Genomic DNA, 138,422 nt, shown 5'->3' on the forward strand with positions numbered 1-138,422 from the left:
TTTCCTCTTCCTCGTGGAGTCAGATGCTCATATCTTTAGGCAGGTGAATGTCAAAAAGCTGTGGCAGTTTCTGCATTGTGTGTATACCAGTCCGAGAGGTAGTGTTGCTCGTTCGGTGTCTTCAGTAGGACGTTTGCCAGGTAAACACCCTGAACCCTTCCCCTGCTCCCTTTCCCAGCGAATGCTCTAATCTGATTCCAGGTCTTCTAATCTTATTTAGGATGCCTGGGAGAACTTTGTGTTGGCAAGAATACTGTACCTAAAGCTGGGTTTTGAAAATTACCGGAGACCCATTTTATTTGTCTTTTAAAACTGCATACTGCTGAAAGAACAATTTTTTTTGTACTGGTTTATGAGGATGGGGAAGACATGACTCTGGTAAAAGAACAGAAGCCCCATTCCTCTGGTCAGGTTGTGACAAATCTCACAGCTCCTGCACTTTCTGGTTTCAGCCCACACAAGAAAATACCAAAAAAGTACTGTGACAAATGCTGCTTTGCTTTGTGTGTGGTGTTCTGACTGGTCAGACAGCCTTGTACTGAAACCTCAGCCCTCTTGCACATGGTTTCCACTCCAAAGAGGTTTGGGATCAGAGGCAGGAATCGGGACCTCTGAGCATGGTCACTAATTACTGCCTCTTACCCATGTGGTAGCAATTATTTTGCCACTGGCACTTAGCTTTGGTTTTTTTTACCTGTATATTGTGAATGGCTTAATACCGTGTAGTCCTATTTAAATTGTAACATGGAGCAGTGCCTAGATTCACCCCCCAAAACTCATGACAAATTTTGGTCTAATCCCCTTGCCAAAATTTCTCTCCGTCTCTTTAAACTGCGAGAGAGACTCTCCCCCGTATGTTACTATGAATGCGCCCAAATTCTTCAACCTGTCTGACGTGGTGGATTTTGCAGCAGCCTCAGTGAGTTAAAAGGAGCTAATGCACCGCAGGCTGATGGGATCTTAGTGGTTCCTGACCATTTAGAAGTACATGAACTCCCCCACTCTTAAAGAATCTGTTGCTTTTTACAGCCTGGCAGAGTCCCAGGGAAGACTTGGTACCAGAGGCACAGCGACCTTACGCTGATGAAGAAACTCATGCTTTCAAGTGGTCTTTTGCAAGGCTTCCTTGTAATTCCAGGAGGATTTTATTTTTTGAGTTGTATTTTTCTTAGTCGTTCTCACTGCCTTCCCCTCTCCTTTTTAACCCGTGCAGTGAGTGAGCTCAAGTTTCTTCTTTTAAAAACTGAAACTCACCTGGCGATCGCATCGGAAGTTCCACAGAAGGAACATAAAAGCGACGTGCATTTGTCACAGGCGACTTGTAATATGCTGCTATCTAGCCTTAATCTCTTACGTACTGTATCTACAGAGGAAAGCAGCCCACAGGTAAGCAGTAAGGTGCTCTGCCTTTTCAAAGCTCCTGCAGGTTGCACAGAGGCTGTTTTCTCAATTACTGCTGCTCTGTGTATGGCAAGATAGAGAGAGGGAGTTGAAATTTGCAAAGAGAGCTTAATTTCCAACAGCGGCTATCCCGCCTCATATTAACCTCGGAGAATTTCCAAGGCCAAATGTTTAATTTCCTGCTCTGTGCTGTGGTGAAAGGCCCATCTGGCTCGAAAATCCTGCCTTTGATTGTATGTGGGAATCACAAGAAGAATAGAGCTTAGTCTGTTTCAGTTCTTCCTGCTCCTTCCCCCCCACCCCGCTCCATAATTGGAACAGCTGGATTCAAGCAGTGGTAACACTGTTTTAGCATAAATATATAGAGGAGTCGAAGCGGCTCTGTCTGGGATTCTATGGGTGCCATACCAGCTCTTTTTGTGTGGCGGCCGGGTGGGAGAAGTGCTCATTAGTTAACGACACTAACATGTAACACTTCCTCCCTCCCTCCTGGTATGTTAGAAATAGAATGGGTGCTAGTGCCTATTCTGGTCTGTTACGCTGCTGTCCTTCTGGGCTGAGCCACTGAAGCCAACAGTTACACCAGTGTCAACGTGGTCCCAGATCAGAATGGGCAGGGACCTTTTATTGTGGGGAGGTAGGGAATCCGCTCCTGAAAATGTGCTGTACTGGCAACGCTCATGCGCTGTCCGTCCTCCGAACGCGTTTGGCATGATTTGATTGGTGGCTCTCACGGCTTGGCTGGTTAGAATAGTGCTGGCTGGAAAGTTAAGGAGGCAAAAAGATCAGCTTCATTTTTATGCCCCCAAGATGCATCTCTGCTACCTCCTACCACTGGTATTAATGTAACTCATTGCCAGGATGTGTCTCCCTATGCTAGGTGTAGCACACAGCTTCCTTTGTCCTTTGCTCGCAAGTGTCTCAACCTCTGTTGGCCGGTATTTGTGCATTTAGATGACAGCCGGAGCAGTGCAGTACTGTGAGCCTGGCCGGCGATCGAGGGAGATGCTTTGCTGGGTGGAATGTATGCTTTTTAAGAGGTGGGCACATCGTTTAATTTGGTACAAGATTCATGATTGATTGTGCAAGTGACATAACGTTGATCATACTTGGATGTAATTGACCCATATGTAAATATACACATGCCTGTACATTGTATACATAGAGACGTCTGTGTACATGTGTATGTATTTATCAAACCTGTTCTCTGCTCATAGTAACTGCAAACATAGATCTACTTCTCTAAAGCTCCCCTATAAATGCTCGAAATGAATTTGTAGGAAATAGGACTGGTGTCAGGAATATCTGCTGAGAGACCAAAAAGTTCACTTTTAAGTACCTTGATTAAAGAATAAAGTTTATTCCTCGTTTATTTTTTTAATAAAAAAAAATGCACTTTAACTGGCAAAACACATGGCTGCAAGGTGCAGTTCAAACCGATGGAAACATGTGAAAGTGCAGCAAACCGATCAGAAATATTCCTTTCTCACTTGTCAAGCAAAACGCTGAAAACTATTCAAACACCTGAGTCCAAGCTGCCCGGTTTTGTCTTGCTGCCTGTTGGTTGAAGCTCAGATTCTGATTCCCTTTTTTGAGGCTAGCAGGGCTGCTTTCCAAGAGCAATGTGAACACAGCCGAGCGACAGGCTGTTGACAAAATGACGGCAGGTCCTGGATTTACCACTAGCGAACTAGCGAAGCGATCGATGAAATCAAACCATGCTAAGAAAGCCTCATGCTAGTGAGCACTCCGTACAGTAGCAGATTTTTGCAAATGGAGTTTTACAGTCTATATTTAAAAAATTGTATGTTTGTAACAAATAAAGTATGCGGAAAAGTGAATGAACCTGACATGCTGTCGTCTGCATCATTTTAAAGAGCATCTGGTTTGTGTCTGTCTGTCTGAGGTGGTTGGGTTGAAAGGTGGACGTTGCTAGTGACCTTAAGGGAAATGGTGGGAATTTGGAGCTTATGAAAATCCAGAGATTTTAACGAGATGAGACCTTTTGTCTGACCTGTATATCGCAGGCCCGGGAGTGTCACCCCTGCCCTGAGCCCAATAGCTGGCTTGGCTAAAGCACCCTCTAGCCCTAAGGACACTAAGTTGGAGAATTGCGAGCTTGTTCCAATGGTTAATCACCCTCATTGAGTAAATCAAAACTTGTGCCTGAATTCTACTTTGAATTTGTCTGGCTGTAACTTCCAGCCCCTCTCTCTGCCTCTTCTCCCCTTATAAGCTGTGCTCAAGTCCCCTCTCGAGCTTGGTAAACTCACGGCTAGGCATTTTCTCCAACTCTTGAAGAATGCTGTGGCTCTTCGCTGCGTTCTTCCAGACATCGCCTTGGCCACAATGCCACACTGGGGAGCCCACGGGCTTGGACTCAACCAGCCACTAGGCCAGTGGCTCTCAACAGCAGCCCAGACAGTGCACCACTGTGGCCCATGTGGCATCCTCCGTCACAGAGATAGTCCATGTAGTGTGTGCAGGCGGCCCAGTGAGAACCACTGGCCTAGGCTTGTAGGTGCTCTGCTCTGCAATAGCACCTGCACTTGGTTCCCTTGATTTCTTTAGGACGCGTTGATGGGTGGTCAGACCCTAGCAGGGACAAGACGACCCATTACGACAGTGAGTTTTGTTCAGCCGAACCCAGTCATGTAATCCCCAGCAGTACCCATATTGCAGAGTGAGATCTGGGCGCAGGGCTGTGCCCGGTGGTGTTAAACAGAGACATTTCTGACCAGATGTGTGTCTCCAACCTTAATACACAAATATTGGCCAGGTGCTGCTTTGGGCTTCTACCCAGAGCTTCGCCGTGGTCCGTACTTCCACGATTGTGGGGAGGGGAGGAGAAGAAAGCGTACGGAGCACATGCTCTGTCACAATCTATTAGTCCTCAGCACTGACTGGGAGCTTCAGGGGGTTGTGACTTCCCACTGATTCGACAGCTTCTTGCCAAGCTCCCCAGGGAAGCTTCCTCCAGTTAGTGAAAACATGGCTACCTATGGCACAATCTCTTGTAGCTTTGCCCACCCAGGTCCTAGGTGTGGTGCTAAGGTTTGCGGAGGGGGTTCCTTTGAAATCCTGGCTGCCCATCCCATCCTTGGGCAGCTGTCAGAGGGCCGGGAGCATCCTACGGCCGTGCAAGATATGAAACACCCCAGCTAGGAATGCCAATGGCTCTCCCAGTCCGGGGCTGCACTAGCCAGAGGCAAGTTTTATGCTCCCTGGCCCCAAGCTCCGTAAAACAAAACCCAACTTCTTGGCAGGGCTCTGGAGCAAAAGGCTCCTGTGCCATCAGGCGGCCTCCAGCATCTGGGTCTCCTGTAACTCTCAGCCCTAGTTCGAGCCGCTTCTCCTACACGTCCTTGGGAACATGCTTCAGTTTGGGGGGGCAGGAAGCTAGTATGTGTGTGTCACCAGCTGGAAGAGGCTTTTGTTGCGGGGCAGGGCCTGCTTTGGCCCCCAAGGCGAGCGTGCTTGGCGCCGCGTGGCTTCCGGAGAGATTGGGTGAATGACTCGTTCCGAAGGGGGGCATAGGTGCACGCCTGGCTCGTCTAGCAGAAGGTGCCTCACGGAGATTCCCCCTCCCAGCCACGGCCAGTGTCCCCGAGTCCCCCGAGAAGAGCGTGAGCATGGCTGGGCCTTGCGGCTGCCCAGCAGGGATGCAGCATGTGCTGTGCTCAGGGCTTGGCAGGTGCCATGTTGGGTTGATTCATGGCCACAGCTTGGAGGGATGCCAGAGCTCAGGGAATTCCTGCTCCACTGTCCAGGACAAGGAGACTCAGCTTGTTCCCTAGGGACCAAGGCGGCCAGTGGAGCAGCCTGTAGCCTAACCCCCCCGCCGCAGGACAGGAGCCAAAATGTCTACCAGAGCAGCCAAGTGGCCCCTAGGCCCATGCTGGGCGTGACTGGCAACCGGGACATGTCACAGCTGTTCCCCTTCCCAGTCTGTTCCGCAGCCGAGCCCCCATCAGCCCCAGTGTCGTACATGGCAGGAGCGTGTGCCGCAGGGCCCCCCTCCACGTTCAGCCACAGAGGCGCTGAGTCTGGCAGCCCTTGGTCTGGAACTCACACGAGCTGCTCATGCTGCTGTGGTTGGCACTGGGGCAATGGCTGCTGGGATCCTGTGCCCGCAATGGAAGCAGGACTTGGGTACCTTGGAGAGGGGGCAGAGAAGAGCCATGAGATGATTCAAGGATTAGAACCTGCCTGAGCGTGAGAGACTCACGGAGCTCCGGCTATTTCGCTTACCAAGGAGACGGTTACAGGGTGACCTGATTAGAGCCTAAATATCTACATGGGGAACGAATCGTTATCAATGGGCTCTTCGGTGTGGCAGAGTCTCACACGCCCCAGGGGCTGGCAGTTGGAGCTAGACAAAGTCAGATGTAAATTTTTACAGTGAGGGTAATTAACCATTAGAACAAATTACTGAGTCCGTGGCGCATTCTCCATTCCTGGACATCTTTAAACCCAGCTGGGCTGTTTTCCTCACAGCTCTGCTCTAGGAATGCAGAGGCAGGTCTCTGGACTGAGCTGGGAGGGCCGTCAGCCTAGATGATCACACTGGTCCCTTCTGGCCTTGGGGCATATGAATCCCTGTGCTTAGCCCCTCAGCTCCCCGATTCAATCCTGGCCGCCCCCAGACAAGCTCACATGACTGAACCAGCAGTATGGGGGGTGTCCCCGTCCCCTCCCACGGGGTGACGGACTCCACTCCCAGCAACTCCGCTGCCTGGCAATGCTCTCCCCAGGCCTCGCCCCAGCGCTGGGTTCTGAGGAAACAGGAACACGTCTGTTAGCAGAGACCAGCGTCAGGGGAGTTCGGCTCTTAGGAACAGAGGGCTCCAAACACAACGCCCTGCCCCCTGGGCCACAGCTGGAGCGTCACTGCCAGGGGCTCGGCCTGGCTAATGAAGCTGATTGCACCCCACGTTCTCCAGCCTTTTCAGGTTGGCTGAGAGCCCTGTTCAGGAAGCGACTTGCTGCCCGTTTGCAGCCTCAAGGAGTGGTGCTGGGGGGTTCTTGGGCCCCCAAAGGTACCAAACAAACCTGGGCTGTGCACCTCCACATAGGCCCCCCACCCCACCCCCCTTGCACTGTTCACCTCGTCCTGTTCCTTTTCTCGGTGACCTTCTCCCCTTCCTTCCTTAGCACGGTTCAGATGGGGAGCTGGAGTCCGCTGGGAACCAGACCAACACTTCATTGCCACAGACACAGACAGATCAACGTTTCTGGCCTGGAGGAAAACCTTTCCCCTGGCTGCAGACAGTAGGAACATGGTTGTCAGGCGCTGGCTATCGTGCCAGAGTACTCTGGGTACCTGCATTTCACTGAGATCCATGGCCAGAGACAGGCTTTTAATAGACCTCACCTGACCCTCGTGGGAACTGGAATGAACTTACCAGACTCAGGGGATCCCCAGGACCCCCACCTGCCGCCCCTTGCCAGCGGGGTCACCGTGATGCTTTTTAATGCAGCCCAACTCAGTAAATCCTGTGTTGGAATGAGCCAGAGCGATACACAACCTCGCTCTGTGGCTACAGCATGGGGGGCAGGGGTGTCCTCTCCGTCCGCTGGTGGAGAAAGGCAGGTCACTGGGGGCTGCAGCAGTTTGGTTTCAGTCTTATAAGCAGGAGAGCCCAGCGAGGGGCCCTGCCCCAGTGGATTAAGAGGACAATCGGCCTGCAGCACGGTACTGTGCTGGTCCCAGGTGTGGCGAGAGATGCGGTGGGTGAGGTGAGAGCTGGTCTGGGTGATGGAGACAAGCTTTTGGGTGTCCATAGAGGAGCTCTGTAGCTCGAACACTCATAAGAGCAGCCAGACTAGGTCAGACCAAAGGTCCATCTACCCCAGTGTCCTGGCTTCCGACAGTGGCCAATGCCAGGTGCCCCAGAGGGAATGAACAGAACAGGGAATCATCAAGTGATCCATCTGCTGTCGCCCATTCCCAGCTTCTGGCAAACAGAGGCTAGGGACACCATCCTGCCTAATAGCCATTGATGGACCTATCCTCCATGAACTTATCTAGTTCTTTTTTGAACCCTGTTATAGTCTTGGCCTTCACAACATCCTTTGGCAGGGAGTTCCACAGGTTGACTGTGCGCTGTGTGAAGAAATTCTTCCTTTTTTTTGTTTTAAACCTGCTGCCTGTTAATTTCATTGGGTGATCCCTAGTTCTTGTGTTATGAAGAGGAGTAAATAACACTTCCTTATTTACTTTCTCCACACCAGTCATGATTTTATGGACCTCTATCATATCCCCCCTTAGTCGTCTCTTTGCCAAGATGAAGAGTCCCAGTCTTCTTAATCTCTCCTCATAAAATCTCTCGTCTCTCTCACCAATGGAAGTAAAAACTATTGACCTTTCCGACCTGGTCTGTAAGGAAAATACTGCCCGGGAATTGGTTCCCTCTGAAGGTCCGTGTTATGGCAGATCCCCCGTTTCCTCTGGCCTCCTGGGGCTCAGACTTGCTAGCTGGTTAGCGTGTGTGGTTTGCCCCCATTCCACTGGACTCACCAGCCAACCAGTCATCCTGCGCTAGGCCCTGATTGTCAGCGGTCCCACCCCATGACGGGAACAGAGCTGGCTCAGGATCGCACAGCCCCTCCCTGCCGTCTGCTGTGGGAACTCATGCGAGACACCCTAGGCTAGAGCTGTCGAAATGCTGGACCGAAGCCGGCCTGTGGCTCAGCCCAGGGCTCTGTTCTGGCCAGTCTCCTGCTAGCGACGGGCTGGTACAGAGGTGAAAGAACCCTCCCAGGGGACAAGTCTGGAGTAACCTGCCCCTGGGCACAGTCTGCTCAGGACAGTTTAGGCCGGAGCTGGGCCCCGCGGCTGCTTTCATCATCCATTTAACTGGCTGCACCTCGTGGGGATCCTGCTGCCCTTGGCTCTGATGCTATCCAGTGGCAGGGAGTTCCACAGGCAGCAGGGAAGATGGAGCGCAGAAGGCACAGCTGTGCTGGCCAGGTGGCGTGCGGGTTTCCATCTCTGGCCAAGCCCCCTCCTCTGATGCAGGTGCTGGGCCATTGCTCTGACAATATTCTGGCCTCCCAGAGGCCCCGATTCTGCCCAAGTTCCCTCCACTCAGCCTGTTGGAGAGGGGCAGGCTCTCCCGTGAGGAGTCCTTCAAACACTCTCAGAACATCACTGGCAGCTGCTAGCAATGAATTGTCGTTTGTGTTCTGCTGGCACCTGAAGGTTTCAGCCGTGATCTGGGCCCTGCGTGGAGTGGGATGTGCCCTACCCCAAGGCGAGGGGGCAGGAGTTGGGCAGGGGCACCCAGCAGCTCCATGGTAGAGAACCCAGGTGTCCTGAGGCCCCAGCACCTGCCCTGCCGGCTTGTGCCTGCTGGCTCTCCTGCCCCTCCCCCCACTTTGGCCAGGTGAAGGCTCAAGGCTCAAGGCCCAGGCCTCCTGGAGCGGCTCCGGCTCTGGGAGCAGGGTGGGGGCAGGGCTGGGGCATGGCTCCGTGTGCAGAGCTCCGACTGCGCCAGGACTGCAGCTGGAGCTGCAGGAACATATTGATTTGTGTTATGTGCAGCGTGAATTACTTCTGTGCTCGTAACCAGGAGAGACGAACGGCCCCTTCCCCGGGCCATGGCAATGCACCCGGCACCTGCCTGCCCTGCAGCACTCTGCTGCATGGGGCCAGCTTCCCCACCCCCCAGCTCGGCCGGTGACCCTCACTCCTGACCCGCAGCCCCTGCTAGCCCAGCCCCAGACTCCCCTCCAGCTCTACTGATGCCCCCTCATCCTGACCCGCAGCTCCCCCACCCCCCAACAACAACATAATGGTAAAGCAGGAAAACGAAATCACCAAGACTAACTTGCCACAGCTGATCTGAGGGGCCCATTGCTGAGGGGTCCCGGCTGTTCTCCACCTGCTCTGGGCAGCCGCCTGTGGTCCAAGCCCAGCAGCAGAAGGGGCTAGTGACACTTACAAGCCTCCGTCAGGCTCTGCCAATCCATGAGCCATTTATTAACGGGCGGGGCCGTTAGGGTCACTCAAAGCCACTGAGGAATTGAGTGGGTGAATTTCCCCTTTTCCCCGTGTGCTAATTGCTGCTTGTGTGACCCAGTGACTGGCCTGGGCTGGGCGGGGGGGTCTGCCCCCGAGTGGCTTGGCTGGGCCTGTCCGGGGTCACGCGGTGTCAGTCGGTTCGGATTGGATGCATCGGCCCCTGGGATTGTTTCTGGGCCCTGGTGGGGCGAAAGCAGCACTGAGAACGGTGCATTTTTCCTGAATTTCAAATGGGTTTCGGCAGCCGTCGCCTGCTCGGGGCCGGCCTGACTGGTCTGCTGGCACAGCGCGGCAGGGAGGGGCTTGGGAGCAGCTGGGCTCTGCCGTGGGGCTGCAGACGCACCCTGGGGCTCCTTCCCCATGGCTGTGCTCTGGGGGTTAGTCCAGCCCAGCCCCGGCCCTGACAAGGCTCCTGCTCTCGCTCAGCTGCAGAGCAGCCGCCGGGTTCATTCGAGGTGAGAGCCAGCTTGTCGCAAGGCGCCTGCGCAGTGAACAAATCGCTGCTGAATTCAGCTGGGAGGAGGGGAGGGGAGGGGGGGGCGCATCTGCACTCGTGTGTGTGTGTGTGTGTGAGAGACCATCGTGATCATCTCGTCTGACCCCTGCAGAGCACAGGCCAGAGACCCGCCTACGATAATCCATTCGAAAACAGCCACTCATGTTAATCCACCACGGCCCCCCCCGGGTAATTACTGTCACTGGTACAAACATGCGCCTCGGTTTCCAGTCTGTTTGTCGAGCTTCAGCTTCCAGCCCTTGGATCATGGGAGACCTTCCTCTGCCAGGCTGCAGAGCCTGGTATGAAATCTTTGTTCCCTCTGTAGATACAAGTCAACCTTTAACCATCTCTGTGTTACACCAAAGAGCTGGACTCAAGGGGCTCGGTCACTGTAGGGCCAGTTTTCCAGCCCTCTCACCAAGGCGGCACAGGGACATTTCAGGCTTTTGGAGTGGCCTAGTCTGGAGGGGCTCGTTCGCCCTGCCTGCCCCCTCCCCACCTGGGGAAGACCCCAGGCTTTCCTCAGGCTTGTGGCTCTTCTCTGCCCCCCCTCCAATTTATCAACATCCTGCTTGAATTGTGGGCCCCAGAACTGGGCACCGGATCCCAGCAGCACTCGCACCAGCGCCAAACACAGAGGTGAAATAACCTCTCTGCTCCTACCCAAGATTCCTTTGTTTGTGCAGCCCAGGCTGGGGCTGGGGCTGCGGCTGGGGGCTAGTGCGTGTGTGTTTGTGCGGGGCGGGGGGGGAAGTTGCAAGCAGGTGCCTGTGGGAATGGCGCCTCTCCGCACTATTCCCGGGGGCGCTGCTTCCCCTCGGCCCCCTCCCCCTGGCAGACGCCCCCAGGGATCGTGCCCAGCCCCCAGCTGGCATTCACCAAACTGCTCAGCGCCTGAATGATTCCCGAGGGAGGAAAAGCTGCGGAGCCGCACACGGGCCCAGCTGACGCAGCCGAGCTGCAGCCTGGCTGCTATATATAGCCCTGCGCGTCCGGGGAGAACTGGGCTCATCTGAGGACACGGTGCGAGAGCTGAGCCCCCTCCCGTCGCCATCCTCGCCCAGGCAAACTAGGTCACGTAGATTCAGTGGCGCTTTCTGGTCCCTGCCTGCTCCTTCGGCTGCCTCTCCTCCTCCTCCTCGCCTGGAGCTTGGCCCAGCCAAGGGTTTCACGCTGCTGCTGCAACAGGATTTCAGAGGCTCTCCAAGGATCCTCCCCACCCCCACCACCAGGCTGAATGCAGGGGCTGAGGTGCCTGCCGGGTCGCTGAGAGCACACGGTGCCTGGTGCTGGCTCCCTGAGGGTGCTGGCTGGGGGCCCCCTTACGCAGCTCCCCCCGTGCCGGGCACGGAACCCCACAGCTCACACGTAACAACCCAACAGGGGCAGCAGGCGGGAGCAGCCAGGGAGGGGCAGGGACCTGCCCAAGGTCACCTAGCAGGGTCCTGGCAGAGCCAGGCCTAGAACCCAGCTCTCCCAGGCCTGGACAAGACCACACTGCCTCAGCCTGTGTGATATCCCTCACTCCAGCCCTGGGCTGCCCCCAGCTCTGCCAGTGCCCCTCACTCCCAACCTGCAGCCCCCTGCCAGCCCAGCCCTGGGCTCCCCACAGCATCACCGGTGCCCCTCACTCCCGACCCGCAGCCCCTGCTAGCCCAGCCCTGGGCTCCCCGCACACGGGAAGGAGGGAGGCAGTGCAGCAGAGCGTGTGTAGAAAGGAGACCTAGGTTCTATTCCCAGCTCTTCCCAGACTCACTGTGCAAACCTGGGCAGCCCCTTCCCCGTTTCTGTGCCTCAGTTTCCCCATCTGTGAAATGAGGGGCTCCCTGCCCCCTGGGAGCTGTTGTGCAGCTGGGTCAGTTACTGGGTGAGGTGCTTTGCTGTCCTGAGCCTAGTGGGTGGGGGGGTACCTTTGGCACTTAGCCACTCGCCGCTCAGCAATGTGCCGAGGGAAACAGCCCCTGACGGCTCAGGGAGTCGTCCTTCGAGATGTGGGTGCGGCTGTGCAGGCCACGCTGGCGTGTTCATGCCCCACACGCTGGAGCCAGAGACGCTGCCCCACAGCAGCACCCATCGGGGCAGCCGCCCTGCGCTCCGTGTGGGGGCCCCGGCAGCATGGCCTGGCTCTCCAGTGGCGAGGGGCAGGTCGCGCACACGCGTCCCGCAGCTCAGAGCAGGCCAGGAGCCGGCCGAGAGGCAGCAGACGTGTTCTCCACGCGGGAGGCGCCCGAGCACTCAGCCCCTCAGCCAGCTCTCACCAGCTCCCACGAGTTGGGATCGTGGCATAAGGAGTGAACGTACGGTCTGAGAACCAGGTGACCGCACAAACCCCACTGGGGTCGTTGTTCAGGAAGCGACTGGGCCCATCCTGTGCAGAGGAGGAGGACTGGCTACCCCATGTGCTAGCCCAGTGCTGCGGTCCCAGGGCAGCCCCGTGGCCTTAACAGGTGGGGACAGACCCGCCGGGCTGGAGAGGCCTGTGCCCTTGCACAGGACGGGGAGGAGCGGAGATTGCTGCAGGTGCCCCCAGAGAACGGCCTGGGATTTGTGATGCGGACGATGCTCTAGGATATCCTGGCCTCTCACCTCCACAGGCTGCAGCCCACGATTTGCAGGCCAAGCAGAAAATCCGTTCCCCTGAGTCGACCTTGTCGATTGCTCCCCACTATCGAGTAACTTCTCTTGCACTGCCCTGGAGCGCCCCCCTCTCCTGAGCCAGGCCAGGCCATGCGGGGAGGGGCTGGATGCAGCATTTGACAGGAGGCCTGGGCGGCGCGGCAGAGGATGTGACGGGCCAGGAACCAGCCTCACGGCCAGGCCGGGGCTAGGGGTGTCACCTGGTGCCGCTGTGTTTCAGTCTGTGCGTGCCCTGGAGGATGAGGCTGGGGCACTAACTCTGGGCTCCAGCCAAGCCCGGAGTGTGGCCCACCCGAGAGCAAAGCTGGGGACGCTTGTTGTCTTTTGTGGGAAGCAGGGGGCCTGAAGGCCCCCCAGGCCCGGGAGATGGAGCGCAGGAGGCTGGGTCTCAGGGACCCCTCTTGGTGATGGGAGCCTCTCTGCTGGGGATGTCGGCCGGCTGCTTCTGGGTGCAGCAGCAGGAGTAACAGCCTCTTGGGGCCTCTCTGCTCCTTCAGGCAGCACCCGGCAGCCTATTAGCTCCAGGCGTTTGCACCGAGGACAAGCCTGGATGCGAGAGGAAAGCTCCGTGTGATGCCTGGAGCTTGAGGAAGTTTCTCCACCTGCTCCGTCCAGAGCACTGGAGCCACGACCCTTGCTGGTGAGCTCCCCAGCCCGTTGAGGGGACGCCCGTCGCCCGCACACCTAGTCCCAGGTCTTCCTCCACCCTGTGGAACACGCTGCGGGGGGGGCGGGACTCGGCCTCGCGGTGCTGGCTCAGACGGGAGACGCTCAGCCAGGCCTGACGAGTGCGATGACGCAGCCTCGTGCGCTTGGTTACGTCAGACGAGTCCGACCTGAGGTGGGAGCTCAGGAGCAGGCGTCCCTCAGGACCTGTTTGAAATCTCCAAACTCATCGAGTCAGTGACCCCCGGCGTGTGCGTGGGGTGAGGGCTGATGTGTCCATATTCAGGGCGAGCCCCAGACGACTGGACCTGGTCCTGGGCCCTCGAACCAGCCACGCGACGCGGGTGGGGAAGACGTGGGTCCCGCTGCGTTTTAAGGCCAGTGCCACCAGGCAGTTGATGGCAGGTCAAAGGGCCATGTGCTGATCATGCCCCCCCCACCTTGAGCGCAAACCGGAGGAATTCCCTGTGAGCGGGCGACACACACGACCCAGCGATCGTGGGCAGCGAACCAATCACTGTGACCCGGGGAGGGAAGGGCCGATGGCAGGTAACCACATGGAATCGCACTGGCTCAGGGAACTAGTCGAGAGCCCAAAGGGCCGATGTAGGTTTCAGACCCTCTTGGACTTGGGGATCAGGAAATTGCGGGAGTAGAAACCCTGTCCCTGAAACCGAGGGAGCTTCCATCACAGCCCCTGGGTGAGCAGGGTCCAAACGTCTTGAAGGAGCCTGGACTCAAGAGAGGGGTCCCTGAAACGGGACGAGTGTGGGAGGGGTGGAGAACAGCTGCTGGACTGAATAGCCCAGACCCACAGCACTTGGGACCCACTTGTCCGAGGTCGCTGCCCCCCAAGCACTGACGAGGTGACAGGAAGCCGGAGACCTCAGCTGCTGCTAGGCCGCTCTCTGCAGAGAGGAAGTCAAAAGCTGATTGAGACGAGACAATTGGCTCAAACTGGAGTCAGGTGACATCTTCTTCTGAAGCTCCCGTCTCCGTGGTGAGATACCCATTGCCTCGGCGGCCTGCAGGGCTGGCTCTGGCTCTGGCACTGGCGACGATATTGCTGCGGAGGGTTTTTCTGGCGTCTCCTGGGGGCTGGAGCAGAAACTCCCAGGGAGCAGAGGGCAGCTCAAGAATCGTTCAGAGCAACACCTCGTCCGTCTTGTCAGAGAACAACGGCCGCCCATCAAAGGGTCTCAGCAGCTTGCTGAACATCTCGGGCGCTCCCCAAACGAGAGAGCCAGGACGCCCGGCTCCACGTGATCACAGACGCCATCGGCAGCGGCTTGGAGTGAGGCCTTTGCAACCAGCTGACCCTGGAGCCAGGGCCAGCTCCAGGTTTTCTGCTGCCCCAAGCGTCAAAAAAAAAAAAAAAAAAAAAAAAGCCGCGGCAGTGTGATCGTGCTGCTCCACTCTTCGGTGGCAATTTGGCGGCTGGTCCTTCGTTCCGACAGGGACTGAGGGACCCACCGCCGAATTGCCAGTGAAGACCCGGATGTGCAGCCCCCAGTAGCAACCGGACGTGCCGTCCCTTGATATTGGCCGCCCCAAGCACCTGCTTCCTTAGCTGGTGCCTGGAGCTGGCCCTGCCTGGAGCTTCTCTCCTGTGCCGCTCAGCGGTTTATCGGAGAGTTTAGATACTGCCCCCAGCTGAGGAAATCAGGTTTTGCTAATAGAGCTGGTGGTTCGCTCTTCCTGCAGAGCCAGGCATGGAGATCAATCTTTCCTCTCAACAGGTCCAGTCATTTTGGTTCTTCTTCCTTTGGCGTCAACGTAAATCTCCCCTACCGGGATCTCTCATTAGTGGCCAGGATGACTCAGGAGTTTGCCACAGGGTGAGAGTAAAACCACTCAAATCCCTGCCATGGGACGTGGAGTCGCTTGTCCATATGTTTAGCTGTTGGGGTTTGCAATAGGATGTGACACGAGGTGTGACGTTATTGACACAAACTGGGACCGTACAGATCATTGTTGTAACCAAGATCATATAGTGGCACCACATCTTGTACAGGGGAGGTCAAGCGAGGTGTCTATGAGGAGGTTATGATTATGCTGTCTGTACGCATGTATCATTTTTGTGTTTAGCGTTATAAGTATTGGCTCTAGACTGTCTGTATTTCAAACTTGTGCTGTGCTTCTGGGTGACACCCCAGACAATGTGGCGTCAGCACTGCCTGGCCTGCTTGATGGCCCATTAAGGACCATCAGTTACAACCAACTCATTGAGAGAAGGCAGATATACCATGTGACTCAGCAAGGCATGCAGGGACCTGCCTATAGACAGAACTCTAAGGTTTTTTCTTACCATGAGCTCGGTAGCTTGTGTTTGAGACAAACTAAGCACAAGCCACATGGGAAGAGACTATAAAAGGCAGCTGCCTCATCTCAATTTTGTCTTCAGTCCTGCTTCTTACCTCTGGAGGAACTTTGCTACAAACTGAAGCTCTGAACAAAGGATTGAATGACTCATCCCAGCTGGGGATGTTCCAGAGACTTGATTTGAACTTGCAGTTTATTCTATCACTGCTACAAGCCTGAAGCAAGAACTTGACCATCACTGTATGTCATTGATTCCATTTAACCAATTCTAGCTCTCATCTCTATCTTTTTCACTTTATGAATAAACCTTTAGATTTTAGATTCCAATGGATTGGCAACAGCGTGATTTGTGGGTAAGATCTGATGTGTATATTGACCTGGGTCTGGGCTTGGTCCTTTGGGATCGAGAGAACCTTTTTCCTTTTACTGGGGTATTGGTTTTCATAACCAGTCATCCCCATAACGAGTGGCACTGGTGGTGATACTGGGAAACTGGAGTGTCTGAGGGAATTGCTTGTGTGACTTGTGGTCAACCAGTGGGGTGAGACCGGAGTCCTCTCTGGCTGGCTGGTTTGGTGCCTTGGTGTACAAAGGACCCCAGCCTGGGGCTGCCCTGCTCTAAGCAATTTGTCCTGAATTGATACTCTCAGTAGTGTCCCGCCAGAGGCAGCATCGTTACACTAGGTTATACCGGTCAGCCAATGGGTGGAGCTGTGCGTAGTTACCTTATTTATGCTAACCTGAGCCAGACCTGGCAGAGCATTAAAGGAGCTTACGATGAACACATCTAGCGTGACGCTCTCTGGGAAGGAAGCTCTGTAGCCTGACCTGCCTTCACGATGGACAGACTGGAAGCAGCATTTTGCAAGATTTCAAGTTGCTACAAAACTCCATCAGGAAACTGAAGCTATCCAGGGATCTTCTTTAATTTATATTATGGGGAAGCAGGCAGAGCCTATCTTTAAATGCTTTGACTTTACTATAGACCAGGGGTCGGCAACCTGTCAGAAGTGGTGGGCTGAGTCTTCATTTATTCACTCTAATGTAAGGTTTTGCGTGCCAGAAATACATTTTAACGTTTTTAGAAGGTCTCTTTCTATATGTCTATAATATAGAACTAAACTATTGTTGTATGTAAAGTAAATAAGGTTTTAAAAATGTTTAAGAAGCTTCATTTAAAATTAAATTAAAATGCAGAGCCCCCGGACCGGTGACCAGGACCCGGCAGTGTGAATGCCACTGAAAATCAGCTCACATGCCGTGTTTGGCACGTGTGCCATAGATTGCCTACCCCTGCTATAGACAGTCACAAAGACACCTAAGAAATGGTTTGGGCTGTGGCTGATGCATACTCTGTATCTCAGATAAATGGGGTTTGTGAAGCAGTTTTCCACCAGAGAATTCAAGACCCAGGGGAAAATGTTGACTGTTTTACAAGAGCTCTGTGTACCTGGCTGAAAACTGTGATTCTGGGGAATGCAAACCGCAAACATATCCGAGACTGGCTGGCTACTGGGTTCACAGATAATCCTTCACAGTAGCTCCAATTAAAAACAGACTTTGCCCTACACAGAGCTAGTCAAACATCTGAGCTGGTGGGGCAGCAAAACTAGGAGCAACTTGCTAAACTTGAAAAACAAGAAACTAGCTTAGAAACTGTTAACAGATGCAGCCTGAGTGCTACCAGTCATTACCACCGGAGCCCTGAGGCCAGGAGAGAGAACTCCCAGGCTAAGAGATGGACAAATTCCAGTTAAACACCAAAGCCGGATGGGGGCTCTCCTAGCCTGGTCCCTCAGCTGCGTAGCTCTCTGGAAATCTGGGCTCTTTCTTTCACAGACGCTGCACTTGCTTTGGTGCAGAAGCAGCGAGTGGGGGGGTCACTATGGGGGAGAGACCTAACCCAATGAGCAGGGTTTGAAATCTGGGCAACACTGCACCCCCCAGGGCTCAGCACAAAACACTGAACTATAACGATCAACTGGACTAAGCCCCAGTGTGACGGGAGGTATGACTCCTAGCCGGAACATAGACAGAACCTGGGAGAGGAGAGTCTTCCCCGCTCAGCTACCCAGGCTCCTAACTCCCGAGGGTGGGAGTGCCCATGCCACGCGAAAGTCCGACAAGGAAATAAAGCGTGGATCGGTGACGGCGAGGCGCTGTAGACTAGGAGGCTAATTAGCAGAAGACGTGATAGCAAGCGCTCACCAGATGGACTGGTGACATTTAAGGGACGGGCACTTCCAGACAGAGTCACTTCCGTTGTCCGATGTTGGGGACTAAGCCGTGTACACCCCCTCCACGGAGGTGCTCCCGGTGTCCAAGGTTTGGTCACGTAGCAAATGACTGCAAAGGGGCTGAGGTTCAGCAGGGTGGCGCTGACCCATCAGACGATCATTGTGAGGCAGGGACAGAATGAAAATGCTGTAACCGTGGCGGAAAACACAGCTCAGCGTACGGAGGATGCACTGCGGTAAAGCAAGGGAGAGAAAGCCATAAAAACGGACTCGTATACAGACGCTGCTAGAAAATACCTAAAAGAAAAAGGAGGAAAAAAGAAAACCTGATCTGGGTTAACAAGCAACGCTGGGTGGGGGGGGAGGGGAGCTGTCAGCCCCTGCTGCAGACGTGGGGCTGGAGGTGGGATCCAGGGACCCGGTTCATTATATCCAAAGGGTCATTGTTATGAAGGGCGTTATAGCGAGGGTGCGCTGTATTGATGTAAAAACAAAGCCTGAAGAGACTTGGCTAATCGAAAACCCAGCCTGTAGCATCCCAGTGTGTGGGGTGTGTATCGACGTGATTGAGAAATACGAAAGGGTGGAGATGGCTGTGTACTTCATGAGGGAGAATCTCACACAGCCCTGAAATAGAGGTTAAAAAGCTAAACATCGCGTATAATGCTACGGAGAAATCGACGCAAAACAACTCTGCGTCTCAGACGAGACAATGTTCATAACTCAGTCACGCAGGAAACTCGGGGCTCCAGAACTGAATTACCTGTGGCTGTTCACTGCCTGTGCGTTCTCTGCAGTGTTCGGACCAGTCACAACAGATCGTGAGGAAGAAGGACAAATGTTTAAAATGGTGTGATGGGATCCCTGGGGTGCAGCCTGGGACTGTGGGACCGCTGTGCCCCCTGAACTCTCCCCAGCCTGGACCGTCTCTCACAGTGCCTGGCTAGTGACCAGCAGCAAATCCCTCCAGGCACTGTGATCACTCAGCACAACCCCATGTGGAGATCCCACACCCAGCTCGATTGCATGAATGCTCCCAGGGCCACTCATGAATCACCCCGAGAAAAACACCAGCCAAATCCCCCCAGTTCCCAGCACTGTACCCCAGGAATATACCATCTTGCCCTGCTCGAGACAAGCAGTGCAGATTTATTAACTGGTTCACCACTTCAGCAATGGAAAGTGGTTATACACCAGCCTTTGTCAAACCTGAGCAGATTTGCCCCACACGTCATACAAACTGACTGGTAAAGATAAACAATTAAACAAATGTCTCGACTGTAACAGGTAGATTGTAAGTGATATTAAGTGACAGGCAAAAAGTCAGAGTTAGTTACGAAAAGAAGTAAAATCTGAGCCCGCAGTCTAAACTCTCAACCCTATTAGACTGGGCAACATCTAGACTAAACAGTTTTTCTCACCCCACTGGATATTGCCGTCCTTAGCATACAGGTTTGTTCCTTAAACCTGGGCCAATCTCCCCTGTTGGAGTCTTCAGTCTTCTTCTCCGAGTGCCTTTGTTGCTTGCAGCGTAGGTGGGGGCAGGAGAAAGGCCCAGCCTATGGCCACGCTGTCTGTTTTATACCCTCAGTCCATGTGTTTGGAGAACACAAGGCCAGGCATGTCTGGGAGCCATTGCTGAGGCCCCAGGCAAGGTTGAGCAATTCCCCTAGTGGGGCCTCATGCAGGTGAGTCATTGCATTGTAGCTCCCTTGCTGGACAATGGTTGGTGATGTCTGTTCAGCACCCACCCGGGTGTTGGTACCTCCCTTGTCATTGTCTCTGGAGAGCCAGCATCTGGGCACCTCCCAAACCCACAGCATGTTTTAGTGACAACCATACAACACAATCTCATAACTTCATAGTGTGGAAGCCAGTAAATAATTAACAAGGTTTTGAAGAGATCTTAATGAATGTTAGTTAGCATGAGTTAGGCTAACTGTGACCCTGGTGACGTGAGGAAGCAAGATAATGTAAGACAGAGTGAATTGTGTGAAAGTTATTACGACCTTGCAATATGCAGTCTTGCAGTCTTGTTTTTCTAGTGAGATAGCAGAAAAGCTTATGTATAAACAAAATGTATTTGTTGCTTTTTACTGTCTCCATGATTGCTAGAAATTGTCTGTAACTAAGGTATAAAGGCTTGATGTAATTGTTTACCAGTTGAGAGACCTGTCCAGGACCCTGTGTCCTATGGCACTCTCTCCCTCCATGGTAATTACTGGAGAAATAATAAAGTATTTAATCTTGCTGCACCCAAACAAAAAGCGAGAACTAAGTTTTTCTTCGACAATTTGGGGGCTCGTCTGGGATGGCAACGCCCACGGACCCACAGACGGCTACTACGGATCATTCCCCTTCGAACCCCATGGCGCCACATGAGAGGTATGAGACCTTTTGAAATCTCTATTGGGGTATCGGAGGAGGACTGTCCCTGAGGACGTCTGTCTCTCTGTTGGGCTCACGCCATCTGAACTTATTGACTGTGCAGCAGGATCAGATGCAAAGTGGTATTGGGGAGAGGCCCCAATAAGGTTAGTTTATAGCAGTACTGGGAACTGCTGAGTTGGCCAAGGTAAATGCATAGGTAAATGCATAGGTAATGCATTAGAATGCACCGGTGCTGAGGGGTTTTTACCGCCTCAAGAGGGGTTGTCATACCGCCTCATGGTATTGGTCCGGACCAGGTAAAGATGCATCGTGGTTAAAAAAAATAATAATAATAATAATAATATAATAATTTTAAAAAGAGATAAAAAGGTTAAAAAAAGGGTTACAAAAAGAAAAAGGAAGAAAAAGAGGCCTTGGTGTGTGTGTGTGTACACCAGTGTGAGTGGCTGTTACCGGGCTAGCCCGGTAACTAGTGGATCTTTAGGAGATCCGACCCACGGTGGGCTGACTCAGCCTGGCATAGTCCGGCGAGGAAGCTGCCTGGGTCTAGGAGTGTGTGAACCCATCTTCCCTCCCCTTTCCTTGTGAGTCTCTCCTGTGTGAGTGGAAAATGGGTAAGGGACTGTCTAAATATTCCACCTCACCCCCTAAGGGTACCCCAGCATATTACATGTACGTACATTATGGTTCTAAAATGCCTGCAGGTATTTAGCTAATTGGAATCTTCACACGCGTGAAAATCCATCTAAATAATGCCCATTAGAAGGTACCTTCAATCTAGATAAGATCATATATCTCAGTGGAGCTTTTAATCACAAAGAAAAACCTCTGACACAGTGTGAGCAATTTGTCTAGGAACGGGTTAATTTGAAATTCGGCTTAGCCCTGAGATAAAGGAGAAGTTGTTTTGTGTTCAAGGTCATGAATCAGTGCGGACTATGCTAAGTGCAAAGAAAACTGCTTTCAGCCCCAGCTGCTTGTGGAAAATAGAAACTGAGGCAAACCAAAGGCAGTACAAGTTACAGAATTGGAATTATATTTGCAAAGCTTAACTTCCCAGTGAGACATGTGTGAGTATTAAAGTGGTTTAAGGCTTGGGGCATTCATGTTTTTCCTGTGTGAGGTGGGAGCATTCCCAATACTCTCCATTGTTGTTTTATTATTTTTAATGAAGCTTTAAAATTTGATTATATGCTCTGTCAGTCTGATCACCTGACATGAGGGATAAATTAGTAACAGGAATTTGTCACAGTTTGGTGAGCACTTAATAATGGGGGAGCCCTGCAGAATTTACACCATCTATCTGTTTTACCCTTGTTATTTTGTGTTTGCTTTGTTTGGTATTGTTGGTGTTATATGATAAGGATTGCATGATTAAAGGTGAGCTCTAATAGAATAAGGAAACACTATTTGGTTTTGGTGCACTATTTAGCTTTGGCTCTGTTTTGTTTGACCGGTTACTGTTGTTTTTCTGCTCTGTTCATTTGGGCGTTAGGTGTGTGAGCGGAACTGAACTTCTCGTTCGTAATTCCTCAGGGTGGAAACCATGTGTGCGATGAAGCTCTGAGGTTGTCCTGAGATTTTACTGTCCCGCCCCCCTGTAACGGACAATGTAATAGAAGTGGAAAAATCTGGCTTAGACTGTAATTTTCTTTGCTCTCTGTGTAATTTTCTTTTCTGTTTAAGTGTCAGCAGACAAATGGGTGGGTCTCTGGGTAGACCCCCAAAGGGGTTTGGATTATGTGTTAAGTAAATGGCCATGTATTTTTGCCCAGGTGGCAAGCCTTACTAGGGAGGACTCGGGTAGTCTTGTGAGTAGAAATGTTTTGGGGACAAGACCAGAAGGGTGAGGGCTAGTTGTGAAGCCCACCCTCCTAGCTAAACTGGTAGTGCCTAGGATAGGGACAATTCAGCAAGAAAAGCAGGATCGGGCCCAGGCGGGCAGGCAACGGACAGGGAGAGAATACAGGTTGGAAACCTTTGAATTTCAAATACTCAGAAGGACATTTGGGCTGGTGATTTGAATTGGTAAAGTGGCTAAGAAATTATTAGATTGCAATCACTTGGCTATGTTTTGTTAAATCAGTTGAAGAATATATACAGTGCTATGTACTGAAAATTTTATTAGGCTCTAAAGGCACTATAAGTGGTGCTGTTTCCTTCCAGTGTTTCTAAGCAGGAGTTAAAAATAAAAAATAAAAAAAAATAAAAAGCAAGCTAGAAAGAATCTGTGTTACTGCAAATTAACTAACTGATAAGGTAGAGGCCGCTGAAACCAGGGCTGTCTGAGAAACACATACGAGAAATATGGGGTAATTCCTCTATTTTGCCTGAAATCAACAAGAGTATTTGTATGTTTTAAGTAATGATTGACTGCCCAGAAGGGGTAGACCTGTTTTTGTCTTTCAGATAATCAAAGAAAACTAATGCCACCTGCACAGCATTCACCGTACCATGATTTACTGGCACAGTAAAAATTATGTTGTGTGTTCTATGTTCTGTCTTGTGGTGTTTGTCTTGTGGCCAGAATTGTTGTGTTTAATATTTTCATGGGATGGTCAGATTTGGAATCAAACAGAAGTATTGGATTGAAATGCAGATACTTGTTTTGTTCAACTTAGAATACAAAGTGTTTGGTTACATCAGAAAAATGTGATATACTAAAGTCTAATACATTTTCTTAAGTAAGAGAAAGAAACTACATTGGCCAAATCTTTTAATTTAGAGTGGTTATTAAAATTTGCATACTGCCAGTCTTTGGAAGCAAGGACATGAAAAGTTAACCCACTCCCCATATTGTACAAGGGATCCTTCTTGCTACCTCAGACTTTTAGCCAGAGGGCTGGGGATGGTGGATAGTTATTGGACTAGAAGTTATATTAAGTGTACTTCTCAAAGTGGGTGTGCTTGTCCTGGCTTGTCCTTCCAAAGTTCTGTAATAAGGTTATTTTAGTGAAAGGGTATATGTGGCATACATTGAATGATAATACTTCTGTACTGTATAACAGTACTGTTTATGTGTTCATGGTATGAAAAAGGTGTATAATTGAAGAGTAAAAGTTTCCTTTGTAGGTTAAATGAACAAAAAAAAAAAAAGAGAATGGCTAACATGCGCTGGCCCCAGTCGAGGACACCGCTTGGCTGCCTACCAAGGGAAGGGGGGGGGAATGGTTGCTGCAGTTACACGAGATTGGTGTGCAGCGGCCAGCCCACTCTCCTCCTTGGGGACCTTTTGTAAATATTCAGATTGATTTTATTTATATGTCTAAATGTTGTGGTTATGAATATGTATTAGTTTTAGTTGATGTATTTACCACTTGGGTTGAAGCTTTTCCCTGCAGGACAGTAGATGGCTTTGCTTACAGATTTTGTACCACGTTTTGGCATCCCTGTGACTATCAACAGTGATCGTTGAACTCACTTTACTGGACAGATTGTAAAGGGGTTATGTGCAGTTTTGCAGATCCAACACAACCTTCACTGCCCTCATCATCCACAATCTGCTGGGACAGTGGAACACCAGAACGGGACTTAAAAAAATAAACTGGCCAAGATTTGTGCTGAGACACACTTAAAGTGGCCAGATGCCCTTCCTTTGGCACTGATGTGTATGAGAGCCATTCCCAATCGAAAGACTGGACTCGGCCCTCATGAAATTTTGACAGGACACCCAATGCGACTACCAACTGCATCCCCACTAACCCCAGCTCAGATGGACATTCATTTGCTGGATAACATAATGCTTAAATATTGTCAGGCACTAATGAAATGTGTTAAGTCTTTTTTTATACACAGGTGATGGAAGCACTACCGAAGGATCCTGTGCAACCTTGCCACTCGTTAGAACCAGGAGCCTGGGTCTACATACAGATCCATCAACGCACGACTGCCTTGGCTCCACGCTGGAATGGCCCTTTCCAAGTCCTGCTGCCTACCGACACCGCTGTGAAGTGCCACAGACTGACTGCTTGGACCCAGGGTTCTCACTGCACAAAGACCCCTCCACATCAGAAGAATTTTTCTACTGATAATTCGCCTATTCCTTTTTCTAGTTTTACTGTGCTTCTGGACAGCAGGAAGAAGGACAAGGTGACGTACTAGCAACCTCTCCCTTGTCCACTGACAAACTACTGTGCCTTTGAACTTTTGTGGAAAAAGCAAGTCATTACAGGATGATGTCCTGGTATTCTTCCCTGTAGGATGCTGAACCACAACTGCTTCAGGAAAGAAGAAGAAACACTCACTCCACTGACATTGCCATAGTCCAGGAATTACTGACTAAAAAGGACATTGAGAACTGACCCTGGTGAAGAAGCAAAGAATTACATTCTGGCAGGAAGGAATTTGTGGGACCCATGCTTGGGAATGTGGTATTAATTGGATTTTGGGGTTTATTCTACAGGCTGCGCCCTGTGTTTTGGATAAATCCTTCAGTATGTATTGCCCTCCCTAATTGGATTTTAAATGATATTGCCCTTATCCAGTTTTCACGTCACTTTTACATACCCAGATTGCTCACAAGGGGCTGCCATTAGATTAGCACAACGGAGAACCTGGAATAAGAGGACATTGGGCAGATCCCTATGGGCTGGGGCTAATAGTGTCGTAGCCATTTGGACTATTCTTAAAGGCCACTAGCCTTATTCTTAAAACTCAGCTATCTTAAGTACGGGCTGGAGTTGGTGAGTACTATGTCATTTCCGCCCTTAGTTCTATGACCCAGAAGTTACTGACAGAGATGGTATTGAATATCACTGAGGCTGGGAAGGCATTGCAGTGGGATCTAGACCAGACTTGGCCCACTGCCCTTACTGTCACATCAGGAGTGCCATCTGATCTGTGGTCATGCAGACATACTTGGACACTTTCTGGATGGAAGTGTGGACATTCACAGTGCTCCTTCCAAGCATATGGACCGGTTAGGGTGGGTGTGGGCTCCCACATACCGAATCCTGCTGGGTCCATGGGGAGCATGTATGTGGGATTGGGTGATTCACCGAGATATCTGGGAAGTGAGACCGCCTGATACTCCTAATCGATTTTTAGTTAGTGCTCCTGGGATTACAGCTGATATTTGGATGGGGTTAGGAAATCTATGGACATTTTGGCCCTTTGAACCACCACAGCTTCAGTGTGTACAGAAACTGAAGCCAGGGAAGTTGTCACTGTTTATGACAATATTTGCTGGGAGGGTGGAGGTCAAGGAACTACCCTGACAGGACACCCACTTTTTCGAGCTAATGATAGCTGTGTGTGCGTTAATGCCACCACTTTACAAGATATACATATTAATCTTACCACTGCTGCTGGCTATCCTATCATTTCCTGGCCTGCAGATAGAATGTTGCCAGTAGCTTTTAGATTTCAGGTATATTTTCCTTGGACTAGAGTAGTGCCTGATCGGTTTCAAAATTTGCTTTCATTGTTACCAGAGGTTCGAAGAATCTCTGCGTTGCAAGGGCAAATTCATATGCTTCAGGATATGTATATCATTCTGAATAGTATGCCTTTCATACAGCTTATAGAGTGTCTACTTTAGGTACTGAGTATGGTGTATTGTGCTTTGTAACCAAAATTGTACGACACCACCATTATTTTATTCCTATGGGAATGTTATTGTTTGTGGTGTTGTTAGTTAGTTTAGGATTGTGTTCTTGTTGTTGTAAAGGATATAATGCTAGTAATAATACCTTTCATGTTCGTGCTGATCATGCATTGTCATTACATCCCATGAAAACCCCTAAGATTGACATATTTGCTGTAGAATCTGACATCCCATGGTTTGATGCAAATTGAGATTTGAAATATTTGTTGTACTAGAAGTACAAAAGGGGGGAGTGTGGAAGCCAGTAAATAATTAACAAGGTTTTGAAGAGATCTTAATGAATGTTAGTTAGCATGAGTTAGGCTAACTGTGACCCTGGTGACGTGAGGAAGCAAGATAATGTAAGACAGAGTGAATTGTGTGAAAGTTATTACGACCTTGCAATATGCAGTCTTGCAGTCTTGTTTTTCTAGTGAGATAGCAGAAAAGCTTATGTATAAACAAAATGTATTTGTTGCTTTTTACTGTCTCCATGATTGCTAGAAATTGTCTGTAACAAAGGTATAAAGGCTTGATGTAATTGTTTACCAGTTGAGAGACCTGTCCAGGACCCTGTGTCCTATGGCACTCTCTCCCTCCATGGTAATTACTGGAGAAATAATAAAGTATTTAATCTTGCTGCACCCAAACAAAAAGCGAGAACTACGTTTTTCTTCGACAATATGTATCAATGATACACATATTTAGATAGAACAGTGACTTTCACCAGATCATAACCTTCCTCTGATACCTTACAAGGCCTGCTTTATATGTGAGATCACGATTATATGAAAATGAGGACTATGGGGGTTCCAGGACTCTCCCCCAAGGTACAGATTGTCACAAATGGAAAATGTCTAGAGCAATTACTTGACGATAAGAGTTGAGTAATATTCAGTGGTGACGCACCTACCAGGTTCAATGCAGTGGACGGAAACAGCTGTTGCCTAGACATGGGAATAGCGTGTAGTAACACAGCCAGCAAACGCAGCTGGGTACTCTACCGAGAGGAGGGACTGAGTAGTGACCATTTCCCGTTAAGTACAGAGCAAGGCAACAGGAGGACCAAAGATGAGGACAACGCCCTCACTTGGAAGCGAGAAAAAGCAAACTGGAACCTCTTTAGCTGCCAGAGTGAGCTGAGGGGGTGAGCAGCGTGTAAGTGCGGCGACCGAGGAATTCTGGAATAAGATTACGAAGGGAACGCGAAAGCCAGCCAGCCTCACTATTCCTAGGAGCCCGAATTAAAGCTAGGGAGCGTGTGCTGGGATGGAACAAAGAATGTGCCAAGACAATTACCGAAAGGAACTCGCCCATCAGAAAGCAAAACCGGTGAGGTCGTAATAAGAGTAAGTAAGGCAGGTGCCCAGAGGGCTGTGAAAAGGGCAAAAGGAGAAAGCCGGAGGGAATCCTGCGTGAACGTGGATAACGACCCCGGCCCGTAGGAGTCGGACCTCGCAGCCTCGGGCAATGATGAGCCCCCCAGTGCCCAAGCCTTGCAGTGGGACGCGACGGTGTCAAACACTCCCACAAAGCGGCACTTCTGGCCTCCGTGTTTCAGAGGGTGCATAAGGCCGAGGCTCCGGGTCAGAACCGAGGGATGGGAAACGACCGTTCCTTAGTGATCCTTAGGGGATGGCGACGAGGCAGGCGGACATGGCTCTTCGTTCCTGTCAGTGGAAACGTCAGCGTGAGGAACTCCAAAAAGGGATGCTAAGGAGCAAAGGGAAAGCAGCCCCGAAGCGCTCGGAGGGGAAAGCCTGTGGGAACGCCCAGGGGCAGGGACCATGAGGTTACTGTGCCAGGGAGGACAGCAGGTAAGACACGCTCTGGGCTTGAGGCGCACACACCAATCACCCTCACCGCGTGTTTAGTCAAAACTGGCGCTGGAAGGAGGAGCGACACGCTCAGAAAGCCAGCAGCGGCGCCCAGATGGAACCAGCGTGAGGGAAACTGACCCCACTGCACGTGTAGGGACAGAAGCACCGAAAACTCGAGAAGCAAAGTGACCATTACTGTCCTGGATGCGGGAAAAGCTACAATGTGTTATGGAGAGCGGGGCTGTTGTATGAAGTAGCAACCAGGGGCACTGCAGGGAGCATGTACGGCTGGATAAGGGGATTTCCACCAGTGCACTGTGTATCCCACTGCCCCCGGCAGTGCCATGAGTCCAGCCCTTTGAACATCACGATAAATGCCCTTGCAAAGGAGACACGTGCAGGAATAGGGTTTGCTAACAACTGTGCCGCGTGGTCCCCCAGCAGCGTGGTCCCCCAGCAGCGTGGTCCCCTGCAAGTGCCACCGAAGAATCCGCCGTGCTCCTCGGAGGAGCACGCGACCAGGATCAGGTGGGGCCTCAGTTCTCCACTGGCAAAACCGAGCACAGTGATCTGCCCAGCACGGAAGGTTGAAAAGAGGTAGAATGACGTGTCTCTCCGACCCGTAAAGAAAGGGAGTGACAAAGTACAAACTCTTCGGTGAGATATTTGATCACAGGCTCCCCTGCAGGGACCATATGGGAAATGCTAGAGATCAGGGCACCGGAAGAATTCACTTCCTTAAAAGGATCTCTGGGTGTTCCTGGGGAGTGGAGCAGAAAACAGTGATATTGGTGTGCAGAGCCCTCACACCAGGGCTCTCAAAGTCCCGGCCCAAGAACATCCCCCTGCAGCCCGCGGAGGAGAGACGCAGGCAGACACGCTACCCATGTCTGCTGCAGGCGCTGCCCCCGCAGCTCCCATTGGCTGGGGGAGAGGGACAGAGATACCATCACTAGTTGCCGGGTAGAGTCAGCCCTGGAAGCAGCATCACTTTTTTCCACAATGAATATAAACACGTCACAATCCCGAACACAACTCTCTGGTGCTCACCTGGCTACAATCCTGAAGGTTTCAACTGCTCAGTCACAGAGACCAAACAGCAACAAACTGACAGAACGGAAGCGTTGCCAGGTGTCCGGCCAACCCTAACAACTCTGGCAGGCGAAGAATTGGATAAAGTTGTTCGAAATAAAAACCACAATATAAACGTTTTCTTTTCTGACCACCATCTTCAGTGCCACCGTCGGCCCGCTGGGAGGCCTGGAGGCCTGGCCCTGGCCCTATGGTAAATTGGGTTTGAGAGCCCGCCTGAGACCCTCTACTGAGCGTGGCTGCCAGGCCTTTAGGTCAGCACTGAAAACAAAGGGGCGAAAACGAGACTAGCTCCAAGCACAGGCCTTGCAGAGCCAATGTGGCGCCTTTACTGCTATGCCCAGAGGTGCCGACACCGCGGGTGAAAACAATAGCGGGTGTTCAGCACCCACCAGCCACAGCTGTTCAGCGGGACCACTGATCAGCGGCTGGTGGGAGGTACTCAGGGGAGGGGGGAGAGCGGCGAGTGGCACGTGGGACAAGGCCTTGGGGGAAGGGGCAGAGTGGGGGCGGGGCCTTGGGGAAGGGGCGGGGGGGCCTCGGGGAAGGGGAGGGGTGGGGCGGGGCCTTGGGCAGAGCAGGGGTGGAGCATCCACCAGGAAAGATAAAAGTCAGTGTCTGTGACTACGCCTCTGTACGCCCGGCAAATCGCAGACTTGGCTTGGCTGCCGATGGGTGCAGAGCACCCACTAATTTTTCCCCGTGGATGCTCCAGCCCCGGAGCACCTACGGAGTAGGCCCCTGTAGCTCCAGCCCCGGAGTTGGTGCCTAGACAAGGAGCCGCATAGTAACTTCTGAAGAGCCGCATGTGGCTCCGGAGCCCCAGGTTGGTCATCCCTGTCCCAGACGTAACCTTTTGGGCCACAGTACTAGGTAGCAGGGACGACAGTAACACTGAGCTAATCTGTTCTGAGTGTGGGCGTTCAGTGGGGACCGCGCCGGACAAAACCGCACAATTCCCTGTGTAAGTAGGGTGAAGAATCTCAATGAAAAGAGAGGCTTAAAAGAGGCCAAAACCTACAGCCATGGGAAAATATCCTGTCACTGGACAACCATCCCCCCAAGAGAGCTGGAATTATCCAATCCAATAAACAAACGGAGAGGGCTGATAAATGCACACGATGTAGCACATCCATGCTAAGTGGGAACACCCTAGAGGAAGAATGGGTAGAGTGGGAGCAGCTTTCCATGTGCCCGCCTTCGGGCCCCAGAAAGCCACAAGATGAGCCACCTTTTCTCCATCTTTCCGGCCAGGGCCGGCTCCAGGCACCAGCCCAGGAAGCAGGTGCTTGGGGCGGCCAATGGAAAGGGTCCTGGTCTTGGGCGGCAATTCGGCGGCGGGTCCCTCACTCCCTCTCGGAGCGAAGGACCGGCCGCTGAATTGCCGCCAAAGAATGAAGCGGCGCAGTAGAGCTGCCGCCGAAGTGCTGCCAATCGCTCGGGGCAGCAAAAAAGCTGGAGCCGGCCCTGTTTCCGGCTGAGCTCCTGGGACACTGCCGGCACTAACCTGGGCCTGGGATGTGGGGCCTGATGCCAGGGCCGTCCTGTCTGGTTCCTTATTCGCGGTGCTCTGCAATGGCAGGTGTGACCGTCAAACTGGAAAATTGCTGATCCTCTGCACTGGCTGTGGCCACGGTACCAGCGCGGATCCCGGCAACAGCTTGGCGGACAAAGAGGTAAAACAATGCTCTTTAGCACAGACACATTGACCTGCAGATGCCCTTCAGCAAACTGGAATTTCAGGCCTCGACCTGAGCTCGGAAAGGACTGGGAAGCATGTGGGCACATGGAAGGAAGGAGGAAGAAACTCCAGGAAGTACACCCAGCCCCCACGTGAACACACAGAGATAATCCAAGGCCCGAGAGGAGAGTGAAGTGGCTCTGTTCAGAATTTCAAGAGGCCACTGTGAATCAAACAGTGAATCCATTTCTAACCAACGAAAGGCTGGGCTGTGCAAAACGCACTGGGTCCAGACAACAACGGCTCGTCTGCTGGACTGTAAACCCTGTACCAGGGAAAGAGGGCAGGGAGATGGGAAATAGACACCCCTGTTTTCTTTGCAACGCCCAGCCAGAATACAAGGAAAATGGAGCTTCTCTGCAGCTTGTTAAGAACACTGGGAAAGGTGACGGACTTTGTCAGAACCTACCCGGGAAATCCAGCAAGTGGCGGGCATGGACTCCGGACGGGAAGGCCAAGAGAAGAAGGGGAGACTGGAGCTGGAGATTGGGCAGAGGAGGGGCCGGCTCTGAGAGCAGCTGGCGTGTGAAGGTCAGAGACAAGCCATCCTGGGGCTGCAAGGAGCAGGAGTGACATGGCGGGACAGACAGTGACTTTAGCAGTGCATTTTGGATGCGTGTGTGACAGGACCAAAGAGGCTAGGTGAGGAGGGCCCAGCCATCGGGGCTGTAGCCTGGGATTTGAGAGATCTAGGTTCAATTCCCCCCTCACCCACAGGCTCCCTGCATGATCCTGGGCTTGTTCCCCTCTGTACCACAGGGATCCCTGGGCTGTGTGATGGTAAATCAGCTAAAGCTCACAAGGTGCCCAGGGATGATGGGGCAGAGGAGTAGCTCCCAGGGCCAGATTAACTTTTTGCGGGCCCGGCACCAAACATATTTGTGGGCGCCCCGGGGAATGAAGGGGCCAGGGGCAAGAGCACAGCAGGCAGGGTGGATTTGATTTAAATCATGATTTAAATCACTAGTCAGGAAAACTTGATTTAATCATGGGTTCCTACATAAAAGTGCATTCTTGTTGGTTGTTATAACCTTAATACATATTCTTCACAACTCAGAGATAGATGTAGGGTTCATTTTTAGAAGGTACACGCTATGCATTTTTAAACAGTGATTTATTTTGAAAACTTTTCAGATGAGTTTTACAGCTATATCAGAAAATGAATGATTGTTTGGTTATTTCATTTACCAAAGATAATTGAAGCAGATATTTATGAAGTCATTGGGAGGTGAACGATCTCCAGTTCAACAGGTTAATCATTAATATTTGGAGGATTTTCTTGCCCGGCAGTATTAAGAGGAGAACATCACCAGACAGACATTTAAACTGTTTTATTTAACTAAAACAACAACGTTAAGTATTCTGGATTTTTTTCTTCAACAGCAAACATAATATTTTAACAAAAAAGCATATGTCCCTCACTTCTCACATTTATCTCCAGACGTCTTCTCCTTGTCCAGATCTATTCCGCCCTCACAGTCTTCTATTCATTGAACTTTTTGAAACTTTGCACTTTTAGAGAGAGGTAAGAGATTGACTCTGTACACACAAATTTGCAGAGGGACAATAGAGCTGAGGTCTGTTATTTCTCACCTCTACATATTTATTTACTTAAAAACATTTTTGCTGTTAACAAGCATGTTACCTCTGGAGACACAAATCCACAGTTTGAGAACTGCAAAACTAAGCATCTCTGATGGTATCTTCTAGACTGAGCACTGAGTCCCATTGGGTAGATAGAAAGATTAACCTAAATAATCTATACAGAAGCCCCTGGATGCCCATAAATTTGGGTCCCTAATCCATGAACTATTGGAACTCATTTACAAAACTTGTCTTAAACATTACATGAATATATTATCTCATACAATAGAATTAGAATTTATAATCCCTATTCCATGAGATATAATGTATCTTAATTAAAACGATCTTTAGATAGGTTTTTTTCCTCAAAAATCCAATTTAAATTAAAAAAATCTGATTTTTTTTAAACATTGATTTTTATCCACCCTGACAGTGGGGCATGGTAGAGGGGAAGGATTGGTGCCCAGCTGGAGCGAGGCAGGGGCCCGGGGCAAGAGCACAGCAGGGCATGGCGGAGGGGAAGGATTGGTGCCCAGCTGGAGCGAGGCAGGGGCCCGGGGCAAGAGCACAGCAGGGCATGGCGGAAGGGAAGGATTGGTGCCCAGCTGGAGCGAGGCAGGGGCCCGGGGCAAGAGCACAGCAGGGCATGGCGGAAGGGAAGGATTGGTGCCCAGCTGGAGCGAGGCAGGGGCCAGGGGCAAGATGAGCACAGCAGGGCATGGCGGAAGGGAAGGATTGGTGCCCAGCTGGAGCGAGGCAGGGGCCAGGGGCAAGATGAGCACAGCGGGGCAAGGGGGGAGGATTAGTCCCTGCTGACTGGAGCAAGGCAGGGGCTGGGGGCAAAACCACAGCGGGGCGGGCGCTCGGGTTAGTCCCTAGAGCAAGGGAGGGGCCGGGGGTAAACTGCAAGTGCAGCAGGGCTGGGAAGGGGGTAAACAGGATCCCCGCCATCCCTGCCCACATAGAGCGGGTACCTACCTTCTCCCTGGTTCTAGCCCCTTCTCTTCGTCTCTCTGCACTGAGCTGAGGGTGGGGGTGCACTGAGCACGGGGCTGGGGGTGCAGGGGCTGGGAGGGAGTTAGGGTGCAGGAGCAGGCTGGGGGTTGGGGTGCAGGGTCAGGCCAGGAGCTAGAGTGAGGGAGGGGGCTCAGGGCTGGGGCAGGAGGTTGGGATGTGGAGCGCTTACCTGGGGCAGCTCCTGTTTAGTGCTCAGGGTGGGGGTGGGGATGTGGGGGGTGCAGGAGTCAGGGCAGGAGGTGTGGGGGGTGGGTATGTGTGGGGGGTGCAGGAGTCAGGGCAGGGGGTGTGGGGGGTGGGTATGTGTGGGGGTGCAGGAGTCAGGGCAGGGGGTGTGGGGGGTGGGTATGTGTGGGGGGTGCAGGAGTCAGGGCAGGGGGTGTGCGGGTGGGTATGTGTGGGGGGTGCAGGAGTCAGGGCAGGGGGTGTGCAAGAGGGTGCAGGGGGCTGGGGCGATATGAGTGGGGTGCAGGGGTCAGGGTGGGCAGAGGGCTGGGGTGGTGGGGGTGCTCATGGCAGGGGGCTGGAGGGGGTATGCTCTGATTCCACCCCATTCCCCAAGGCCTCGCCCCTCCTCTTCTCTGCCTCCTCCAAAGGTAAGGAACAAAACTGAACTCTGTAGCTTATCTCTCTGAGCTGATTTCACTGCTCAGCAAACCCACAGACAAGGAACTGGTGTATGTGATAGTCTATTTCTGCCAGTAAATCCACAGGAACACAAAGTTTATAGGCCAATTCTTCAGCTGGTGTTTGAGTCTACAGAGCTTTGCTAACTTACAGGTTGCGGCTCCACTCTTCCCCCTCCCTCCTGCTGGCAAACAGCTGATCGGCGGCAGGGACAGGGAGAGCGGGAGCAGTGCTGTGAGAAGAGGCGGGGAAGGGGAGCTTGGGTGCCCTGCTGCAGCGGGAGCCTCAGCGCCAGCAGCACCAAGCATCTGCCCCCCGCAGGAGAGAGCGGAGGGCGGAGAAGAGTGAGCCTGGCGGGGCCGCCCAGGAGTGTGGGCCTGGTGCCATGGTAAACCCAGTACTGGCAGCTCAGCCCAGGAACAGTGACTCTGGCTGGGAACAGTGAGGAAGAGGCAGACTGGAGGAAGAGAGAAGCCCCTGGAGCTGAGGCAGGAGTGGCAGATGCTGCTGCATGTGATGTGGGGGGTGGGGGTCAGAGCACACAGAGATGGGGGTGTGGAGACTTCTCCTCTTTCTGCAGAACAGCTGGAACTTTTGAGGCAAAACCGAACCGTCCATGATCTCAGGCTGGTTTCGCTGAATTGTTTCAGTCAAAAACATCCAAAGCCTGGAACTATTTGGATGTTTCTACTCAAAATGACGTCATGTCGACATTTCCTTGGGAGTTCTTTTAAAAATCAGAGAACATTTAAAATTGCTCAAAACTGAAACAGCGAACTGAAAAATCCCCTTTACCGTGCTTTGCTCCTACCTGCCTCCTCCTATACCCGGCAAAACTTTGATCAGCCCTGGACATCCAGTTCATCGGAGGCTGGTTAATCAGTATTTGCCTGTGATCACTTAAATTCCTATGATGTCATTCAGCCCAAAGCAGTTTTCACCATCTCTGTCTGCAGGGGTTGCTCCAACCCCCCACCACTGAATTGCAGCCAGCTCTGGGCAGGGACATGGCAGCCGTTCAGCAGCACACAGTAACACTGCGCAGTGGTTCCGGGCAAGGAGTGAGGGACAGCAGCTTCTCTTTAGGGAGGCAGAGCTGGAATTGAGCCAAGACACGACATTTCACGCCCTGCCTCCTGTTAAAGAAAATGTCATGGGACTTTTAATAGTGCAAGGGACTGGGGTCCTCAGGTATCTCTTCTGAAAATGGCACCTCCACAGCACAGCATTCCCTCGGGCACGGGGGTCAGCCCTGACTCCAAGGGGAGAGCTCCCTCCCTGCAGCACAGCGCCCCTGAGCATTGGGGCAAGCACTGACTCCCAGGGGAGAGTGCCCCCTATTAATCACCCCCCATCCTGCAGTGCCTAGGTAATCCACAGGGGTTCCCCATCCAAGGACTGACCCCACCTGACCCTGCTTACCTGTGAGCTGACTGGGTCCACTCCTAGCCCAAGCTGGTGTAACTGCACCCCAGGGCCTGGCCTTGCATGGCTAAACTCATCGCTGCCCTGTACAGTGGGGGCGTGAGACCCACCCAGCCCAGCCCCTTCTGAACTCAGAAGCCACCATGGGTCCAGAGATCATGTTTCCAGCTCTCTAGAAATGCTGCCCCTGTGAGCCACGCCTGGGGAAAGGGGGCCCCCGGCGGCGAGTCCAAGAGGTTAATATCACGGTATGTGGAAGATATTTACATCATTAAAATAATACCATATTCTTCCCAAATGGGGGCATGTACTCTTTTACTCCCCACCCCCCACTGCCAGTTAATCCAGTACAACTCCCCAGAGGGGTAAAATCCAAACCAGGGGTTCACAGCATGTCCCATCGTTCAATCCTTGAGGGGGCCATTTAGGGATCTGGGGCAAAAATTGGGGATTGGTCTTGCTTTGAGCAGGGAGTTGGACTAGATACCTCCTGAGGGCCCTTCCCACCCTGACTTTCTATGATTCCTTCCACTCTTGAGTCCTAATCCAGCCGTCACTATTCCAGTGCCACTGGGCCATGCCACAGCCAGCCTTTCTCCCTTCACACAGCAGCTCCAGAGCAATCACCGCCTCTTGTACGAAATCTCCAGCAGCCTTTTAAGAAGCAAGACTAAAACTGCCTGAAATAGGAGCAATGAACATAGGACCTGCCCTCATGGATCAAACCAACTGCTCATCTAGCCCAGTGTCTCATCTCCACCAGGGGCCAGACCCAGCAGCTTCAAAGGAAGATGTAGGAACCCACCAGTGAACAAATCTAGAATAACTTGCTCCCACTGGATGTTCCTTCCTGACCCCTGACAGTCAGGGGTTGGCTCATGCCCTGGAGCATGAGGGTGTAAAGAAACTGTTTCACTTTAATGTTTGCAAAGCTCAGACATAATGTTGTCAAGTCTGCAGTGGAATTTGCCACATGAGGGAGAAGGCGTTTGCTTGGAGATGGGAGAATGGTGCTTACCTCCTTCATAAAGCACCATGAGACAAAAAGTGGCGCAGCATTAATAATTCTTCATTATTATTATTTCACAGAAGGTTCTTCTCCAGACCCTCCTGTGGAGCACAATTAGCCCTGGCACCAGATGAGCCGTGGGTAGAGACTTGGCGACTCTCCCAGCCAGTGAGGCAGAACTCCTCTGGGGGAAGATCGTAGGTGGAATGACAAGTCGCTCTGGAAACCATTCGGGAAGGCCTGGTCTCCACACAGATTTGGTACTGGGCGTGGCAGGGTTGAGGCCCACACTGGCAGCTGCAGAGCTAAGGGCAGCTGGAGAGACCAGTTAGCCCCTTCTGATGCCTGGAGGGCAGACGGGTAATTAGCCCGGATTAGACCCAGCTGGGTCTGGGTCTGCAGGGCCCTGGGGAGCACTGGGAGGGGGAGCTGCAGACAGGAGTTGGTACCAGGGACTGCCCCCGCAGGCTGGGACCTGCCAAAAGGAAACAGGCTAGAAGGTGCCCAAGGAGTCAGGCTCCCTGGGAGGAGCTGTCCTGGGAAGGGGGCCTGGGGACAGCAAGCAGCAGTAAGGAGCAGATCGGAGCTGGGCCTCTGGGCTGGAAGCCAGAGGAGAGGGCGCCCTGGGCTCCCCTACCATCCCCAGAAAGCAGGGTAGGAAAGTGATCCTGAGGAAGAGGGGGGCAAGGATTAAAGAGCTGGGCTGACACCTTGGTACAGGGTCACTGCCCCGGCAGGGCTGGACTCATGAGAACAGACTGACTGTTCCAGCACAAGCAGCTGACTGGTGGGGGAAACTGAGGCAAGGCTGGTGCAATGCCATGTGCCTGGCAATGGGGGGATGCGCTGGCCAGTATAAATACGTTGATGATGTGAGGAATTTTTACCAATATGGTGATACTGGCGCAGCCCATTGTGTGGACACAGACATGCCGGTAGAAAGGTGTTTTCTATTCCCCTTCCCATTGGGAACAGCCAGACTGGTCTGAGCACGCTTGACACCGACACCCACCCTAGCGGGTGTTGTACCAGTACAATCCCTGTCTCTGCTAGCAGACTCTATGGCTGACTGGAGAACTAGTGAGATTGTGACATCCCAGATACCAAGGGAGGGACCCTGGATTCACTACAATGGACACAGTGAAAGCTCTTGGGTGGGTGTGGGGGGGGCAGCTGTTCATTGTTCTTAGTCCCTCTCTACTTATATTCTGGCAGAAGATTTCTCTTTGTGGGGGCTCAGCGCCCCGCTCCCCAGTGAAGGGCTGAGAAAGCTTCCAGTGCACCTTCTGGAGTGGGCCCCAGAGTGCTCCAGGAAAAGCAGGCAGCCCACTCAGCACAGGGCTCTGGTCTCATTGAGTGACCGCCTGAGGATTACCTTGGCACTGATCCCCAGAGCGTGTTTGGCTAAAGCACCCTTCGGAAAGTTGAGGACATCAAGAGGTGGCGAATTCACCACTTCTCGTGGTGGTGTGTCCCACTGGTTAATCAACCTCAGGATTGGATATTTGTGGCTTATTTCCGGCTTGAATTTGTCTGGCTGTAGCTTCCAGACACTGGTGTTTGTTCTGCCTTTCCCGGCTAGTTTGAAGAGCCCGTTAGTACCTGGTATTTTCTCCCGGGGACGCTGCTGATACACTGTAATCAAATCGCCTCTCAATTTTCTTTCCGATGAGCTGAACAGCTTCAGTCAGCTCCTTCAGTCTCTTACTTATTGGCTGGCACTAGCTTGTGTTTCAGAGTAGCAGCCGCGTTACTCTGTATCAGCAAAAAGAACAGGCACCTTAGAGATTAACAAATTTATTTGAGCATAAGCTTTCGTGGGCTACAGCCCAACTTCATCGGATTCATAGAGTGGAACACACAGCCAGGAGATATTTATACATACAGAGAACATGAAAAGGTGGAAGTACCCATACCAACTGTAAGAGGCCAATCAATTGAGATGAGCTATCAGCAGCAGGAGGAAAATAAACTTTTGAAGTGATAATCGAGATGACCCATAGAGGTGTGAGAACTTAACATGGGGAAATAGATTCAATTAGTGTAATGACTGAGCCATTCCCAGTCTCTGTTCAAACCTAAGTTAATTGTATCTAATTTGCATATTAATCCGAGTTCAGCAGTCTCTCTTTGGAGTCTGTTTTTGAAGTTTTTTTGTTGCAAAATTGCCACCTTCAAGTCTGTCACTGAGTGGTTAGAGAAGTTGAAGTGGAGAACACTTCACACCTTCTATGGGTCATCTCGATTATCACTTCAAAGGGTTTTTTTCTCCTGCTGCTGATAGCTCATCTCAATTGATTAGATTCTTACAATTGGTATGCATACTTCCACCTTTTCATGTTCTCTGTATGTATAAATATCTCCTGTCTGTGTGTTCCATTCAATGCATCCAAAGAAGTGAGCTGTAGGCCACGAAAGCTTATGCTCAAATAAATTTGTTAGTCTCTAAAGTGCCACAAGTACTCCTGTTCTTTTTACTAGTTTGTGGGGGGCTGCTCTGGCTTCGTATTGTAGGGTCACTTCATGTTGCACTTGCAGTTTGTTATTGTAGGGTTGTTCCTTAGTGCCAGGCTGCTGGCAGAAGAAACCCCTTGTTTTGAGATGGCATCTGACGACTCAGCCGGTGGATATAAGGCAGACGCGGTAGGTTGAATGTGGAGCCCAGCAATCTTCACCACACCTTGTCAGCAAGCTGCGAAATGGCATTTCCTCCTGGCACTGTACTGCCCAGGCCCGTTTTCTCCTGTGCTGTGACATCAGCCGCAGCGACTGCCAAGGACAAGGCATTGCCCCGGCTCACCCCCTCCACGTTCATGGCTGAACCCCATGTCATAGGAAAGCTCAGATGGGCTGCAAGGGACCGGGAGCCTTTACAGCACATCTGTTGCTTCAGCTGTCCTGAAGCCAGCAGTGAGGGGCCGGGCAGGGCGCGCTGGCAGGGAGGACCCGCAGCAGATACTGTTGCAGATGCTGGAGATGAAATGATCTGTCTGGCTGTGCAGCTCAGAGACATGGGGATAATTTAAATGTCCCCCTCCCCAAGTAACTGAGCACCCAGGTATTTAAACACAGAGACATTCTGCCTAGCTCTCTTCCCAGCAGGGAGGAGAAATAGCTCCATTTGCTCACTGGGTTCTCGCAGGCAGAGCTCAGGGCTGCCCAGAGAAGCGGGGAGGGGGTGCAAAAAGGACAGTTTGCCCCAGGCCCCCATTTGAGAAGGCCCCAAACTGCGTGGGGATGGGCCCTGGCACGCAGGGTCGCAGCATTGCTCGGATGTGGCTCGGCTGCCCCTCTGTCACGAGAGCGCTGAGCGGGCTGTGACCCTATGCACCAGGTGGCAATGCCAGAGTGTGGAGTGGGCCCAGTCCCACGGGACAGGAGCCGCTGGTGTGTGGTGGGGGGAGGGGGCAGACTCACTCTGGACTCCCTCCCCCCGCAGGCCTCTCTCGGTAATAATTTGTCGGAAGGGGGGGGAGGGGCTCAGTTTCAGATTCTGCCCCAAGTTCACAAAACCTTCTGTGCACACTGGTGCGCTGGCCTGTTAATGGAAGCTGGGGGCTCAGGCACTGACCCCGGGGGTTGTGTGATGGAAGCATTCAGATGGACCCCAGGCCCAGCCTCCAGGAAGAGGAGAGCAGTGCTGTGAATTCCCCAGATGCAGTGGTTGGTTTGGGGTGAAATGGAAGGTAAACTGAGGCAGCCCCTGGGCCTGAAGCCAAGCTGGGCGAGTCCCTGCTGCTTGTTTGCGGGGGGGCGGGGGCTGTGCAGTGGGCGTGTGAAGTATTCCCGGAGGGAGAAGCACATTTTGGGCCGGGACTAGTTTGGTGCGGGGAACTCTCCTCTCCTGTGGCGGTGAGTCCCACAGTCTAGGCCCTGCTCCGGGAAAGGTCTGTCTCCCACTTGCGTGGGATCCTCGTGCTGGCTGAGTAGGGCTCTGGTGGCAGGTGGCTGTGGAGGGGGATCTCCTGGATGGAGCGAGGAGGACTCGGAGTGGCAGCACTTTGAGCTGGGGAGCAGCGCAGAGCGGGACACAGGCGATGCGGCCGGTGTGCTGAGCAGAGGGGATGCTGCATTCTGTACCCGCTGGACCCCTCTCGGGCCAGGAGGCTCCAGTCCCCATGGACTGCTGCAGAAACGGAGCCTGCAGGCCACAGAATGGGGCAGCCTGTGTAAACGAGCATTCGCTGGCACCAGGGAGCTCTGCTGAGCCTGACAGGACCCCGGCGGGGTGGACTGACTCGCCCGTCTCTGGGTGGGTGCACTGGGAGTGCGGGATGTTGGACACAAGGTCTCTTGAATGCTGTGGCCTCTTCCCATCGGCCTGGCCTTGGTCCTGCCTGGTTCGGCCCCAGCAGCTGCTCTCCAACCAGGCGCTGACCACAGCTCGGTGCTGGGAGACGGGGCCAGCCACGTTCAGTGTGGCTGAGGCATGTCACCCACGTGCTGCCAGCCCTCTGGCCTGCATCCCGGCAGCTCTGCTAATGGCTGAGGGCCCAGCTGCGTGGGGCTCTGTGGTTGGAGGGACAGTTGCCCACACTGACCCCTGGCTCTCAGCTGGTGCCAGGAGTAGGCTCCTGCTCCTTCAAACTAGCATGAGAAACCCCACTCCCCACTCTGTGAAGGTGGGGGGCAAATGGAGGGGGCAGCTTGGTTCCAAGCTCTCACTTGGGGCACCTGCACATCAACAGCCCCTTTCTTCCCCAACACTGGGCTACTGACATGCAGCCACCTCTGGGGTGGAGCGTGACCATCAGCACATCACATACTGGTGCTGGAAATTTTCGACGAGGTCCCAAGGGCAGATTCCAGGCTGGTTAAGGTCCCTGTAGACCAGACAGGGCCTCTTCAGTTAAGGTGGTCAGCTGAAAGACCCACACACGGTGATCTGGGGAACTCGGCTTATCTGTGGTGACAAGCTGGATCAGGCTTGCTGAGGTTAGAAATGGAGGCTCTAGGGAAGGTAGGTTTTGAGGTTTAAGCGATCGCACTGGGATCCAGGATGGGCCAAACTCTTGGCAATCCACATTGATTCTCATCCTCACAGCTCCAAGGGGGCTGGGTTGTCTTCCAGGCCTAACGTGCCCGTCACTCTGGCATCAGGGTGGGAGAGAATAACCGGAGACACAAACGACCCCATCCTTCCACTGCCGTGCTGCCCATTCACCTGCCTTCAGGTCCCTCTGACATGCCTCCTGCTCTTCTCCAGACACGACTAACCGCAATAACTGTCCTCTGCAGACCACGCCACCTCCCCGAGCATGTCACACAACCCGAGGCCTGGCGTGGAGCCTTGCGCTGTGCTGGAAAACGGACCTGTCCCGTTTCTTCCAGGCACGGGGACACCAGAGCGATTGCTGCTGGGCTCCCAGCGGGTCACCGGGTGCCAGTGGTGGGACTGGCGCCTCCTGACATCCCACAGAGTGCCTGGATGGTGATCAGAAGGCAGGATTGAGCCTTGAGCGGGGGCAACGGCATCTGTCTGGAAACAGCTGCTTTCTCCTGCCAAAGGCCTCACTCCAGTCCCCCAGTCGGTCTCTTGTACTTGTTTTTCCTTCACGGCTCAAACAATTTTACACCCTTCAGAAACCAGAGGAGAAAATAGCCCCAAAGCTGAGCCATTCTGGCAGGTGCTGGAGACGCCCCCAGTGTATGTGGTCTCCTCTCTCCTACCCGGGACGGGGCTGGGGGGGTCTCTAGCGGCTGCCAGCTCAGCAGATTCCCAGATGCTGCCCTGCAGCTGCTGGCCACTCTCCCGAAGGGGCAGGTGCGGCCCCAACTCATGAATGCAGCCTATTGTACATGCACTGGCATGTGCGGGAGAACGCACACATGGAAAGAGCCGGGAGTTATGCAGACAAGCCCGGTGCCAGCTGCAGGAGAATCCGAGAGGCAGGGGAGGGGAAGGGGGAACGTCCCCGGCACTGCTCCTCCTGCTCACCAGGCTGCAGGGATCCTGGCCCCACCGGGACCTGTGTGCAGTGCTGACTGCCAAGCCCAGCTTGTCTGGGGCACCGAAACCCGGCCTGCCCCAGGGCTGCATTGCACCATGCAAGGACTGTCAGCAGGGCTATAGCCGTGTCCCTGACCGGAGCATGGGACAGCCCTCCTGTAAGGTGACCTCTACTCCCTGAATGCGGCAGTGTGTGCGAGCACAGCTCCCTCTAGTGGCTGGTCCTCATGCAGCCGCCTAATTTCTCATCGCTTGAGCCCAGCTCTTATTACTACTCCTGGGGGAATTCTGTACCAAAAACATAAAAATTCTGAGCACAATATTTTAAAATTCTGCAAATTTTATTTGTCAGTTAAATGTGGAGGCTCCAGCACAGCAGTGGGGAGCACAGGCCTCTGGCTGCACAGAGATGGGAGATCGCTGTGCAGCTTTCCCCCCGGGACACAGACTCAGCGGTGAGGCTGCACCCAGCCCTGACCCAGCGCATGGACCGGGCCTGCCCCAGAAACACCCCAGGGCCCTGCCCCTCCGTGCCAGGTGTGGGCAGGCAGGTCAGCAAGGCAAGATCCAAGGGTGGAGCAGGGCCGCCCAGAGGATTCTGGGGGCCTGGGGTCTTCGGCAGCGGGGGGCCCTTTCGTTCCGGGACCCGCCGCCGAAGTGCCCCGAAGTGCCCAGAAGGGCCCCCCGCCACCGAATTACCGCCGAAGACCGGGCTGCGCTTCGGCGGCGGGTCCGTCTTCGGCGGTAATTCACCAGCGGGGGGGTCCTTCCGCCCCGTAGAAGGCGGGGAGCGAAGAAGCTCCTGCGCCCGGCCCCGCAAGAGTTTTCTGGCCCCCCCGGAGTAAGTGAGGGACCCCGCTCCAGGGGCCCCGAAAAACTCTAATGGGGGCCCCTGTGGGGCTTGGGGCCTGGGGCAAATTGCCCCTCTTGCCCCCCCCTCTGGGCGGCCCTGGGGTGGAGGGGCTCAGTGTGGGGAGATCCAGGTGTGAGTTCAGAGGGTTCTGTGTGGGGCAATCTGGGTGCAGGCGGCTCACTGGGGGATCCAGGTGGGGGGGGATCTGGATGCACAGTGGCTTGTTGGGGGTTCTGGATGCAACAGTAATGGGACTCTGCAGGGGGGTCCAGGTGAAGGTGGTTGGGGCTCTGCGAGGGGGATGGTCTGGGTGTGGGAGGGATACAGCTCGGCAGGGGGTCTGGGTGTGGGGGCTCAGTGGGGGGTCCAGGTGCAGGGGGAGTGGGGCTCAGTGGGGTGGGGATCCAGGTGCAGCTGGTTTGAGCTTGGTGGGGTGAGGATCCAGGTATGGGTGGCTCATCAGGGTGGTCCAGGTGCAGGGGGAGTGGGGCTCATTGGGGGGGTGTTTCTGAGTGTGTGTGGGTGATGGTTGGTGGGAGGGTCTGGGTATGAAGGGGTCTGGATTCACGGGGGTTGGGCGGATGGAGCAGCAGTTCCCCATACAGGAATCCCTCCCCCTGCAGCTGAGAAGCGAAATATGCAGGAAGTGTGTGTGGTGGAGTTTGCAGAGATTCCTGCAGCTGGGGGAGAAATCTGACCCACCCCTGATGCCGGGCAGGGGAAGAGGAAGGGCTCAACTCCACCACAGTGAAAGAAGACAGCAGGCTCAGCTGACTTGCTTGAAAGGCTGAACTGCCTGGGGATGGTCAGCCCATGGCCTCACTCGGAGGGTCTAGGTCGGGCTTGTTGCCTATGACCAAATGTCAGCAGCTGCTGGATTGGCGTTCGTGATGGTTCCTTCCACCCCTTTGTGAGAACACGAGCTCCTCCTTTCCTGCCAATCCCTGGAGCACGGGAACTCCCTGGGATTCATAGATTCATAGACTCTAGGACTGGAAGGGACCTCAAGAGATCATCGAGTCCAGTCCCCTGCCCTCATGGCAGGACCAAATACTGTCCAGAGAGAGATTCCACAACCTCCCTAAGCAGTTTATTCCAGTGTTTAACCACCCTGACAGTTAGGAACTTTTCCCTAATGTCCAACCTAAACCTCCCTTGCTGCAGTTTAAGCCCATTGCTTCTTGTTCTATCCTTAGAGGCTAAGGTGAACAAGTTTTCTCCCTCCTCCTTATGGCACCCTTTTAGATACCTGAAAACTGCTATCATGTCCCCTCTCAGTCTTCTCTTTTCCAAACTAAACAAACCCAATTCTTTCAGCCTTCCTTCGTAGGTCATGTTCTCTAGACCTTTAATCATTCTTGTTGCTCTTCTCTGGACCCTCTCCAATTTCCCCACATCTTTCTTGAATGCGGTGCCCAGAACTGGACACAATACTCCAGTTGAGGCCTGACCAGCGCAGAGTAGAGCGGGAAGAATGACTTCTCGTGTTTTGCTCACAACACACCTGTTAATGCATCACAGAATCACGTTTGCTTTTTTTGCAACAGCATCACACTGTTGACTCATATTTAGCTTGTGGTCCACTATAACCCCTAGATCCCTTTCTGCCGTACTCCTTCCTAGGCAGTCTCTTCCCATTCTGTATGTGTGAAACTGATTTTTCCTTCCTAAGTGGAGCACTTTGCATTTGTCTTTGTTCCATCCTGTTTACCTCAGACCATTTCTCCAATTTGTCCAGATCATTTTGAATTTTGACCCTATCCTCCAAAGCAGTTGCAATCCCTCCCAGTTTGGTATCATCTGCAAACTTAATAAGCGTACTTTCTATGCCAATATCTAAGTCGTGGATTAATATATTGAACAGAGCCGGTCCCAAAACAGACCCCTGCGGAACCCCACTCGTTATACCTTTCCAGCAGGATTGAGAACTATTAATAACTACTCTGAGTATGGTTTTGCAGCCAGTTATGCACCCGCTTTATAGTAGCCCCATCTAAGTTGTATTTGCCTAGTTTATCAATAAGAATATCATGCGAGACCGTATCAAATGCCTTACTAAAGTCTAGGTATACCACATCCACCACTTCTCCCTTATCCACAAGACTCGTTATCCTATCAAAGAAAACTATCAGATTAGTTTGACACGATTTGTTCTTTACAAATCCATGCTGGCTATTCCCTATCACCTTACCACCTTCCAAGTGTTTGCAGATTATTTCCTTAATTACTTGCTCCATTATCTTCCCTGGCATGGAAGTTAAACTAACTGGTCTGTAGTTTCCTGGGTTGTTTTTATTTCCCTTTTTGTAGATGGGCACTATGTTTGCCCTTTTCCAGTCTTCTGGAATCTCTCCCATCTCCCATGATTTTCCAAAGATAATAGCTAGAGGCTCAGATACCTCCTTTATTAGCTCCTTGAGTATTCTAGGATGCATTTCATCAGGCCCTGGTGACTTGCAGGCATCTAACTTTTCTAAGAGATTTTTAACTTGTTCTTTTTTTATTTTCTCTTCTAAACCTACCCCCTTCCCATCAGCATTCACTATGTTAGGCATTCCTTCAGACTTCTTGGTGAAGACCGAAACAAAGAAGTCATTAAGCATCTCTGCCATTTCCAAGTTTCCTGTTACTGTTTCTCCCTCCTCACTGAGCAGTGGGCCTACCCTGTCTTTGGTCTTCCTCTTGCTTCTAATGTATTGATTCCAGGGCTCTAATGCCTATCACATGTACGGTTCCATCCCTCACGTGCTTCAGGGTCTTGCGATGCCAGTGCAGGGCAAACCAATGCTCAGCAACCTCACAACGGGGAATCGTGCAGACGTGCTAAGCTCTGGGAAGCCTCGTCCATGACATCCCCCTGTGGGAGGTGAGGGAAGAGCTGGCTCCCCCTGGCTATCTGCCCAGAAGAGGTGTCACTGGTTGTGCGTCACTCCCCACTCCCGGTGGCTGAGGAGGAGTGACCCTCTGGAGATGATTCTACCTCTGGCCTCCCAGCCAAAGGGCTGGTGCATGTGTATCCAGCTGCGAATGCTCTGGCTGGAAGGGCAGGGGGAGGCCCCCTTTCTGGTCTGTCGGGGGTTCTTATACTCTGCCCCTCACTACGGTATCTGGTGTCACTGAGCAGAGATGCCCCTTCCAGGGGGAGGGGCAAGAGGAATGACAACCTTTGAGAGTCCTACATCCTGGCTCACAGCCTCACTGACGGGACACTCCACACTGGGGAGAGGGGCAACACGTCACAGGCAAGTCAGCAGGACGCGGCTGGGTGTTAGGAGGCCATCAAAGCAGACAGAGCAGCAGCCACAACTGCCCCACGGTATCCTACTATGTGGCCCATACTCACCCTTATCTTTAATATGGGGGGGGGTGGCAGGTGGATACAAGTCCCAGCATGCCATGCTGCAGGTTGATTTGAGTAGCTTCCACTTTAGCTAAACGTGGAGTGTTGCATCCTGGGACACAGGTTTGCAAGCCACACCCTTGCTGTGTATTAAGGATGTGGGCGGCTGCAGTCAGCGCCAGTGAGATGTGGCCCTTAAGGTCACGGCATGTTGACAAACTCTGAGCAGCCTAACTGAACTGTCGCATTGGAAAGGTCGTTACAAGGAGGACGGAGAAAATTATTCTTAACCTCTGAGGACAGGACAAGAAGCAATGGGCTTAAATTGCAGCAAGGGAGGTTTAGGTTGGACATGAGGAAAAACTTCTGTCAAGGTGGTTAAACACTGGAATAAGTTGCCCAGGGAGGTTGTGGAATCTCCATCACTGGAGATTTTTAAGAGCAGGTTAGACAAACACCTGTCAGGGATGGTCTAGATAATACATAGTCCTGCCTTGAGTGCAGGGGACTGGACTCGATACCTCTCGAGGTCCCGTTCCAGCCCTACGATTCTAGGATTGCTGCCTAATGTACTGGGGATCTGAAGCAACAGGGATCCATGGAAAGCATGTCCTGCCCCATGTGCACTGCAGCAGTGAAGGGGTTAAGAGTGTCTGTTCTCCGATGCAGTCTGTTTTCTGTCATACAGGTTCTGTCAATCTGAGACACAGGAGGATTCCCAGTGCTGCTCTAAAGAGACAACTCGATCAGTCATTGCTGTGATTTCAGCACTAATGACTGAGGAAGCAGCAGTTTCCAGTCCATTAATGATTCTCCGTGAGCCCTGAACACAGCCGGCCTTGGCTCTTCTGGAAATGCCACTGCCTGATTAGAGTGATGGATGAGCACTGCCGTCATCAGATAACTCATCTCACAGCAACCTCTGCCACAGTCTGATTAGCAATAATAGTAGCAGCCACTGACACAGCCATCTGCATCAGGGCATCTCACAGAGCTTTACAAAGCAGGTGGGGAAACTGAGGCACAGAGGGTCGGTGACGTGCTCAAGGTCACTCACTGAGTCAGTGGCAGAGTCAGACCCCAGAAATCCTGTCTGCCATATTGTGGCTCTAATCACCAGGCTGGAGGCATTCTGGGACAAAACTCCATTTTCAGCGTAATCATGCTAGGATATCTTGGAGCTCGGAGGCTGCTGTCACTTTCAGACATGCAGGATACAAAACAGCTAGACGTATAGGGGCAGAATCCTCTCCCAGCTGCAGAGTAATACGTCAGAGGTGTCAAATTGACAGCCCACCGTCTGGATCTGGCCCACAGACCATCCTGCAGAATCTCAGCTTCCCTTAAAAAGAAAACATACGTTGCTAGCCCTGGCTGCCACAGAGAGAACTTGCCGAACATGAACCAAGTGTAAGCAAATGCAGCGACTGCGCCTGAGTCTGCAGCCAGCCTGAAACAATAGCTCAGAGGGATGAACTCCCCCGTCCCCTATGGATCTGCTTGTAGCACATCAGTGTCACGTTAACTAGCCCATGGCTGATTGTTCTTCGCAGACAGGACAGGAAAAGGAGGTGGAAATTCTGCAGGGCAGAAAATGCAGAAGAAAGAACAGAGGAGAGTCACAGAAAAAGGAGAGAGATGGAGAAAGGAGGCTGGGGAAGGAAGAGGAACAAAGGGCAAGAGACTTTCTCACTGAATGACAGTGACAACCTGGTCCTGAACAAAGAGTTTAGTTACTGAATAACGCGGCTATATCTTCCCTTTGAGCTCGCCTTAAGCCTCCCACCGAGCCTCCCCTGTCTACTGAAGGGAGAATGAAGATCTCAATTTATATCCCAGCCCATGGGCCATGATTAAACATGGAATGCAGAGTTTGACAGCCCTGCTTTCCATGGAGGGGGAATGGCTGTGGCTGGACGCAGCTGAGCTGCCTGGCTGCTGTAATCATTTGGGGTTTCTGCACCATGTTGTCAAGACAGGCTCTTTGCCCTACACAGGACCCACAGCGGTAGGCTGACAGGTGGGATGCTCTGGCTGAACTGCAAGTGCCTCCAGCAGCCAGTATCGACCCATCGATAACTCTCTAGGTGCCGTTCATCCCTTAGGGACTAAGATACAACTGAAACGAAGACACTAAAGAGTCCAACACATCAGATTTTCTCCCTCTCCCCATCTCCCTGGGGCTGCGTGCATGCACCCATCCCAGCGACAGTGTTCGGCCAGGAGCTAGTGAGACACGCCCTCTAGCGTCCACATCCAGTACAGCTGCACAGTCAGCTGCATACAGCGAAGTGGAGAAGATTGCAGACATTTCCTAGCACCTTTCATCAAGGATCTCAAAGCGTCTTGCCAAACTTCATCCTGGTTCTGTGGCGGAACTATAATTAGCCCCCATTTTACAGAGGGGTGGTGGGACCACAGGGATGTTGGAGGCGACGCTGCAAAGTGGGAAGTCGTTATCATTTCTATTGCTGTGGTGGCGCCAGGAATATCAATCAAGAGTCTGGCGCACAGATAAGACAGGCCCAGCCTCAGTGAGCTCACAGTTCAGACTATGAGAGACTCAACAGGTGGAGGAGAGAGAATAGTAAAGCAAACAGGTTATACAAGCAGCAGTATTGCTACCTGCTTAGCTCAGCGAGTTTGTGCCCTTTATGATGGTTAAAGAGCAGAGTGTGTCTATGTTTTTACCATAGGGATATCAAGTCTTGGCTTCTGTTTTTTGCTGGAGATCTCCTTAGAGGACCCAGAGATGTGGCTGGGAGCTTTCTTAACCTTTAATTGAAGGGGTTCCCGTGTTGAGACTTTACCAGAGAGAGCTCTTCTGCCAACTTTATGTTAGGCTTTACGTTAACAAGAGTTTTAAATGGTGAGAATAAAATTTCTTCCACTCTCAGTTAATCAGGTTTCACCTTCTTGGTCGTTATGATGCCAGTATCTCACCAGTTCTCTAGTTCTCCATAGAATCTTCCAGGAGAAATGGGGAAGACAAGACCTGAAACTGTGGTTGCTCCAGGTCACACAGTGACTCAGAGGCAGAGCCAGAAATAGAACTCCTGACTCCCAGACTTTTAGAGAGAGAAAGCGGATGAGGTAATATTTTTTACTGGATCAGCCTCCCACGCTTTTGGCTTGTCCACTAGATGGCATGGCCTCCCAGCAGGGTAAAAGCGCTGTAGAGGTGCAAAGGATTATTGACAGATCAGAAGGAACCAGAGAAAGGAAACTGAACAAGAAGGACAGAGTTAATGAGACACTTAGATTGTGGAAATATAGACTAGATCCTCATAGAATCATAGAATCTCAGGGTTGGAAGGGCCCTCAGGAGGTATCTAGTCCAACCCCCTGCTCAAAGCAAGACCAATCCCCAACTAAATCATCCCAGCCAGGGCTTTGTCAAGCCTGGCCTTAAAAACCTCTAGGCAAGCAAACCTCCCAAACTTGGCCCACTTCAGGTCTGTGAATATGTATAGAAAGGAAAGAAGTATTAATGAAGGAATACTAGACACGGCTGCAGGGGGCTGAGACATATATCATGTGATCCACTCTGCTCTGTGTGGTCTAAAGATCCCATGGAACAATTGTTAAATGTCAGGATTTGGCAGAAAATTCACTTCCATTTGCTACTGTGCAGCATGCCATGTGCTGGCTGCTGCTTTCCTCCCCAGAAGTGGCAGCATTTCAGTGGGGCTGTATGTATGTAGCACATGTCACATCTTTGGGAGCCAATATGCTCATGAAATGTCAAATATTTTATTCTGTGTCATTGCCCAGGAAACAAGGGATGTCAGACATTCCGCCTGGGGACAGCCAGGTAGGGAGAAATGGGAGAAGATGAGAGCCGGTAACGCAGAGGCCTTTTTGGAACACAAGTGGCTCTGCTAATCAGCGAAAATGGAAAGAACCATCCCGACAAATGAGACAAAGTGTAAGTAGATTGAATGAAACCTTCCCTAAAATATGATGTCCTTGACTGGGATTAAGCCAATCTAAATTGTACAAGATGAGTCAAAACCAGTGTAATTGGACGGTCATGAAACCCAAGACTGCACCTAGGACTAGGGGTCAAATTCATTCAGTCGGTGTCTGTCCTTCTCCTGTATACTTTTGTGCTGGGGCAGATGACCCTCCACCATGCCTTGTGCCCCCGGGGCTTCAACCCTACAGTCAGGCAGCCACTTGCAGAGATTGCCAAGGGGGGCAGCCACACGAGCCTCAGATGCCTGTTCTCTGGCTGTCAACCTGCCTGGGTTGCAGGAGTTCCTCAAGGGGAATGTGAAGGAGCCCAACTGGCACCATCCTTGTGACGCCCACAGGGGAGAGGTGAACCAGCAGTCAGACAGACCCCAGAAGAAAGGGATGTGAAGGCTTGAGACCCATTGTCTGAGAGACCCTTTACTTTTAAGCTGATGGAAGCCTGGACATTACCGAATTGGACAGACGACACTCCATTCTGCTTCAGCATTTGACCTAAACTAGGTAGCCCCAGTTCCTTTCCTGCTGTGAACAGCCACCAGCTCATCACCGTGCACCAACTTCTTGAACCTTCTGTGAAGCATCCAGTGCTGGCCATTGTCAGAGAGAGGATACTGGAATAGCTGGACCACAGGTCTGATCCAGTCTGGCAATGCCTACACAGTGTGTGCTATGCCATGGGGAAAAGGCCCGAGTGACTTTAGGCTGCATAGGAAGAGGCATCACATTGCAAAGCAAGACAGCAATAGGTGAGACTGCAGCTGAAATAGAGTGTTCCTCAGGGTAACTCAGTACCAGGATGACACTGACAACTGGAGAAGGCTCGGAGAAGAGCAAAAAAAATAGGTCATGGGAATGAGTTATAAGGAAATTCTTAAGCACTAAATGTGTCCAGCATGGCTAAACGATGAGTTGGACGGGGCGTCACTACAGCTACCAATATAGGCAGAGCTCTGCTTATAAACTTTACAAAACTTTAATTGTTCAGGCTGAAATTTCCCATGCCGGGTGATCATAGAATCATAGAATATCAGGGTTGAAGGGACCTCAGGAGGTCATCTAGTCCAACCCCCTGCTCAAAGCAGGACCAACCCCAACTAAATCATCCCAGCCAGGGCTTTGTCAAGCCTGACCTTAGAAACCTCTAAAGAAGGAGATTCCTCCGCCTCCCTAGGTAACCCATTCCAGTGCTTCACCACCCTCCTAGTGAAATAGTGTTTCCTAATATCCAACCTAGACCTCCCCCACTGCAACTTGAGACCATTGCTCCTTGTTCTGTCATCTGGTACCACTGAGAACAACCAAGCTCCATTCTCTTTGGAACCCCCCTTCAGGTAGTTGAAAGCAGCTATCAAATCCCCCCTCACTCTTCTCTTCTGCAGACTAAACAATCCCAGTTCCCTCAGCCTCTCCTCATAAGTCATGTGCTCCAGTCCCCTGATCATTTTCATTGCCCTCCGCTGGACTCTCTCCAATTTGTCCACATCCTTCTTGTAGTGTGGGGCTCAAAACTGGATGCAATACTCCAGGTGTGGCCTCACCAGAGCCAAATAGAGGGGAATGATCACGTCCCTCGATCTGCTGGCAATGCTCCTACTAATACAGCCCACTATGCTGTTAGCCTTCTTGGCAACAAGGGCACACTGCTGACTCATATCTAGCTTCTCGTCCACTTTTCTGCAGAACTGCCACTTAGCCAGTCAGTCCCCAGCCTGTAGCAGTGCATGGGATTCCTCTGTCCTAAGTGCAGGACTCTGCACTTGTCCTTGTTGAACCTCATAAGATTTCTTTTGGTTCAATCCTCCAATTTGTCTAGGTCACTCTAGACCCTATTCCTACGCTCCTGCATATCTACCTCTCCCCCCAGCTTAGTGTCATCCGTGAACTTGCTGAGAGTGCAATCCATCCCATCATCCAGATCATCAATGAAGATGTTGAACAAAACTGGCCCCAGGACCAACCCCTGGGGCACTCCACTTGATACCAGCTGCCAACAGCCTCAATCTGAAATTTTTGAAACATTTCAATAAACTGTTCAGCCATTTCAGAGAACAAGATTAAAGAAGAATACATTGTTTTGTCCACATTAAAAAAAAATCTTACAGCTGGTTTTGTTGAGAAGCTCCAGCACCTTCATGTTTTGTAGCAAGGACTTTGAAATTTGGCACAGAGGGCACCTTGGTGTCAAGGTGTGTCTTTTGCTGTTCCTATAAAACAAACCAACAAAAAATGTCCAAATTTGGCCAAGTTATAAGCCTCTAAAAAAATCTCAGTTCACACAGGCTCAGTAAAGATGTTTTAGAATCTAGCAACCCCACGAAGTTGCGAGACTTCCTCCTGGCAGGGCCGGCTCCAGAGCCCAGCGGGGCAAGCACCCGCCTGGGGCGGCCCTTTCCCGGGGGGGCGGCAGGCTGGGCCGGCGGACCTGCCGCAGTCATGCCTGCGGGAGGTCCACCGGAGCCCTGGGAGCAGCGGACCTGCCGCAGGCATGACTGCGGAGGGGACGCTCGGCCGGCGGCTCCAGTGGACCTCCCGCAGGCATGACTGCGGACGGTTCGCTGGTCCCGCGGCTCGGCTGGACCTCCCGCAGGCATGCCTGCGGCAGCTCAACCGGAGCCGCCGGACCAGCGAACCACCCGCAGCTGCGGGAGGTCCAGCCGAGCCGCGCGACCAGTGGACCCTCCGCAGTCATGCCCGCGGGAGGTCCGCTGCTCCCGCGGCTCGGGGGCGCCTCCCGGGCATGATTGCTTGGGGCGGCCAAATTTGTAGAGCCGCCCCTGCCTCCTGGCCCTGGCCCATATCACCATCTATAATACCAGGAGGAGGATGCTGGAGTGCTCTGCAACTGTGGGGCCTGTTTCCGGCCCTCCCTGGTCTCACGCCTCTGGGCGGCATTCCTCTGTGCAATGGCCGCTGGCTCCCTAAACAGCTTTGAGGAGCAGTGGGTGCTGTCTGGGGTTCTCTGCTTGGTGTCCCCCTCTGGATCCATAGTTTTGAACCTGTGACCTTCACTCCTGACCCTGTTTTTCATTAGTTGTCCCCTGTCTTCATTTGGTTCCTGGGTCCAGTGGTCCCTCCTGCTAGGCTGGGGGAAGAAAAAAACAAACAAACCTAAATTCTCTGAATATTTTGTCTGTACTGGGTGTGCTCCAGCCTAGGGCTGCAGGAATTCAGGACCTTCCCTGCAGCTGCTCCTCCCAGCAACTGTGGGCCATTGTAGCGCTAGGAACCAAACTTATAAGCAGGGAGACTGTCTATCCTATGCTCTCTGTGCCCCTCCTACTGGTGTCCAGGCAGCCAGAAGAAAGAGCAGCAGCCTCAGGACAAGAACCAAACTGGGAGAGGGCAAGAGAGGGAACAGATTGGGACAATAAGCCTTGCCGGGGTGGGAAGAGACTGGCGCTGGTGTGGAGCAGGGACTGAGACTAACTGGGCAAGGAAACTAGGACTGGGAGCCTGGAATGGGTGAAGACTGAGCAGGGGCGGCTCCAGGCCCCAGCATGCCAAGCGCGTGCTTGGGGCAGCATGCCGCAGGGGGCGCTCTGCCAGTCGCCGGGAAGGCGGCAGGTGGCTCCAGTGGACCTCCCTCAGGCGTGCCTGTGGAGGGTCCGCTGGTCCCACAGCTTCGGTGGAGCATCCGCAGGTGTGCCTGCGGGAGGTCCACCGGAGCTGCGGGACCAGCGGACCCTCTGCAGGCACGTCTGCAGGAGGTCCACTGGAGCCACGGGACCGGCGACCAGCAGAGCGCCCCCCGCGGCGTGCCGCCCTGCTTGGGGCGGCGAAATTGCTAGAGCCGCCCCTGAGACTGAGATTGGATGGACAGAGGACAAGAGGGCCTGGGTGAGGAAGGGGTCTGGGATGAGAAAGCAGGAACCAAGAACAAGGTGTGGAAACAGGACCAGGAACCAGGCCAGGTGGCAGGAACTTGCTCTCTGGGGTCTGGTCAGCACAGCAGGGCTAGCAACTAGGTGCTCAGACAAAGGGTGTGGTAGGAACAGGAAGCTTTATGCTGAGCTGGCCAGTCAAAAGTCTGTTGCTAGTCCAATAATCTCACTGCAGTTTCCTAGTTTGGCCTTACTGTATGGTGGCATAGTGGTTAAGGTTCTTATGCAGCAACCTCCAGGCCTGGGTTTGAGACCTACAGCAACTGACAATAGGGCAGGTGCAAAGAGGTCAGGCATGGGTGAAAGGAACAGAATGTCAGGGTTAGAAGGGATCTCAGGAGGTATCTAGTCCAACCCCCTGCTCAAAGGGGGACTAAGCCCCAGACAGAGTTTTGCCCCAGATCCCTAAATGCCCCCCTCAAGGATTGAACTCACAACACTGGGTTTAGCAGGCCAAGGCTCAAACCACTGAGCTATCCCTCCCCCTGAAAGGTCTGTGGCTCCTGGAGAAACTCCCTTGTAGAACCCATGAGTCTGAACATTCCTCTGCTGTTAGCAAATACCTGGGAAACTCACAGGCAAGGTGTGTGTCTTGCTCCCTCTAATCAGTGGCTCCTCCACAGAGGGGAAGACAACTCACATTACAGCTGTCAGTTATTCCCTTACTTCAAGTGGCAGAGGTCTGTGCTGTGGATCTAAAGGCTCCAACCCTGCTGATGATCCATGGGGGTCTCAGTTTGGTTTTTGTGCTGGTATTTGCAGCAACATAGGGACTTAGCCACTAAAAACTGGTTTAAAGGGCCGTTAAGGTTACAAACTCAAGCATTCAAAAACTAGGAGATGCCAGAATTAAGGTTGCCAGTGCAACATCATTCAGCTCCCTTATGTATATGCTTTAGGTCACCTGACCACCCACTACTTTTTCCAGAGGACCCCTGCCTTGTACTCTGCACAGGATGGATTGTGTTCCAGCAATGAATCAAGGCTGTGTAGTGAAGAGGCTGTTATCTCTAGGTCCCCCTGCCTTGTTTGTTGCAGGAGGTGGAAATTGTGTACCTATATATGAGCCTGGGAGGTGGTGGGAACTAAGCTCACTGAGGGGAAGGGGCCAATGGACCCCAGAGAAGTAATTGCAGGGGACAACAAATGAAAACATAGGGATGGCAGTGAGGGTCATAGGGTAAAAATAAGGCAACTGGAAGAGGACATTGAGGTGGGAAGTGTGTAGTAAATGAGGCAGGGGGTTGCAAGAAGAGAAAGGATGGTCTCATGCCACCCTAGAGAACTGGCTTCTATCCCTGCCTCTGCCACAGCATTCCTATGTGATGCTGGGCAAGTCATATAAACCAGACTTTTCACATATGGTCCCTAATTGTATACCTAATTTCTAGGCACTCAACTTGAGACCCTGGGGTCTGATTAGCAGAAGTGTTGAGCATTCACACTACAACTGGAGTCTCTGGGAGCTGTCCTCTGAGCATATCAAGTGCTATAAAAAGCTACATAGTCTGAAAACTCCGGCATCTAAGATTGGGCACCCTAAATTAGTGGATACTTGTGACCTCTATCACTCTCTGCCTCCATTCTCCGTGTTTAAAATGGTGATAATACCACCCCTCACCTCTCGGGGCATTGTACAAATGAATGAATTAATGTTTGTAAAGCTCTCAGATAGTATAGTGACAAGCACCGCAGAAATGCCCAGGAGGAAATTAATAATTCTGTGTTCAGAGCAGGGCGTGAATTGTCTGCATCAAATAAGGCCAATGGAAACATATTGAACAAAACAAAATATGATCTATCTGCTCATTCAGTGAGCACCGTCTGTCTTGTGCACTGAATAAAGTGAAGGTCTGTGAAAGAACAAGTGTTTGATCATATAATTAAAGACGATCAGAATGCAGGGTACATGGGGGGGTGCAAATGAAGGTTTCACAGGCAACCTTAGCTCTGGCACGTCCTAATTTTGGAATGTTTGACTTTACACACACAAACTAATGATAGGTTATAATTAGACAGTACATTATTGGGGATGGGACTTAACAAACAGCAGAATGGAGAAGACATAACTTAATGAGTAATGACAACAAAGAGTGAGGGAGGCAACCCTGTCATATAATCCCATTCATACATTTATCAAGCTCCCTCTTCAAATTAGTTAGGTTGCTGGCCTCCATTACTTTTATTGGGAGGCTGTATCTGAACTTCCCTCCTCCGCTGGTTAGAAACCTTCTTCTCATTTCCAACCTGAATGTATTCATGGGCAGAGGAGGTTGCAATAATTTGCCAGGTGCAAATATCCAGGAAGGAGTAGAGTTCTTTAGTGTGATGCAGTCAAGAAACATAAACCTTAGGCTGAACTATCAGGAAACTATCAGGAAACTTTCCTATCATTGGCTATGGAATAATTGCTCCGTAGGGATGTGGTGGAAATCCAATTGCCTGCCAGTTCTAAAACAAGCATGGATAAAACACTAAAAGTTTTGGGACCGATGCTGCATTTGCAGGGTGACGGACTAGATGATTTAATAGACCTTTCCCAGTCCTAACGTCCATGATTATTTGCGATTTGTCTGGATCGAATCTACCTCTCCATTCCTGACCCACTTTATGTCACTTTTAAGACTGCAGTGCTGCCAAAAAAACCTGACACTTTTGTGACAGGCCTGAGAGCCTGAGAATGCCACTCTTCCACACAAAAAGGCCCCGTAAGAGAGGCAAAATGGGAAGTTAGGCCCTGGGGTCAGTTGTGTGGGGTTTTTGTTTGCAACTGACTAGAGCTTTTTTTTTTTTTAAAAAAAATACTATCTTTCCACACATTCTAGTGTATTTCAGTGGCTGGACTGATCTGATACCACATGGGAATCCTGGCCAACATCCACAAAGGTGGGGAAAGTACACACTTGAACCCTTACTTACTGAGGTGCCAGCTGGAAAGGTGTTCTCATATAAAAGGTTCTCATCAACAGAAGTTAAAAACAAATTCTTCCCTCCGCCAAGCCCCAGTTACAAAGGGGGTGGCTGTAATTTGCTCCAGTCGATATAAATTAGGCGTGGCCTGTTAGCACAAGTGCAATTCTAAACTTTGCCCAGCCAAGGTGCTGCATTGGCAACTTTCCTAGAGCCTGCAGGACAGAGGTGGGGGAACCGGAACCAGAACCACACCTACATACTGCTAGCCACCCTCATTGCTAGTACTGAAGGCGTGGCCCTAGTGCTACGAGCCCCAACATGCAGCACTCCTTATGATCAGTGTGGTTTGGCTCATGGAGTTTTAGCATTTGCCATATACCACGTCTACCTCCATTATACCCAAGAGCCACATAGAATTACATGCAGTTATCATCTTAACACTAATAATAGTTAATGCCTAAAGATCCCAGTCAGTGACCAATGTTCCATTGAGCTAGTCATTGTACAGATACTTATTCCCTGCCCCAGCAAGCTTACAAGCTAGGTTGCAATAGAACATAGCAGGTGGACAAAGAAAACAAAGTGGTGGGGAGAGCTTGATGGGCAAAGTAATGGTACCACAACCTTACCTCAGCACAGCAAAACAGTCATGGTGGCTCAACACCTCTAGCTGTTGTCCGCTGGGTACATTGTGGACATCATGGCAGAAGTGAATTTACTACATGACCTTTGGTTCTATCTTCCCCAGATCGGAGGAGAGGGTGCACAGCGCAGATAGGAATTTATTATTGTGAGGAAAATCCTGCCTTACATTTTGTTCTGAAAGGGGTGAGATTTGCAGTCATGCTGATTTCTTGTAATAGCGAAGTTGGGCCATTTGCTGAGAAAGTCCCATCACCTGTTCTCACAAGGGTCACCCTTGGCATTAACAGCTCCAGGTGTTACACACCGCTCAGACAAGCTTGCCAAGGACTAGACTATGTAGACTACATCTTCCAGGGCAGATCACTTTGCAGTAGGACTTTAGCCTTTGTGGGTTGCACTTGCGTATCCAAGTTAGGTGGGACTTCGTAACAGACCCCTATGGGTCAGGCAAATTGGAACATTGCACACTTGGACCTATAATCTCTTTGCAGAGGTTTGTCTACACTAGCACTTTTGTTGGTCAGGGGTAAAAAACACTGCATGAGGCTGAAGCCTCTTTATTGATGGTTTGTGAGTGGCTGGGAGACCATTCATGTAACTCAGTTGGGTGTGGCCCTGCCTGTGGATGGTAAGTGCAGTGCCTATCAGAGGTTGTAGCTTGACATCAGCATCACAGTGTGAGGGACAGCCCAGGCTGGTGGATTTGGAGGGCACAGCAGTCCCACAGTCCAGGTTTCACCCCGGGGACCCCCGTCACAGTGGGGTTCAGGGAAGAGGCACATAGTAGTAAGCCTTCCAATTTAAGGTGACCAGGTGTCCAATTTTCAACCCGAACACCCGGTCAAAAAGGAACCCTGGCAGCTCCGGGCAGCACCACCGACCAGACAGTTAAACGTCTGGTCGGCGGTGGTGAGGAGCTAAGGCAGACTAGTCCAGCTCCTAGGTGGGGGTCATGGGGCTCCACGTGCTGCCCCTGCCCCAAACACTGGCTCCACACTCCCATTGGCTGTGGCCGCCCCACCTAGGAGCCGGACCTGCTGGCCGCTTCCAGGGTGCAGTGCGGAGCCAGGACAGGCAGAGAGCCTGCCTTAGCCCTGCTGCGCCGTTGACTGGGAGCCATCAGAGGTAAGTCTGTGCCGAAACCCCAAGCCCCCTCCTGCACCCCAAACCGCTCATCCCCAGCCCCACCGAGCCCACACCCCCAGCCGTAGCCCTCACTCCCTCCTGCACCCCAACCCGCTGCCCCAGCCCAGAGCCCCCTCCCACACCCTGAACCCCTAATTTCTAGCCCCACCCAGAGCCCACACCCCCAGTTAGAGCCCTCACCTGCTCCTGCATCCCAACCCCAACCCCCTGCCCCAGCCCAGTGAAAGTGAGTGAGGGTGGGGGAGAAGTGAGCAGACGGCAGGGCCTCGGGGAAGGGGCAGACCTAAGGTGTTCGGTTTTGTGCAATTAGAAGGTTGGCAATCCTATTCCATTTATGTGTGTGATGGAGGAACACATATTGGGCAGACCTACCTTTGTGTGAGTTTGGGCACCCTCCATCAAGAGTGGGTCATATTAGGGGAGAGGATACATACTAAAAGATGGGAGCCCCCTTCTGGGTGAGGGTGGCACATCTAATAAAAAGAAACTTGGCAACAGTGTGATCCAGTAAGCAGAGCAACAAACTAGATACTAGGAGATCCATGTTCTACTCCTGACTTGACCATTGATCTTGGACAAGTCCCCTCTCCTCCCATCCAGTCTTATTTATTTATTGTCAGCTCCCTAGGTTAGAAACTGTCTCTTACCATGTTTGTACAGCACTTGGCATAGTGGGGGCCTGATTCCAGCTGAGGCCTCTAGATGGTGTTACCATAATGTAAATAATAATAGTAAACAGAAATGTGCAAATGTCATTGTATTGCTCTGCCCCCACCCTTCATATGGCACTTGTCTTTCCCGAGAAGCTCAGTGAGGGCATAGACAAGGTGTGTCTTCTTTGGACACATACAGTGCCCAACACTATGGACCCAGCATCTGAGAGAGGTGGAGAAGATGGGGGGTGCCCCATCCCATGGCAGCAGAGAGAAACGATGGGGGTTCAGTCCCCACTGTGGGAAGGAGGGGTGAGGGCATGGACTAGGTGTGTCTTCTTCAGACACGTACAGTGCCCAGCACTGTGGGCTCTGCACCTGAGAGAGGCCTCTGAGTGCTCAGGTAATGCAAGTATGTAATAACTGTGTCGGGGTGGGACACCCACCTGTGAAGATGGGACGGTAACTTGGGGGCTGCCGCATACATGAGGTGATAGGTGTGGGGCCTCTGTATGGAGGTGGGTAGGGCATATATCCGGGGGGGTGGGGCCTCTGTATGGGGGAGGAAGGTCACACCCACTGAGGCTGCAAGTTCCCCACCATGCAGACTGTGGGGCAGCTGCGGGTGTATCTGGGGGATGGGTGCATGCCCCCCTGAATGGGGGAGGGGTGTAGATGGGGGCCTTGGGGTTGCCCCAACACGAGGCAGCGGAGGAAGAAGATGGGGGTTCGGTCCCCGTTGCGGGAAGCAGGGGTGTATATGGGGGGGGGTGCACTGGTGCTCCCCTACGTGGGCAGCCGCAGAAGCGACTCGGCCCGGAACCCCCGTCTCCATTTTTTCTGAGCGCAAACAAACAAGTGGGGGGAAGGGGAGAGAATGGGCGGGAAACTTTCTGTTCTTTCCATTGGCGGTGAGAGCAATCATTCGTGTAGCCCCGCCTTCCGAGGACGGTTTTGCTGCTACTATTGGCCAGTGGCCACGTCATTCTCCCATTCCTCCCTCCCACGCCGAGCCCCCTCGGCCGCACTTCCCTCGCCCCTGCGTGCCGTGTGCAAAGGAAAAACAGCCGTTAAACGGGCTGCGGGGCGGGGCCAGCCAGCCGAGGAGGCAAGAAGCGATGGCGGGATTGGTCGGGGCGGGAGGTTCAAACTAGCATGGGGCGGCCTGATTGGCTTGGAGCGGCCGCGGCAGGCCAGGCTCCCTCCTCGCGCTCAGGCGGTTTATTGTCTCGCGGCTCCTGAGGCGGCTCTAGCGCGGCGGAATCGGGACCGGACCTCACACGGCAGCGGCGGAACCATGGTGAGGGGCGCGAGGGACGGGGCCGGCGGCCGACCCGGCCGGGCTCCTGTTGGCGGGAAGCGCCGGGTGCCTGCGCCCTCTGCCCAAGCGGCAGCGCTGAGAGCGGGCACCTGGCGCCCCGGGTCCCGCAGGCGGGGGGCGCCCCTGCCCTAGTTCCCGTGGCGGGGCCGCGCGGGGCCCCTGCCCGCAGTGGGGAGCGGGGCAGCCGAGCCACCCCGGGTGCCTCGGCCCGCGATCGCCCCGGGACTCCTAAGCGGGCGAGTGGGGCCCGCGTCCCGCGGAAGCGTCTCCAAAGCAGCTGGGCCGGGCGCTGCCTGCGGCGGGCGGGTGAGAGTCCGGCCGGCGGGGGACGAGCGCGCTCCTGGCGCCGGCCCGGGACTCCCCAGGCAGCGGCTCTGCCCTCGGCTGTCAGACCGCGCGGCGGGCTGCGTCACCCTCGGTGCCGCTGGCCCCCCTCGAGCCCCTGCAGCCGGCACTCGCGTTCCCGCCGCTTCAGCGGGCGGGGGCCGGGCGGGGAGGTGCCGGGCCTAAGCTCGCCGGTGACCCGCTGTGACCGCGCTGCTTCCCCGCTGGTAAAGTGGTAGCTGCCCCCTCCCTGCTGTAAGGGGGCTGTAGGAAGTAATCTGAAGATTTTCAAAACTGCAGGTGAGACGCAGGGAGTTCAAGGTAGACAAGAACCTTCGGCCAAGCTTATTTTTGTATCATCCTGTCCCCCCTGAGAGAGTAGCGATGTCTGCTCCCTTTGAAAGCTGGGGCTGCGCAGTGTATGTAAAGGCGAATGAATAATTGCACATCTGGAAGCCTGATCAGAGAGCGGAGTCAACTCAAGAGGGTGACTGCATTAAAAAAGTTTACTTGAGTCTCATATACATGTTATGGTTTTTCAAAAAGTTTGTTTTCTACCACAGGTGGCTGGGGTAGTAAATAGTTTGGTTGTAAATAGTCTTAAGGTAACTTCTCTGAAACTTTTTCTGGGTTGAGGTTCTTGGAGGTGTCTTCTGCAGTTAAGAATTGTCTCCCTTTACAGGAGTAGGTAATGCTAGAAAAGTCCAGTTATTTTTGTCTAAGGTAGTAAAACCCATGGGTCAGGGACCGTGTTTCCACTTAATGGATAGCACAAGCAGGATGTCATTGCTCAAAGTTATTAGACCACAGTATTCAAGTTTAATCTCTACACATGAGTTAAGATCTACTCTGTACTCCACTGAGACTCTTCTCACTGTCAAATTACAGTTCAGTGAGGGCTCTTAAAGACAGCTGTAACCCCATTGAGTAGTACAGAATCTGGAGGAATGAGTGCAGGATGGTGAGGGAAGGCTATTCTGTTGAGAACTTGTGACCTTGAATTTCAAACTCACAGAAACTACATCCATAAAATGGGGATAGTATTTCCAGCCTCACGGGAGTATTAACATTAATGCTTATACAGGGTTTTGCACACTTATGGCAGGAATACCCAAACTTTGAACAAGATCACATTGGAAATTTGCAGAAGCTCGAGAACTGCACCTAGCTTGTATAGACTTATTTAAATAAAAAAATGCACGTATCCATATTTGCTTCTGTCTTGAGAACTGAAAATTCATTTTTTAATTCATTGCAGATTTAATCATCAATCAAAATAGTCACAAGGAGCTCTCTACAGGCTATATTTTATGGGCATTTTCCCTTTTGTGCATATGGCCTTTCCTGACCCAAAGCAAAGGGATGTAATTGTAAGGGTTAAAGTAGGAGTGCTTTGCAAGATTTAAGAAATTATCCTTGAATAACTGTCTATGATAAGCTCATCTCCTAGTTCTTGGCAAATGATTAACAAAACTGTATTATTAAATGCTGTCTCAAATTAAGTGAAGCACTGCTACTATATCATAAAGAAGCAATATTATCAACACAACATCAAGTTAAATGTAGCAGCATATTCTCGGAATATCTTCTAGTAGCATAATCGTGATGATAAATAGAATACAGGGATTTACCTGACTTAAATGCTTCTTTCCTTGGGGTGGCCACTGATCTCTGGGAACCAGTGAATCTTTCCAGAAGTTGTGATATTTATTTGCCTAGTCTTTTATCTTGGACTTAATCCATATCATCAATAGGGTAAGAGAGCCCCATAGTGTCACAAGACACAAATATTTATTGCACATCAAACTTCACCCACGGCAGTGCCTAAATAACAAAAGGAAGTTTAGAATGGTGGTTAGAAAAGACTGAACATCTAGATTTATTGCTTAAGAAAACAACACTTAGTACTGAGACTCTTCCACTTCTTCAAAATGTATAAAAGCAGAAACAAAACACTCAAATGACTCGCTCTGAGACTTAAAATAGTTGTCATAAGATTAGGGCTAAAGTTTGATTGCTTTTTTTTCTCTCCCCCCTCCCCCTCCCTTTAAATGCTAGAATATGGCTGTGCAGGTAAAATGTGGAATCTACTAAGACAACACATAATAGTTGAAAATTCTTTTAAACCAAACTTTCTTGAGCTGAAGGGGGTAGGGAGGGGGGAGAAAGAGAGGGGACACAACACCACACTGTTCTCTCTGCTGAAACATCAGCTTCAGTCAGCAAACATTTCCAGAGTTGTGCTGAACAGTGATCCTGCACAGGAGATGTTTAATTTAAACAATAAAACATATTACAACTATTAACATTGCAAGAAAAATGTAAATTTCTAAATCCAAAAGAGTCTTTTCACTCTCCTGAATAGGAAAATATCATTAGTCCTCTTGAATTCCACCATCTAAGTACTTTAAATTAGCCTAATGGTAGTAATAGTCACTTATGCTTAGTACCCAGGTTACTTTCCAAGTCATTGCTCCTGGGCTGTGGGTATGGTAACAGCAAGCTTGGCTTGTAACCTATACTAAAGGAAAATGCCAGTATAAAGAACTGTTTTAATTATAAAGTGTAAATTACTAAGGTAGGCCAAGTCCTGCTCAAGCAATTGCTTATCTGTGAGATTTCCTTTGAGAGAAATGATGCTTCTGTAGAAATTACTTTTTTTGAAATCTAAAGTCTCACTATGATCGTGAAGAAAACTTGGACCAATGTTGTAGTTACCTTGATTCTGCAGGCAACTGTGAGTGATGGAGGTATGACTTAACTGCCTAAGATTCAAATCCTCATGAACAACCTCAGCAACCAGGTGATGTACTCATCCTGATAGAACAGCTCTATAGTTATTACATACTCTCTGCCACTAAATATAGAGATGGAACTGTCAGCTATGCTCCTGAATCCCTGCTGTGCATTGGCACTCGGAGACCCAGCAGAGCAGACACAGTTTGCTTGTCCCTTGGTTGGGTTCCTTAAATGCAGCTTCACTGATGAAGCAAGAGACTTTTTAGACAAATTATTGTTCTGCTCAGAAACTGCAAGACCTGAGTAGAAGTATTATATCTTAGTCTTATTCCTCAAAGCTATTGTATGTCTTTAACTTATGCAAAGTTTCAACCCTCTCATGTCCATTCCGAATCGAGTGTGCCATTTGAGCACCTATGGTGAGTAGGATAAATCTTGTAGCTAAAGGAGCCGACTGAAATAATCCCTCTGGATGCTACCAGAGAGGGAAGACTTATGGGACTTAACATAGTGGTCATGCAAAGTGTAGCCCAGGATAAATGGGTGGTGGAGTCTTATTTGTGTCCTAAACCAGTTATCTCTGAAGTGGGGTGCACAAGAGGATCCTTTGCGGTGCGTGACAGTTTGGGCAAGTTTTTTTTTTTTGTGCGCTCAGCAGTTCGGGTGGGAGTCCGACCGCTTTTTTTTTTGCGCACTTGGGATGGCAATGGTAGAGCCAGCCCTGCGGCATAGCAGGGGGTGCATGCTCAAATTTTTTTTACTGATGGGGTGCACGATCAAAAAGTTTGGAGACCATGGCCCTAAACAATGTCAGATGGCAGGGGATGTATTCAGAATGACCTAGTGGATTTTTTTGACAAGTTGGCTTCACCCGTCAAATATAGTACTGTAGCAAAGTGAGACTCATGGGAGCAGCAACTCCTACTGGCTAGTGTCTCGCCTGCCACTGGCCCTCCGTGCCCCTCCTGGACCCCTGTGCCCTTTACCTTGGGGTGCTGCCTCAGCAGTACCCCACCACACTCTAGGTCTCCCCTCCCAGGGGAACCCCCAACCCTCTCACCCACCTTCCCTCAGTGGCTACTGCTAGTCATCACCTAGCCCCCCACTCACTGGGGCAAACTGCAGTCTGTCATGTCCACTCATCATTGGCAAAGAAGGTGGACCCTCTGCCTATCTCTGGGTTGCACCTCCCAGTCCAAATACCTGCATAGGCCTTTACCAAGGCCTCAGCCCAGGGAGTTGACAGGCTGGAGTGCCCCAGCTCCTCTGGCCTTTCCCCAGCCCTGCTCCACTCCAGGTACCCTTTCCTCTCCACAGCTAGAGAGACTGACCCAGCTTATCCCTGAACCCTTATAACAGGGCCAGGAGCGGCCTGATTGGGGCGTGGGCCCAGCTGTGGCGGCTGCTTCCCCAGTCAACCTAGCCTTTTCTCTCTGGAGCGGGGTAACTGCCCCGCTATAAGTTCACACTAATGAGCAGACAAGAACCTGCCATCTTGACAATTTTATGAAAACTAGGATAAAGGTTGAACTTTTCTACTAGAAAGCAGCAGAAATTGGTTTCAAACGATTAACTAAGAAGTCTTACAACAAACTTTGAAATTTTGATTTCTAATGGTAAAGCTGACTCAGTACTACTTGATATTGAACCAAAAACAGCCCCCTTCACAGGCATGTAAATGCCAAATCTGTGACAGGTAAACTGTTTTGAAAATGTTGTCATTTGGACAGCTAACTTAGACAATTTATAATCAGTGGCCTTTTTCTTTAAGGGATAGAACTGACTGTTTTGGAACAAAGCCTCATTTAATCATTCTTTGCCAGAAGAATGACTAGTGGTCAGGATTAGAGAGCAGTGACCCTCTGAAAACCTTACTGATTTTTATATACATTTGTCCTCTTCTATAGTAAAATAGGTCAGGACTATACACACTTGTTGGCACAGCTATGTTGGTCAGGGGTATGAAGGGTTGTGATCTCTCACTGACATAGTGTGCTGGCAAAATTACACCTTTGCTGATATAATTTATTTTGTTCTTGTGGGTGGGGCCTGGAATAAGTTGTACAGGCAAAAGCAGTCTTTCCAGTATAAGCTGAAGGAGCACTCAAGGAAGACAAGGCCGTTGTGGAGAAGCTAAATAAATTGTTTGGACCGGGCTTCACAACAGAGGATGTTTGGGAGTTTCCCACATCTGAGCCATTCTTTTTAGGTGACAGTTCTGAGGAAATGTCCCAGACTGAACTGTCAGTAGAAGAAGTTTTGGAAGAAATTGATAAACAATAATATGTCACCAGGATTAGATGATATTCACCCTAAGAGTTCTGAAAGACTTCGATATAAAATTGCAGGACTACTACTTGTGTTGTGTAACTTATGGCTTAAATCAGCCTCTGTACCAGGAGACTGGAGGATAGCTACTGTAATGCTGATTTTTCTTTTTTAAAGAGGCTCCAGAGGCAGTCCTGACAATTACAGGCCGGTAAGCCTAACTTCAGTACCAGGCTAATTGGCTGAACTGTATTAAAGAATGGAATGATCAGACACATAGATGAACATGGTATGTTGGGGAAGAGTCAACATGGCTTTTGTCAAGGGAAATCATACCTCACTAATCGATTACAATTGTTTGAGGCTGTCAGCAAGTATATGGATGTGAGTGATCCAACAGATATAGTGTACTTGGACTTTCAGAAAGCCTTTGATAAGGTCTCTCACCAAAGGCTCTTAAACAAAGTAAGCAGTCATGGGCTAAGAGGGAAGGTCCTTTCATGGATCTGGTTAAAACAAAGGATAGGAATAAATGGTCTCTTTTCACAGTGGAGAGGTAAATAGCAGGGTCTCCCCAAGATCTGTACTGGGACAAATGCTGTTGTGCTTATTCATACGTTATCTGAAAAAAGGGGTTGGAAAAGCTTGCAGATGATACAAAATCACTCAAGATAGTTATGTCCAAAGCTGACTGCAGAGACTTACAAAAGGATCTCACAAAACTGGGTGACTAGGAAACAAAATGGCAATGACATTTTTATGTTGATAAATGCAAAATGATGTACATTGGAAAACATCCTGACTGTACATACAAAGTGATGGGGTCTAAATTAGCTGTTACCATTCAAGAAAGAGATCTTGGACCCATCGTGGATAGTCCTCTGAAAACACCTGCTCAGTGTGCAGTGGCAGTCAAAAAAGCTAACAATATTAGCAACCATTAGGAAAGGGATAGAGAAATATAATGCCACCAAATAAATCCATGGTCCATTCATACTTGAATACTGTATGCATATCTGGGCCCTCATCTCAAAAAAGTTGTATTAGAATTGGAAAAGATACAGAGAAGGTCAACAAAAATAATTAGGGGTATGGAACAGCATCCATACCAGGAGAGTTAAGAAAAACTGGGACTGTTCAGCTTAGAAAAGAAACAACTAAGGTGGGAGGGGGATACAATAGAGGTCTATAAAATCATGAATGGTGTAGAGAAAGTGAATAGGGAAGTGTTATTTACCCCTTCACATAACACAGAACCAGGTGTCATCCAATGAAATTAATAGGCAACAGGTTTACAACAAACATAAGGAAGTACTTCACACAATGCACAATTTGTGGAACTCTTTGCCAGAGGATGTTTTGAAGACCGAAATATAACTTGGGTTCAAAAAAGAATTAGATAATTTCAAGGAGGGTAGGTCCATCAGTGACTATTAGCCAAGATAGGACGCAACCCCATGCTCCGTGTGTCTCTAAACCAGTGATGGCCAGAAGCTGGGAGTGGATGACAGGATGGATTACTCGATAATTGTCCTCTGAAGCACTGGCACCGAGCACTGTCGGAAGACTGGATACCGGGCTTGATGGACCATTGGTCTGACCAAGAATAGTCAGTCTTATGTTCTTAAGCATCATACATGTTAGGAGTGCTTTGATGGTATAGCTATATCACCAAAGCGCTGGTAGCATAGACCTGGCCTAACATACAATGCATGTGTGTGGCAACAGTGGCTCAAATATGAGTTTCCAAAAACAGCTTCTCTTCTTAACCTTTTCAGTCTTTAAACTAGCTTAACTGGAGTAACACTGTAACAGCTGGAGCAGGTACAGTATTTAAATGTTAAACTACCAAATTACTATACACAGGTGTGAAGACTTTGCACTTGCTTAAACAGTGGTGCTTTTCACATGTTAATCACTAAAATAGTATGCATGTTTAATGTAAGCCATTGTTGTGTTGATTGTTTTGTCTCCAAGAGATCTCTGCTTGAGCAGGATACAATTCTTTAAGGGTAGAGACGGATTAGCCCACTAGTTAGGACACTAGTTTAGGTCTCTGGAGACCATGCTTCAGTTCCCAGCTTTACCAGAGGCTTCCTGTGTGAACTCTGACAGTCACTTAATCTCTCTGTGCCATTATTCCCAATCTGTAAAATGGGGAGAATAGTACTTCGCTACCTCATAAATACATTAACAGTTGTGAGGCTTACAGAGATAATTGGGCCATATAAGTACCCAGATAACATCAGTTTAAAAAAAAAAACAACCACCACCACATTTGTCTGAGTTGTGCTCTAGTCACTTTTACTATTTTCCTTTGTTTCCTTTTCCCTTGTTTATGTAGGGTTTTTTGTCTTTCCTGTTACTGTGTGTGTGTGAAATATTTTTAAGTATCAAAAATTAGTGGGGGGGGCTTCTAACAATTTCTTAAATAGGCTAGATTTCAAGTTGGTAATGACCCTTTAATATAGACATTAGCTTTTTAAACTTTAAGCTCTCTCTTGGTCAGGGAGTTCTCTTTCCCTCTGTGGATGTGGAATGTTGAATGGAAAATGTCATCCAGTTTTTTAACTCCATCTGTATTCCTTAATCCTCTTTGAGAAGTAGCCTAATCAGAACCTTCAAGCCATACTGTGAAGTGGAGGGTGCTCTTACCTGAGTGCCACTTTCAGATAGCTACTATTACCCCCACTACAATAATATGTTTCATAATGTCCCTGTTCTCTTCTTTAATTCATTGTGAAGCTGTTTCCCCACTGTGGTAATATGGTACAGTGCCAATGGAAACTCTGGGCCAGCTGCAATCTTCCCAGTTTTAGCGGAACTTAATATTTCTGAATGGTTTTGTTTTTGGCTGGTTGGTCCTTAGCAATTCCTAGTCAGGAAACATTCTATCCAGTCCTATCTTCAGTTATTAACTGACTCCACAATTACTTCCATTGTCACTTGAGTCCATGTGTGTGGAAGTCTTAATTTAGTTTTCTTTAGGAGTTTGTGGGGAAACTTGTAAATCCCCTCCTTGTTCATTTCTTAATAGCCCCAAAATGTTGTGCAGCTCACAGAAAAGGAGAGTTCAGATTTTTTATATATGTAATGACACATCTAATGTGTATGTATATGAAGAGATGAGATCAAAGGGAAATTACACTAATTATGGGGCAGTGGTATTCATTGCTTGGTAAAGTTTCAGGGGTGTTTCTATTAAAAGCCTGGTTTAGGGGGATTCCCCAGTTTCCCTAACCCTGACTTTACTATGTTAGGGTGTCGAAGGGTAATCCTTGCAATCAGTAGTCCCAAATAGCAAATTCACTTGTACCTTTCCTATAAATCTCTTTGAAAGAACTTTCTGTTCTGTTACTCATTTTTCTGATAGTAGCAATTGGGACTTGAGGATTAATACATCAATATACAAAGTCATCTGTGTGATTCTTTTTTCCCCCTTCCCCCATCTTGAGTAGATAAAGCTGATATAGTCTTCTAAACTGCAGCTGTGCAAGTAGTTTATTATGCACAAACCCTGCCCTGCATTTTTTAAATGTTTCCACCTTCTGAAAAATAATGGAACTGTTGGGTGGCAACAGGAAATAAAAATGTATCAAGCATTTTATAAGGAAATAAAAGTAGGCGGACTAGTTTTAAAGGGACTCAACTTAAAAATCATACTTCTGTTTGAAATCTTTTTACCTACTAATGTTACAAGTAGTATTGGAGATTGTAGCTGAAAAACGGAGTGGGTGAGGACACGCAAGGGAAAGAGACCCTTTTTTCCATCTATTTACTTGTATGCATTTGACAACACTTTGTGAAGACTGAACAGTAAGGGAAATAATGATTTTTATTTTTTTTAATGTAAATTGGCAAGGAAAGTTGTGGCAGATATAGGGTTCAAATACTTACAGCTTGCTTAGATTTCGGGTTAGTGATGTCTCATTGAAATAAATTGCTAAACTGCCCAAATATATTAAAAGGAAGGAAATGTTGCACCCCATACCTCATAATTGGGTCTGAGAGAGGTGGGACTATGTCAAGACAGTAGTTTTCCCTGGCAGGTAATAAGTACTATTGTATTTCGTAATTCAGTGTTGGGAGCAAAAGAAGTGGCTGAAATTTTAGACAGTTATCAGGCAGTCTGCCAGGCATGTGCAAGTTGATGGGATGACACTTTACACTAATAGGCAAGTCTGTTTTTGGGAGGATTACACTAAATTTGAGGATATACATTGTTTTAATGCCTTCATTTATCTTAGCTGCTGTTGAAAGCTAAAGATGGTTAGGTAGTGGGTTTCCTTAGTGTGGAGGTAGATATTTTTCTTTAAGTGGAAACAATGTTCCTGTTTTGAAAACTGGCTTAATTGAGGAGTAGGGAAATAGGAGGTGAATTGAAAGCTGCATGTTCATTGCTTTCCAAAAGATCCAGAAATATCAAAACTACTCTTTCAGCACAATAATACATTATCTTTATCAGTCGATCTCAAAGCACTTTATAAAAGAGGTACAGATCATCTCCATTTTACAGATGGCGAAACTCAGGCACAGAGGTGAAGTGACTTGCCCATAGTCACCCACTAGGCCAGTGGCAGAGCAGAAATAGAACCTTGTCTCCTGTCTGGAGTCCCAGTCCAGTTCTCTATCCAGTAGGCCGCACTGCATCCTCACTACAAGTAAATCTAGTTCACAGCATTGGCAGAAGAAAGCATTATTTTAATGGGGTTGGATGACTCTGCTAAAAAGAACAAGGAGTCCGGTGGCATCTTAAAGACTACCAGATTTATTTGGGCATAAACTTTTGTGGGTAAAAAAACCTCACTTCTTCAGATGCATGGAGTGAAAATTACAGATGCAGGCATTATATAGTGACACATGAAGAGAAGGGAGTTACCTCACAAGTGGAGAACCAGTGTTGACAGGACCAAAGGTTAACATCTGGCCACATGTGTGTGCAGGGGTGGGAGATGCACCTTCTCTCAAATGGGTATTCATCACTGAACGGGTGTGTTTCTAGTGCAGGGGTTCTCAAACTGGGGGGGGGTCGCGAGCTGTCATCCTCCACCCCAAACCCCGCTTTGCCTCCAGCATTTATAATGGTGTTAAATATATTTAAAGGTGTTCTTAATTTATAAGGGGGTTGCACTCAGAGACTTTCTATGTGAAAGGGGTCACCAGTACAAAAGTTTGAGAATCACTGTTCTAGTAGGATCCTGCAGGTATCAGTTCTTGGCCCTATGCTATTAACGTTTTTTTATTAATGACATGGAAGAAAACAAAAAATCATCATCCCTGATAAAGCTTTCAGATGACACAGTTTGGGAGAGTGGTAAACAATGAAGATACCAAGTGATCCAGACAATTCTGTAAGATGGGCACAAGCAAACAATGGGTGTTTTAATATCTAAATGTAAATGTATACATCTGGGAACAAAAGATATAGGCCATACTTTTAAGTAGGGGGACTCTACCATAGGCAGTAGTATCTGTGAAAAAGATTTAGGGTTTGTGGTGGATAATCCACTTCCAGTCCTATGCTGTGACCAAAAAGGCTAATCCGGGGAATCTCAAGTAGGAGTAGAGAGGTTATACTGATGGTATACTTTATTCAGCTTTGATGTGCACAATTCAAGGAGATAAATTGGAGAGTGGTCAGAGAAGAGCCATGAGAATGTTTTCTAATCCTTTAATCCTTCTTCATAGTGATAGACTCAAGGAGCTCAATCTACTTAGTTTACAAAGAGAAGGTTAAGGTGTGACTTGATTAGTCTGTAAGTACCTACATGGGAAACAAATATTTGATAACAGGCTCTTCAGTGTAGCAGAGAAAGATCTAACATGATCCAATGGCTGGAAGTTGAAGCTAGACAAATACAGATTGGAAATAAGGCATAAATTTTTAACTTAGCGCAGTTAATCATTGGAACAACTTATCAAGGGTCGTGATGGATTGTCCATCACAAACTATTTTTAAATTAAGATGCAGAAGCTCCCCAACTTATGCAAGCATTCTGTTTTTGGAATGCCTTGCGTAAGTTGAATTTTGCATAAGTCGGGAATGTATCTCCGACAGTTTGGGGGGGGGAGCTTACGGAACTTTTTCCATAAGTCTGGATTTCCATAAGTCGGGTTTGCATAACCCATGGAGTGTCTCTATGCTTTAGGAATTTTTGAGGAAGTTCTACAACCTGTTAATAGGAGCTCAGACTAAATGATCACAGTGGTCCCTTGTGGCCTTGGAATCTATGAATTTTCACCCTCTCCCCAGCTTCTATGCTTTAGGTAATTTATCAACATAATTGCATGGTGAGCCTTGCAGTTTGGTATAACAAAAACCGGCGGGGGTGGGGTTAGTGTCTAGATTTCTTGGGATTGTCAGATAAATTCACCTATTCAGATGAATAAAATAGTTCAGGTAAGAATATCCATTAGGTGATCAGCTAATTCATGAAAATTAATTGTGGAAAATTACAACTGAAATAGAATAGAATTGCTTAAGATTCTGGTCTGCTAACAAATTGTTATATCAGCACAAGTACTGACTTTTGAAAAGCATGGCTGTGTTCTCAATTTTTTCTGGCTCTAGCATGAAGCAGTCATGAGATCTCAAGAAAACTGGCGTAAAAGGAATATATGTATTTGGTGGGTTTGGTTACAGCTTCTTATGTAAACATTTTTAAGCAGCTGCAGACCTGAAAAGTTAGGTGCAACTAAATAGTCAAGACTTCATGCTCATGTATTTTAATATAGAGAACTCTTGATGCTTGAGGAAAGTTTGCAGTGAAGTATATTTGGGAGTTTCTCTCGAGACGTATATCCAACTGTTGTATACAAAAGTGACTTGTTTTAAAGAATCCTAGAATATCAGGGTTGGAAGGGACCTCAGGAGGTCATCTAGTCCAACCCCCTGCTCAAAGCAGGACCAGTCCCTAGACAGATTTTTGTCCCAGATCCCTAAATGGCCCCCTCAAGGATTGAACTCACAACCCTGGGTTTAGCAGGCCAATGCTTAAACCACTGAGAGATGTTCCTTATTCTTTTTTGGGATAAATTTTCCAAGTTTGAGCAGAAGAAGTAAGACTTCGGGATTCTTAAGTGTGGTGGTAAGGTAAGGTGAAGCAGTGCAGATTTTTCTTCTCTGTGCATGGGCTTGCTTTCTTAATTCTTAATATTGCTCTCTTATTCAGGCTGGTGGCAAGGCTGGAAAGGACAGTGGAAAGGCCAAGGCGAAGGCAGTTTCTCGCTCACAAAGAGCAGGACTGCAGGTAAAGTGGTGCTAAATCGTGTATTGCTTTAGTGTTTACAATTTGAATGCAATAATTAATCTTGTTAAGTAAAACTTTCACTTTTGTGGAGCAGGTTTGGGGGAGGGGAGGTGGAAGGAAAATGGAAATGCACTTCTAGCTTTATTGCGAAATTTTGCATGACTACTTATAACTACAAAATCAAATGCTAAGGTTTCTTCTGGCTCCTACAGACATGCTTTTTCCTGCTACTCTGACCCTCTAACATGAGTTAAATTTTACAATTCCTATTACTTTGAATTTTTTTGGTATTTATCACAATTTGTAACTAAATGCAATGATTGATTGAACTTCTTTAAAAGCCTTGAATGTGTTATTTGCCCCCCAAATAGTACTTGTGTCAATTCTTGGCTATCATATTAATGTTTGTTACTTACCAGCCTTTCAGGGTTGTGGGGATTAACTTGGATACTTCCAGAGTGCTTTGGAAACACAGCACTATATATAAGTCCAAACAGTCTGCTGTGCCCATTCAATAAGTTCCTATGCCTGCATAGGACCATTTAAAGTTCACTCCCACCATGTGACCAAAAACTTAGTTGTAAAATGTAACTTTCTGTATTGGAACTTCCTTGGTTGTAGAGTGAGTTCAGGCAGTAGTCAATGAACACTCTTCTGTCGCATGGTTTATGTAAATTATTCTGCTGATTTGACAGTACACAGTGTAATCTCTTTAGTACTACAGTTCTGCTTCTTAAAAAATTTTGGCTTCTTACAACACAAACCCTGTATGTGATTTGACACTTGACTGACTAGTATGTAAAGGCCGTGTAACTTAATCCTGACTTTAAACTAACATACTTTTCAGAGGTGTCCCTGTTGAGGAAAATTTAGAGATGTAAAACTCGCCAGCCCCATTGAAAATAAGCTCGCCATTTATTTGTATTCACTGTGGGGGTTAATCCAGTATTCTACTTCAGTAAGTTTTTACTCCATTTACATTTCTTACACCAGATTATTATAGACATTAAACAACATTAGGCAAGAATTTAGTTCTTCAGCATAGACTTTGATCTCAAGTGCCTAACAAATGTTTCTACTTCAGTTCCCAGTGGGTCGTATCCACAGACACTTGAAGACTCGCACTACGAGTCATGGGCGAGTTGGTGCTACTGCTGCAGTGTACAGTGCTGCAATTCTTGAGTATCTCACTGCTGAGGTAGGTTTTGAAGTAACCACTGTCAAAACCACATTGTACATAACAGAATAGAGGTAGGTAGGTGGATATATTTTTGTCTTTGTCTATAGTCCTTATTTTGCATGCTCATGTTTCCAAACCTATGGAGAACAAACGTCCAGTCAGATGGGCAGAAAGATCGGAGAAGTGTCTGCAATTAAATTTGCCCAATATTACAAGAAACTAAGTATATTCTTGGTAGCTCTGAATAGCTACCCAAATAAATATGTTGAAGACAAGTGGGATGTAAGTATTGGAAGCTGCTGACACCGAACTGCAGCATTGTTTGGATACCAAAAGAAAGATATTTGTAATTCTGTTTGTTGTAAATGTGATAGGAATGATTAACCCAGCTTTTGTTTTGCAGAGCACATAGCATTTAGACCAGGGGTCTCAAACACACGGCCCGCGGGGCTATTTCCTGCGGCCCGCACCTCTCCCCCGCCCAGCCTACCTCCAGGCCAGGGGTGGGCAAACTACAGCCATAGGATTGCCCCCCTCAAGCCCCGCGCCGCTCCTTGAAGCGTCTGGCATCACGTCCCTGCGGCCGGGGGGAAGCAGAGGGCTCTGTCCATATGTTGCCCTGGCTTCCAGGCACTGTCCCCCCCATCCCCCCCACAGCTCCCATTGTCCGGGAATGGGGAACCGCGGCCAATGGGAGCTTCGGGAGAGGTACCTGGAGGCATGGCAAGCAGCGTGCGGAGCCTTGCGTCCCCCTCCCCCAGGGGCCGCAGGGACATGGTTCCAGCTACTTCCCGGAGCAGGGCTGGGGCTGGCAGCCGGGGCTGGCCCCGGTGTGCGCCGCTGCCACCCCGGAGCCCGAAACCATCCTGCACCCCACCCCCCAACTCCCTGCTCTGAGGCCCCTGCCTGCACCCCAACCCCATTCCCTGATCCCCCTGCTGCACCCCATCCCCCTGCTGCACCCCTGCCCTGAGCCCCCTGCTGCACCCCAACCCCCTGCTGCACCTCAGCTCCCTGCCCTGAGCCCCCGCCACACCCCTCATGCACCCTCTGGAGGCAGGGAGGGGGCAGAGTAGGGGTGGGAAGAGGCGGGGCCTCATGGAAGGGGTGGAGTGGGGGCAGCGAGGAGGGGGTGTCAGTGGTGTGGCCGTTGGGCCAATGAACTAGCCCTCATGTGGCCTTGTGGTCATTTGAGTTTGAGACTCCTGGTTTAGACCTTCATTGCGTTCAGTTTTCCTCTCTGTTAAAGTTTAACTTGATTTATCCTAATAAATTAAACAAATTGCAGCAAATAGTTTCTCTCTAAAATATTCTTCCAAATGTATGTGGTAGAAACCAAGCAGCATGGCAATATTAAAATCTAAATAACAATAGTTGGGGTTTTTTTTTCCCTCCGGTTGGTTAAGCTGGGTGATAGCTAATGCAATACTCTGTAGATGCAAAGAGTTGATGAAACTATTGGAAAATCTGTTTAGGCCCACAAACTTCAGCTTCTTATTTTGTAAAAACCGAATAAACTTCATTTCAACACTGTGATTTTTGAATTTGCATCCCCCTGTTTGTGATGCTGTACAAGAGCTCAAAAGTGAAACTGACTAAGCAGATCAATCTGATTCTCCGAAAGCTATGTCAGCTGCAAAAAATACACTGGTTAACTGGGTAAAAGATGTGGACCTTTAAATCTATAACTAATGGATGAAAGCCACTTATATTAAAGGCAAGCCATCCTAGGTATACCTTGTTTGTCCAGAATAGGCTTTTGATTGTAACTTAACAGTGAGTGGGTCCCATGAACAAAGAATGTAGGCCATATTTGCAAGATGGAGGGACTCTATCTTGGGAAGCAGTGACACTGGAAAAAGATTTGGGGGTCACGGTGGACTTGAATATGAGCTTCCAGTGTAACGCTGTGGCCAAAAGGGCTAAAGCAATCCATAAACGAGGGAATCTCAAGTAGGAGTAGAGATTCTTTTACCTCTACACTTGGCACTGGTGCTACTGCAGCTGGAATACTGTGTCCAGGAATATGTTGATAAATAAGAGAGGGTTCAGATAAGACCTATGAGAATGATTAAAGGATTAGAAAACATGCTTTATAGTGACACACACGAGCTCAAACTATTTAGTTTAACAAAGAAGGTTAAGGGTTGAATTGATTGCAGCCTGTAAGTACCTACATGGGGAACAATATTTCATAATGGGCTCCTCAGTCTAGCAGACAACACAGTCCAATGGCTGGAAGTTGAAGCTAGACAAATTCAGACTGGAAATAAGGTGTAAAATTTTAAGTAATCACATTGGTCCCTTTTGGCCTTGGAATCAATGAATGGTTAGAGGAAGGAAGGTCCAGTGGCTACAGTGCTAGCTTAGGACTTGGGAGACCTGGATTCGATTCCCTGCTCTACCACAAACTCCCTTTGTGACTGTGGTCAAATTGGTTAGTGTCTCTGTGCCTCATTTTCCCGTCTGTAAAATGAGGATAGTAACACTGCCCTACTGCACAGGGGTGTTATGAAGATAAATATATTAGATATTGAGGCACTTGCATACTGCAGTAATGCACATCATGTAGGTACCTAATTGAGAGTTGTTCATGATTTCATGTTCCAGCTGACACCACATTTTCCTTTCTGTAAACTTTAACAGGTCTAACTCTTACTAAAATAGCCTCCTAATTTGTCAGGTGCTGGAGTTGGCAGGTAATGCCTCCAAGGATCTCAAAGTAAAGCGTATCACTCCTCGTCACTTGCAGCTTGCTATTCGTGGGGATGAAGAGTTGGATTCCCTTATTAAAGCTACCATTGCTGGTGGAGGTATGTATAGCTGGGCTTCATAACTAACTGGGTTAATACAAAAGTGTACGGCCAGCTGCAAGGAAGGTAACAAACAATAAGTTAACATTACTTTAATTTCTTCTGTCACACTACTTCACATAGCTCAATAATGGCAGACATTCTGGCCAGATTTGTATCTGTTTCCATCTCAAACATCATAGCAATTGAAATTTGGAAGCCTCAGAGAAAGAGGACTGGATGGGCCACTGAATTACTCTTCTCCTTGTAATGCATACTCTGTGGATAATCCACTCAGCACCTTCCATGAGCATTAAATTTAAAGTAACTGTAAATTGAGGGAAATCTGGATTTGTTTCACTTTTATTAAAGATCCTAGGATTGCAGCTTCTCTGTCCACCCTCCCTCTTTATAACCCTTACTTCTTTACTGGAACTTTCCTTACAGATAGAACTGGGCTGTATGAGGTAGTTTAGATAGGAAGAGGACTAAGCTTCACAGACGTGCTCTTCATATATCATGTAATAACGATGTTGAGTTCATTGTAATTCTATACTGTACAAAATAGCCTGCAGTAATTTGAGAGACTCAAATGAATGGTTCTACTTAACTCTTCTGTTGCTGCATCCATGCTTTTGTGCTTTCCTTTGTGGATGTTCCATTGAGATAAGTGGAATATTGGGATATGCCAGGTGGCATGCAGGGTACATGTAGCTACGTGCTGCAGTGAAAAGCAGGCTGCGTCCACTCTGCCCCTTGTAACTACCCACAGCAGTAAAAGGCTCTGCTTGGTGAGCTGCCAGAGCCTTTCCTTGCTACCTTAACTTTTCACTGCGATGGGGAAAGGCTCTGGCAGCAGGACAGTATGCTGCAGAAAAATAGCAGTGTAGATGTGGGAGGCACTACTTGGGCATGTAGAGAGCCGTGTTGGGTACATACTCTTAGGTTCTGGCATATCTGTACTCCACTTGCCTAAGCAGTGCCTCCCTATCTACACTGCCATTATGCCTGTGCTAGCTGAGCATGCAGTGTCTGTGCTCTACACCCTGCTCTACCTGCAGACATCGCCGTAATCAACCTTAGGAGTAAGTATAGGGCAACTTAATTATGTCTGTTTTATGTACCCTTACAACTTCCATTTTAGCTTTACAGCTTAGAAATGGGCTGTTGGATCAACAAACTTATGATTGAAATGATAAGGTGGGATCCATTGGGGTGGGATGAAATTACAACTGGAGAACATGCATTATTATCGGGGAGTTCTAGGATAGTTGAACAAGAAAAGGTGAAAACTTAGAGAACAGAACACTGAAAGCTTTATAGCTATTCAGGCAATGAACAAACCTTTGAACTAACAGAACTTACTCTGTTGAAAAATGTCTTGTGCACCACTATTCTAATCCATTGTTCTCTTTGCAGGTGTAATTCCTCACATCCATAAGTCTCTGATTGGAAAGAAGGGACAGCAGAAAACTGCATAGAGAGGAGTTTTAACCAACCCTCTTCCTCTCTGTCATTGTACTGTAACTGGGACAGAAGAAATATGGGGATATGTGGAATTTTTTAAGAAATAGTTAAATGGAAGAGCATAGACAATTGACTGTAGACATGAGAAAACATTTGTATGTTCTTTAGATTCAAAGTTTGACAAAAAGTATCTTGTCATGTGGCAGCAATTCGTGTGTTGATTGGCTAGGTTTCTCCCGTGTGTTTTATACAAAAATGGAACTGATAAACCATTTTTTACAAAATTTGCTCTCATGTGGTGTTCAGGTGCAAAAATCATGTGGTAGAGACGTCACATCATCTCTGTGAAGCTGGCTCCCTCAGACTCCACTGGACTAGGTATACAGGCAAAAGCTCTTTCCCTCTTTAGATCAGCCGCGTCCATGACTACTTCACTTGGATGGTTTGTAATATAACCTGTTGAATGGCATGGGCAATCTTGGTAGCAAATGAGTAAACTTTTAAGGGTGCAAAAAAAAGGAATTGGCCTATAGTATAGGAATCTGTTTAAAGATAAATGCTATCACTGTTAAAGTAGTGACAAAATTGATTTGCTACTTAAATTTTAACTTACTAAATGTTGCTGAAAAATCATTCTCTTACCTGCCAAGATCTGAATTCAGGGTTCCAGTTGCATTGCAACAGCTGAGGACACCACAAGTATCTACAGGAAGAAACTATTTGACTTGTGTTTCTGATAGCAGCTGTGCTATCACTGCTGCTGACAGGTAAATGATGGGGCCGACTACAAGGGTTAGTATGCATTTTCCGTTAAGTGTCACTAAGTTGTCACTAGTAAGGATCACGGATACGTTTTCTATTCATTTAAAATGTGCAGTATGTGTGGATTAACACACTGCCCTAGAGACCTGTCATAACTCTTCATATTTCTTTTGCAAAAACGTACTTATTTTCTTAGCCACGAAGAACAGCTTATCGTGTAGTGGGGATTCTCCCCTGACCCACGTGTGATTTCAGCTGTCAGAATAGAAAGAGTAGAGTGGCAGCATTGCAAGTTACTTTCCAGTGTGCAGTGGATAAATCAAATGGGTGTCTGCATCACTTCCCTTCTAAGCCTCAAAGCCGTTCCCGAGTAAAATCTTCAGTTTGGAATTTGGGTACCCAAAGTAAACAAATGTAGATTTAGATATTGAAACACAATGCCTTGATTTTCACAGGTGTTATCTAGAGCTCCCATTTTCTTTAGCCAAAAGTGCAGGTTGATCAGACCCTATTCAGAAGGGGTGAGGGGTGGGAGAGAATGTAGCCAGATTTTCTTCCCCCCCCAAAAGGTGTTGATCACCTGCAGTTCTCATGCAAGGCAATGGGAGTGAGATGTGCTCAGCACCTTTGAAATAAGTGACATAGTTCAAGTGCTCAACTCTTGGTGCTCAACTTGTTTCAAGCTAGGTCTTCTGAGCATCATTTAAGACACTTCACTTGCAATCATTAGTTCTGGTAAGAGTACTGTAGTTCAGGAGGCGCTTGCTGTTAACAAAAGCTTCTGGTTAGGGAGACCGTTTTAACAGCAAGTACGATCTTGCCTCAAAACACTTTCTAAGCAAATGCTGAGGTGAAAATGGGGCTGAAATGTGTTGCTTCTGCCTACTGCTTCAGAGATTAAATGAGCAAATTTTTTTGACAGTGTAAACTGTCATTTAACTAGTTTCTGATTTCCATCCCCTTATGGCTGCTTGAAAGCATCTGATTCTGTCTTTCAGATTTTTTTTTTTAATAGCACAAGTCCAACCTGGTCGATGTTGTTTAATGTTGGCACAATTCTGAGTCCATCACTTTTTGTAACAACAGCAAAAATATTATGGATCTGTGCATTCATAAATAAGTTCTCAATTCAGAAAGAGGTTTTATTTTTTTACCCACCAACTTATCTACCAGTCATTCCCCATGAGAATGAGTTTCACTTACAAGAACTATCACTGCACCAAGCACTGTCAGAGCTGAGGAGAGACTTTTTTGTGTTTGAATATGAAAGCAGGAAGGACTGTGGCAAAATAGCTTGGTGTGGTGAAATGTGCAGACTAGCGTATCTTGTAATGCTGATCAGACTGGTTTAACTATTTTCAGCCTGCTCTAGAATTGGCCTTTTTTCAAAGCTTTGAATCTGAAGAACTCTAAAGGTCCTATGTCTGCCATGCTTGTATAAACAGAAAATGCTACATACCAGTACTTAGTTCCCTCCCCTCCTCTATCTATATGGTTTGGCTTTCTAAATCTCTGAAACAGTGCTGCTGAGATCAGAACAGTGAAAATGGGGCTCTTGCATCAAACAGCTAAACTGTGAAATTATTTGGCACTGGGGTTGCTTCTGGAATACTGTGTTCAGCTCCGGTGTCCACAATTAACAAAAGGTGCTTGAAAAATTGGAGAGGGTTGAGAAGAGAGACATAAGAACCGTTAACGTGTTGGAAAACATGCCTTATAGTGAGGAACTCCAGGAGACTGAGCTATATAACTCTTCAAAGAGAGGGTTAAGGAGTGACTTGAACATAATCTAAAATATGTACATAGGAAAGGGAGACTTGATAGAGGGCTCTTTATGGCTGCCTCCAAGTGGCCTATCCTCTTAGCCCTCAGTGCGAGGAGCTCTTACAGGTTCCTGGGGAAGGTGCTCAGCATGGTAATGTCCATTCAGGTCAGACCTGGAAATTGACATTGGAAGTGGTCAGTCTGGGAATAACCATCTCCAGTCTCATGTCTGGTCTGGCAGTTAACGTAACAGGATGTTTGGGGTGGCGGGCGGGGTGGTAAATCCTCACACTCCTGCCAGTGGCATATATTGGATCTAACTCCATCCGTGGAAGAATTTTAACTACATTTTCCATTCAAAAATATATATTTTTAGCGGGAAAGTTTTCTTATTTCAAAGCTTTGGATGGAAGGGAAGAACTTTCCTCTTTTCTATTACAGAGCAAAGACCTAAATTGGAATTTGACCCTGGGATTTTTGCTCAGGACTCAATTCTGTGCCTCATTACCGTGAACTGGTTGGGGGGAACAAACCACCCAACAATGTAGACACCATTTCCCTAGTAGTTGTTGTACGCAATTAAAAAAATCTCAGCAAACTTAATCCATGTTCAGCTGGCAGCAGCCATCCTCAGTGCCAGCACTGACTGCCACTGCCTCCACTCAGCTGGGTCTCCCTGACATGTGCTGCAGACTCATCGCAAAGGTTTTGTCAAAGAGTTAGAGCACTGACATTCAGTGGGATACAGGAATGAAAAGACAGTCACCTTTGTTACCCTGTGGGAGGGGACCCCAGGAGCTGAACTAAGGTACAGGCTGGGTGTGAGGTGGTGTGCATAGCTATGTGACCCCCCCCATGGGCTGTTCTGGGGCTTCTCTGTGTGCTACCTAGTGCTATAGCTGAGGGAGTTCATCCCTATTTCCTTGGCTGCCAGGCCAAGGCGGTTGGGGCTTTGATGGCTCAAACCCCATGCAGGACAGGGAGCTGGCACTGTTAACACTCGTGCTAGGCGTGCTGGCGGGGCATACTTCAGTACTAGAGTTATGAGGCTGTGTTCTGAGTTTATGTAACGGGGGGGGGGCGGGAAGGGGTGTGAAATGTGTCCATCCATAGGCTCTGAGTGACTCCCGCACCAAAACCACACCCCCACTGCCATTTCTAATGATGCAACTGGGCTACAGTGGTAGCAGGTACCTGTAGTTCCCAGAGCCAGACACTAGAGGGCAATAACCACCTTGCACTAAGCTGCTGTTACACCTCTGCAGGAAAGGTGTAAGGCCTGGGTGCTCTCCCTGAGGGAGGAGCTGGCCTGGCAGCTGGCTGCCTGTGGGGGGAAATGGGCCAGCTGCTCCACAGGCACCAACCTGCAATGGCCATGGGTGACCAGGGGGCAGCGGAGATGGAGCAGCTGGGCTTAGTGTGGCCTGGGCTTCCAGCCCAGTGGGGTGGGGGGAGCAGGAATGGCTTGCACTGACACAACACACTGCACTCCCCTCCAGGCAGGAGTCAGCCAAAAGCCAGGATACGTGGGCACCTGGCTTCAGCTGCCAGCCTGCCCCAGCCAGAGTGAGCCTGACACCCCTGGGCTGCAAAAGACAACCCCTAAACCAAGGGAGGGGTTTAATGTGAGCTCTGTTGGGTTTTTGCCTTAAGCTGGGGTTTGCTTAGGAAGAACTGGGCCCGTAACGCTGCGTATAGCCTGCAGAGAAGGCACTGTAGGCTGCCTGGGGAATTGAGTGGGCAGGAAAACAGGCAGCCTCTGTTGGGAGAGGTGGGTCTCCTCCCCCCCCCCCCCCGGCAGGTGAGGGGTGGGGAGCTGTCAGCCTGAGGGGGCAGATGCCCTGAATTGTAGAAGCCCCCTGTCCCTTCATCCCACCTGCCTTGCCCCATGGCTCTGCGGGGCAAAGGTTTCTTTCTGGACCCTTTTAGGAGTGTGCTTCTGGGGCAGCTGTGGGCCTCTGCCTTGTCCCTGTGGGGTGGGGGGAGCCCCCCACTCCTGCCCTGATTGGTTTCTCCCACCCCCTTTCCCACTTACCCTCCCATGTCCAGGGGATACAGCCCCAGCAGGAGCCCCCTCGCAGCCTGCACTGAGCACCTACGTCCTTTGAGCTGGGAGGGTGGGGAGAGCTGCCCAGCCTGTTGTGGTACCAACTTCCATACCCCCCATTTCACTGCCTCGGCCCTGGGGAGGGAGGGCTCTGTCCCTGCAGGGCTCAGCACACTGGGGGGAGGGGGGTCTGTCCCTGCAAGCCCCACCCAGCTCAGCACCAGTTGAATGTGCGCCCCACCAGGCTGAAGAAGTGCTCATTGTGGGCGCTGAAGTAGGTGCAGAGCTGCTCCAGCAGCTGCTCAGTGATGGGTGGGTGGGGCCGCCCCTTTGACTCATCCAGGCAGTGCTGGTGGGCCCCGGCCCGCAGGCAGTAGAAGCCCTTGGTCTGGTTGAAGTAGAAGTTGTCAGGGCCCAGGCTGGGTGCTAGGCCCAGGAACTGCTCCACGCGGCGCAGCTCAGGCAGGGGCTCGCGGATCAGGCCACCCCCGTCCACCACATGGATGTGGGCCAGGGGGAAAGCGGCCAGCCAGCGGGCCAGGTGCAGGGCATAGAGGCTGCGCTGGATGGCCTTATAGCGGGTGTTGAGGCTCCGGTCCCCCCGCAGCAGGAGCCGCTCCAGGGGCGGGTAGGGCTTGCACTGCGCCTGGCGGTTGTACAGGATCTGGGTGTAGTCTGACACCAGCCGCTCCACTGGGTCCCGCACGATGAGCAGCAGCCGCATGGCAGGGTCCATTGCGCGGATGCGCTCGGGGGCCCGTAGGGAGGAGAAGTAGCCTGGGGTCTTCTCCATGGTGAGCTGGCCGGGGCGTGACAGGGGCATCTGCTGTCGGTACCAGCCCAGCCCCCGCCGGTAGTTCTCCTCCCGGTTGAAGAAGTGCACCTCGGCACGGGCAGCAGCCACCTGGGGGTGCAGCGCCAGCATCTCCAACAGGGCCCGTGTCCCCCCCTTCCGCACCCCGATGATAATTCCCTGGGGCAGGTGGCGCTGCAGGCTCCTGGCCTGGAACATGGATGTGTTTCCCAGCCACGGAGCCACCTGGGCCCAGGGCTCCAGCGTCCCCTGCGCCAGGTGGGCCCCCCAAGCCTCCACCAGCAGGAGCAGCCAGCCAGCCCACCAGCAGGCCATGGCTGCCCTTGTCCGGGATAGATGGGCACAAGTAGACTGGGCTCTTGGTAGTAGCTGAGGGTCTGCTGTGTAGACTAGAGGCTGCTCAGCTCACACCCAACCCCCTTCCATGACCAGGGTTAACTCCAGGGGCTCCCCTCCCTTGCCCCCAGTGGGGTCCCACCCTGCTCCTGGCTGGCAGAGCCCCTTCCCTGGCACTGTCTCCACTCAGAGGGGCAGCGGAGCACTACGGCCCTGGTCGGCTTCCCGCCACAGCTCTGCTCCTGGGCCCCTTGTTTGAGTATCCGGCTCCTCAATGCCTGGCGCAGCCACTGCAGCCCGGGGCTGGTGGCCACCTGCGGGAGGAAGGGGAGAAACGGGGAATCAGCTGGAGCAGCTCAGACCAGCAGGGCCAGTGTGATGGGGTGGGCTCCCTCTCTCATGGGCCCCAGGTGCCCATCCTGGGCAGGGGCATGAGAAGGAGCTGAGATGGGGCGGGGGGGGGTGTGGATTTCTGTTCTACTAGGCCCTGCTCCCCAGCCCCTCATGATCAGCTGGGCTAGCCTGGGGCCCAGGCCGGAGCCCCCAACCCAGCTGCTTCCTGCCCCATGAAGGACACTGTGAGCCAATGCCTGCCCTCTAGTGGCCACTCAATGCCAACCATTCATGTATTGCGGGGAACCGTGAAGGAAGGGCCCCACTCCTGAGCTCAGGGGACTTTCACTCCAGCCCTGGAAAGTTGCCGCTGTGCAGCTGGGTTCCCAGGCTCCGGAAACCACTTGCTGTTTGCTCTGGGATGCGGCAGCCCCCACCCCCAGGTTGTTCCCCATCCCTGGCTGGAAGGCACAGGCCTCAGGCCCTTGTCCACAGGCGGGGCAGGTAGGAGATGTCACAAGCTGTGACTGCACCAGGGGGCCTGGGCTGCACTGGCTGAGCAGAGGCAGGGGTGGGTAGACACAGACACATGTGTGGGCATGAAGAATTGTGCCCTCCTGTTCCTGGCCTGGGGAGCAGTCCCGGGAAGGGGCCAGTAGAGACCAATCCCCCCAGGTTCTGGACAAGCTGAGCCCAGAGCTAGGAGCTTAGGTGGCATGGGCCTTGAGGGACCTGGGTTCTGTTCTCACCTCTGCCACTGACTCACACTGTAACCCCGGGCAGGTCCCGTTCCCTCTCTGCCTCCCTTTCCCCACCCCAGCAGAGGGACTAATCTCAGGGCAGTGGGGGCAGAGCTTTGAGCTGCAGCACTGCTGTCCCGGTGCAGGAGGGCACCAGCCTGCTGGCAAACAAGGGGAGAGCCTTGGCCCCATGGAAAATCTTCCCTGGGCCGGGACCCCACTGGGATCTCCCCCAGGAGCTTTGGAAAATGTGTCCCAGCCCCAGCATAAAAACAATGGCACAGGAATCTGGTCGCAGCTGAACGACTAACCGATTTCTTTGGGCATCAGCTTTTGTGGGCAAAAACCCACTTCATCAGCAGCATGGAGTGAAAATTACAGATACCAGCACAGACATACTGACACATGGAGAGGAAGGAGAACCAGTGTTGACAAGGCCAATGCAGCCAGGGTGGATTTGATCCACTCCCAGTAATTGAGGAGGTATCAATACCAGGAGAGGGGAAATTGCTTTTGTAGTGATGGTGTTAAATTCCCTCTCCTGGTATTGACCCTCCTCAATTACTGGGTGTACTGTACATCCACCCTGGCTGCATTGGCCTTGTCAACACTGGTTCTCCCTCCTCTCCATGTGCTAGTATGTCTGTACCGGTCTCTGTAATTTTCACTCCATGCAGCTGAAGAAGTGGGTTTTAGCCCACAAAAGCTGATGCCCAAAGAAATCGGTTCATCGTTAAAGTGCCACTGGACGCCTTGGTGTTCTGGTGGATTCAGACTAATACGGCTCCCCCATGATCCCCTGCCGGAGCAGCACCCACCAGCATGAAATAGCCCCCGGGGCAGGCATCTCCTAGGGCCCCGCAGAGCGCACGTGCCCCAGCCCCTCCGCCTCAGCCATGTACCCCCCACAGGCCCAGCCCCCCCCCCGCATCCCCCAGAGCCTCTGGCAGGGTCACGCGGCTCCTCCAAGCTGCATTTAAAGACTCCACGTCAGGGCCGCCCAGAGAATTCCGGGGGCCCGGGGTCTTTGGCGGCGGGGGGCCCCCGCTCAGGGGCGGCTCTAGACCCCAGCGCGCCAAGCAGGCGCGTGGGGCGGCCCTTTCCCTGGGGGGCAGCATTTGGCTCCGGTTGAGCTCCCGCAGGCATGCCTACGGCAGGTGCACCGGAGCCCGGGACGAGTGGACCTGCCGCAGTCATGCCTGCGGGAGCTCAACCGGAGCCGCGGGAAGAGGGGAAACACTCCAGGGGCCCCGGAAAACACTCGTGGGATTGCCCCTCTTGCCCCCCCCCTCTGGGCGGCCCTGCTCCACGTTCCAGACTCTCCCATTTACACCAGTTTAAACCCGCAGTGACTCCCCCCGCCAATCTGCGGGGGGCGGGGTTCTCACCCCGCGAGCAGCCCGCCCTCCCCCCGACACAAACACCCCCACGTGCCCAGCCAGCCCCGCCCCACAGGAGCTGCTGCTGCGGGCCACGAGGGACCCCAGGCGACGCACTTCCCCCGCCCGCCTGACGCCCTAACCGAGCCCCCGGGAGCCGGCTGGCGTCACCGAGCGTCGAGCCCCGTGTCCCAGCCCCCCCGGGGGCAGGTGTGTCGCCATGGACACCGCGCGGGGAGGTGGGGGCTGCTGAGCCCCAGCAAACTCCGCTCCCCAGGCCGAGGGGAAACCGAGGCGGGCGGTGCCGCTCCCAGCGCCCAGCGCTGCGGGGGAGGTTTCCAGCTGCCGCCCGGGAGGGGGGCGCGTTCCCGGCTCGGGGAGCCTGGCTGGGCAGCGGGGGCAGCGCCGGGAACCCTGCTGGGAACGGCCCAGTCCCTGCCACAGCCGGGCCCAGACAGACCCGGCATCGGCCGCGGGCACAGACCGAGCCACTGTGATCGCGCCGGCTCTGGGTGGGGGGTTGGGAGCCAGGACTCCTGGGTTCCATCCCCGGCTCAGGGATGGGAGTGGTGGTTGCGGGGGTGGGTCTGGGAGCCAGGACTCCTGGGTTCCATCCCCGGCTCAGGGATGGGAGTGGTGGTTGTGGGGGGGCTGGGAGCCAGGACTCCTGGGTTCCATCGGGCTCAGGGATGGGAGTGGTGGTTGGGGGGGTGGGTCTGGGAGCCAGGACTCCTGGGTTCTCTCCCCAGCTCTACAGTTAAGGAACTGCGCGGTCTTGGCTGGGTCTCCCCCTCTCAGCTCCCCCTGGGGCTAGTGACGCGGCTGGGGCAGGGCTGGGGTCTGGGCCTGCCCGTCTCTCGGGGGGAGGCTGTTTGGCTCGGTGACGTGTCTTGCTCTAATGAGGCGGCCCCGCGGGACGATCCCCACTTCCTGGCGGATGCTAATTAGGGGGGAAACGGGGGGGGGCAGCGCAGACTGTCACCGCGGTCGGGGAGGGCGTTTAAAGGGACAAACGCCTCACTATGGGGATGGGGGAGATTGAGCCCCAGCCCGCGGGGTCCCACGTGGCTGAGGCGCCCCAGGGACCCAGCCATGGGCCCAGCTCCTAACTGTCCGCCAAGGAGGGGGCACCAGGGCTTAATTTGTGCCCTGGTGTGTCTGGGCCGAGCCTGGCACCCCTGGGCCCAGCAGTTCCTGGGCCGGGTACCCCGGGACCGCTCGAGCCCCAGCGCCTCTTTCCTGGGGTGCACCGCGCCCGGGGGGCACCCAGTGCCAATGACCCCGGCTGGCGTCATACCAGGGAGCCAGCCCCGTACCGAGGACCCAGCCCCCATCTGCGCTCCCCCCTCCAGGATGGCACCTGGACCGGAGCCTGTCCTCCCCCTCGCTCCTGCTCCGGGGCCCCCAGCCTGGCGCCACTTTCCCGGGGAAGGTGCCCCCCGTGGGGGGTGAGCAGGGGGCGAGGTGCCAGCCAGGAAGCCGGCAGGTCTCTCATCTGGGGGGGGCGGGCGGAGTTCCCGGCCGGGCTGGGAGCCAGGGGAAGAAATCCCCCATGGCGCTGGGGGAGCGACACGGCCCCGGCTTGTGCTGGGAGCGGGGTCGGGTCTATGGGTCTAGGCCCCTCGTTGGTTTAAAGAGACGCGGCGATCGGCCCCCAGCAACACCAGCCCCCGCACTCCCCGGACCCCACCACACCCGTCCTCTGAGCCCGCCCGGCGAGGCGAGGGTTAAAAGCACCCGCCCAGGCCCGGGGCGGTCCCGGCCACAGGGAGGGGGGGGGCGGGGGCAAGTGACCTAACACCGTCTGCCCCGGGCAGCCTGAGCCAGACCCCCCGGAGCGAATGCAAATGGATTACAGCCCCCGCCCCCCGAGTCACCCCTTCCCCATATCCGTCCCTCCCCGCCCCAGGCCCCCCCCAGTTCCCGAGCGGGTTTTCACACGGGGGCTCCCCCCGGGATGTCCCGGCGCTGCCCTGGGGACCCGCCACCTGCGAACACGTGTTCGAGCCGCCCACACTGCGGCGCCCTCGCTTCCAGCTGACCCTGCCTCAGTTTCCCCAACTGCCCTGGGTGTCTCTCACTCCGTCCGAGCTGGATCCCAGCCCAGGGGAAGCAGCAGTTTGGAACTGGACCGGGGTGGGGGCGGGATCCGGCCGGCCAGGGGCTGCAACTCACGGGCTGGTCCGGGCGCGAAGCGACACCGCCGAGCAGACCCTTGGGAGGGACCTGCCGCTAGGACCTCCGTCCCGTCCGCGGGACAGCTCCTGCAGCCCGGGAGTCCACGCTGCTTTGGGGAGCCGGGGCCAGCGTCTTTGTAACCTGCCGGCCCCGCCCCCGAACCGCCCCGGCCCCGCCCCCCATGCTGCATGGGGAGCCGTGGAGGAGGAGGGGGCGGGGGTTACTGCCCCAGCCCCACCCCTGGAGCTCCCTCTTTTCCCAGCCCAGGGTACCCTCGCCTGGCATGGTCCGTGCCCAGCCCCGCCCTTGCCACACACAGAGCCCCACATGGGCCCCCTCGCCAGCAGGAATAGCTGCTTACTCCAAAGCACACAGCAAGTCACAGCTGGGGCCCAGAAGTCCTGGCTCCCAGCCCCCCCAACCACAATCTCCCACTCCCCTCCCAGAGCCAGGGAGAGAACCCAGGCGTCCCGGCTCCCAGTTCTGTGCTGTAACCACAAGATTTTAATGCAGGGATGCAAAGTGCAGGCCGAGGATCAGAGGGTGCCAGCCCCAGTGCCCAGGTGTGGTCAGTCCTCTGGTGAGTGTGTGGGGTGGGGAGGGGGCTGAGTTCATCCTTGGCCCCTCTCCTGAGCCTCAGGGGCCTTAGACATGGCCACCCACCCATGGAGTCTGGCCTGAGCATTGCAAATGGGCCCAAACACCACCCCCCACCCCCTGCCGCCAGCCCATCCTACCCGTCCACCAAAGCGGGACACTTTCCCTTTAAATGTGCCAGTTCTTCCCCTCCCCATGGGTGTGTGTGACACAATTACATAGATTCAGTAGCTCAGGTTCACCCAGAGTTCACAACCCACTGACCTCCCACTCGCCCTCCCCAGAGGCAGCCGGTGCTAAATAATTAAGGGAGGCTTCAAAAATTAGTGTCAGGCTGAGAGAATCTCTGCAGTGCCCCCCTCCCTTCATTCCCCGCCCGCTTTCCTCCTCCCTTTGCAGTCTGCTGCCTCCCCTCCCCCACTCCTGCCCATTTGGGGGCCTCCCCCCGAGTTCCAGCTCAGCCCCTTGGCCTGGTGCAGTAGCGGCTCTGAATGAGATGGGGGCTGGGCGCTGCCCCGAGGAGCTCACCCAGCCAGCTCAGCTCTCCTGACTCCCACCCTGGACCCATAAGCCTTCTGCCCCCAAGCCCACCTTCTGCCCCACCTGCCCCTTTCCCTGCTGCTCTCCTCAAGCAGGCCTCGGGCCCAGCTCTCCTGCAGCAGTGCCCACTCTCAGCCCCTCACGCGTCCACCCTGCCCTGCACCCATGGGTCCATTTCCTGTGAGCAGCCGCGAGGGAACCCCAGCCCCAGCATGGATACACTCTGAAAGCATGGCCCCCTCCACGTTGGCAGCCGCCCTGACAAGGGGGTGGAGAATCGTCCACAGCTCCTGAAGCCCCCCAGAGACCAGCAGCCATTGGACATGTTTTCACTCCCCCTGGCGCCATCCAGGGCTGAATGGGGCAGCGGGGATCTGTCAGTCCCCCTGGGGCACAGGCAGGCAGGGGACAGCATGCACAGCCCCACACCTGCTGAGCTCTGTCCCAGCACTGCCTTCTTGCTCGTGCAAGCTGGGAAGCAGCCAGTCGGAGCCCAGCCCAGCTGCAGGAGACCCCAGGGGGGCAGGCGGCCCGGGTGGGATGTCAGGCTCCAGCAGGGCCGGCTCTAGCATTTCCGCCGTCCCAAGCACGGCGGCACGCTACGGGAGGCACTCTAGCGGTCGCCGGTCCCGCAGCTGCAGTGGACCTCCCACAGACGTGCCTGTGGAGGGTCCGCTGGCCCCGCGGTTCCGGTGGACCTCCCGCAGGCGTGCCTGTGGATGCTCCATCGGAGCCGCGGGACCAGCGGCCCCTCCGCAGGCACGTCTGCGAGAGGTCCACTGGAGCCGTGGTCCCAGCGGACCCTCTGCAGGTGTGCCTGCGGGAGGTCCGCCGGAGCCGCCTGCCGCCCTCCCGCTGAGACGCCGCCCCAAGTGCGTGCTTGGCGCGCTGGGGTCTGGAGCCGGCCCTGGGCTCCAGGCCTGCTCGTGGCTCAGCTTTCTGGCTCCTGGGAGCACGTTGCAGGTCCAGGCCGGCTCTTTGACCCCCTCTAGGGCCAGAACCACCAGCACTTCCCAGTTGCTCAGTCATGCAGAGAGCTTGGGCAGAATCCCCTCAGAGCCATCCAGGGGCCTCACTCCAGGGGTTACTGACCCCAGGGCCAAGGCGGTGCAAGCTTGTTTGTCTTCCCCCCGCACCTCTGATCCCCAGTGTCCCCACAGCCCCTCCTGCGGGGGCCATTCTAGGAGGGGACAGGAGCTGGGCTTGGCGACAGACCAGGGCCACGCCGGGGCCCTGTTTGGAGCAGGATGTGACCCAGGCCTGCCAAGCTGCAGCTAGTGGCATCGCCCCTCTGGGGGGCAGGGACAGGCCCACAACGGTGCCGAGGGGCATCCGCCATCGGCACTGACAACCCCCTGCCCAGCTGGCACCTGACCCTGCAGGCGCCACCTCTCCGCTGGCTGGCATGTGCAAAGGAGCCTGAGTTCTGGGGATGCTCCACAGCCAAGGAGCTGCTGGGAGCCCGGGCACCCCCTGTGAGGAAGTGGGACTGTTCTTAATGTTTCCTCTGAATACAGGTGCCTGAGTTTCTGGTCGACCCTCTGTTGCCTGGCAACCAGGGCCGGCTCCAGACCCCAGTGCGCCAAGCGTGCGCTTGGGGCGCCATTTTGCCGGCAGGGCGGCAGGCGGCTCCGGCGGACCTTCCACAGTCATGCCTGCGGAGGGTTCGCTGGTCCCGCAGCTCGGGTGGACCTCCCCCAGGCATGACTGCGGATGCTCCACCGGAGCCGCGGGACCAGCGGACCCTCCGCAGGCACGTCTGCAAGAGGTCCCCCGGAGCCGTGGGACCGGCGACCGCCAAAGCGTGCCCCGCGGCGCGCCGCCCTGCTTGGGGCGGCGGGATTCCTAGAGCCGCCCCTGCTGGCAACTAATGGTCCGGCCCTTCCCCCCTGCAAGGAGATGCTAAAGATGTGGGAGAACAAAGAGGTCAGGTGACCTCCTGGCCCGGGAAAGGAACTCAGCAGAGGAGAAGGGGCTGGAGGGGGTTTCAGTTTGGAGCTGGCTGGGGACGGGGAGTGAGGGCAGATGTGGGTGTCTGGCTCACTGGGCCCCAGAATGGAGCCAGCTGAGGGGTCCGGTTCTCTCTACCTACAAGCTCTGTTTTAGACGTGTTCCTGTCATCTAATAAACCTCTGTTTTACTGGCTGGCTGAGAGTCACGTCTGACTGCGAAGTGGGGGTGCAGGACCCGGTGGCTTCCCCAGGACCCTGCCTGGGCAGACTCGCTGTGGGAAGCGCACGGAGGGGCTTATGCTGAATGCTCCAAGGAGAGACCCAGGAGGTGAAGCCGTGGGAGCTTCTTGCCCTGAAGACAGTCTGCTCCATGGGAGAGGAGGCTCCCCAAAGTCCTGACTGGCTTTGTGGGGAGCAGTTCCAGAGCATCGCCACCCCGCAGAGCCCACAGCCCGGGAACTGGGCACTCATGGGGCATGTGGGATCAAGTCCTTTCCCCAGATCGGGGCCGCGAACCCAGCTGACATCCCAGGAGATGCCCTAGCTGCAACATGGCGTGTCATTCGCTCTGGCTGAGAACTCTGGGGAGAGATGGGCACCGCCCTCAGCCTGGCAGATGCCTGGAGGCCCAGACCAGCAAGAACTGAAAACCTTTGAGGGGCAGGGCCTACCCCCCCCCAACGCATTTCACTCCTGGCTGGCGGAGGCAGCTGGTTTTCTGGCCCAGGTGCCAGCTCTCCCGACGCATAGGGGGCAGCCTGGGCACCCAGCTCAGGGGTCCCCTGGGTGCCAGCACTTCTAGGGGTTAGGCACAGCACTGCCTGAGTCCGGGTGCAAGTGCCCAACCCAGGTGCCAGCCTTTTCCTAAGGACTTGGGGCCCACACCCATAAACAGCAGGACTACCCACCCCCCGGGGGTTCCATTCATTCAGCGTCTGGGGCAGGAAGGGGGCTGAGATTGCCCATGGAGGGGGGGCTGGGTGTACGGGGTGCCAGCGCCCCCCCCCCCAGAACTGGGCTCCTGAGCCCTCTCCCCAACCTGGGAAACTCCTAGATGTGGCCCTGCTCTGCCGATCCCTGACTGAGTGGGGAAGGCCAGCCTGGCACAGCCGGGGTGGGCCCGGCCCGGACAGGAGTGAGACAGGCAGCTCCCCGCCCATTGCTGATCGCCCCCCTGCAGGAATTACAGCCTTCCCCAGCGAGCCCAACCCCCACCCTGCAGTTACCCGCAAGCCCCGCTACGTGCCAGCTGCCCTCGGATTGCACCCAGCCTGGCCCCTGCAGCTCACTGCCTCTCTGCTGAGCTCCTGCTGATGCCTGGGCCCTGTACCCCCTAATGGAAACGTACCAGGAGCTGGCTGGGACCTCCCCCACCTCGTCAGTCAAGCAGGGGAGCAGCTTCCAGGCCAGCTCGCAAGTGATGCTTTTCACACTTCGTTATCTGCCATTTCTGCCGCAGAGGGGGGGTGGAGGGGCAGCCAGCTGCTTACCCAGCTACATGGGGCTGAGCCCCTCCCCCACCTCAGCAGTGTCAGGCAGGGAAACTGAGGCACAGGTAGATCGTGCTGATCGCCTGGCTCACTCCCCTGCACAGCTGGGGGCCGAGGCCCAGTGACTCATGGGCCTGTCAGAGGCCCCAAGGGGGCGCAGGGCAGTGGACAGACGTGCAATCCCACCCCTGGACCCCACTCCCCCCCAGTGTTGGGACAGAAGTCCCCCTCCGCACGCCCAGCCCATACCCCTTCCCAGGGCTGGAACCCAGAAGTCCTGACTCCCACCCAGCTCCTCACACCCTGAAGACATGGGTGGTGACCGTGTGGTTGCGCCCTCACCTCCAGTGGGGTGAAGGCCCCAGGGACCCATCAGCCCCCCCCACCCCCCCGCAGAGCGGCGCTGGCAGGAGGCACTGAACCCTGGCTGTCCCCAGCAGGGACCCTGGGAGGCAGACAGCCCCCCGGCAGAAAGGCTTGAGTGTGATGGGGGGGCCGTTTGTGGTGGGGTCATGGCGGGAACCACCATGAAATATTCATAGCCCCGCTGCATGCCTGGCACAGAGCCCAGCCAGCTAGGCCCTGGCAGGAGAGACCGAGATGCCAGCGTAGCTTCCCGGGCCTTGGCACGCAACATGGCACAGTCTGCCTGTCCAACTCCTCAGCAAGGGGGACTGGGCACCCCCATAGCACCACTGCAGGCCCTTGTCCTGCACCATGGGAGCCAGCTGTGTGCTGTGCCCCGGCTGTACGCACCCCCTAGACTCAACCCCCCCGTTTCCCCAGACCACCCCTGGACTCCCCTCTCACCCAGCCGCCTGGCCCTATGCCCACAGGACCCCATCCTGCTGCTGCTGCCGCAGAGGGAGACAGAGCCCTGCTGGCGGGGGTAGGTGGGGGGCAGATAGGAACCACAACCTGCAGAGCTGCTGGTGCCCCCCTCCGCCGAACCAAGCAACCAGCCAGCCAGGAGTGCAGGGAACGTGGGGCCAGGGGTTTATTGATCAGCCCTTGGGTCACTCGGGGAACACACGAGCCAGCCAGCACGGGTGGCAGCAGGGGGCGGTTTCCAGGGCTGGAGAGGAGATTCCTGTGCAGTGAGGGGTCTCTGAGGGGGCAAGTACCCCAGGCCCCGGGCTCAGGCGTTTCTCTGCGCGGGGGGCACGTACTCCAGGCCCAGGAGCTGGAAGATTTCTTCTTCGGACGCAGCAGGTAGAAAGAGGTTCTGGAAGGAAAGAAACCAGCGCCCGAGCTGAGAGCAGCTCCCCAGGGTGATCACAGCTCACAGGGCAGACGCGGGGGGTCCTTACACGGCAGCTGGAGCCGGGCTAATGCAGACCCTGCTACCACACTGCTCAGCCCACCACACCGACATCCCGCCCCAGAGCCACCATGTGCCGCCCGCTCCCCGTGCCTCATTGCTGCTGGGGCTGTGCCAGGGGAGTTCAGCACTGTGCAGGGAAAGCCACTCTGATTGGCTGCCTTCCCCACGGCCCCACCTCCTGGGGAAGGGCAGCCAATCAGGATGGTTACAGGAGTCAGGCAGAGCTCTGCAAGCTGTAGGAGTATTTTGGCAGGGGGAGGGGAACAGCTGGCATCATTCTGCGGGGGAGGGGGGCAGAGTTAATGAATGGGAACGTCAGGGGTAGGGAGCAGCTGGGGGGGCCAGAATCTGTGTCTGTCCCGGCGAGCACCGGCCATGGCCACCGTCACCCCTCTCGCGCTGTAAGCCACGCAGCACCAGCCACACGACTCTCCCACTCCACATGCTGGGGGGTCCCCAACCACAAACCCCCCACAAACCACACGCACCCCGCACTTTCCTGGGGCTATTGCTTCCTGCGCTGTCAGTTCAGCCGCGCTGGGGCTACCCTGGGCGTACCGGGGCTGCTGCCCCCTTGGGCTGGGCGAGAGGGACCTTGGGTTTCGCTGCCCCCCCGAGGTCGGGGACCCTCCATCCAGACCTGTCAGTCGCTGGGCTGCCCGCGCCTGGGGAGTCGGTTCATGCCAGGCACAGCAGGGAGCGGGCGTCTGGGAGAGGACAGTGCCAGGGTATGCAGGGGTCGTAGGTAGGGCCCAGCACCTTGGTGCCCCTTGAGAGGGGTAGCAAGGGCCTGGGGATCCCTCCTGCAGAGCAAAGGGTGCAACCGCCTGCCTTGGGGAGGGCTCCTGTGGGGGCCAGGTCTCTGCAGGCACGTCACCACCAGGGGGCAGGATCAAACCCCAGACAAGGCTTCCCCGGACCCCCGTCCATTCAGCCCCACGTCCCCATCCACGCGCAGAGCCCTACCTGCCTGGTGTCGTACAGGGTGTGGCTGTTCAGGACCATCCTCCTCTCATGGCTGGCAAAGCGGCGGAGCTCGCGCTCGAAGTGCTGGGGAGAAGGGCGCAGAGCACGGAGTTAGCGCCGGTCACTCCGGCAGGCCCGAGGGACTCGGAGCCTGAGTTCAGGGCCCCAAGTGTCTGGTTCAGACCCAGCTGGGAAGTGCTGACCCAGGTTCAGATCTCGGCTCCCCTGCACGTGGGGCGTCTGGACTCAGGGGGCGTTTGGCCCATTGGAAAGGGCTGCTTGGATCCGGATTCAGAGCTCAGCATGGGCGGGGCAGGGATCTAACCCCCTCCCCAGGACCCTGCCGCAGGGTGGGACGGGCTCAAATCTAGAACCACCCCGGAGCGGGGCTAGGATCTAGAACCCAAAGCTTCCTCTGCAGGAGCTGGCTCATCTCTGGCACCGGCCACGCCTGGATCCGGAGGTCCAGCCCTCGCCCACGTCTCTCAGCTCCCCCTGCCCTGGGCAGTCACCTACCCGGGAGCCGGTCCAGCCGAGCAGAGCAAACGGGAACTGACTGACTGGAGCCACGACCAGGTCCACCCTGACGGCCTTCCAGCCTCGGGCAGCACCCGGGCCCCCCTGCACCTCCAGGCGGAATATGGAGAAGCACCTCTCAAATCGGTCCAGTACGTCCCTGCCCCCGGGTGCCTCGGGGCCCTCGTGGAGCGTGAAGCTGTTCTCCTGGCTGTGCTGATAGAGTATCAAACCCTGGTGGGGAGAGAGACAGACAGACAGCAGCTCAGCTGCGTGGGGCACACGCGGTATTTCCAGGGCCGCCCACCCCACCCACCTAGTGCCGACCCCAAACCACCACCCCCCACTCTCCTCCCAGGGCCCGGGAGAGAACCCAGGCGTCCTGGATCCTAGCCTCCCCTCCTCTAACCACCAGCCCCCACTCCCCTCCCAGAGCTGAGATCGCTCTCCCCCATCTGAACCCCCACATCCCGCCCTTCCCCCACCTGGCTGTCCAGCCAGCTGACGACGCGGGTCAGCAGCCCCGCCTCTCTGCCGGCCTCGGGGTGCGTGAGGAGCAGGTCTACATCGTGGCCGTGCGGCTTCCCCCTGCGGGGGAGAAACAGAAGGTCGCTCAGCAGCACATAGAGCCCAGCCCAGCAGCAGCCAGGTCAGCTCCAGCAGGGGTCCCATATGCCCCAGGGCCAGCAGGGATCTCCTGTGCCCAGGGGGTTTAAGAGGCGGGGGCCTTTCTGGTTTGGGGCTGGGATCCCCCCTCGCACAGGCCGTGCACGCTGACGAGAGCATGGCCGCGCACACGCACATGCTCCCAGTGAGACCTGACGTTGGTTCTTTCTTTGCCGTTTCCACTTGGGAGGCAGCAGGCCCCCAGCCCGTTACCGTCTGAACCCGCCGGCCAGCGTCACCGAGGCTCCGGGCAGAAACCGCTGCACAGCCTCCTGCACCATCTGGCCGATGGACTCCGCCTCGCCACGCTCCACCGGGGTGTTGAGGTCCTCATAGTGCCGCAGCCCTGCAGGAGAACCGCCGGGGCCGTCGCTCAGGATCCCAGGGCACGAGGCACCGGCCGGGAGACGGCTGCAAGGTTCCCTTCCCTTAGGTCTGCCCTGAGCCCCGCTGCATGGGCCGCTCCAGCTCTGGCTGTGAGGCTGCCGGAGTCAGTGACTCGTGTCAGGAGCTAACGGCCACCACGGAAAGCTACTGGGGGCCCAAAATACTCAACTAGCCACACCCCAGGTCCAGCCTGGCTCATGTCTCCCTGCCCCAGGGGACTCGTCCCTCCCACATCTGCAGAGTCCAGGCCAGGGCGCAGAGGGCCCGTGTGACAACGCCGGGCAGTGCAGGCCGGGAACAAGCCTGAGGGACCCACAGCATGTGTCCGTGTCCATGTCCAGCAGCCTCTGGGCAGAGCCCCCGTTTGATACGTCACAGCCCGTCCTGGTGCTTCTCCTGCAGTTCCTCACCTGCCTGCTGCTGCCTGGTCAGTTTGGTGTTTCGCTCCTGCAGGTCCCCGAGCGTCCGGAGCCCCTCCTGGTACCACCGGCTGGCCGTCCTCACCCCAACCCCAAAGATCTTGGTGAACAGCTGAGGAGACAGGAGCCAGACGGTTCCAGGCGGTGCTGGCTGTGTGTGAACCGGTGCAATGTCACACCCTAGTGGCTGCACTTGCAGCCAGGATAAAGCAGCTTCTACCAGTGGCAGCCGTGGGAGCGCTCCATTAGCTCAGGAAACCGAGTCAGAGGAGCTGGGAGATCTGGGTGCTAGTGCCAGCTCCCCAGCAGCATTTCACGTATCTAGTAATTGCTCAGGTATGTGTCCTGGGCCCTGTACTGCTAACAGGGATCCCACTTCAGCTCAGCTGGCATCTCTACCATATAATTAACTTGTCAATCAAACACCTTATAGCTCCAGCCTGTATTGGGAAAGTCCCTCACCGAGAGGCTGAAAAAGACACACCATGGGGTCTAGTCATGGCTGACCCCCAGTCCCATCAGGAGGGAACCCGTCTAAGCCTTTTCAACACCATGGCCAAGGCCCATAAATCCACTGGAGCCGGCAGGTGGTTAAAGCAGCCACCAGAGGGCAGCGGGGAGCAGCCGCCGAATCCCCATCTCAGTGACCACCACATCTGAAGCCAGGCACAGCGTGTGCCCAGCCGAGTGTGTGCCCCACGTTGGCCCCCAGCTCAACCCCCTGCACTCAGAGCTCAAGATCGAAGGGGAACCTGAGCCCCAGCTGCCCCGGGCTGGGGCCTCCAGAGATTGCCTAGCCCAGCCCCCGCTGGACCAGCCAGAGTTCCCGGGGGCAGAGGTGTGAGAGCTCAGAGGGAGCCCGCACGGGCAGATGGGGTTGGCAGCACTGGCAGAGCGGTGCCAACAGGGTGGAACGAAGCTCCACACAGGCGGCTGAGGCGGCTCGGGGCTAGGGAGGGCGACAGAGCCTAGAGAGAGTGATAGAGATGCCGCGGGAGGCTCCCAGGGGGCAAGCAACGTGATGGAGCCGGGAGAGTCGGACTCCAGTATCTCTCTGAGGGCTGCCGAGTCCGAGCCAGTCCCCAGCTCCAGCCCCACGGTGCAGGCTGGCACCACGCCCCTCTGGGACAGAACCCACCTTCCCTGCCCCACCCACCAAGCACGAGCAGCGTGGGGCGTCAGACACTCATTCCCAGCAGCAGGGGGCAGCAGCCAGGCCCCCGTGCCAGGGCCCCAGGCCACCCCCCAACAGCGCCCGGCCCAACATCCCACGAGCCCCACCCGGCTCTGGTACCTTCATAGTCCGGTACCTCTCCGACAGCTTCACTCTCTCCACCTCCACTGAGACGCCATCTTCCAGCACATCCTGCCCGAGAGAAACAGCCCTGAGCCCAGCGCCCGCCCCCTCCCATGGGGCCTGAACGGTGCCCTCAGCCCAGCCCCTCGCTGCAGGATATGACACCCTGGTGCCAACTCCGACCTGAGACAGCAGGGGGCTGCAGGTCGGGGGTGAGGGGCACTGACAGAGCTGGGGGGCCAGCTGGGATGGCAGGGGGCTGTGGGTTGGGGGTGAGGGGCACTGGCAGAGCTGGGGGGAGGGGCTAGGATGGCAGGGGGCTGTGGGTCGGGGGTGAGGGGCACTGGCAGAGCTGGGAGGAGGGGCTGGGATGGCAGGGGCTGTGAGTCGGGGTGAGGGGCACTGGCAGAGCTGGGGGGAGCAGGGATGGCAGGGTCTCTCTGGCTCTCTCAGGTTCAGTATCCCCAGATCAGGCCACCCCCCAGGCCTGGCTCCCGGGGGTCCTCAGGGGCTAGTCTGTGGTGGGGGGGTTACCTGGATGACCCGCCGGGAGTGCTCCCCAATGCCAGGGAGAGGCCCCAGCTCCTCCAGGGTGCTGAGCCGGCCAGGCAGGGCCTTCAGCACCGAGGCTGCCCTGGTGAACGCCAGGCTGCGCCCCTCGCTGCCGCTGAATCCCGCTTCCTCCGCCAGGGTCTCCAGTGCCTCCTGGGACAGAGCAGAGTCAACCCCCGTTGGGCACCGGGAACTGGAGCTCAGCCCCTGGGCAGCCAGGGGAACCCCAAGTGCCTCTGAGCGCCCCCAGGACCAATCCCCTCCCCCAGCTTCAACTCCCGCCTCCCCTGCCTGTACTGCCCCAGCTCCCACCCCCAGAACATGCCCCCTCAACCGCCCAGGAGTCCTGGGGTCCCAGCCTCTCCCCGGCCCCGGGGGGGGCAGCCTGTACCGTCAGTGGCTGGTTGCTGTGGAGAAGCGGGGTCCGGCGCTGGCAGGCATATGGTGCCATCTGCTGCCCGAGCGGAGCCAGCACGGTCACCTGGGGAGGGGAGCCAGCGGGGGAGGGGTCAGTGCCAGGAACCCAGGAGACCCTCACCCTGCCCAACACCCAGCATTTCCCATCTCCCCTTCCTGCTCAGGGGCCAGGAGCGCCTCATACCCAGCCCCCGCACTGCTCCCCGCAGTGCCCCCTGCTGGGCTACTCTTGTCTGTGCCCTCACTATGGGATCCCCCCACCCCATTCCCTGGCTCCCCCCGGCCCAGCTCACCCTGAGGCGGTGCCGGGACTCGATCTCCACGGGCCGCCCGGCCCCCATACTCTCCGTGAACCAGCTGATGTCCAGCAGGGCGGGGTCCCCCCCGGCACCGCACTCCTCCCGCTGCTGCTCCAGCCACCGGGCCACCTCGTCCCCCGAGTTCTGCTCTGACACCACGTGGGTCACCGCGGCGCTGGGGAGCCGCCACCAGGCGGGAGAGAAAGGAAGGAGAGGGGGTGTCAGGCTGGGACCCTAGGAGGGAACGGGGGAGTGACGCGAGTCTGGGGGGCTCAGGCTAGGACAGAGCATGGCTCTCCCTTCCACTTACCCCAGCCCTGGGCTCCCCACAGCTCTGCTGGTGCCCCTCACTCCCGACCCGCAGCCCCTGCTGTCCCAGCCCTGGGATCTCATGGGGAAGGAAGAGACCCAGTAGGTTTTTCCAAACACCTCTCAGTACCAGATGAGAGGGATCCAACCCACCTGGACCCACCAGTGCCTTGCCCAGACTCAGTTGGATCCATTAGGTGCCACACCAGACCCAGTGTCCCAGGTCACAACCAGGCCACATCCCCCTCCCGTGTCACCCCATTCAGCCCGGGGCAGATCAGGCCAGGGGTGGTGCCGGCCAAGCCTGGCGCCATCAGGGTGCCCCTCCGCTCTGGGCCCCAGCAACCCCGGGTTGGGGGAGGGGGATGATGGATGATACCAACAAGTGAGCAGGGGAAGGGGCGCAGCCGGGGCTACCCGGCCCGTATGGGCTTTACCAGGCCTTGGAGTCACAGGTGCCTTGTCCTGCCCAGGCTGGCCAGCTGCTCTCCCTGGGCTACGGAGGGCTGGGGGGCTGCAAGGGGTCAACGAGGTGAGGCTGTGGGGGGCTGGCAACAGCCCTGGGGTCTATGGGCGTTGCCCCATCTACCCCTCGGCCCGGGGCGGCTGATCCCTCTCACCTGTAGGCCCCGTCCACGCGGAAGCCCTTGGCCCGGGCCAGCTGGGTGAGGAAGGCCCGGCGGCTGGCCCCCATCCGCTTCTCCACCAGGCACAGCACCACGGCGGGGAAGCGCCCAGCGCCCGGGGGCCCGTCCGATGGGGATGGGGCCCTTCGCCTCCTCTTCAGGGGCACCAGGGCCATGGCCAGCGGGACCCCAGGCCGGCCAGGCAGGGAGCTGGGGGGACACGAGGGGGGGTGTCAGTGACAGTGTCACAGCAGGGCCCCCTGGAAGCTCAGCAGGGTCAGGGAGTGGGGCAGAGGCAGGCCAGGGCTGTGGGGAACAGGCGGGTTATGGGGCTGGGGGGGTTATAAGGGGAGCTCTGGGGGAGGGGGACTGCATGGGGGTTTATGGGGGGCTGGAGGAGGGGCTGGGGGCAAGGGGAGGGAGCTCGGGGAGGGAGCAATGGGGGGCTATATGGGGAGGAGTGGGATGGGGCAATGGGAGGGGACGGGATCCTGTCTGCCCCCCCCCCGGCCAAACTTCCCCAGCTCAGAAGCGCCGCGTGAGCTTGAGGCGGAAAAGCCCCCGCCCCACGTGGGTGAGGGACGGGCGAAGCCACGCCCCTTATGCAAATATAGCTCCGCCCGCGCGCCCGGGGGTGCCAGGTGCGAGCCCGGGCCGCTGCTTCCCCTGCGCCCCTCCCCCCGTCAGGGGCGGGGCCTGGGGCGGGGCTTGCCAGGGGGCGGGGCCGGGGCATGTGGTGATTTGTGCAATTGCAACTCTCATATGACCGGCAAAGTTGCGCTTCCTGAAAGTGCGCTGAGGGCTGGGCAGGGGGCAGAGGGCTCGGGGCCGTGCAGCCAGCGGGGCGCAGCCCAGCCATGGGGCACCCGGCGAGCTGGGCTGCCCTGCTGGTGCTGAGCGCAGCCTGGCAGCTGGTGCTGGGGGGCGCAGCAGGAGGGGGCCGGCGGAGCCCGCACAACATCGTCCTGATCCTGACCGATGACCAGGACACGGAGATCGGGGGCATGGTAAGTGCCCGGGGCCGCCAGCCCCTGCCCGTCCATAGGGAGCGGGCACCGTTACCCGGGCCTCGCTGCCAGAGCCACCCGTGTGCTCCCCGTGTCACGGGTCCTGTAACACGGTCACACATGCCACGGTCCCATCCATGCTGCCAGAGCCACCCGTGTGCTTCCCATGTCACGGGCCCTGTAACATGGTCACATATGCCACGGTCCCATCCATGCTGCCAGAGCCACCCGTGTGCTCCCCGTGTCATGGGCCCTGTAACATGGTCACACATGCCACAATCCCGTCCATGCTGCCAGAGCCACTTGTGTGCTCCCCGTGTCACGGCCCCTGTCGCACTGATCACTCAGCCATGGCATGGTCTCATAGTTGCCCCCCTTTGCAAAGGATCAGTGGCTTCCAGACCCCTGTGAGAGCTGGTGGGACCCCTCTTATGAGCTAAGACTGGGGGTGCAGCTGACACGGTTCTATCCATGCTGCTAGATAGAGCCACGTTCCACCCACGTCACAGGCCCAGGGGGCACTGTTCGGGGCCCAGCACCGGCCCAGCCCCTCTGCATGGCCATGCCATGGCTTAGGCGTGTCATGGGCCCTTGGGGACACAGTAAACACAATGCTACTGCCTGGCCCACCGCCTGGCTACACCGCCCACCCCTGCCACAGTGGGACTGCCTGTCCCAGCCACGCCTACTACACCTGCCGCAGTGGGACTGACCCAGATAGTGCCAAACTTCCCCTAGACAGGAGCCAGGAGAGCTGGGTTCTAATCCCGCCTCTGCCAGTGGTTTTGGGCAAGTTACTTCACCGCCCCGGCTCGGTTTCCCCTCTCACCTGTTCAGACTGTGAGCTCTTCAGGGTGGGGCTGTCTCTCAGAGGGGGGCTGTGTCCGTCCTAATCCCAGTCAGGGCGCTGGTCTCAGCCTGGCAGTTGTTTCAAGTCGGTGGTGTGTGACAGGAGCTGGGGTGTTTGGCGCGTTCTGTGCAGCTGCGCAAGGTTTATTTAACGCGTGGTTAACCCCGAAGCAGCTGATGGTTCAAACTCAGAGCTGGCGGCTCTGCCGATCCCGGGGGAGGGGGCAGGAGATCGCCCCTGTTTGGAAGAAAAGCAGGGTCTGAATTGCTCTCCGAAGCGTGGTGCTCCGCGTGGGCGTGTGGTGGGGTCCGTCTGCCCCAGGAAGGCAAGGAAATCCTGCAGCTGGGTGGGGTTGATGACTGACCATCATTGGCATGCTTGGGAGCTTTGGCATGATGGAGTGAGGGGGCTGTCCGACCGTCGTGGTGGGAATGGCGGGTCTCATGGTTAACCTCATAGCCCCCCTAGAGACCTGGTGTTTGATCCCAGCCCAGCCACTGAGCAATCCTGGGCAAGTCACTTCCCCGCCATGTGCCTCAGTTTCCCCTTGGCAGACAGCTGATGGTCGCTAATCCATGAGCAAATGTCTGTGAGCAGTTCGGGGCTAGCAGTGCAGAGCCACTCCCAGGTTCACTGTAGCATCGACAGAGGCTTCTGGAATTCGCGCTCTGCGGCGTTGGAGGGCGGGAAATTGCCCCTCTGAGTTAAAAAACCTGGAGTCCCCCGCCACCCTTTGTGCCTAGCCATTGGCCCCCTCACCTGGAAGCTGTCACCTGGGGCTCTCAAAGGTGGGTCAGTTTCGTTATCCCCGTGTTACAGAAGGGAAACTGAGGCACAAAGAGGGACTTGGCCGTGGACTTGCACAGTAAATCAGTGAAACAGCTGTGAACCCAGGCGTCCTGGCTCCCAACCCCCTACTCTAAGCACTAGACCCCACTCCCATATGCTCGGGGGATGTAAACGCCCTCAGTTGGTGGCACCCATCACTCGTGACCCAGGCAGCACAACACACGCCGCTTCCTCCTTCCACTTCTGGTTCTGCTCCTGGGCTCCCAGGGCTGAGCCAGCTGAACTCCGAGGGGAAGCACCCGGTGTCCTGCCCTCTGGGACGGGAGCCTTCCCCCGGGTCCAGCTGAGCCAGAGCCCGTCTGGGAGCTGCAGGGAGCATGGCTGATCCTGGGCGCTGTGTGTCAGGTCACCTCTACGCCGGGCGATCGAACATTAACCCTTCGGGCGCTGCCCTGCCCTCACTGCCGTTCCAGCCTGGCTGCTCCACCCCCTTAACACCGCCTACACCTCTGGAGGCCAGAGCGCAAGGGGACATGCGGGAGGGACCGATCCTGCCCCGGGCGCCGCAGGGTGGACGTGGCAACCAGGGGCCGCAGCCTCAGCTTGGAGCTGTGCTGGGTGACACCAGCTGAGGCTCTGCCCCCTGATCTCTAGTCCTAGGGGGCTGTGACGCCTGGGTCATGTAGGGGCGTGTACGCGATTCTCTCGCCTTGGCACCTTACGCACGTCGCTCCGAGGCCCCGATCCTACACTGAGCGGCCCTGTGGGGCTCGGTGCCAGAGCATGGTCGGCTAGTGGAGATCCGCTTGCTGGGTGGGCGCCGGGTGCGATCCAGAGGTGCCAGGTGTGTGGGCTGGGGGGTTAGAACAGAGGAGAGCAGCCCTGGGGGAGCAGCAGTCACCCCCCTCCTCTCTCGCCTTCGGCCCCTCTGGGTCCAGCTCCGAGCCCGGGGGCCAGGGTCTGATTCTGGTGCACTGCCCTCGGGGTGAATCACAAGTGACAGCCCGGGAATCAATGGAGCAGAGCCAGTGGGGGAGGAGAATTGCACTCCAAGGACCAGGCAGGGGACAGTGGCTGGGCCCAGGTCGGATCTCGGAGTTGGATTTGGATCCCGGTGTCAATCTGAAGTGACTTTGGATGTAGCCCAGTCTGGGCTCTGAGCCCGCCCTGCCCTCAGAGCTGCTGTTTAGTATTGCCCTCATCACGGGCCTCCAGAGCCAGCCTTGTGCAACCCCTGCCCTTCCCACTGTGCAAACGCTGGGCTGAGCAGAGGGGCCAAGAGTTCAGCCCCGGACCTCGCCTCCCACCTGAGCTCTCCCTGAGCTGGGGGTGTCCTGACTCCACAGGGGAGCTCTCCACGACTCTGGAACAGTCACTGCAGGACCCCCTCTGTGTGTCAGCCCCCGCAGGGTCACAACCTCACTGGGGCCAGCTCCTCAACTTCCCCGCACCCTGGGACTGACCCCCGGAGCCGTCAGCACCCCTGGGTCACAGCACAAGCTCCCTGCAGCGAGTCAAATCCCCTGGGTTGGAACCTGAGGTAGACTTGTACCCCCAACGGGAGCACTGCACCCCTCCTTCCCTAGACTGCGGTCCCGCTCAGCCAGAGTGGTAGAAGCAGTCGGGTTTATTAGGTGTCTGGAACATAAGGTAGAAAGTCCTTGGTTAGCAGAGGGAGCAGAAAGTGACAGCCTGGTCCAGCAGGGTCAGCCCAGAGCCCTCTGCCTGCCCCTTCCTTGGTGCCAGTCCAGGAGAGACGCCTGCTTCCCGCGGCTCCGCACTTAACACCCCCACCTGGCCCCTCCGCAGCCCTTTGCTCTCCAGCTGCTCCCACCTGGCTGGCTTCGTGCAACGGGGAGGGAGGGTCGGTCCATGCCTTAGTTGCTAAGTACCAAATGTCCAGGGAATTGGAGTGATCATTGTCTTTTTGGGCTCTCCGTGGGCCTAGGCCCCAGCCAGCCAGGGGTCAGTCACGCCTGGATCTCTGCAAACAACCTTTTCCCACCACCTAGTAACCATGCAGCACATGAGGAAACTGAGGCACATACACTATCCATGCAAAATATGAAAAATTCCCACTTTGTCACGGGGAGATTCCCTTTTCCAGATGGGTCTTTCTCTGCTCTGGTATGTCAGCCCCCCCTGTGCCATGGATTTCAGTGGAGGTCAAAGCCCAGGCCCTCAGTGGTAAAGCATCTACCCTTTGAGCTAGCTGCTAATTAGCTGGTAGCAGTAGTAGGTTGTTATCCTCTGATGCAGAACAGCCCCAGTTGCACCCACCTGGCAGCCACATGTGCTTTAGTCAGACACAGGTTTTGGGGCTCAGGGCAAAGTTGTCTGGCCTGTGACCAAAGGGCCCAGCCAAGTCTGGCCTTAAACTCTACAGATCATGAGGGTTCCTAAAGCACAAACGATATACACCAAGCGTCTCTGAAATGCAGCCAGCTCTGGGGCAGAGCGTAACAGACAGAGATGCCTAGGGAAAGCCTGAGCATTCCAAAATGCCCAGGGGTGTCTCAGAGCTCTCAGGTTTAAGGTCTTTCTCCTTTAACGATTCCACATTTATTGCTAACCCTAATTGCCATGTTCTATTGTGAGTTGTTCTTTATACAGCACCATGCGGTGAGGGGAGGGTGATGCCAGGTTCCTAAGCAACTGACAGTCAAAATGACACTTTCCAGAGCAAAGGGTAGCTCCAGAGGAATCACTCCAGTGAATCAGACCAGGGTCCATCTGGCCTAGCTTCAAGGAGCCACTTGGAGAGTAAATTCCTTCCTGACCAAGCTGGGCGGGGTTGCCAGGGCTTTGGGGGACAGGATAAAAATTCAAAATGATCTGGACAAACTGGAGAAATGGTCTGAAGTAACTAGGATGAAATTCAATAAGGACAAATGCGAAGTGCTCCGCTTAGGAAGGAACAACCAGTTGCACACACACAAAATGGGCAATGACTGCCTAGGAAGGAGTCCTGCGGAAAGGGATCTAGAGGTCATAGCAGATCACAAGCTAAATATGAGTCAACAGTGTAACGCTGCTGCAAAAAAAGCGAACATCATTCTGGGCTGGATTAGCAGGAATGTTGTAAGCAAGACTCGAGAAGCAATTCTGCTCTACTCCACGCTGACTAGGCCTCAGCTGGAGTATTGTGTCCAGTTCTGGGTGCCACATTTCAGGAAAGATGTGGACAAATTAGAGAAAGTCCAGAGGAGAGCAACACAAATTATTAAAGGTCTAGAAAATGTGACCTATGAGGGAAGATTGACAAAATCGGGTTTGTTTAGTCTGGAGAAGAGAAGACCGAGAGGGGACATGATAACAGTTTTCAAGTACATAAAAGGTTGTTACAAGGAGGAGGGAGAAAAATTGTTCTTAACCTCTGAGGACAGGACAAGAAGCAATGGGCTTAAACTGCAGCAAGGGAGGTTTACGTTGGACATTAGGAAAAATTTCCAAACTGTCAGGGTGGTTAAGCCCTGGAATAAATTGCCTAGGGAGGTTGTGGAATCTCCATCATTAGTGATTTTTAAGAGCAGGCTGGACAAACACCTGTCAGGGATGGTCTAGTCTAGATAATACTCAGTCCTGCCATAAGTGCCAGGGAGCAGACTAGATACCTCTTGAGGTCCCTTCCAGTTCTGTGATTCTATGAGCCCTGGTAGTTAGTGGCTATCTATGGCTATTTCATAGATTCATGAACTGTGCTGCTATTATGGAAGAGGGGGATGGGAGCATCTGATTCCCCTTCTCTAGTCTTTCCACTATTTTATATGCCTCTCTCACCTCCGTACGGACTGGTCCATATGTTCCCTATCTCCCTGAAGGGGCGGGCTTTGTTCTGTCCCTGCCACGTTGGGTTCTGTGTCTCCTTACAGACTCCGATGAAGAAGACGCAAGTCCTGATCGGCCAGGCGGGTGTCTCCTTCCCCAATGCGGTGAGTGCCATGGCGCTGTGGGGACTGGCCTGGGACATGCGCACCGGAGACTGGGCAAACTGGCCCCCTTGTGGGCCACGCTGCATGTGCCACGGCCGGGCCACGCATGGCTCTTCCTCTGCTCTCCTGTCTGTGCGGGGCAGGGGGACTGGCCGGGGACAGAGCCAAAGAGCTGCCCCAGGAGCGGAGACCGCAGGAAGCGGGAGCCCAGACAGTGCTAGGGGGGCAGACGGGCTCCCTTGCACTGGAGGTCAGAGCCACTGCGGGGCTCTGAGAGGGGTGTCCCCTGTGGCCACATGGCTGGGGGTGCCCCCAGCCAAACACCCACTCGAGGTCTTATGACCCAAAGGCCTGGTATGTCCCAGAGGGAACCCCCCACCCCCGTTTTCAGAGGCCCAGGAGTGTCCTGGCTGCCTTACCAGAGCCCACTGCTCTGCCTGCACCCGGGGGGGCCCTGCCAGCCCTCAGTCACATGTCCGGGACAGCAGCCTTTGCCCAACACTGCCTGGCACTAATGCCAGGAAGGAGAGCGGGGGACAGGCCGCCCCTCCCTGGAGGGTAACTGCAGCAGCCCGGCCTGGCAGAAGAGCCAGGAGCCACTGGCCTTCCCCAGCTACCTGCAGAGGCAGGGCTACCAGACCTTCTACGCTGGCAAATACCTCAACCAGGTAACGGGGCACCCCCTGGTGGGGCCGAGAGACCTCACTGAGTGACATAGGGCAGGCCAGGGCCAGAGTGCTCTACCTGGGCAGGGAGTGGGGCTAGTGGTCAGCGCAGGGAGGCTGGGAGCCAGGATGCCTGGGTTCTATCCCCAGCTCTGGGAGGGGAAGGGAGTCTAGTGGTTAGAGCAGGGGGGCTGGAAGACCCTAGACTGAGCCTGCTTGAGATGGCGAGTCCTTGAGGTGGGGGGAGTTTGCCGCCTGCCGCATCTGTTACGGGTGGGGCTGGCTCGGCAGGGTCTGTGGCTGGCCATGCCCTGGGAACACCTCCCCACTGCAGCCCGGGCGGCTGGCAGGGGATCCCAGGGCCCAGCTCCAGGGGAAGGCAGGGGCCACTTTCCGGTTTGAACACCCTGTGACTTGCAGCCGCTGAGCCAATGGGATTTTTGCCACTGATTTCAGTGTGTTCAGGATCTGGCCTGGTACCAACAGGATATTGCTATTTGGGGCAGAGGGAGCAGCCAGAAGCTCCCCGGCACCTCCCATCGTCCAGCCGCAGTATAGGGCCCCAGCCAGCCCCCGCGAGAGCCAGCCAGGGGCTTCTGAGCTGACTGTCCCACGGGACTGGGGGGCCGGGTGGAGGCCGAATTGAGAGAGCTGTGCAGCAAGAGGGATGAGCCCAGGGCTGGGCGCTGGACCAGGGTTGCCTCCTAAGGGCTCTTTAGTGGCTAGGAGCCTGGGGGCTGGGAGCCAGGACTCCTGGGTTCCATGCCAGGCTAATGTTTAGAGCAGGGGGCGTCAGGACGCCTGGGTTCTACTCCCAGCTCTGCCGCTGACCGCATGTGCGAGATTGCACATAGCACAGGCATCTCTGCCTCAGTTTCCCCCGTGAAACATGAGGCTAGTGACCCAGCCCTGCCTCACGAGCCGAGCCGTGAGGGTAAATGGATCCACCTTTGGGAGGCTGAGGGACGCTGTGTGGATGGGGCCATAGAGGTGTCTGGGTGGACTCCCTGGGCATTGAACCAGCAGGCCAATGGCCCAGGGCTGTGCTTGGCTGCTGGGGCTTCTCCATTGCTGGGCGGGGGGGGGAGGGGGCGCAGAGACAGGAGCTTGCTTGGTTTCCTTTGTCCTCTGAGCAGTGAGTGTGTGTAACCAGGGCCTCTCCCCCTTTGCAGTACGGACACCCCACGGCTGGGGGCGTCCAGCATGTGCCCCTGGGCTGGACCTACTGGAATGGCCTGGTGAGTGTCAGCTCTGTCCCTGGCAGCCTTCGGGCTGCGGGTCGCGGCTTGCTCTGACCTGGGAATTGCTGGGCCTTGCGGGGACCCTGGGCAGGGCTCCTGCTCCGAGTCTGGGGAGGTGGATGGTGGCCCCATGTCGCTGGAACCCCCAGTCAACCCTGTCTGTAACCTCGGGGTTGGGGGGACCCAGGACTGAGCCCCGGCCAGGAGCCAAGGTGACGGGCTGCGGAGGCTTAGCCCAGATCTGTTCTCTGCCCCAAAGAGCTCCCAGCCTGCGTGACAAGATGTGGGCGGAACCCGAGGGGCTGGGGGGCGGAGGGTGAGGAGAGGAGGAGCAAGTGCCTCTCTGGTGTCTCCCTCCCCCCTCAGGATTCTCCTTCCTGCCCTGCTGCGGCATCCCTGTGCTCACTGTCAGACCAGCTGCCATGCGTCACCCCAGAAGTGGCCGCACTGTGGTTGCATGGGGCGGGGTGAGCCCCTCTGTGTAACAGCCAGTCTCCCCACCCCAGGGTGCGTGCGTGAGTGGGCGAAGGAGTGGGGTCTGAGGGTAGGCTGGGTGCGGCTGACCCCTTGGACTGTCCTGCAGGTAGGGAATTCCCGCTATTATAACTACACCCTGTCGGCGAACGGGCGAGAGGAGCAGCATGGGCAGAGCTACCAGGACGACTACCTCACGGATCTCATTGTGAGTCTCTGCCCGACATCCGCTTGGCAGCTCAGCCAAGCTCTCACACTGACCTCAGCAGGGGCTCGGAGCTGGGGCTGGTCGGGGGCCTGTCATTCCCATCCAGGATTTCTGCTTCAAACTGGGGCTCCTCAGCTGGGCGTGGGGCCGACCAGGGGATAACCGAGTCGCCGAGGTGAGGGGGCATGAAAACGGCACAGGAGATCCCGGCGTGCAGGAGGCCAGCTAGGGCTGTCTGCAGTCAGTGTCCCGGTCTGGTCGCCCCACCCCCATCCCGGCACCGTGAATCCCAGAGAAGGGCTGTAAGGAGCCAATCTTAGCAGGGGACTCTGGAGAGCTGGGGGCTGTGAACGCCTCGGGGGAGACTGCCAGCGCGGGGCACGGGCACAGGGCTACACGGGGGTAAACGGGCGAGGGTCCAGGAGGCTGTGGTGCATCATGGGAGATGTAGTCCGATCGGGGAGCCCAGCCCATGGGGAGGATAGGTGCCTCAACTGCAGCTCCCAGGAGGTACCGCAGTGGCATCGCCCGTGGGCAATATTCCCCATTTCAGCTTTTTGACGAAACTTGACATTTCCTAGGAACTACCCTTCCCCCGCACTCCTCCCACCCCCTTCCCCACCTCTGCCCCTTGCAGCCCTGAGCCCCCTTCCCCACCCCATTGTCCCTCCCAGCCCTGCCCCACCCCACCCGCCTCTCATGGCTGCCCAGTAGGGGCGGGGGAGGCCTCCTCAGAACCCCATTGATCCCTGGCTGGAGCAGGTGCTGTGGGGTGACACAAGCCTTCCCCCACAGCTCCGCCCTGCCCCCACTAGCCCACAGCTCTCCACCTCCATCCCCTCCCTGGGTGGGTCCATCTGTCTGGCCCCCCAGGGTGCTGTCCTCCCTCCCCCCAAGAGAGGTCTCTGCCCTCCTGCCTGCAGACCAACCGGAGCCTGGAGTTCCTGCAGAAGTGGTCCCACCCACCCTTCCTGATGGTGTTGGCCCCGCCCGCCGCCCACTCCCCATGGACCGCGGCGCCAGGCTACGCCACGGCCTACAGCACCACCAAGGCGCCCCGCAATGGCAGTTTCAACGTCCACGGCAAGGTGAGTGGGGACGAGGTGCCCGCCACGCACCGTGCCAGCACCCCGCAGCCCTGCCGGTCCCATGCTGGGCCGGGGTGGGGGTGGGGTCTCTCCCCTGGCGTGGCCGATGCCCCATCGGGCAAACGGCTGCTGTCATGGGGGGCCGTGGGCTAGTGGTGTGATCATGGGGCTGGACACCAGGAGCCCACGCTCTCTTCTCCAGCCCTGTCCCCAGCACTGTGGCCATGCAGTCCCCTGTGCTGTGATGCCCCCTCAGGGCAGATGAGGTTATGGGGGGAGGGAGGGCTGAGCTGGCCCCGCTGGGACTTGAGCCTCATTCCCAGGCTGCGCCCCAGGCTGAGGAGTCAGAGATACTCCCCCCATGACCCCCCCTTCCTATTGCAGGACAAGCACTGGCTGGTGAGACAGGCCAGGACTCCCATGGCCAACACGTCCATCGAGTTCCTGGACAAGGCCTACAGGGAGAGGTGAGGGGGCTGCACCCCGCGGGGGGGGGGCAAAGGGAGCCCAGTGCAGCACAGGTCAGAGCCGGAGGCAGCTGAGCTGGCTGGGAGGGGGCAGGGTGGGGAGACTCATTGGGGGAGGGGACTGGGAGGGTTATAGAGGGCCTGGGTGGGGGTCAGGAGATGGCCCAGGTTTCTGCCCAGGGATGGGGAGGGATGGGTGACCCCGCCTGGCTTGCGGGGGTGGGGGGTGGGGTTGAGGATGTATGGAAGAGACTGCATTAGTCTGATCTGGGACAGGTTGCGGGGGTATCAGCTGGGGGCGGGCCTAGGGGGCTGAGATGGGCAGGGCTGGGATATCTGGCGGGGGGGCACGGATCTGGTCTGGTCAGAGATTGGTGGCTCTAAGGGCTGAGGGACCCATCGTGGTGGTTTTGCCCCGGGGGGGGCAGTGCTGGCTGGCGGCTGGAGGGAGAGGGGTCCCGGCCTGGGGTGCAGCAGCCCATGTGGGAACAGGTCCCTGGCTGGGGGCTGGGGCCAATAACCCCCGTGTGCCCGCAGGTGGCAGACTCTGCTCTCGGTGGACGACCTGGTGGAGAGAGTGGTGGGCCGGCTAAAGGCCCTGGACCTGCTGGCCAGCACCTATGTCTTCTACACCTCGGACAATGGCTACCATGCAGGTGAGCCCCCGGCCACCCCTCTGCAGGGCAGCGCCTGGGCTCCCTGGAGCTGGGCCTGTGGGCTCAGCACGGGGGGTTCTGGTTTTAGGGGTCACTGGTTCCATCCCCGGAGCCCAGCGTCACACCAGTGCCAGGGCAGCTGAGCCCTTGGTCCTGGTGGGTGGGGTCCCCCCACGGGGTCCCTGCAGGCAGTGCGGGAGGGGGCTGCCTGGGTGGGGGCTGGTGCTGACCCCTGCCCTCCCCGCAGGCCAGTTCTCGCTGCCCATCGATAAACGCCAGCTGTACGAGTTCGACATCCGGGTGCCGCTGCTGGTGCGGGGGCCGGGCATCAAAGCGAACCAGACCCGACTGGTAGGTGCCCCCCTCCCAGGGGGCAATGCTGCCACTGAGGCTCATGGGAAATCCGGGTTCCTGTGCCCCTCGGGGGTCCTTTATGTGCCCAGGGAGTTGCAGAGTCCCCTCCCTGTCCCCACGGCCCTGCCCTCCTCAGGAACCAGGACGCCTGGGTCCTGTCGGCCCTGCTCTGGGTTAGTCCCTGCCCATCAAGGCCAGCCGGAGCTGGGCTGGGTGGGAGCTGGGCGGGCGGACGTGCTGGAGCCAGAGCAGGGACCAGGCCAGGGCCCACCCTCCCTCACCAGCCCCAGGACTCATGGTGATTTGTGCCCCTCTCTCCTGCCCAGGAGCCAATCCTCAATATTGACCTGGGGCCCACGTTCCTGGACATCGCCGGCCTCAACGTCTCGCAGACCGCCATGGATGGGCAGTCCTTCCTGCCGCTGCTGGTGACGCTGCTCAGGGCGCCGGGCGGGTGTGGGGCTGGGGCAAACCTGTAGGGGGAGCTCCCGGCGACCCCAGCCTCTCCCAGCAGGGGGCGCTGTGGGGAGCAGGGCAGCCACTGGCTTTGGGGGGAGCTCCCGGCAACCCCAGCAGGGGGCGCTGTGGGGAGCGGGGCAGCCGCTGGCTTGCGGGGGAGCTCCTGGCAACCCCAGCAGGGGGCGCTGTGGGGAGCGGGGCAGCCGCTGGCTTGGGGGGGAGCTCCCGGCAACCCCAGCAGGGAGCGCTGTGGGGAGCGGGGCAGCCGCTGGCTGGGGGGGTCCTTGCAGGGGGGCTGGTCTAACCACTGTGTGCTTGGCCCCAGGTGACGCCGGTGCAACCCAGTGCGTGGCGGGCGGATTTCCTGGTGCAGTACACAGGGGAGGGGCACCTGACCGCGGACCCAGCCTGCCCAGCCCTGGGCCCAGGGGTATCGGTGAGTCCGTGCAGGCTGAGCCCGTCACTGCCAGGGCCCGCGGGGGAGCAGTCAGGGCCAGGCCTCCCCTCCCCCCGCCTGTGGTGCCATGCAAAGCAGCTGATTTCCACACAATGTCATTTACAACCCCCCCCACCCCGCCCCGCCTGTAGGCACCCTGCCAGGCCCTGCACAGAACCCCAGCGCCCAGGATGCTTCCTCTGGCACCTTCCTTCCCCCCTCCTTCCCCAGGGCTCTCCAGTCCCTTGTGCCCAGAGCTGGCTCCCAGCCCCTAATACATGGGCTGGGCTGGCTGCAGGGCACTGGGGGCAGGGCTTGCACCCCATAAGGACATCCTGTCACAGCTCAGCCCGGCTGGCTGGAGGGGCTGGGCCCCCCACTGTGGAGTGGTGGTCAGAAGGCCGGGGGATGGGATATCGGCGGTGGGTGGGTCTGTGGTGAAGGGGGGGGTCAGCGGGGGCAGGATAGGCTGTAACGCACTGACTGACCCCCGGCCCCCAGCAATGCTTTCCCGACTGCGTGTGCGAAGACGCCTTCAACAACACCTACGCCTGCGTCCGAGCCCTGCACCCCCACAGCCTGCAGTACTGCGAGTTCGCCGACCGCCAGGTGAGCCAGGCACCCGACGCTGCAGTCAGCCCTGTGCCCCTGGCCACAGCCCCCTAGGCCGCATGGGGCCTGGGCCTGTGTTCCGGGGCGGGAACAGGGCCGCCCAGAGGGGGGGCAAATGGGGCAATTTGCTCCAGACCCTGGGTCCTGCAGGGGCCCCCACGAGAGTTTTTCAGGGCCCCTGGAGCGGGGTCCTTCACTCACTCTGGGGGCCCGAAGCATCTTCCTCTCCAGGTCTTCGGCGGCAATTCGGCGGCTGGGGGTCCTTCTGCCCCGGGACCCGCTGCTGAAGTGCCGGGTCTTCAGTGGCAATTCAGCAGTGGGGGCCCCCCGCCGCCGAAGACCCCAGGCCCCCGAATCCTCTGGGTGGGGAGCCGGGCAGGGCTGGTTCTGCCCCCTGGTGAGGTGAGGGGGGGGGGAGCCGGGCAGGGCTGGTTCTGCCCCCTGGTGAGGTGAGGGGGGGGGGAGCCGGGCAGGGCTGGGCCTGTCCCCCAGGTGTGGGGAGCTGGGCAGGGCTGGTTCTGCTCCCTGGCAAAGTGGGTGGGGGTGACGGGCAGTGCTGGGCCTGTACTGGGGCTGCCGGGGAATCCGGGGCTCCAAGGCTGTCCTGGTTCCTGCCCCCAGGGAGGCTGTTGGCTCGTTGAGCCCCCTGGTTTGCCAGGTGCTGTAAGCGGGGCTGGTGGGGTGGGGGCTCCCCAGGCCCCGCCCTGCTCCCCACTGACTGGTGCGGCTCCTGCAGGCCTTTGTGGAGCTGTACAACCTGACCGCCGACCCCCACCAGCTCCACAACGTGGCCCGGAGCGTGGACCCCACCCTGCTGGAGGCTTTGAACCAGCGGCTGATCAAGCTCCAGGCCTGTGAGGGGCCCAGCTGCCGGGCCTAGGGGTGCCCGCCCCCAGCTGTGCCAGGAACCCACCTGCGGGTGCCAACAACTCAGCGCACGTCAAACACCTGGGGCTGGATGGGCCCTGCCCCTCTGACCTCGGCCCCTTCGCAGGCTGCCTGGAGCCCAGCGGCTGGATAAAGGGGCTCCCCCAGCCTGAACCTGGACAGGGGGCCTCAGCTGCCATCCCCCATTTGCTGCCTCCCATAGGGCAGGAGTATTTGCCCCCAGACTCAGGCTCTGCCATCAGGGATATTTCTGTCCTCACCCATTTGTAGCTGTGCCTGCTCCACCCAGCATCCCACCCCTTCCCTGCTGATTCCCCCTCCCCCGGCTCTGGAAGCTGCTGGGGTCTCTGATCTTCCCCCTGCCCTGTGACATGAAGGTGAAATAAACTCTGGTTAGTAGAAGGGGCTCGGCTGATTGTTTGCGGGTTCCTTCCTGGGGGCTCAGCCCTGCCACCCCACCTGGGCTGCTGGCAAGACATCAGATCCCCTGTGGGCCTTGTCAGGGAGCAGAAACCAGCCTCCCAAGGTCCCCTGGACCCCTCCACCACCTCATTGCCACAGCCCAGATCCTGGGGGCAGGAGGAAAGGGACGGGCAGATTCTGCTCCTTCCTGTCTCATAGAATATCAGGGTTGGAAGGGACCTCAGGAGGTATCTCATAGACTTTAAGGTCAGAAGGGACCATTATGGTCATCTAGTCTGACCTGCACAATGCAGGCCACAGAATCTCACCCATCCACTCCTGTAGCAAACCCTTAGCCTATGTCTGAGTTATTGAAGTCCTCCCCTGCTCAAAGCAGGACCAACCCCAACTAAATCCCCAAATGGCCCCCTCAAGGATTGAGCTCACAAGCCTGGATTTAACAGGCCAATGCTCAAACCACGGAGCCATCCCTCCCTGTCTTGTTCCCCCCGCCCATTGCTCATGCAAATCCCCAGCACAATGCGGGTTTGTGCCCTTTGGGCCATTTGCATCGGTGCTGCTGCTGGGCTGGCAGGGCTGGTCCTTGTCTCCCAGAATGGTGAGTCCAGGGAGCGCTGAGGGATCTGGGGGTCAGAGAGCAGGGCCTGCGGGTGGGCAGCTCCATGCAGGGATGGCTTAGGGGTGTGAGCATCTTCGGGATCCCTGCCCTGGGCTCCCCCCAGCTCGGCTGGTGCCCCCCACTCCCGACCCGCAGCCCCCTGTTACCTTAAACCCTGGCCCTGGGTTCCCCCCACAGCTCTACTAGTGCCCCCCACTCCTGACCCACAGCCCATGCTACCCCAGCCCTGGGCTCCCCCTACCTCTGCCAGTGCCCCTCACTCCTGACCCACAGCCCCTGATACCCCAACCCTGGGGATCTCCTGGGAAAGCTCCCAGCTGTTGTTACGTTTTCGCTTCCCCATAGTGATAACATCAGCTTGAGTCTCCTGCAGCCCCGGCCTCACCCCCAGGCTGAACGGTTCCACCTTGGGGGCGAGGGAGACAGGGCTGGCTCCTAGATCCAGCAAGGGATGCCGTAGGGGGTGGGGGGTGCCATGGGGAGTGGGGGTGCCATGGGGGGGAAGAGCGGGATGCTGGGGGCTGGTTCAGGGATAGGCTACCCACTGCCCCCCTCCTGCCCTGACCCCACTCTGGCTTCCTTGCAGAACATCTTCGGGAGGAGCCGCAGCCCGTGAGTAGCAGCCCCAGCTGATCCGGGCGAGGGGCAGCCCAGGGAGCACCAGCCCTTTGCCCCCTCTGGGCCCATCCCTGCCCCTGCTGGGGGATCAGTCCCTGGGGGTGGGACAGGCACGTGTGAGGCTGGGATCTGGTGACCAGACTAGGGGCTTTGTCTTATACATGCAACTATCCCCTCCCCCCCACACCCCGCCCAGAAAATGTCCTGAGTTTTCACACTTCCTGTCTGGTCAGCCTAGGCAGGGAGGGTGCAGGCAAAATGTGCTGGCAGGGGGTGATGGCATGAGGGGGCTATGTGGGGGTGGGGGTGATGTGGGCCTGGGGGCTGCGTGGGGGTGATGTGGGCTGGGGGGGGCTGTGCAGGGTGGTGGTGATGGCATGGGGGGTCTATTTAGGGGTGATGTGGGGGCAAGGCAGTGGGGTGATGGCTTGGGGGGCTATGTGGGGGCTGGGGTGATGTGGGCATGGGGGCTGTGGGGTGACGGGGAACTGTGGGGTGCAGTGAGCATGGGGGACTGTGGGGGGGGGTGATGTGGGCTGGGGGGGCTGTGCAGGGTGGTGGTGATGGCATGGGGGGCTATTTGGGGGTGATGTGGGGGCAGGGCAGTGGGGTGATGGCTCGGGGGCTGTGCGGGGGTGGGGATGATGGGGGTGCTGTGGGGTGATATGGGCATGGAGGGCTGTAACGATGCTGCCCTCAGTGGGACACTTCTGAGTGTCAATTCAGGACAGATTGCTTAGAGCAGGATGTCACGGAGTGTGGGGGGACACAAGGGCCTGCCCCGCCCCCCCGGCTTCCTGCAATTCACCGTGACTCTCAGCCAGCCAGTAAAGCAGAAGGTTTATTTAGATGACAGGAACACAGTCCAAGACAGGCCTTGCAGGCACAGACAACAGGATCCTCCCCAATTAGGTCCATCTTGGGATTCCAGGGGCACCACAGCCCCATTGGGGAATCAGAATCCCATTGGGGAATCCCTCCATTACCCCAGTCAGCTCCTGAAACCCTCTCTCCCCCAGTGTCTCCTCCCCCAGCCTTTGTTCAGTTTCCTGGGCAGAGGTGTCACCTGGCCTCTAACCCCTTCCTGGGTTCTCACGTTACATGCTCAGGTATCCTCCATCCAGGCCAGTCTCCCATCCCCCAATGCAGACCGTCCTCCCAGGCCAACACGCCCCACTCAGCATTCAAAGACCACATTAAGAACAGTCCCAGTTCGTCACACAGGGCAGTCACAGCCCCAGACTGGGGTCCTTTGCACACCAAGGCACCAAACCAGCCAGCCAGAGAGGACTCCGGTTTTACCCCACTGGCTAACCACAAGTCACACAAGCAATTCCCTTAGATATTCCAGTTTCCCAGTATCACCACCAGTGACACTCGTTATGGGGATGAATGGTTATGAAAACCAATACCTCAGTAAAAGGAAAAAAAAAAAAAAGGTTCTCTTGATCCCAAAGGACCAAGCCCCAGACCCAGGTCAATATACAAATCAGATCTTACCCACAAATCACACTGTTGCCAATCCTTAGAATCTAAAATCTAAAAGTTTATTCATAAAAGGAAAAAAATATAGATGAGAGCTAGAATTGGTTAAATGGAATCAATTCCATACAGTAATGGCAAAGTTCTTGGTTCAGGCTTGTAGCTGTGATGGAATAAACTGCAGGTTCAAATCAAGACTCTGGAACATCCCCAGCTGGGATGGGTCATTCAGTCCTTTGTTCAGAGCTTCCCTTTGTAGCAAAGTTCCTCCAGAGACAAGAAGCAGGATTGAAGACAAGATGGAGGAGATGCAGCAGCCTTTTATATCCTCTGAAATTTGGAAGGACACCCCTTTATTCTTACTGTGGAAATTACAGCAGCAAGATGGAGTTTGGAGTCACATGGGCAAGTCACATGTCCATGCATGACTCAGTTCTTTACAGGCTGATGCCATTGTTTACATGCTAGTTTGAACATTCCCAGGAAAGCTCAGATGTGGGTTGGCGTCTCCCAAAGTCTATTGTCAGTTCAGTGTTTCTTGCTGGGCACTTTCTGAGAATAGTCCTTTCTCAAGAGCTGACCAAATGCTTCACTGAGGCTACTTAGAATCAAAACACATTGAGATACAAGTACATAGCCAATATTCATAACATCAACTACAAACATGATACACCCATACAGATAGCATAATCATAATCAGCAAATCATAACCTTTCCATAGACACCTCACACGACAACCTTTGTACAATATTTGCTGCAAATACATAACAGTGGTTGCAACAATGATCTATACGGTCACAGTTTATGTCAATAACGGCACAGGGGCGTATGTGGGGAGGCAGGGCAGTGGGGTGATGTGGGCATGGGGGGGCTATATGGGGGTGGGGGTGACATGGGTGGGGCAGTGTGGGCATGGGGGGCTATGCAGGCAGGAGGAGATGTGGGGTCAGGACAGTCAGGTGATGGCATGGGGGGGCAATGGGGGGTGGGGGTAATGGGGGGCAGAGGGGTGATGGCATGGGGGGCTATGCAGGGTGGGGGTGATGGGGGGTGGGGCAGTGGGGTGATGTGGGCATGGGGGGATATGCGGGGTGGGGGTGATGTAGGGGGCCATTGGGACGATGTCAGCATGGGAGGCTATGCGGGGGTGGGGGTGACGTGAGGAGCAGTGAGGGTGATGTGGGCATGGGGGGCTATGCGGGGTGGGGTGATGGGGGCGGAGCACTGGGGTGATGTGGTCATGGGGGGCTATGTGGGGTGGGGGTGATGTGGGCACAGTAGGGATGGAGCAGGGAGGCTCATGGGGCTCCTGTTGTGTCTCCTCCCCACAGGCCTCAGACCCCGCCTCCACCCCCCAAGCGGCCGGGTAAGTGATGGTCCCAGCCCCAGAAGCTGGGGGGTCAGTGGCAGCTGCTGGCTAAGCCGGGGCTGTGGTGGCTGAATTGCTCCCCCAGCCTGCCCTGCGTGGAGGGTTTGATGCAGGGCCGCCCAGAGGGGGGGCAAGAGGGGCAATTTGCCCCAGGCCCCGAGCCCCACGGGGGCCCCCACCAGAGTTTTTCGGGCCCCCTGGAGCGGGGTCCCTCACTCGCTCCGGGGGGCCCGGAAAACTCTTGCGGGACCGGGCGCAGGAGCTTCTTCGCTCCCGGTCTTCGCCGGCGGCGGATCCTTCCGCTCCGGGGCGGAAGGACCCCCCACTGGCGAATTACCGCCGAAGACGGAGCGGGACCCGCTGCCGAAGTTCAGCTTGGTCTTCGGGGCACTTCGGCGGCGGTCCCGGAACGGAAGGGCCCCCTGCCTCCGAAGACCCCGGGCCCCCGGAATCCTCTGGGCAGCCCTGGTGTGATGGGATCCCCCAGTACAGCCCGGGACTGTGACCGCTGGGCCCCTGGCCCAGCTCGCCAGCCTGGCTGTCTCTCACAGAGCCTTGCCAGCGACAAACAGCAACCCCAGCCTGTGATCAGTGTCACTGCCAGCATGGGGAGCCCCACACCCAGCTACACCACACGCTCCTTGAGCCTCGCACGAATCACCAGCCCCTCACTCAGCCGCCAGCCTCGCTCCCCAGAACTGCACCGTCTTCCTCTGCTTAAGGGCCCCTTGGACAGTGCAAACCCATTCATCAGTTCACCGCTTCGACAAAGGGTAGTGAACAGGCATCAGCCCCTGTTAACCTGAGCTCAGAGTCAACCAAAACCTCACTGTGCTTGGTGAAATATAACCTCGATTTATTATCAGAAAGATCGATTGTGAAGGATTATAAATAGCAGGCAGAGAGATCAGAGTTGGTTAGAACATAAGAGTGGCCAGACTGGGTCAGACCAAATGTCTATCTAGCCCAGTATCCTGTCTACCGACAGTGGCCAATGGCAGGTGCCCCAGAGGGAATGAACAGAACAGGGAATCATCACGTGATCCATCCCCTGTCACCCATTCCCATCTTCTGGTAAACAGAGGGTAGGGCCACCATCCCTGCCCAGCCTGGCTAATAGCCATTGATGGACCTATTCTCCATGAACTTATCTAGTTCTTTTTTGAACCCTGTTAGTTTCTTGGCTTTCACAACATCCTCTGGCAAAGAGTTCCACAGGTTGACTGTGTGTTGTGTGAAGAAATACTTCCTTTTGTTCGTTTTAAACCTGCTGCTTCTTAATTTCAGTTGGTGACCCCTAGTTCTTGTGTTATGAGAAGGAGTAAATAACACTTCCCTATTTACTTTCTCCACACTGGTCATGATTTTATAGACCTCTATCATATCCCCTATTAGTTGTCTCTTTTCCAAGCTGAGAAGTCCCAGTCTCATTAATCTCTCCTCATATGGAAGCTGTTCCATACCCCTAATCATTTTTACTACCCTTTTCTGAACCTTTTCCAATTTCAGTATACAGGGCCGGCTCCAGGGTTTTCGCCGCCCCAAGCAGGAAAGAAAAAAAAAAAAAAGCCACGATCGCGATCAACTCTACTGCCACCGTTTCAGTCTTCGGCAGCAATTCGGCGGCTGGTCCTTCGCTCCAAGAGGGACTGAGGGTCCCGCCACCAAAGAGCCTGATGTGCTGCCCCTCTCCATTGGCTGCCCCAAGCACTTGCTTGCTGGGCTGGTGCCTGGAGCCGGCCCTGTCAATATAGCTTTTTGAGATGGGATGACCACATGTGCACGCAGTATTCAAGATGTGGGTGTACCATGGATTTATATAGCGGCAACATGATATTTTCCGTCTTATTATCCATCCATTTCTTGATGAGTCCCAACATTCTGTTCACTTTTTTTTACTGCTGCTGCACATGGAGTGGATGTTTTCAGAGAACTATCCACAATGACTCCAATATCCCTCTCTTGAGTGGTAACAACTAATTTAGATGCCATCATTTTATAGGTATAGTTGGGATTATGCCAGTATATCTTTTTTGAGATGGGTTGACCATATCTATACGCAATATTCAAGATGTGGGCATACCATGGATTTATATAAAGGCAATAAGATAGTCTCCGTCTTATTCTCTATCCTTTTTTAATGATTCCTAACATCCTGTTTGCTTTTTTGACCGCTGCTACACACTGCGTGGACGTCTTCAAAGAACTGTCCACGATGACGCCAAGATCTCTTTCCTGATTAGTTGTAGCTAAATTAGACCCCATCATATTGTATGTATAGTTGGGGTTATGTTTTCCAATGTGCATTACTTTGCATTTATCAACATTGAATTTCATCTGCCAGTTGTTGCCCAGTCACCAGTTTTGTGAGATCCCTTTGTAGCTCTTCACAGTCTGCTTTGGACTTAACAATCTTGAGTAGTTTTGTATCATCTGCAAACTTTGCCACCTCACTGTTTATCCCTTTTTTCCAGATCATTTATGAGTATATTGAATATGACTGGTCCCAGTACAGACCCCTGGGGGACACCACTATTTACCTCTCTCCATTCTGAAAACCAGCCATTTATTCTTCTTCGAGTGATTGCTCCTATGCATTCCAGTTAGGTGTGCGCGCCGCGCGTGCACGGCTCTTCGGAAGATTTTTACCCTAGCAACTCCGGCGGGCCGGCTGGGCGCCCCCTGGAGTGGCGCCGCTATAGCGCAGGATATATACCCCAGCCGGCCCGTCCGCTCCTCAGTTCCTTCTTTCCGCCCGTGACGGCCGTTGGAACACTGGAGCACAGCTTAGCTGACCTCCACTTCCCTAGCTACTCGTAGTTTTCTCTCGTTCTGTTTATAGTTGCAGTTAACTCTGTTTGTAGAATAGTATAGTGTATTTATTTTACAGGGGTCGGGGTTTATCCCCTTCCCCTCACCCGGGGCCGGGTCCGATGCCCGGTCCACAGCGTGTTCTAATGCTCGGCCCGGCCACAAGCCGCTGCCGACAAGAGATCTTCTCCTAAGTGCCTCGAGGGATCTTACCTCCCAGATAAGTGCCGCATTTGTGAGGCCCTTAATCAGTGATCAAAGGGGAGCGGGGCTTTCATTTTAAACAGCTCCTGAGGGAGGCAGCTCTTGCTCCTCCGCTCTCGGCGCCGAGCGCTAGTTAGTTTTCACGGCGCGCTCCCTCAGCACCAGATCGCCGGTACCGCCAAGGCCTCCTGGCACCACCGTCGCTACCGACGTACCCTCGGCATGGACCCCTCTCCTGGAGGATGAAGAGTTACTCCGGCCAGGCAAGACCCGTCGAGTCCGGTGCTGGAAAGCTCCCCGGTACGCACCGTGGTCGAGCTCGCCCGGAAGCTGCGTCCGAGCCACCTGCTCCGCAGCCGAGCGCTATGCTCAGTCGGATCGCCCGGCATCGATGTCTGCCGCAGCACCGACAATATCCGCACCTTTCACTCCAGCCAGGCAAGAGCCGTCGAGTCCGGTGCTGGAAAGCTCCCCGGTACGGACTGTGGTCGAGCTCGCTCTGAAGCTGCGTCTGAGTCGCCTGCTCCGCAGCCGAGCGCTATGATCCGTCGGATCGCCCGGCACCGATGTCGGCCGCGGCACCGACAATATCTGCACCGTTAACTCCGGCCAGGCAAGAGCCGTCGAGTCAGGTACTAGAAAGCTCCCCGGTACGCACCGTGGTCGAGCTCGCCCGGAAGCTGCGTCCGAGCCGCCTGCTCCGCAGCCGAGCGCGATGCTCAGTCGGATCGCCCGGCACCGATGTCTGCTGCGACACCGACAGTATCCACACCGTTAGCTCCGGCCAGGCAAGAGCCGTCGAGTCCGGTGCTGGTAAGCTCCCTGGTACGGACCGTGGTCGAGCTCGCTAGGATGCTGCGTCCGAGCCGCCTGCTCCGCAGCCGAGCGCTATGTTCAGTGGGACCACCCGGCACCGATGTCTGCCGCGGCACCGTCAATGTCCGCACCGATAACTCCGACCAGGCAGGAGCCGTCGAGTCCGGTGCCGGAAAGCTCCCCGGTATGGGCCGTGCTCGAGCTCGCCCTGAAGCTGCGTCCGAGCCGCCTGCTCGGCAGCCGAGCGCTATGCTCCGTCGGATCGCCCTGTACCGATCTCTACCGCGGCACCGACAATGCCCGCACCATTAACTCTGGCCAGGCAAAAGCCGTCGAGTCCAGTGCTGGAACGCTCCCCGGTACGGGCCGTGGTCGAGCTCGCTATGAAGCTGCATCCATGGTGCCAGTTAGGGTCGAGCTCACTATTCCCTCCTCGCCAGAGACAGTGTCCACGGCGAGGGGGCTGATTGCAACGACAGCATCTGCGCTGCCTCAACCCCCGGCACCGCCGGTGGGGGTTACATAGTTGATGGGCAAGCCTGCCTTGATCAAACCACCCTACCTCGGCACCGCGGAGCGGCACCGTTCAGGGTCGCGGTCCCGCAGATGTTCTCGGTCCCGTCACCGATCTAGGTCTCGGCACCGTTCTCCATGTTGGTACCAATAGTGCTCGCAGCACTGGTCAGCATTCTGATCCCTGGTCCGGGACACTCAGCACCGATCAAGCCCCAGGCACCGGGACGCTCGTAGCCACTCCTGATCATCGAGCCTCGCACCCTCGGTCGACCGCCCAGCACAGCTTCGGTGGCGGGTCCCGTTCTCGGTACCGGTCTGTCTACCGGTACCGATCCCCAGTGCCGCATCGAGCGACGTCAGTTAGAGACGGAGACTCTACCAAGAGCTTTCAGCTCCTCCAGGGCCATCCAGCCACGCATCAGTGTCGTCCCGTGCGGACACTTCATATGCGTAGCACTCTGTTTTCCGATGTGCCCTCCAGAGTCTTCCAGGAGACCTATCAGTGGTCATTCTGGACGCCTTGCGTGTACTTCCGCGCCAGAGGCGTACCGGTGATCCCATCTCGCTCCGTGCCCTCGGAGCTCCGGGTGCCAGAGGTGACAATTAGTCGTCCCCGTCCGACCGGTACAGAGCAACCCCCGGTTCGGCACCGAGCTCCCAGATCCCACAGGATCAGGAGGTCGTCCAGGAGCTCAAGCCCACACAGGACCCACCTGTCCCTGGCCTTTCTTCTTCCTCCTCCCCAGATGAGGTGGGGGCAGGAACATACCCCTCCGGCCCTCCTATCATCGAAATGTGACCAGCCCCTAAATCCAAAGAGGCTGGGCGTGTGGTCTTACTGGGCCATAAGATGTACCCGGAGGGGGCCCTGCAACTTCGTGTAGCGAACCAGCAAGCCCTGCTTATCCACTACTGTGGGTAGCGGTGGGCAAATTTACAGAGTCGCTTCTTCGGAACTCCCGTCAAGAGTTCGATGCCCTCCTGCAGCAAAGGACGGAGCTGGAGAGAGCTTCCCTCCAGGCCTCGTTGGGCACAGCTGACTCCGCTGCCATGCCCCTGGCCTCGGGTGTTGCCACGGGGCGCGTTTCATGGCTCCAGTTGTCGAGCCTTCCCTCGCAGCTGCGGCACGCGATACAGGTCTTGCCCTTCAATGGCACAGGCCTGTTCTCTGAAAACACTGGCCCTAGGCTGCAGACCCTATAGGGCAGCAGGGTCACTTTGCTCTCTCTCTCGGCATGCACACGCCAGTGATTCAGCGCCGACGTTTCCGTCCCCAACCTCCGCTCTTGCCCTGCGCCTTGACAAGGTCAGGACATGGCCAGCGGGCGTGGCTTACACGGTCGTGGCCATCAATCCACACCCCAAAGGAGCCGAAATTAGGGTCCTTCTGACCACCAATGGGGCAAAAGCCTACCCATCCTCACCCCTCCTAAGGACCCCTCTCACGAGCGATTCCTCTGGCAAGAGGTGCGGACGCTCCTCTTCATCGGAGCTATACAGGAGGTATCTAAGGGCGAAACCTAATCCCCTAGGCGAAGGGAGGTCTCAGACCGACCCTAGACCTGCGGGAACTCAACAAGTCACGATGCAGAGTTCCGCATGGTACCCAGGGCGACCGTCATCCCATCCTGGGATCCCGGAGACTGGTACGCCGCCCTCGATATGAAGGGCGCGTATTTTCACGTCACCATTTCTCTTCCACACAGAAGGTACCCTCGGTTTGGGGCCTACCATCGTTATTCCCAGTATACGGCCCTCCCGGTTGGCCTCTATACAGCCCAGGGGTATTCAAAGTGCATGGCTGTAGTCGCCGCCTTTCTTCGCCACCGTCGCATACACGTTCCCCGTATCTAGGCATGTGGCTCCTTCGTAGAACCACCGGGCCCAAAGTACCAGTCATGTGGGCATCGACACGAACCTATTCCTGTGTCCAGGCCTGATGATCAATAGTAAAATCCACTCTGATTCCCCTACAGGGAAGGGAGTTCATTGGGGCTGTCCTGGACTCCAGACTCGCACTTGCCTAGGTTTCCTGAGTCACATGGCTGTCTACACGTTTGCAACCAAACATGCCAGGCTTCGCCTCTGTTCACTTCAATCATGGCTCACCTGGGTGTGCCACCCGGGCAGAGATGGCATACTCGTGGTCGGCTCGTTCCCCCCGAGCAGCCTAGGCTCCCTCGACTGGGAGTCAGCGTCCTCCCTGGTGTATCCAGCGATGCTGTTCCATTCACCCCTCGGGGTCCCTCACGACAGACACCCCATCTCTCGGCTGGGTGCTCACCTGGGTCAGTTTCGCACTCACGGCCTTCAGTCGGCTCAAGAGCGGGCCTTACACGTCAATGTCCGAGAGCTGAGAGCAGTCTGCCTTGCATACCAGGCGTTTCAGCTGGCGGATCGTCTTAGCAGATCCTTCCTGTCTCACAAGTGGTAGTTTCCTCCCGTCTTTATCTATTCCGTTTTCCAGAAGTGGGTCTTTCCCCGCATAGCCCTCCTCGCTCTCGCGAGAACAGAAAGAGAGAGAGAAATTCTCCTCGTTCCAAGGCCTCTCCCCAGGCTCGGTCTTGGAGGATTTTCCTGAGGCCGCGGATCAGCCATCTATCGTACGCTTTCCACTGTCCCCGCCGGTTCACAAGGTCCTACTCAAACTCCGCAGGGACAGAGCGCCCCTGATCGGAATCGCTCCAGTGTAACCTGGGCAGCCCTGGCACACCATGTTGCTACACCTGTCGGTAGCAACCCTCTTGGCACAGACCCCATGACGTGGAATCACGGCAACCTTCACCACCCGCTCTTGTAATCCCTGCACCTCACAGCAGGACTCCTGTGTGGCTAAACCGATCCGAGTTACGTTGTTCGACCTCGGTTCTCCGGGATTCTCCGGGGTGGTATAAAACCGTCCATTCGGTTGAAGTATCTGGCCGAGTGGAAGCGTTTCCCATGCTGCTCCGAAACGCGCACGGTTTCTCCCGCCGAGCTCCCGCTCCAGTCCATCTGGTTCCTCAGGGCTTGGAGCATTTATACACTCCCCCAGTGGGGCCCCGCCATAAACCTGGCTCTTCAATCTGGTTCTAACCAGTTTTATGACTGCCCTATTCGAGCCACTGTCAACAGGCTCGTTGATATAATTGTCCTGCAAGTCAGTTTCCGGTAGCCTTTCCTGCGGCCACACGAGTCTCCGAGCTTCAGACTCTCACAATAGGCCCAAGGTATACTGTGTTCCTCAAGGACAAGGACAGTTATTACCACGTCCGACCTGCCTCCCTAAGGAGGTGTCGGCCTTTTATATCTACCAGGATATCTTCCTTCCGGTCTTCTTTACGAAGCCACTCTCTTTGCAAGGAGAGCAACGGTTGCCCTCCTTCGACATCTGTAGGGCGTCCGCAATCTATATCTTGCGGACAGAGCCCTCTCGTAACGCCCCCACAACCTTCATCGTACCGGCATACCGGACGAAGGGCATACCTGTCTCCTCCTAGAGGATTTCATCTTCAATGACGTTGTGCATGTGCACCTCTTCTGTTTTGGCCCATGTTCCATAGAGCCACCTTGCTGCACATTCCGCCAGGGCTCACGCTTCTCAGCTGCCTTCCTGGCTCGCATACCCTTTAGGGGGATGTGTTGTGCACCTACCTGGTCCTCGGTCCACACCTTTGCCTCATTGGTCCCGGAGTCCAGAGCTGTTGCAGCTTCTGGCTTAGCGGTTGCGTTCTGCAACATCTAACTCCGACCCCACCGCCTATGTAAGGCTTGGGAATCACCTAACTGGAATGCATAGGAGCAATCACTCGAAGAAGAAAAGACGGTTACTCACCGTAGTAACTGTTGTTCTTCGAGATGTGTTGCTCCTATCCATTCCAGACCCGCCCTCCTTCCCCACTGTCGGAGTAGCCGGCAAGAAGGAACTGAGGAGCGGACGGGCTGGCTGGGGTATATATCCTGCGCTATAGCGGCACCACTCCAGGGGGCGCCCAGCCGGCCCGCCGGAGTTGCTAGGGTAAAAATCTTCCGGAGAGCCGTGCACGCGCAGCGCGCACACCTAACTGGAATGGATAGGAGCAACACATCTCGAAGAACAACAGTTACTACGGTGAGTAACCGTCTTTTCCTACCCTTTGTTTCCTATCTTTTAACCAGTTACCAATCCATGAGAGGACCTTCCCTCTTATCCCATGACAGCTTACTTTGCGTAAGAGCCTTTGGGAGGGACCTTGTCAAAGGCTTTCTGAAAATCTAAGTACACTATATCCACTGGATCCCCCTTGTCCGCATGCTTGTTAACCCCCTCAAAGAATTCTAGTAGATTGGTGAGGCATGATTTCCCTTTACAAAAAACATGTTGACTTTTCCCCAACAAATTATGTTCATTGATGTGTCTGACAATTTTGTTCTTTACTATAGTTTCAACCAGTTTGCCCGGTACTGAAGTCAGGCTTCCCGGCCTGTAATTGCCAGAATCACCTCTGGAGCCATTTTTAAAAATTGGCTGATTTAAATGATAGGTTACAAACTACAGTTAAAAGCGACAAAGAGCCCTGTGGCACCTTATAGACTAACAGACATATTGGAGCATAAGCTTTCGTGGGTGAATACCCACTTCGTAAGGCAGTCCCTACGTAAAAGGATAAATGGACACAAGTCCGATATTAGGAATGGCAATATACAAAAACCTGTAAGAGAACACTTCAGTCTCCCTGGGCACACAATAGCAGATTTAAAGGTAGCCATCCTGCAGCAAAATACTTCAGGACCAGACATCAAAGAGAAACTGCTGAACTTCAGTTCATTTGCAAATTTGACACCATCAGCTCAGGATTAAACAAAGACTGTGAATGGCTAGCCAGCTACAAAAGCAGTTTCTCCTCCCTTGGTCTTCACACCTCAACTGCTAGAAGAGGGCCTCATCCTCCCTGATTGAACTGACCTCGTTATCTCTAGACTGATTCTTGCCTGCATATTTATACCTGCCTCTGGAAATTTCCACTACATGTGTCTGACCAAGTGGGCATTCACCCCCGAAAGCTCATGCTCCAATATGTCTGTTAGTCTATAAGGTGCCACAGGACTCTTTGTCGCTTTTTACAGATCCAGACTGTCAGGGTTCCTTCCCCACTCTGAACTCTAGGGTAGGGAAGTGGGGACCCGCATGAAAACCCCCTAAGCTTATTTCTACTATCTTAGGTTAAAACCTGGTACGCTGCCACCACCAAATAATTTAACAAGAAACAGGGAAAGGACCACTTGGAGTTCCTCTTCCCCCAAAATATCCCCCCAAGCCCTTACACCCCCTTTCCTGGGGAGGCTTGAGAATAATATCCTAACCAATTGGTACAAAGTGATCAAAGACCCAAACCCCTGGGTCTTTGGACAATGGAAAAATCAGTCAGGTTCTTAAAAAAGGGATTTTATTAAAAGAAAAGGAAAAAATCATCTCTGTAAAATCAGGATGGAAAATAACTTTACAGGTAATCAGATTCAAAGAGCCCAGAGGAACCCCCTCTAGCCTTAGTTTCAAAGTTACAGCAAAACAGTGATACCTCCCTCTAGCAAAGGGAACATTCACAAGTTGAGAAAAACAAAGATAAAACTAACACACCTTGCCTTGCTGTTACAAGTTTGAAATGTGAGAGACTGGTTCAGAAAGATTTGGAGAACATGGATTGATGTCCGTTCCCTCTTAGTCCCAAGAGCGAACACCACCCAAAACAGTCAGCCAGGTTACCTGAGCTTCTTAACCCTTGACAAGTAAAAGGATTTTGGTGCCTCTGGCCAGGGGGGATTTTATAGTATTGTATACAGGAGGGTTGTTACCCTTCCCTTCATAGTTATGACACAAACTAACATGGCTACCCCTCTGATACTTGAAACTATAGTTAGTAGTTCTGCAATTTCACATTTGAGTTCCTTCAGAACTCTTGGGTGACACCATCTGGTGAATACCATAAGAAATACAAATAAATTTGCAGTCTAAATTCTACAAACTAAGCAGGATTAGAATCAAGCAGCCTCTCGCCCTAACAGATGTTACAGGCTGCTCACAGTTCTCAATACACAGGCTGGATTCCCTTTCAGCCTGGGCCCCATCTCCCCAGTTCAAAGTCTTTGTCCTCCAGACGATCTTCCAGCTGTTGAGATGGGGGAGGGGAGAGGCCTCTTTGACACTTTCATCCAGCCAGGATCTTTCTAGCAGCTGTGCCGTGGGGTCAGGCAGCCCCCATAGGTACCTGCCCTCTCCGAGGAGCCTCTGGGAGAAGGGATTGTTCCTGATGGGCTGGCAACATCTGTCTGGCCGGTGATGGCTGCTCAGGTCAGCTGTGGGCCTCTCATCACCTCACAACATATTTCAGTAACACACAGAGCAATACAATGCGAGTACACGCACTTCAACAGGATGCTAATGTTCAACAGACCAAGGCTTTTTAAATGACGCCTCACAAGGCCCTCACATCACAACGGTGAATCTGGGGTTCCAGATGCTCCTGCGGGGTACAGAGTGTCACGGAGGGAGGCTTGAGGGGTGGGGCAGGTCCACAGATGTCCAGGCAGAGCCACTGACAGCCCTGTGTGTGTTGCAGAGAGCTGGGAGCATGCGGTAAGTATGGCCCAGCCACAACCCCGCCCCCACCCAGCCACAGCCCCACCCACTGCTCCCTGCCCCACCCCACAGGCTACACCCATAGCCATAGCCCCACCCATTGCTCCTCACCCCACCCACTTCTCCCCTACCCTACCTAGACACAGCCCCACCCACTGCATCCCCCTACCCTGACCCCACACTGCTCCCTGCCCCACCCCACCCTATACACCCTGCCCACTGCATCCCCCAGCCATTGCTCTGTCCCCTTCCCCTGCCCCAGGGCAGCACCCACCTGCCCCCATCCCACTCTGCAGGGCCCCAGTGCAGCAGAGGAGTCCGAGGACGGGGACATGTACGAGGCGCCCCCCTGTGAGAGCCAGGCCTGGAAGGTGGCTCCAGCCAGGAGGCAGGAGAACACGGACGGCACCTACCTCGGTAACGGGGGGCAGGAGAATGGGAGGCTGGCAATGGGGGAGGGGAGAGGAGGGGGGGCAGAGTTGGGGGGGTTGGAAGGTTGGGGGCAGTGAGGCCTCCAGGGCCAATCTCACCCTGTCCCTGCCTCCAGATCACGCCACTGCCCGGCGCTGCTCAGAGCCCTTCGCCCTCCTGCCGGCCAAGGTGAGTGACCGCCCGCAGCCCACACCGAGCTCCCTGCACCCCCAATCCCCCTCCCCCAACACTGAGACCCCCTGCACCCCCAATCCCCCACCCCAACAGCGAGACCCCTGCACCCCAATCCCGCACCCCACACCAAGACGCCTTCACCCCCAATCCCCCTCCCCTAACACCGATCCCCCTGCACCTGCAATCCTGCACCGCACACCAAGCCCCCAGTTCTCTTCCCCCACAATGAGCCCCCCCCACACCCCCAATTCCCTTCCCCATGCCCCCTCCCCCCATGCTGATCTTCCTTCACCCAGACTGAGCCCCCACATCACCAACTTGCTCCCCCATCCCCAGTGCTGAGCCCCCCCAGCCAGCACCCCGATGCCCCCTGCCTGGGAGAGTTACAGTGTGAACAGCCAGGGAGCACCTCTGCCCCTAAAAGTCTTGGGCCCCAGGAAGTCTCGCAGCCCCCTATTGCCCCCCCCCCAAGCACCCTGTGGCCACCCTCAGTGGATGTGATGACATGGCACCATGTGGCCAGCTCTGTTCCAGGAGAGCCCAGAGAGCCCCATATCCCATCTTTGCCACCATTTCCCCACGCAGCCGGCCTCCAAAGCTGGGAGCTCGGGGGTTGGGCCCAGGAGTTACTCAGGGAGGTGTGTGTATGTGTGGGGGGTTTGGAGACCACGGGCAGGGCCGGCTCCAGACCCCAGCGCGCCAAGCGCGCGTTTGGGGCGGCATTTTGCCGGCAGGGCGGCAGGCAGCTCTGGCGGACCTTCCGCAGTCATGCCTGCGGGAGGTCCACCGGAGCCGCGGGACCAGCGCACCCTCCGCAGGCATGTCTGCAAGAGGTCCCCTGGCCGCCCTGCTTGGGGCGGCCAAATTCCTAGAGCCGCCCCTGACCACAGGGAGCCTGGCTGGCTGGTAACCAGCCCATTGTAACCCACAGTTCCTGTCAAAGCTCAGCCTGGTGCCTGGCACAGACGCTGGCAATGGAGAGGAGATGCCCCAGGGCCTGGCCTGCGGGAAAGGTGAGGGGCTGCGGGGGGCGGAGAGGAGAGGGGGCTGCTCCCTTCCCCACAGACACCGAGTCCCCCCAGCCTGGGAGCCTGGCAGAGCCGCTTGGAGCCTCCCCCGGGCCCATGCAGGCTGGCTTTGGCCCAGGGCTGGGGCGGCCTGGCTCCCTGTCCACTTTTGGGGTCCCCACTTGCCCCCGGCCTGTGGAGGAGGGGATCTCCTTGCCCGGGGCAGTGATCGCCATGGTGACAGGTGGGCTTGCCGATGGTTGCAGTTACCGTGGTGACTGGGTGGGCAGAGGTGCTGGGGTAGCCGTGTTGGGCCCATCGGGGATGTGGGGGGGCAGCGTCCTGGGGGCTGAGTCTTGGGCTGGGCCCTGCTGCAGTCCCTGGGGCCCCTTGGGCTCCCCACACGCCCGGCTTGGCCACGCAGCCTCTCGCCCCGGCTGGCCCCTGGCACCCAGAGCTGAGCCGCCTCCTTCCCTTACAGGTCAGGACAGAACCCGGGCGAAACTCCCTCCAGCTCCCGGCCCGAGGCCCCTGTCGATGCCTGCCGGCCCCGCTGCACCCCGGGGTATGTGGGGGGTCCTACCCTCCCGGGGGCTGGGCACTGCAGGGGCGGGAAGGTTTGGGAGGTGGGGGGAGTTTCTGGGGGAGGACTGGAGCATCTGGGGGGGCTTGTCCCTGGGGGCTGGCGAGGGGCTCCTCACAACCCCCCAAGGCCTTTCCTGGGGGCCCCCAGATGGGGTCCCTCTGTTCTCCTCAGTCCTGCTTGGGCTCCGGATGCTTCTGCCCACCCCATAACCCCATCCAATTCCCCATCTGCCCCAATCTCTGCCCCCAGCCTGTCCCCATCCCTCCCAATCTCTGCCCCCCGGCTTGTCTCCCTCCTCCCCAATCCCTGCCCCTGGCTTGTCCCCACACCCAATCTCTGCCCCCCAGCCTGTCCCCCTCCCCCCCAATCTCTACCCGCCCCCAGGCCTATCCCTATGGATGTGCCCCACCCTGGGGGGTGTGAGGTAGCCAGTGGGTGGGGGATGCAGCTCCAGTCACATGGTTTAGTGTCTCAGGGCCCCCCCTGGACTCCAGGGGTGACCCCCCTCCTTTCAGGGGGGATGGGGATGGGGCTGGCTTGGGGGGGAATTAGCCTCTGCTGCTCACTTCACCTTGTTCCTGCACCCACAGATCCCGGACCGACCTCGTCGGACGACAAGGTACCCGCACACATACACACCTTGCCCTGATGGGTGCCAGGACAGGGACCCCAGGGCACTCCCTGCCCCCCACACACCCTGCCCCAGAGGGTGGTGGGACAGGGGCCGCAGGGCACTCCCTGCCTTCACCCACCTAGATGATCCCTCTGGAAGCATGTCCACTATGGGGGGCTGCAGAGAGCCTGCCCCCCTGTGCACCTTACTTCCCTCTGCTGAGTGGAGTCAGAGCTGCTTCGTGTGTGTCAGAGCCCCCGTGCTGCTGACAGCTGATGGGGATTCCCTGTGTGTGGGAGCAGGGTCCAGCCTGGCAGGGGTGCAGAGATGGCCGGGGACTGGGTCACGTATCTGCACTCACCTCTCTGATCCCCAGGCAGCTCCGGGCGACACCAACTGACCCACCGTGCCTGCACCCAGCGAGTCAGTTCCGCCTCCTCATGCCACTGATGGGGAAACTGAGGCATGGAGAGAGGCAGGGACGCCACTCAGGGAGTCAGCAGCGGAGCTGGCAATAGAGCCCAGGAGTCCTGGCTCCCAGGCCCCTGCTCTAACCACTAGACCCCCCCTCTCCTCCCCTCCCAGGCCCTAGTTTCAGCAACAAGGCCCTACATCCATGGTGAGAGGGGAGAGTGTTCCTGTGGCCCTGCCCGTGGCTTGACCCGCTGCGGACCATGGGTATGGGGCACCCAGCGGGTGTCTGGCAGGTTGGGGGCCGGGGCTCTGGGCCCCACCCCCCAGTGATTCGGGGTGTCTCTTCCCTTCCCAGGAGGGACCCCCAGAGGAGGAGATTTACCTGGTGTGTGAGCCGCCGAGCCCACGTGAGTTCCTGCCTCCTCCCCTGCTCCAGCCCCCTGGGGGCGCAAGACCCTGCTCCAGCCAGGACTCCTGACACCCAGGCACTGAGAAGGGGCCCCCGCCCCACCTGACGCTTGTCTGCTTCCTTCCAGCTCACTGCAGGACGACTTGCGCCCCGAGGCCCCCGCTCGGCCAGGTGCCCCCGCCACGGCTCCCAAAGCTGTCCAAGTGAGTGCCCCCTGTGCAGGGCCAGCCTGGCCCCCAGCCAAGCCCCAGGGAGCAGGTCAGGGACCCCAAGCGCCTGCCTGCCCGCCCCATCCGTGAAGAGTCCATTCCAGAGGCGCAGGGATCTGGCTCCCAGCCCTTCCCCGTTCCCCCTCTCCCTCCCCCGGCCTGGGGGATCCAGCTCCCAGCCCTGCCCTGTTCCCACCCCGGCCCCCCGGACCTGCCCCGTTCCCCTCCCCAGCCCCGGGGATCCGGCTCCTGGCCCTGCCCCGTTCCCACCCCAGCCCCGGGGATCCGGCTCCTGGCCCTGCCCCATTCCCACCCCGGCCCGGGGCATCTGGCTCCTGGCCCTCCCCTGTTCCTGCCTGGCCCAGCTGCCCCTGCCTGGTGAAGCAGGTTCCCCAACTTGGGCCCTGGAGCTGCCAGTGTCACGGCCCAGACGCAGGCCAAGCCCTGGGTGCAAATTGCGGTGCGGGACCCTGATGCTCCTGGTCTCTCCAACAGGCCGAAGATCGCCCTGCCTGGGGCCCACCACGTGAGTGCAGGGGCTGGGGGAGGGATGGGGGCTGGGGTGTTGTGGGGTGAATGGGGTGGGGAGGGCTGGGGGGCAGGGATAGCTCCCCCCCCCACTGCACTGAAGGTGCCTTCTGCTCTCTCTTTGCAGAGCCTGGCTGATTCCTCCCCCGAAGGTGAGTGCCCCACAAAACTCTGCTGATGCCCCTCACTCCGGACCCACAGCCCCTGCTAGCCCAGCCCTGGTCTCCCTCCCACTCCCAGCTGTGCTGGTGCCCCTCACTCCCGACCCTCAGCCCCTGTTATCACAGCCCTGGGCAGAAGCACCAGTGGTCTCTCCCCATCTGGGTGTGGCCTGTTTGCGGTCCCTTGGTGCTGGGGAAGATGCGAGCGAGCTGAGGGACTGAACGGGAAAGGCCCCTGCCAGGCCCCGGGAGCTGGTGGAGGGTCAGGGAGTGAGGGTGAGGCTGGAAGCTGGTGGGGGTCAGGCCTGTGATCTCCCTACGTCCTGGCTGAGTGTTGGTGACTATGGTGCCCTCCCAGGGCTGGGCCTGTGGGGGATAAAGGACCCGCTACTGCTGCCAGCCAAGGGAGCTCCCCTCCGGCTCATGGAAGAGGCCTGGGAGCAAGGTGCCCATGGCCCGGCAGGACGTCTGCCTTGTCTCCTCTTAACCCCTTGGTGTCCTGCCTCTTTCAGCCTCGAGCAAAGCCCCAGCCTGGCCCAGGGGCAGTGGCTCCCCGGTGGAGGTAAGCGCCCGCCCTGCCTGTGGGCTCGCTGTGCCTGGGGGGGCGAAAGGGGTGGCACTTTCCTTCCAGAGTAGCCAGCACAGCCTCTGTGAGGGGCTCGTCCCGGGGGGGGGGGCAGAGCAGAGGTCTGAGAACTCTCCCTTCCCCACCCTCACCATGGTGGTCCCTGCTTCACCCCCCAGTCCCACCCCACCCCACAGGCAGCCAGGTGCATTCTGGGAAGATTCACCTTGAGAGTGCCCGGTGTTGCTATGGGGGAGGATACCAGGCCAGGTCCCTTGGATTGGGGGGAGGGATTCTGACACATCCCCCCCACCCAGCTGCTCTCACGTCTCCCCTCTGCTCCCCAGGATCCTGGCATGCAGGACCAGGCCTGGTACGCAGGGAACTGTGACCGGCATGTGGCAGAGAGCGTGCTGCAGGGGGTCAATAAGGTACCAGCTGCACCTGCCAGGCGAGGGCGAGCGCAGGGCCTGGCCCTGGGAGCCAGGACTCCTGGGTTCTCTCCCAGCATGGGGAGTGGAGCGAGGTCAAGTGGTTAAGGGAGGGGGATGGGAAGCCAGGAATCCTGGGTTCTCTCCCAGCTCGGGGAGGGAAGCAGGGTCGAGTGGTTGGGGGGCGCTGGGAGCCAGGACTCCTTGGTTCTCTCCCAGCTCTGCTGCTGACTCTGACTGTGAGCGGGTCAGTCCCCAGCTGTCCCATGGGGTCGGGGAGAGGGGACAGAGGGGAAAGGCTGGGCCCAGAGCCCGTCCCTGGGGCTGTAGGGAACCTGTCGTGGTTCCTCCTGCACCCAGGAGCTGCCCCAGGTCTGTGGCAGGTGGGGCCTGGGCAGGCCTGGCAGCCTCTCCCATGCCAGGCCGGGTCCCCCCGCAGTGCTGAGCAGCCCCCCTCTGCCCCAGGACAGCGCGTTCATGGTGCGCCAGAGCTCGAGGCAGGGCTGGAACCAGCCATTCACCTTGGCCGTGCTGTACAAGGGCCACGTCTACAACATCCCCATCCGCTACGTGGAGAGCAGCCGCCAGTACGCGCTGGGCAAGGACGGGAAGAGCCGCGAGGAGGTGGGTGCCCGGGAGGGCGGGGGGGGGGCATGGAGCCCCAGGGGGGCATCTTCTCTGGGAGCCCTGGGAATGGGGGGACCCCTGGGAAAGCTGCTGGTCGCCCCTGCTGCTCGCTCAGGCCGGAGGGGCCAGGCCAGGGCGCCCCATGGGCAGCTGGGCGCGAGTGGGACTCAGCAGGGTGCACCCAGCCCTGGGACCGGTGCCCCGGGGAGGGTCGGGCTGGTCCCACTGCCCCCAGCCGCTCTCTGCTGCCATCTCCCCTTTTCTCCCCCAGCGGTTCGACAGCGTGGCCGGCATCATCCAGCACTACCGCGAGCACCCCCTGGTGCTGATCGAGGGCAGCTCCGCCTCCAGGGCGCACACCTGCCTGCTCTTCCCCGTCAAGCCCTGAGGGCCGGGGACAGGCTGGGGGCCCGGCTGCAGCCACCCCCCAGCTCTGCCCTGTGGGACGCGAGGCTCTCTGCACTGGCCGCTCTGGGGCGGACAGCAGGGGGTGCCAGCGCTGCAGGAGTCCTCCGTGCTGGGCCGTGCAGCCCCCTCAGGGGATAGGGCTTGGGGGGCTGGGAGCTCCCCCCTTTCCGCTGCAGCAACTCCTGCTTTCCCCTCTGGTGGGGGCCCTGCTGGGGTGGGGTGTTCGGAGCCGTTGGGTTGCTCTGGGTCTCGCTTGGCCTGTTGCTCACGGTGGGATCTCCAAGCCCACAGGGCTCGCCCATGTCAGTAACCGGGGGGACGCACCTGGGGTCGCCTCCTGGAGCCTGTTTGCTGCCCTCGGCCCCCCGGGTCGCGGGCTGGGACCTTTCCAGAGCTTTCCGCTCTGTGCCTGGGACTCCCCGGCCTTGGCCTCGCCCCAGCAGCTAATCCAGACAAGTGTGGGGGAGGGGGAGACTGGCTGCATCAGGTGCTGGGCTGGGACCCAGGGGGCTGCTGGGTTCAATTCCTGCCACTTCCCCGCTCGGTGCCTCAGTTTCCCTTTCCAGCATTGTCTAGTTAGCCCCGCCCACAGACAGCTCCAAGCCCGAGTCCTGGTCTGTGGCTGCGCAGCGCCCAGCACAACAGGGCCCTGAGCTCATTCTGCAGGGGTCCAGGCCGTGCCCAGCACTATGGGCTCCCTTTGGACCTCCAGGCCTTAGCCCTAGGATTGAAGGATACAGGCCTGACTGTCAGCCCCTGCCGGCCTGAGCCCCGCCCCCCCGCCCGCTCTG

At 55.0% G+C, this 138,422-nt stretch overlaps 6 protein-coding genes across 12 annotated transcripts in view; 4 read left to right on the top strand and 2 right to left on the bottom strand.

The window, feature by feature from the left end:
• Window positions 1-3,251, top strand: part of PURB (purine rich element binding protein B) — an 8,656-nt gene extending 5,405 nt beyond the window's left edge. Inside the window, exon 1 of the mRNA XM_045004621.1 lies at window positions 1-3,251. This exon is cut by the window's left edge and continues 5,405 nt beyond it. The gene's annotated coding sequence lies outside the window, so the exon portion shown is untranslated.
• Window positions 3,252-60,393: 57,142 nt separating this feature from the next.
• LOC123364290 (histone H2A.V) lies at window positions 60,394-79,062 on the top strand. The gene is made up of 5 exons (XM_045006287.1): window positions 60,394-60,737; window positions 73,262-73,339; window positions 74,424-74,537; window positions 77,203-77,332; window positions 78,731-79,062. The coding sequence occupies exons 1-5, from the start codon at window positions 60,735-60,737 to the stop codon at window positions 78,790-78,792; spliced, it is 387 nt and encodes a 128-aa protein (XP_044862222.1). The 5' UTR covers window positions 60,394-60,734; the 3' UTR covers window positions 78,793-79,062.
• A 4,393-nt stretch (window positions 79,063-83,455) lies between these two features.
• LOC123364715 (heparan sulfate glucosamine 3-O-sulfotransferase 1-like) lies at window positions 83,456-89,231 on the bottom strand. The gene is made up of 2 exons (XM_045007048.1): window positions 89,129-89,231; window positions 83,456-84,815 (listed from the first exon to the last, which is right to left on the bottom strand). Exon 2 carries the CDS (start codon window positions 84,478-84,480, stop codon window positions 83,566-83,568), a length of 915 nt encoding a protein of 304 aa, XP_044862983.1. The 5' UTR covers window positions 84,481-84,815; window positions 89,129-89,231; the 3' UTR covers window positions 83,456-83,565.
• A 5,473-nt stretch (window positions 89,232-94,704) lies between these two features.
• Window positions 94,705-101,858, bottom strand: POLM (DNA polymerase mu). Of its 3 annotated transcripts, none has more exons than XM_045005965.1 (11): window positions 101,483-101,858; window positions 100,548-100,728; window positions 100,229-100,318; window positions 99,820-99,990; window positions 99,283-99,354; window positions 97,980-98,100; window positions 97,396-97,528; window positions 97,002-97,104; window positions 96,517-96,750; window positions 96,001-96,084; window positions 94,705-94,935 (listed from the first exon to the last, which is right to left on the bottom strand). In XM_045005965.1, exons 1-11 carry the CDS (start codon window positions 101,662-101,664, stop codon window positions 94,849-94,851), a joined length of 1,458 nt encoding a protein of 485 aa, XP_044861900.1. In that variant the 5' UTR covers window positions 101,665-101,858; the 3' UTR covers window positions 94,705-94,848. The 3 variants fall into 3 exon arrangements, with proteins under 3 accessions (XP_044861900.1, XP_044861901.1, XP_044861903.1); XM_045005966.1 differs by having other exon boundaries at window positions 94,801-94,935; window positions 96,653-96,750; XM_045005968.1 differs by having other exon boundaries at window positions 94,803-94,935; window positions 96,005-96,084; window positions 96,653-96,750.
• A 406-nt stretch (window positions 101,859-102,264) lies between these two features.
• LOC123363217 (N-acetylglucosamine-6-sulfatase-like) lies at window positions 102,265-116,024 on the top strand. Its single transcript, XM_045004097.1, has 13 exons — window positions 102,265-102,495; window positions 108,007-108,120; window positions 108,588-108,734; window positions 109,904-109,969; window positions 110,556-110,654; window positions 111,578-111,742; window positions 112,127-112,209; window positions 112,747-112,865; window positions 113,113-113,216; window positions 113,546-113,647; window positions 114,004-114,114; window positions 114,616-114,723; window positions 115,463-116,024. Exons 1-13 carry the CDS (start codon window positions 102,346-102,348, stop codon window positions 115,604-115,606), a joined length of 1,512 nt encoding a protein of 503 aa, XP_044860032.1. The 5' UTR covers window positions 102,265-102,345; the 3' UTR covers window positions 115,607-116,024.
• A 14,285-nt stretch (window positions 116,025-130,309) lies between these two features.
• SH2D6 (SH2 domain containing 6) overlaps window positions 130,310-138,422 on the top strand; it is a 9,109-nt gene continuing 996 nt past the window's right edge. The window contains exons 1-13 of one of the 5 annotated variants that reach the window (XM_045003140.1): window positions 130,310-131,484; window positions 131,615-131,667; window positions 132,605-132,686; window positions 133,162-133,245; window positions 133,857-133,885; window positions 134,649-134,700; window positions 134,830-134,905; window positions 135,407-135,437; window positions 135,567-135,591; window positions 136,113-136,162; window positions 136,513-136,596; window positions 137,067-137,220; window positions 137,495-138,422. The exon at window positions 137,495-138,422 is cut by the window's right edge and continues 996 nt beyond it. In XM_045003140.1, the coding sequence (XP_044859075.1) occupies window positions 131,400-131,484; window positions 131,615-131,667; window positions 132,605-132,686; window positions 133,162-133,245; window positions 133,857-133,885; window positions 134,649-134,700; window positions 134,830-134,905; window positions 135,407-135,437; window positions 135,567-135,591; window positions 136,113-136,162; window positions 136,513-136,596; window positions 137,067-137,220; window positions 137,495-137,769 (1,080 nt within the window). In that variant the 5' untranslated portion in view covers window positions 130,310-131,399 and the 3' untranslated portion in view covers window positions 137,770-138,422. Of the gene's footprint in view, window positions 131,485-131,614; window positions 131,668-132,604; window positions 132,687-133,161; window positions 133,246-133,856; window positions 133,886-134,648; window positions 134,701-134,829; window positions 134,906-135,406; window positions 135,438-135,566; window positions 135,592-136,112; window positions 136,163-136,512; window positions 136,597-137,061; window positions 137,221-137,494 lie in introns of all 5 variants that reach the window. The other 4 variants (XM_045003141.1, XM_045003143.1, XM_045003142.1 and 1 more) reach the window with 4 other exon arrangements.

This window comes from Mauremys mutica, chromosome 2, assembly GCF_020497125.1.
Source record: "Mauremys mutica isolate MM-2020 ecotype Southern chromosome 2, ASM2049712v1, whole genome shotgun sequence".
Lineage (NCBI taxonomy): Eukaryota > Metazoa > Chordata > Testudines > Geoemydidae > Mauremys > Mauremys mutica.

What these genes read in the sequence shown, in the direction of transcription:
- LOC123363217 (XM_045004097.1), top strand. Translation starts at nt 102,346, where the DNA reads ATGGGGCACCCGGCGAGCTGGGCTGCCCTGCTGGTGCTGAGCGCAGCC. An exon ending in GACAAGGCCTACAGGGAGAG is followed by an intron (nt 112,210 to 112,746) that starts GTGAGGGGGCTG and finishes GTGTGCCCGCAG; the next exon opens with GTGGCAGACTCTGCTCTCGG. An exon ending in GGACAATGGCTACCATGCAG is followed by an intron (nt 112,866 to 113,112) that starts GTGAGCCCCCGG and finishes CCCTCCCCGCAG; the next exon opens with GCCAGTTCTCGCTGCCCATC.
- LOC123364715 (XM_045007048.1), bottom strand. Translation starts at nt 84,480, where the DNA reads ATGGCCTGCTGGTGGGCTGGCTGGCTGCTCCTGCTGGTGGAGGCTTGG.
- POLM (XM_045005965.1), bottom strand. Translation starts at nt 101,664, where the DNA reads ATGGCCCTGGTGCCCCTGAAGAGGAGGCGAAGGGCCCCATCCCCATCG. An exon ending in AGTCCCGGCACCGCCTCAGG is followed by an intron (nt 100,319 to 100,547) that starts GTGAGCTGGGCC and finishes TCCCCTCCCCAG; the next exon opens with GTGACCGTGCTGGCTCCGCT. An exon ending in TCGGCTGGACCGGCTCCCGG is followed by an intron (nt 96,085 to 96,516) that starts GTAGGTGACTGC and finishes CCTTCTCCCCAG; the next exon opens with CACTTCGAGCGCGAGCTCCG.
- LOC123364290 (XM_045006287.1), top strand. An exon ending in CACAAAGAGCAGGACTGCAG is followed by an intron (nt 73,340 to 74,423) that starts GTAAAGTGGTGC and finishes TTTCTACTTCAG; the next exon opens with TTCCCAGTGGGTCGTATCCA. An exon ending in TTGAGTATCTCACTGCTGAG is followed by an intron (nt 74,538 to 77,202) that starts GTAGGTTTTGAA and finishes CTAATTTGTCAG; the next exon opens with GTGCTGGAGTTGGCAGGTAA.